At 42.9% G+C, this 144179-nt stretch overlaps 1 protein-coding gene across 2 annotated transcripts; it reads left to right on the top strand.

Moving 5' to 3' along the window:
- Positions 1–33482: 33482 nt before the first annotated feature.
- PDK3 (pyruvate dehydrogenase kinase 3) lies at positions 33483–133264 on the top strand. 2 transcript variants are annotated; one of them, XM_005281500.5, is made up of 11 exons: positions 33483–33732; positions 64932–65073; positions 90089–90160; positions 99916–100100; positions 102564–102653; positions 114617–114694; positions 115285–115361; positions 117035–117136; positions 117390–117500; positions 128291–128404; positions 130824–133264. In XM_005281500.5, the coding sequence occupies exons 1-11, from the start codon at positions 33627–33629 to the stop codon at positions 130965–130967; spliced, it is 1221 nt and encodes a 406-aa protein (XP_005281557.1). In that variant the 5' UTR covers positions 33483–33626; the 3' UTR covers positions 130968–133264. The 2 variants fall into 2 exon arrangements, with proteins under 2 accessions (XP_005281557.1, XP_008168417.1); XM_008170195.4 differs by lacking the exon at positions 64932–65073 and having other exon boundaries at positions 33594–33732.
- Positions 133265–144179: the final 10915 nt, after the last annotated feature.

The following is a 144179-nucleotide window of genomic DNA, read 5'->3' as shown; positions in this document are numbered from 1 at the left end:
TGCAAAAACTGATTTTTTTCCCCCCTTGCGGTAGCTTTTCTATTTTTGATTTAGAAAGATTTTATTGAATTAGGTACAAAACATAGACAAACAATAGGCTGATACAGTTGATAATGCTGGATGGAAAGCTTACTCCCTGGCTATATATAAACAATCTAACATATAAATGACAGCATGGAAATAAATTGACTATAGCTGCCAGTCTCTTAATAATACATCCTTATTTTTCAGTCTAAAAAAATTAAATTTGTTACAAAAAACTGACCAATATATGCTGACGTACGTGTGTACACACACACACACAAAAGCCAATTTAGGCTATAACGCTGCTATACTATTTGTGCTTAATGAATACTAATATGTGTGGATAATGTGTGTGTATGTATCTGCTCACTGTGTATGTACCCTGCTCACTTACACTAAGAATCCCATAGCCCCTTGCACTGACTGAAGTAAATTTTGGCTTGAGCAAATATGGAAGCTGTCAGTATCAGGACAGATGAGTGCTTTACCATAGCAACAGAAAGGAAATTACTCTCACAGGCTACTACTGAAACATCCCAAAGGAAGAGGACAAGATACATGACTGTCCAACTTTGATACAAACATAGAAGGTTCCTTCATGGACGTGCCTGCAATATTAGTATCCAAAAGAAAGATAAGGAAAGGAACCAGGACAAACTGATGGGTTGAATTTTAGTGGCTTGTAAAATCATCCTATACATACTATCAGCTAAAATTTATAACTTTGGGAGCACTATCTGCGTAAGGTGACTGTAACAGTGATGAACAAGATGGCTTCCCAGAGACTAGTATTATATTGAATTGGTTTCCTGTACTATAATATTATTGGCTTTTAACAATAAACTTGACTGACAGTGGTTATTTGATCTCTTCAATATATTTCACAATAAACTGAAATATAATCAATTGTTTTACCACACAATTTATCAACAAAATAGACTTCTAAAGTGATTTTTAAACGTATATATTTTTTGGATCTCTCTCTCCAGCCGCTGTTGTCTTTTCTTGCAACATCTTCACTGTGAGTGGCTTAACATGGGAGGTGCTGTACTAAAGTTTGATGCATTATTTACCAAATCTGGTATAAGAAGATTATCCCTGCTTGAAGAAAAGTGAATGGCATGCTGTTCATTTTTTGCCTATTTTACTAGTTTCAAATTAGCTGTACTCATATATAGAAAGGCACAGAGAAATAGTTGTATAACAATCACACCAAAGTATACAAAAACTGCATTTCTTCACACAAAGCACAGCCAACCAGTGGAACTCTTGCCAGAAGATGTTGTGAAGGCCAAGACCATAACAGGGTTCAAAAAAGAACTAGATAAATTCAAGGAGGATAGGTCCATCAATGGCTATTAGCCAGGATGGGCTGGAATGGTGTCCCTAGCCTCTGTTTGTCAGAAGCTGGGAATGAGCGATAGGGGATGGATCACTTGATGATTATCTATTCTATTCATTCCTTCTGGGGCACCGGGCACTGTCCACTGTCGGAAGACTGGATACTGCCTAGATGGACCTTTGGTATGACCCAGTAGGGCCGTTCTTATGCAGCCTTTTTCTTTTTTTTCTAGAAGTATCTTTAAGAGCCTACAGAGGTCCTGTGGCACCTTTAAGACTAACAGAAGTATTGGGAGCATAAGCTTTCGTGGGTAAGAACCTCACTTCTTCAGATAGTTCAGTTGCATCTGAAGAAGTGAGGTTCTTACCCACGAAAGCTTATGCTCCCAATACTTCTGTTAGTCTTAAAGGTGCCACAGGACCCTCATTTGCTTTTTACAGATTCCGACTAACACGGCTACCCCTCTGATTTAAGAGCCTACTGCAACTTAGAAAATGCATAATATTTCAGGATCAGCTCCTTAAAGGTGTTTAGGTTCCTAACTCCCTGAGCATGCAAAAATTTACACATGTGTAGCTGCGTGTATGCAGTGACTTGAACAGAGCTATTCATTTGAGCAAACTTAAACACTTGCCAAACTCTTCCCAGGATCAGGACTGAGAGAGTTAGGGCTGAAAAAAATCTACTTCTTCACCCTATTTCAGCTAAAATGACCTCTTACCTAGCTTTGGTTCACCATACTTTTGTCAGGTCCTCTGAACACGTGTTATTTAAATCCATATGTAAATTACTAAATGGCAATGGGCAGCAAGATAATATATGAATCTTCCAAAGAAATGGATAGCGTTGGAAATCAGAGTTTTTTCAGTCCTTAGTGTCACTAATTTACAAATGAAAATGGCCCCAGATTGTAATTCTTCATGGATTATGCAGGTTCATCAGGTATGGAGCGTCTAATCTGATCTCTTCTTTATCATAAGATGTTGATATAGAAAAACACATTGATTTTTAAGCAATCTCACATTTGATTGGATAATCTCCACAGTATATAATTAGTGACAAGGTGTAAAAAGCTTGTAAAGTATATATAACATTATTATTGTGTCATATCAAATATTCATGTGGACTTCATTGTAGTACAAATGAGTACCACTAGGTGGCACACTTGAACAGTTCACAATTGTCGATTTCTTACCTCTTTCAATCCATTCCAAATTTATCCCTAGAAAAGATTATTATTGAGAGAAGCAAGAGGTGCCTTAATAAGCACACAACCTTATTAGAGCGTCTTTGTACTGGTTTAGTTTTTCCTTCAGTTTTCTTCTTTAATTGGTAAAATTGCAGTTTAATACACAAAAGCTCAGTTTCTGTGCTTGTAAATAAGTCTCGGTGATTGAAATGTTGAAGGACAGTGTGCTCCTCAGTTGCCTGGAGAAATGTCCGCAAAAAAAGACATAAACCAGGCTTTCCACGCCTGCTGCTGCCACTGTTGCTGCAAGACATGGATTACTTGTTGTGACTTATTTTGGGGAAATAAGGACTTGGGTCACCACAAACAAGCACCCTTAGATACTGCTATTATATTGGAAACAAACGACATTCACTGATCAGTTTGCTTTCATGGGGGGAGGGAGGAACAACTTAATTTACAATTCCAAATATTTTAAAACTGTAAGAGCCGTCATGATTGATATCATTGCCACACATGCTGCATGTAGTAGCCTAACATCACACTGACTTTCAGTTACCATCAGAAAAAAATCGTGAACTCAAACTGCATGATGGAAAGAAATGTTGATTGATAATAACTTAGCATGCATCTATCAGATAAGCTTCTTCAGTCTGGGGACAAAGGCTTTCTCTTTGTACTATGCAGTGCCTACTAGGCTTGCGTGCTGTAAAACCCCCAAATAAATAAACCATCATTAATGCTGTACAAAAAAATGCCCCTTTACAGCTTAATTCTGGTTGAAATTTTCACCTGTGCAGAGGACCCACAAAAGACTACTTACGGGGCATGCCCGTTTGCAGCTGCTGAGGATCTGGCCTATGTCCTCAAATCAGGGTTTAGCTGAATGTAAGTAGTGCACAACTTGTACTCTGGTATTACTATGTCCCATTAATTATCATCATTCCAAAAAGTGTCTGGATTGCCTGGCCATTTGTGCAGTGAAGAATTTTGCTCTTTGTCCAGTACAGGTTAAAAGCTCCTCCCTAATATTGTGAAGCACCTCTTCCCTGGGTCAAATTGTACCCCAGGGATAACATAAAGCTTCCCAGGTCTCCATCCTTTCCACCAATTGGTCTCCATTCTATACATTTACTTCAAATTTATAGATTTCAAAATGATCCTCCCCTTGGCTTAAGGAGAATATCACTTCTTTGTTATTTCCATGTGATGCCAGATATGTCCATCACAGGCTTTGCAGTCCTGAGGTGCTGATGGACATGGCATAAAGAATCTAGATAGATTCTATTCTATGCTGCAGGCAACTGGTTATGTTTCTGTTCTGTATCTAATGGCCTACGGTGCCCAGGAGAAGCTGAAGATTCCTACAGAGAAGCTCTGTGTTCAGCCGTGCTAATGTTCTCCTCATCTGCCTATGTTGGAATAGCAGTCAGCCCACACAGATGTGCTCCTTAACAGCTTTAGTTCTTTCCAGAGGTGACGCATGGGAGAGGGCACGTGGGGTCACATGGCCCCCCAGATTTCTTCCAGGGTGGGAAGTCAGGCTCAGCACGGCTGAGGAGGATGTGCCTGAGAAAGGCACCGGCACCCAGCACTTCTGCTGAGCCCCGCTAGGAGGCACCTGGAGCAGGGAAGAGAGACCGGGCTGGCAGCTCAGCTCTGCCAGACAGGGCAAGGGGAAGCCCGCTTAGTCCTGTCCCTTCCTTGCCCACAGTCGCAGTTATCGATGCTCAGTAGTAGGTGTCTGGAGCCTGCTCTGGCCTGTACCATGCCCACAGCAGGGAGACAATGGGAGCAGTGGGGAAGGAGCTGTGAGGGGAGTGGTGCCAGCGTGGAGTGGGTATGGAGGCTTGGGGGGCATAGGTGCCAACTCCATGGGTGCTCTGGGACTGGAGAACCCATGGAAAAAAAAACACTGGGTGCTCAGCACCCACCGGCAGCCCCACAGATCAGCTTTTCCCCCTCCCTCCCAGCACCTCCCGCCCAGTGCAAATCAGCTGTGCAGGGGGTGGGGGTGAGGGTGGGGGTGGACCGAGGGCAGGTGCTGGGAAGAGGCCGGGAGGGAGTTGGGTGGGAAGAGCAGGACTGAGATGGGGCCTTGGGGGAAGGGGTGAGGCCTGTGGTGCAGTGGGGGTCGAGCACCCCCGGGGGAGATGAGGAAGCTGGCACCTATGGTGGGGGGAGTGGGTAAGGAACCAGAAGCGATGCATGAGGCTCCCCAGCCTTTACATTGTGTCCCCCCACTATCAAGAGTTACGTGTCACCTCTCGTTCTTTCCCCGTCACTGGGATCTTTTCTGCCCCATGGTTGACTAAATGTGGTTTTGGGTGGCCTAGGAGCAGTAGTCAGGTTGGAGAGACAGTTGCTCCCTCAGGGTGGGTGGAGATAGTCTGCTGATGGCACTTAACAACAGAAGACGAATTCCTCATGACACTTATCAGCAACCCCTTTGCCATTCAAGGAGTGTTATTGGTGTGGTCCAGTGGTGCGGTCAGTTTATCCACTACTATCGTAGGTGATGGTGGTAGGACCTGACCTAGGACCTTGAGATTGATGTGTACGACAGGGACGAATAAAGCAGGGAAGAAGAGGGCATGCCCAGGACTGCATCACTCACATATGGGACCTCTGTGTACTCGAGAGAGGGATCATGGTCCGGCACATAAAGCACAGGACTGGGAGTCTGGATACCGGCATTCTATTCCTGGCTCCTCTGCTAAATTACTTCCCACCTCTGTGCCTGTTTCCCACATGTGAAAATAATTGGGATAATAATGTTTTGCCTCTTAGGAGTTGCTATTGCAGAACAATGAACCTTTTACCAGTTGGAACTGAGAGGTTCTTAGGGTCACAGTAACACACATGCACTGGAGAGGAAATGGGAGTAAATGGAAGTGTTTGACAGCTAGATGTAAGTTCCCATCAAAATGGAGATGCATGTATTACATCCTTGATTATGATGTCACCTATACTGACGTCACACCAGTCATTAAAACAGTATCTTTAACTGGTTTTTGAACATAGCATTTAGATAATTAGATTCTGCAACCAGAAGGGACCACTGTGATCATCTAGTCTGACCTCCTGTGCAACATAGGTCACAGACCTTCCCTGGATCAATTCCTGTTTGAACTAGAACATACCATTCAGAAAAACAATCATTCTTAATTTAAAAATTTCCAGTGATGGAACTTACCAACCTGTGGCAAATTGTTCTGCTGGTTAATTGTTTCTGCAGGATATGCAGCATCTAATGTGACCAAATACATCAGATACACTTTCAATAAAAAGCCAGGTTTCTGAAATTGGCTGCAGAAGATATGAACAATTGATTTTGTGAGGGGATCTTTCTGTAGAGTACAAACAAGACTTTAAAAAAAATTGATTTTAATACTCAGGCTGATGGGAAAGAGAGGAGTCTTCATCTTAGTCACCGTAACAGCAGAGTAGAAATGCTCTTAGCTATTTGATAAGGAGTCCTTTTTGTTATCAGAAACCACACATGGAGAGAACTAAGCTTGTGATCTTGATATTACAGCTGGAAACAAGCTCTTTGATTTGACAGTTAATCAAAATTTACTGCAGAGAAATCAATACAAAGTTAATCACATTTGCTACTGTACGTGCCTTCAAACTCTCACTGGCTCTGATGGGCCTATAATATCAGTATGCCCTGTTCTGGAGGAGAATGCTGTGAATTTTAGTACTTATGCTGTAGCCACCTCCCAAATATTCAGATATTGTTCCAATAAACTCTTCTGACAGTAGTTGGGACAGGCTTTGCATTAAGACTTTTGACAAACTTGGAAGAAATAACAATGGGCCAATTTCAGTGCGATAAAAATGAGTATGTCAGTTACAGGTGCAAGAGGTAAATGAGTGCAATTTTCACTGACTTGGCATTTCGTGGGTGTGGAATATGAGTGTAATTACTTGCTGAAAATCCTGGAGCAGAGTAGACCTTTGAAGTCTGTGAAAAACACTGCTTCAGGCCCCCTAATTTTTGTGGATATCTGCATGGCCAGCTCTAACAATCTTTTCACCACTGACATGATTTTAGCTGTGGAACAGAGAGATGAAGTGACTTGACCAAGGTCACCCAGAGAGTCTGTGGTACAGCCTAGATCTGTACCCAGCTCTTCTGAGACCACAGTCCACTGCCTTAACCACAAGACCATCTTACCACCTGTGATTTTAGCTGGGGCTAGAGCTGATCTGGTGATGAGCAGCAAGAAGCTCCAGCTTTCTAGTAAATTCAAGCCTTCTGATTGGCTGTCTGCTCCACTTGCCCACCTCGTGGGGCAGAATCAGAACTACTCCAGGCCCCTCCCTATCTAGCAACCTGAAGCCATTCTCACAAGAAGGGAGGAGGGAACTTAATAGTCTAGTTGCTCAGGGTGCTCTGCCCCTCCCGCCCTGTGAGCAACAGGAACAGGATTCTTCCCCCCATAGCACCCAACCTGAAAAGGGGCAGAGGAGGGTGAAGAGCCTCTGGAACTGCCCCCACCCCAGAAGGGGGATAGGGGATCCCATTGCTGTCCCCCATAGGTCCGGGAGAGGCATATGAAGAGTCCCTTGGGGAGCATAGGTGAGGCTGGGTAGGGCTGATCTCTTGAGGTTGGCAATACTGGAACATAAACTTGTGAAAGAGAATCTCTCCCTCTCTCTCTCTCTCTGCCCCCGCCTCCCCTCCAGGGAAGCATCTACACCAGGGGTGGCCAACCTGTGGCTCTGGAGACACATGCGGCTCTTCAGAAGTTAAGATGCGGCTCCTTGTATAGGCACCGACTCCGGGGCTGGAGCTACAGGCACCAACTTTCCAATAAGCCGGGGGGTGCTCACTGCTCAACCCCTGGTTCTGCCCCCACTTCACCCCTTCCCCTGAGCCTGCTATGCCCTCGCTCCTCCCCCTCCGAGCCTCCTGCATGCCACAAAACAGCTGATTGGGAAGTGCAGGGAGGGATGGGGAGGCGCTGATCGGCAGGGCTGCCGGTGGCCGGGAGGTGCAGGGAGCGGGGTGGGAGCTGAGCGGGGGCTGCTGACGTATTACTGTGGCTCTTCGGCAATGTACATTGGTAAATTCTGGCTCCTTCTCAGGCTCAGGTTGGCCACCCCTGATCTACAGCTCTGTCTTGCAAAGACAGCCTTCACATGGAAACCAGTCACTAGGTCTTATGTTCTATTACTGTGATTTTTTGCACTAAAGATCATGGGCTATTCATGGTCCTCCCTGCACTTGGAAGGGGTGGCCTCTAGGGCACTGAAACATGTGGCCATGGGTCTGTAGGCTCTGGAATCTTTTCTGGTAGTAATGTACAAACTAAGAAAAAGAAAAAAAGCCACAGCTTTGCTTTTAAATTCCACTTTGAGCTTGCAAGGTTGGCAGTTAGCAAAAGAACTTGAAAACTGAGACTTTGATCTGGAGACAATAATCATGGACCTCTGCTATACTTTTTAAAAAAAAAAGGACTGTACCTTTTTCCTAAGAAGGTCAACCTTACCAAGATGAATGTCAGCTTCAATTTGGCAGGTGTGTATTGCTGAGTGAGCTACCTTGCTGACATCTCACAAGAGAGTGCCTGCTGAGGGGAAAAGATTTGTTTAGGTGCAAATTTAAGGAAAATTCTTGGTACAAGCAGCTGTTGGTAGTTGCATATAATGTGCACATAAAGACGAGGGTCTTTAGAAAGATTTGAGCTACTGATTCTAATATGTCAAACAGCTCTCAGGCAGCTGAAGGCAGCCTTCGGTTACTTGGGATGGGGCTCCTGGGAGTCTTTACAGTGAATGTAACTCCATGACAGACAGCATTTCTTTTATCTCTCCTTTACAATTTTGATCCCCCCCCCACTTCTCCCGTTCCTCTGGATTGGCCATAACAATCTGACCAAATGGGCTAATGGGTTTATAATAGCTGCTTACAGTTGCTCCATGGTGTGTGTATTGTTTGCTTTTCTTTTTTATATTTTATTAGCAGTTTATTAGAAATAGAAAAAACCATTTAATAAAAGCAGCTACTATAGATGGGTAAGTGCTTCCTGCAACAAAAAGAAAAGAATTGGCAGCAAATCTGCTTTTGTGGTACTGATGTGTCTGCCCCCTGAGTACAAGACTTGGGCCCCTTCTTTGTCGGAAGTACAGATTATGGAAGTGGGAGTCCTGTAAATACACCATCTCTCTTCGCGGGCTGCTTTGGTCTGTTAACCATTGCCATTATTTTCAAAACAAAGTAATGTTTGAATATGGCTTTGAGATTTTTCAGTGTTAATCCTCTCCTTTATTTGGGATAAATCTACTGAGCTCCATTTTTCCTACAAAGAAAACTGTTTCAAGCTTCATATCAGCTGCATGTTCCATGAACAGAGCACAGTGATTAAAAAACACTTACTTTGTGCTACCAGTTGGGCAGATGGCAGGAGATGCATTTAAATTATACTGTCTAAAGGTTGTAAAGCTCTTCTATCTTGTGGTAATGCTAATATTTGCCTATCTATTGATTAATCTGTGGATGCTATAGCAGCTCTGTTCTTAAAGGGAAATGCAAGTCACTCAACTGAATGAGGGTTTACAGTTAAGAGAGTGCAATACAAGGTTATTTTTGTTTTAAATTGAGCCGGATGCTTGCCTTCAATATTGCCCCATTGGGCTGGAAAACTGCTTTAACCAGTATGGAGGAATCCTAAATTGCAAAGATCCAGCATTCCACCCCTCCCTCTTGCAGCCCTTTCTGTAGGAGGCATGTTGCGTTGCAGCCAGTTAGGGGAGGCATGCCAGAATGCTGCTGCACTTTGCTAATCTCCAATTGGCGGAATGGCTCCTTGAGAGCAGTTTAGTCACGGTAATTTAGAACAGACCTAAAACTGCTCTAAATTGTGCTAGGGCTTGAATTGGGTCCCCGCTGGCTTTAGGATTGGGAGAAGCAGAAAGATAGTGTCACGGTTACAGGGCAAGCTGTGCCTTAGGCCCCTTTGCAGCCCCTTGCAAGTATGTACCCCAAGTGCCAGGTTGTGCTACCTTCATGCTTCCCTGGGTGGAACCAAGAGATCCTGCCATCCTCAGACTGGATCTCTGGGCAGCAGCCCCGTTTACCAACCATGTTCACACATTTGCAACTATATTTGGCAGCTGCAAGAAATTTCCCTCTGGGAGCTTGTGACCAGCAGTTAATTAAAATTACGCAAAACAACTTCTTCAAAAGGAACATTGTTTATTCACCCAAATATACATAACAATCAGAGAACAGGAATATAACAAGGAAAAAAGCCTCTATGCCTTGCTCTTACCTAAAGCTTATAATTTCCCTCCAAGCTTGGGCAAGCCTAGTTGCTCCAGACCCATCCTGCAGGGCCTGTGTCTCAGTCCATTGGCTCTCCGTGAACAGCTCCCAGACAACTGAACCCTCCTCCCTCTCTAGAGAGACTTGTTAACTGTTTAGGATTATATAATTTCCTATATTAGCTTGCTCCAGTGATCCTGCTTGCTGTTAGGCTCTCAATGTGTCTACTCTGCATGGCTGCCTCCTATTCTGTGCGGTAGCTCATTTTGGGAGCTGTATCTTAACTGGCAAAAATGGGATCTGTAATTTACCATTTATGCTCTGCCAATAGTAACTGCTGCAGAGTAGATAGGACTCAGGTATTTTAGCACCATATTTTCACTGGACTCTTAATCCTCTTTTGCTGCAGCTTCTACTAGTGAAGCTGTATGGATGTTTTCATTTTTGCCAGTATAGACAAGACCTAGGACTACTTATATGCTCTGTCCTATCCAAAATCACACTGAACACTACCTCAAAAGTTAACACTGCTCTATTTTAATTTTTAATGATATTTTCTGTAGGGGAAATTATATGGTACAAACCTCTCTGCCAATGACTCCGTCCACCTTCCTACAACCCATTTTGGCATTTTCCTAGACTCCTGCACTACACAGAGCAGGTTCCTCACTTGCTAGTACCAAACAATGTGTTTCTTGATATTTGGGCGGTGTTACCAAGGTGTAGCAGGATGGTTACCCCACTCCTGCCCTGAAGGGCTTAAATCAGCCCTGGGAGAGGGCTGTGGCAGGGAAAGGCTGATTGGAGAAGAAACCGCAGCTGGGCCACACTCCAATCAGGCCTCAGCTGGCCCTATAAAGGAGGCTGGGAGTCTCTCTCTGCCTTCAGAGAGAGGGAGAGGGGCCTGGCTACTGGGAATCTCAGGGTGCCTAGAGTGAGGCAGGGCTGGGGAAAGGCCAGAGGGGCAGGGGAAGCTCCAGGCTGCATGGCCTTGTCCAAGGCCCCATAGAGGCACTGGGTTGCAGAGAGAGGCAGCAGGTCTAGACGCAACCTTGCCTATGATGAATGGCTGAGACACTGCAGTCTGCCCCAGTGAGTGGGGGCTAGATGGTGACTGGCAGTAGCTAAATATTGAGGCAAGGTGGGGATAGTGGGTGGGGGTTCCCCTGAGTGGGGAGACCCACAGAAACTGGGGGTACTGCCTGGGGGCAGCACCCAGAGAAAGGGTCATCTGGAGTCCGGGAGGAACACGGGGGCCAAGCGGTAGCGGGACGCCGGCCTGCAGAGGGTGCTCCAATGGTTGGACAGCTAATTCCCTGAGACGACCAGCAGGAGGTGGCACAGGGGTGAGTCCGTGCATCACTACACAAGGGATAATATGGCCCCTAGCTTCTCTGATGAAATCTATTGGGAAATGTGACTTAATTTGTATTCTCTCATCTAAGGCTGATTTTTGCTCTGTTCTTCAATAAATACTGTAATTTCTGAAGGATAAGGTCAAACATCAATAAAATTGCAAGATATAAGAGGCATTCTTGTCAATGTTGTATATTAAAATAAAAAAGGTTTTATGACTTCTCTAGTTACTGAGCCCTTGTTTGAGGTAGTTGCATTGCGCTCATGGTTCAGAGACCTGCTATGCTATTCTTCAGCTTAGCCTCTTATAACTGTTAGTCATCTTAACACTATGGTAATTGCCTTAGAACAATTTAAAAAACAAATGTACCAAGGGACATGGATCTCTTCAGCAGTAGATCACTAACATTAATGCAACCCACATTCAGGTTAAAAGTGATCAAAACTTTGTAATAATAGTGACTGCTCAGCACTGGAATACACCAAACCCCTAGAGCAGCAGTTCTCAAACTGTAGATCGGGACCCCAGGGCTGGCTTAGACTTGCTGGGGCTTGGGGCCGAAGCCCAAGCCCCAGAGCCCTGGGCAACGGGGCTCAGGTTATAGGCCACCTGGCTGGGGCTGAAGTCCTTGGGCTTTGGCTTTCACCCCTTCCCTCCCCGGGGCAGTGATGCTCAGGCTTTGGCTCCCAACCTGGGGCGGTGGGACTCTGGCGGACTCAGGCTTCAGTCCCCTGTCCTGAGATCGTGTAGTAATTCTTGTTGTCAAAAAGGGGTTACAGTGCAATGAAGTTTGAGAACTCCTGCCTTAAGGGGCCAGTAGCATGCCAGGTGTAACATATCTCAGATGCAACCATTGTAGATGCTTCTGCAGCTAGGTCTTGTAGGCACCAGGTCTGTGGGTACCAATAATCACTCAGATACATGTCTAAGCAAAAAGGTTTTTAACTAGGGCTTATGAAAAAGGGGAAAGGTTGCAAATACCAGAGGCTTAAACAGTTCCTATTCAACATGAGCAATAGCAGTTCTTGTTTATGTCCCGGGGACAGTCCAACTGAAAGTTAGGGCTCTCCAGGCTTAGTGATGGAGTGCCCTCTACAGCTCAGTTGCTGTTCAAACAAATGGGGGTTTGCAGGCTAGGCTCAGTTAGTTTCTCGCACTGGGCCTCTTCTACACTGACTCCCTGCTCAGCTGCTGCTGCTGCTGCTCCCCCAAAAGTCCCACACAGACCTGTGCCCAGTTGTATCATCCATCATGTGGCTCTGCATATGGTTCGTGGGGCTTCTACTCTGCATGCAGTTTCTCTCCACTTCCTGGCTTGCATGCAGCTGTTGCTTTTCCAACAGAGCTGTTCAGGACCTGCTTACATGGTGAAGGGACAGGGAAGTGTAGTGGGGTCTGGAAAACTTAGTCTCTGCTTAGCCAGGAACAAGGTATATTCAGTGGGGATAGGGCTGAATTGTAGTTCCCTGCTTAGCAGGGCCATTAGAACTTACTTAGTTATACAGGTCTGTCTCATCTTACGCTGGGGTTACGTTCTGCAGTCAGCGCATAAAGCAAAAATCGCGTATAGTCAAAATTACATTGAGTGTAATGGCGGGCAGAATTGCCCGCACTAGAGGCAGGGCCGGCTCTGGCTTTTTTGCCGCTCCAAGCAAAAAAAAAAGGGCAGCTGGAGCGGCGAAGCAACGACAACAAAAACCAGGGTGCAGAGCAGCCAGAGCGAGCCTCTGGGCAGGTGGTGGCTGCACTCTGGCTAGCAGGACTCCCTGCACTGCAGACAGGCCCCGGGCAGTGGAGTGTGCGTCCCGGCTAGCGGGGGGGAGAGAGAGAAGGGGGGCGGCCAGGGCTTCCTTCAGCCAGGGCACTTGCCACTTGGCCCCTCCCGCCACGCCGCCTGCCAGGAGGGCTCCGCGCCACTCCTGCCTGCAGGTTAATTGAAAGTCGTCGGTCGGTGAGGAGGGAAGGACGTGGGCTGCTGGGATTGCTGCAGACCTGGCACCGGCTGGGGCAGACGGAGCATGCAGCCCGCTCCCAGCAGGGTGCAGCCGCTCCCGTCCTCCGCGCTGCCGCCCCCTACAGTGGCGCACTGAAAGTGGTCGGCGAAACAAAAAACAAAAACAAAAACAAAAAAACAGGCAGGTACAGTATTTAAATAGTTATTTTTCTCTCTTTTTTTGTTTTTGCCGACGCGTAAAGCTGAATTGGCGCATGTTAAATGTGCGTAAGATGCAACAGACCTGTATTACACACAAAAAACTGATAAAAGGACATTAAGATTCCAAATCAACTGCTCAAAGATTGGGAAATGTCAGAACTACACTTGCCAATGCAAGCTTAATTTGGCCCCCTATAATACACTCTTTAGTTACATGATCATTTCATTTTTTCCACAGGACCCCTACCTCATTCTGTGCACAGGTTGAATGGTTCTTAGATAATGAGCAGCTATTCCATAATTTGTTTTCCCCTCACATTTCATCATGTGGCCCCCATGCATTATTTACTGTATGCGCTTCTAACCTGGCTCTATAGACAGAATTATTAATTTCCTCATTCTATGGCACTTAGCATTTTAGCAGCTGAATGCTTCACAAACATTATATTAATTTAATTGCACCGATAACCTTAATTCTGGCATTTCCTAACTTCTGAATGCTTGACTTGCAACCCTAATAATGTTATTTTAACACAGAGGTGTGTGTGGTGTCTGAGATTTCTTAGATTTTTAAAAAAGCAAACTGAAACCCCCCCAGAAATTCCACCATGTGGCATCATATTGACATCTGTGTGGGTCATCAGCAGTGTTGGAACCTTTAGGTCCACCACACAGAGCTAATGGAGCTAATGGAGTAACTGTCAGCAATAGTGGGTTGTAATTGTCTATGTGACCCAGCATTAGAGGGGGAAGCGACACACACTTTGCCACTGAGTTTCACAGATATTTGCTGATAGCCGAGGAATGTTGAAATTTGGGAATCTTGGGTTCCTTTCCAGCCTCTGGAGGGGAGCATACTCTAGTGAGCACAGACATTTTTGCTTCATCCTTGACCCACTACGGTCTCTTCGTCACTTCTGGCTCCTTCTCCTTGTCCCAGTCTCCCCATCTCAGTCCTAGTCTCCCTCGCTGAGCTTGCTTTCCCAATGTCCTCCCTGACTTCCAGTCTCTCCTCCTCCCCACACCCCGTCTCAGTCTCCTTTCCCAGCTGCCCCAGTTCCTCCCTTCTGGTTCATCATCCAATCTGTCTCCCTTTCTTCCCACACTAGTTCCCAGTCCTAGTTTCTCTCCTCAGACTCCTCATCCAGTTTCAGTCTCCCCTTCCATCTCCTCCTCAGCTTCTCACTTGTCTCCCCACTCTCTGGCTCATTGTTCCAGTATCTTTTCCTAGCTGGTCCCAGTTCCTTCCCTGCACCCCAACTCCTTGTCAGACGTTTCTCCTCTCTGCCACCCCAATTCCTGCACTCACTGGCTCCTAGGCCCAGTCTCCTTGTACAGCCAGTCCTACTCTTCCACTCCCCTCCAGCTCCTTAGCTGATCTAAGTTGTCCCAGTGTCCCCCTTTTCCCTCATCAGCCCCCATTCTCCTTGTCCAGCTTCCTCTTCCTTGGTTCCTAGTCCCAGTCGCCTCACCCAGCCAGCCCCAGTCCCACTTTCCTCTCCTCATCCAGTCCCCATATCACAAGACTCCTTGTCACAATCTATTCTTTTCCTTTCACTCTGGTCTGGCTTATGCACTCTCTGCATTCAAATCAGGTGGCTTCCTCTTCCACACTGCCTGATTATCAGCATTGGGGTTACCGAGAGCACAGGAGAGGGAGGCTTCCTGCTTAATACCAGTGACTGGCTCCACCTCAGTCCAGAGCAGCTGGGAATAGTCATTACAGGGAAAGTCTGGCTTCACCCCTGTAGCCATGGGCTGGAGGGAGCATGCTCAATTGGTCTTATGGGGATGGAATATGCACAGTTTAATCATCAATAGGAGGCATGAGGGAATGCAGCATGCACCGTTTGGTCAGCAGGAACAGCTGTGAGAGGCTCAACATGCTCAGCGAAGACAGACTGTTCAGAGATTTTGGCTGTTAAAATTGAAAGTCTCTGAGCATGCACAAACTCTGATTTTTTTTTTCCAGAGGCTTACAATTTGGCCAGATTTGGGGGGATTTTCCTGGGGATAGCAAAAGGCACATCTCTGACACAAAGGCCACAATGTCAAGTTTGTGTTGCAGAGCCTGGGGGGAAGATGTGGTTGTTCAAAGAAAAGGTCACCGGAATTAAACATGTACTAAACAACATTTGTTTCCACTAGCCTCATTGTCAGAAAAAGCTGAACTGTTTTGGCTGAAATTTTCCAAAACTGTTCAGCCTGAGGCAGACACCCAGCATGGAAAATTTCAGCCCACATAGTTAATTTGGCACAGATTTAAGAAACTGAAAACAGGGTCTTATAATGGGAAGTGTCAGACAACCTTAATATGGGGTGGAGCTACTACTCTGCCTATAATGATAGTCTAAGTCTCAGTCCAATTTCCAGTAGGTAGGTATCCAAATCACAAAAACACACTATTCACAAGGAAGTGAAGTATTCTAGCTGTAGGGAAAGTGGAAATTTTTTGAACCATCTGATTGTAGAACTTCCTAGGTTGGTTGTTAACTATTAATGTCGTGTAGGTGAACTTGAACCCTGGCTCTCAATCCACTCAAACAGAGGTGCTGTTCCAAGCAATAACAAATCTGTCAGAAAAATCTAATCCACCCTATAATAAGCTACCAAACAGTACAATGGTTTGCATGGGGGCAGGAATGTCTTGCTTATAGTCAGATCGGTATATATTATCAGTTTATGTCCTGAAGCATAGCATTTAATTACTTTTATTATCACGAGGCAGGTGCAGCTTGCAGATAAATGCGAGGAAGTTGCATTTGTGCTGTACTTACTCTTTGGAAGGAGGATCAAGTTCCAGTGTTTGTGATTTTACATCTTTCGTGTGGAATAAATCCACTTAAATGTCTCCAATCTAAAAAGCAAACAACCAAATAAAGGTTTTCTTCCCCAGGTCTGGAGTGCTTTGGGCACTGTCTTGCTTACTGCTCACCAGAATATCTTGCAAGATAAGATTTTGTGTATTGCTTAGTGGTTATGTTCACTAGTCAAATGAATGGCAGGATGTTGCTTGCAGGAGAATGGCTTTTGGATGTACTGTAGTTATGTTAAAATAATGTAATCTTTAAAAAAATTAAATATGTTAAACAGCAGAACACGTATAGAACTTAAGTCATGAAAATGTTATTTCTGTAGAAGGGGGAAATGATTTTTAAAAATTTGTTTAGAAATTTGGGATTTTTTTGTGCCTCAGTTGTGGCATTCTTGCCCTTAGTGCTTTTAGGAAACTCTTTTTTTAGAGACCCATGAGGATTACATGAAAGATAACATTGGAATAGTCTGTATCTTGCGGATACAGACTAACACGGCTGCTACTCTGAAACAAATTGGAATAGCTGTCATCTAACCAAATTAGAGATGGACCTCAGCCCCTGAATTCGGATCCAGATTCAAACTCTCCCAAGGTCAGGTACTTGAATATTATAGCAATGAGAGTGGTATACATAGCTGGAGGGGAGGTAGAAACATATGGAGGGGAGGTAGAAACATACGGGTGAATAGAAATTTCGTAAGGTTTTGATTTGGGGTTCATCTTGAGTTCCATTACAGACATAGGTCTGAGCTGTGACATTTGTGCCCTCATCTGAACTTTGCCATTGTTTGAGTAGATTAGGAGCCAGGATTCTGGACTAGACAAAGAGACAGGTTTGTAGAACTGTTTTAAAATGATAGGCACAAAGCTTCAGTTTGTGAAATGTTACAGGAAACCAAACAAAATCTGTATTACAATACACTGCTTATTGCACTCTTCAGTATGGAGAAATATTCAGGGCCTTCAGAATCTGGCAGGAAGCATTACATCCATGCCAAAGTATCAGCAGAAGGTGCAAGAGTATATTTGAAGGTCATGATATCACAGACAGGTTAAAGATAATATTTAACTTGTGTTCCAATGCAGGCAGTTTTTCTGTGGTGAATTTGCAAATCAGCAATGTAGAATGAACACGTGAAACAAACAAGGGAAAAGGCCAACAACACTTGGAAGAAATAATTTAAGAGCAATTAAAGATTTACTGGTCACAATAATGCTGTAAAACATTTTAAAAATGGAGACAGGAAATTATGATCCAGTGAGTTTAATTTTAGTCCCATGTAAAATCTAAAATGAATAACTAACATATCTATGTATAAACAGTTGTGGGAGGGAACCCAATGAGCAACAAGGAACACAGGTTAATAAAATGATCAGGTCACACTTGCTATCTAAAAGGTTATAATTACATGTGTATTAGACAAAGACAATCCGGTGGATGTAATGTACATTGATTTCAGTAAGTACTTGATACAATACTGGATTAAAAAATCTTTGAAGTTTGAAGGATGAGATATGCCTAGAAATACCATAAAGGGGAGAAAAGTTGTCTGATTACAAGGAGCAACCGCAAACGTTGGGGAGAGGCTGCTGCGACTGCAGTGGAGGCTCTTACTACCTGGCCGCATTTGCCTATGACCCCAGCTCTGGGAAAGGAGAGAATAAGGAAATGTATCTGTGCTAACCTGAAAATGTCCTTTCTTTGAGTAATAGGATTCACAGATCCATTACAGTAGGCTACTACAGCCTGCTTGCAATGGGGGCAGAACCAGACCTATTTGTGACAGCAGGGGAATGCCCTGCTTCCAGAGTGGAGCTGGCTGTGGAAAGAATTTCAGTTCTATCAAATATTTTTGCATTTTCAGAATGTTTTTTTTATCCCAAGTCAAGACACCCCCCAAAACAAACAAACAAACAAACAAAAAACGTGAACATTTTCACAGAACTGAAATTCTGCAATATTTTTTCTTGGAAACAGCAGAATATTTCCATAGTGGGAACTCTTTGATGTTCCTGAAACAAACTGTTTTCCCTGAGAAGCTTGGCTTCACCCCTAACCAGCAGCCACAGTACCAGGGAGCTTGGAAACCCAGGCTCCTCAGCTGCCTGATGGTAGGCTGCTGAAACGCAGGGGAGCCAGGGAGCTGGGAATGATTTGCTAAGAGAAAATCAACATTTTCAAGCAAAACTGAAATTTTTCTATGGAGAATCTTTATTTTGTGGGAAGTGAAATTTCCATCAGAAAGTCATTCTAATGGAAAATTCCCCACAAGCTCTACTCCTGAAGTTTCCTCAAGCCGAAATAGAACTGTGGAAGTTAGGATAATTCAAATCTATTTCCTAAATTATAGACTGTGTTAAATATATCTTAAGGAAAAAACATAATAATTTCTCCTACTGTATAGCATGGCAAATTCCACTTAATGACAACAAACCCAAATCCAAAATGGATGTCAATTTCTATCTCTATTCTGGATCCATCTGTCTCCAGGGTGGGCCAGATCTGTGGACCTTATTATTCAAAGATAGGAATTTGTCAGGTAAGCATGTAGAAAGTTTACTATTCTTCTTCATGTTACGGTCCACAGGTCTGCTAGAATGGGATTTTCATAGTGGTGTGCCTCCAGGGTGTGAAGCAGGATCATCCTTTAAATATGGCCATCCATCCACAAATATGGGAATAATTTCAGGTCGACTGATACTGCATTTTTCAGTGAAAAAACTATTTGCTGAAAAAATTTCACCCAACTTCAGTTGTATTATAATCAAGTTTCAGAATTGTGCTTAATAGTTATTATTGCAGTATAGACAGGGCATTAGACAAGTACAAAGATTTTCTTTCACTCTGCACACCTCTCCTCACTCCTCTAAAAAATGCTGTTAGGAAAGGGGCAAGGTCAAACCCTGTGGTGAGGAAAAAGAAAGGAAATGATGATCTCCAGCCAAAGAACAATTGCAAGAAAAATCCAGAATAAGGGAAAGGAAAAGGCTGGGAGAGGTTTTATCTAATAGATGTCCTATGTAATTTAAGAAAGGAATCATTTCCTCTCTTGACCTAAATCATCAATAAGCTAACTCAGAGTGCCTGAGTAGTTAATGGAGAAAAACAGTTTGTACTCTAAAAACCATTGTAATATATATGAGTTAGTTACTTATATACCTTTTCCCAGTGCACATTCTTCCTATGATTACAAATAAAGAACTCCTTTCACTGGAAAATCCCTGATATTTTACAATCTATTATACAGGATGGAGAACTCTAAATGTAATGAGTTTCAGCCTTTGCTAAGGAGTGTATTGGGATACAAGTGGAGTTTCCCCAAGTAACAGACAGAAACGGCTGAGAGAGTAGTGACTATCAGCAGGGGGCTAGATTCTAATACAAGTGCAACTCCTTGGTAACACCACCTGTGGACTTCCAAATGTAAATACTGTATTTTTACTTCATGTGAAGTACCCGTCTTTGCATGCTGTTAGGCTTTTGAGCAACATAAGAATAACCCATCCAAACTAATCCCAATGAACTCTAGGTATGGACAAAATGAGTAAAAGTAAGAAACAAACCCAAATCTTTTTGAAGTTTGAGAAAGTTTAAAGACCCTTGTCTTTCCACATATAGGAAGTGATCCCAACATGTCCTCCTACTGTCAGCTGCCTTAATTTATCCTTAAAGGTGCTGTATTTCCTCCCTTGCCTTTATACATTATTATTGAGAAAAATCAGCATTACGAATGGCTGTAATTTGTAATGTGCATTTGAAGTGTAAAGAACTATAATCGTACCAGTTTCTCTATATAGTGGCTGTTTTTCTGTCATTTTGTAAAACACGATTTGGAAATGTAATTCTCTGTGGGAATTTCTCCAAAATAACTGCTATTGGTTTCTGTTAGATTTTCAATTGTATTATACCCATTCTCAATACTTGTGCTTGTGAACTTTGATATAGGGGTTACAATAATTTCAGAATAGATTTTTTCAGTAAAATAAAAATTCTACAATGAAAGTCACATCTAGAATAAAGTAATGACCATGTTATTCTTGTTTCATGGCTTAACGTGCAATCTCTCCCCCCTCCCCCCTTTGACATCCACTTGAAATTCATTACACTGAATCCCAGCTGTTAGCGTATAAGGCGACCAAATGCTCTATGATGATGAAAAATAAGCTCTCTCAGCCCCGGTCTACACTACGAGTTTAGGCCGAATTTAGCAGCGTTAGATTGATTTAACCCTGCACCCTTCCACACGACAAAGCCATTTTTGTTGACTTAAAGGGCTCTTAAAATCGATTTCTGTACTCCTCCCCAAGGGGATTAGCGCTGAAATTGACATTGCCGGGTTGAATTTGGGGTAGTGTGGATGCAATTCGACGGTATTGGCCTCCGGGAGCTATTGCAGAGTGCTCCATTGTGACCGCTCTGGACAGCGCTCTCAACTTAGATGCACTGGCCAGGTAGACAGGAAAAGCCCCAGGAACTTTTGAATTTCATTTCCTGTTTGGCCAGCATGGTGAGCTGATCAGCACAGGTGACCATGGAGTCCCAGAATCACAAAAGAGCTCCAGCATGGACCGAACGAGAGGTACTGGATCTGATTGCTGCATGGGGAGAAAAATCCGTGTAGCGGGCAAGCGCATAGCAGGCAAGCAGAAAATCCCTTCTCCCCGGCAGCCAGGAACTATTCATCCCCCTGGAGCCAATACCCTCCCAACCCTCCCAAAGCGGGCTCCTGGACCATGAAGCCGGAGAAGGCTCCTCTGATGAGCATACCTTTGTAAATATAATACAGGGTTTAAAAGCAAGCGTGTTTAATGTTTAATTTGCCCTGAAGACTTGGGATGCATTCGCGGCCAGTATAACTACTGGAAAAGTCTGTTAATGTGTCTGGGGATGGAGCGGAAATCCTCCAGGGACATCTCCATGAAGCTCTCCTGGAGGTACTCTAAAAGCCTTTGCCATGTGGTGGGTGGAGCTGTTCGCCTTTGGCTGAGAGGGATCTTCCCTGATACTGGCCACACGGTGGGAGTGGGGGGGTGAAACACATGTGCTATGTAATGTGAATCGCTTGATTCAGTGTGAAAAAATATCTTTTTAAAGTGAATGTTTAAAATTAAATATACACAAATTAAGAGGGAAGGTACTGTACATCTGGGGTCAGGCTTGGGTTACGAGGGATTATAGGTGTCGGTTGCAAGGGTGAAGAGATACATACATATCACATAACCGGCATAGACCCAGATTGGGGTGTAAGAGTTTTTCAAGTGTCAGTGGATAAGTGGGCTCGGGTACACCACCCATGGAATGTATAAGGAGCCCAAGTCAGTATCGGTGTAGCGAATGAGTACATGGGTGGGGTGTGTCCCTTGGTTCGTCAGGGAAGGAAGTGGGTTATTTCCTTGGTCAGTGGTCTCAGTTACTCAGTGTGGTATTGGCAGTGTCTTGTGATGTGTTCTGTATAAATGTCTCTGGACCACCTGATGGTGTCGGACACCATGAGCTGTCTCATGAACCAGGCGTAGCATCGACCAACTCCGCACGCTCTCAGAACTGGCTCGTTGTGGGTACTACTCTCCCTTTTTTCCCCTCACGCAGCTGCAAATGTTTCTACACTCCCCCTATCATCTCTGTCCCAGAGGCTAATGAGCCTAATGTGGGAGCAAACCGACATGCTCAGCGGTCTGGGGGAGTTGCAGGAAAGGCAGCAGGAGCACAGACCGCTGTTTCAGCCCCTGTATGGGAACCGCCCGCCCTCCTCCCCAAGTTCCATATCCTCCTCACCCAAACACCCAAGAACGTGTGTGGGGGGAGGGGGATAGGGAGGCTATGGGCACCCAGCCATTCCACCCCAGAGGATTGCCCAAGCAACAGAAGGCTGGCATTCAATAAGTTTTGAACTGTAGTGTGGCACTGTCCTTCCCTCCTCCCCTCATCCACCACCCCACCCAGTGCTTCCCCCCTCAACCACTGCTCCCGGGCTACCTTGCGAGTTTTCCCCCTATTTGTGTGATGAATTAATAAAGAATGCATGATTTTGAAACAATAATTACTTTATTGCCTCTGAAAGGGGTGATCAAAGGGGGGAGGTTGGCTTACAGGGAAGTAGAGTCAACCAAGGTGGCGGGTTTTCATCAAGGAGAAACAAACAGAACTGTCACACTGAGACAGATATTTATAAAGAACGATGAGAGGACCTGCGAGGTGGATTCATGGCACCAGGAGAGCAGGAGAGCAGAGTTGCACTGGAAGCGGTGGTTGGATGACGACGGTTAGCAGTCCTACTGCACCATCTGCTGAAAGTAGTATGGCGTCTGCACGGAAAAAAGGCGCGAAACAATTGTCTGCCATTGTTTTCACTGAGGGAGGGGCGACTGATGACATGTACCCGAAAACACACGTGACAATGTTTTTGCCCCATCAAGCATTGGGAGCTCAACCCAGAATTCCAATGGGCAGCGGAGACTGCGGGAACTGTGGGATAGCTACCCACAGTGCAACACTCCGAAAGTCGACGCTAGCCATGGTACTGTGAACGCACACCGTCAACTTAATGCGCTTAGTGGGGACACACACAATCGACTGTATAAAATTGCTTCTTAAAAATCGACTTCTATAAATTCGACCTAATTTTGTAGTGTAGACATACCCTTAGAGTGATTATAGCAACAGCGATGTAATATTCTGAATGGTTCATTAAGAATGGAATTAACCAATCCCAGTCAGAAAAAATATTAACTGTAAAAACTTTTGCTTCCTAGATACTAAAGAGCAGAAACTGAAATATGTACAGTATCAAAGTTTTGGAAATACAGGACATGGAATAGAAATAGGACTTGTCTACACTTAAAATGCTACAGCGGCACACTTCAGTGTAGAAACTACTTTTGCCACGGGCACAGGTTCTTTCATCGGTGTAGGTAATCCACCTCCCGAAGAGGAGGTAGCTAGGTTCTTTCATTGACCTAGTGCTGTTTACATGGGGATTTAGGTTGGCTTAACAGTGCTATTTAGGGGTGTGGATATTTCAGACCCGACTGACATAGTTAAACTGACCAATTTCTAGTGTACAGCAGGCCACAAAAGACTATAAAAATGAGCATGTGTGGCCAAGTCTGACTTGTTCTGTGAGACTACTCACATGAGTAAATACTAGTCACATGTGTGAGGGTCTGGCAGCTAAGGCTTTTATCTATTAAGTGCACAGTATCCTATTAAAATATAAAAACATCATAAATATCTAAAGCACAAAAGCTAGAAAAAAGGTAGTCAGATTTTCAAAAGTGGCCCTTGAAGTCAATGGGAAGAGTGGATCCTCCAAACTTTTTAAAAAATCAGGCCTTTGGTGATTGAAATTGGGCACCCAAAACTTGAGGCATCTTTGATCAGTAGCCACTTCTGAACATTTTGGCCCTAGATGTCTATGAAAAACAGGCAAAGAACAATCTTTACAAAGTAAGTGATCTTAGATATCTACAAAGGGTTCTGTACTCTTGTGACGGGTTGGATCACAGAAACCCCCTTGGGAGCTGCCACCAGATGTGCAAAGACTACCCCTGCTTCTGTTTTCCCTGCCAGCTCAGGACTCCAGCACCCTGTCTTGCTGAGCCAGACACTCCTGTCTGGCTCCAGACACAGACCCAGGGTCTGAATCACTTGTCCCAAAGCTGCAAGTTTACCTGAAAACAGCTCACAGTAGTGTGCTTGTCTTTAGCACTCAGATGCCCAACTCCCAATGGGGTCTAAACCCAGATAAATCCGTTTTACCCTGCATAAAGCTTATGCAGGGCAAACTCATAAATTGTTCGCCCTCTATAACACTGATAGAGAGATATGCACAGTTGTTTGCTCCCCCAGGTATTAATACATACTCTGAGTAAATTACTAAATAGAAAGTGATTTTATTAAATACAGACAGTAGGATTTAAGTGGTTCAAAGTAGTAACAGACAGAACAAAGTAAGTCACCAAGCAAAATAAAATAAAATGCGCAGATCTATGCCTAATCAAACTGAATACAGATAATTTCCTCACCAGTTCCAGAATGCTCCCTTTTACAGGCTAATCTCCTTGTAGCCTGGGTCCAGCAATCACTCACACCCCCTGTAGTTACTGTCCTTTGTTTCAGTCTCCTTCAAGTATCCTGGGGGGGGTGGGGGTGGAGAGGCTCCTTCTTTAGCCAGCTGAAGACAAAATGGAGGGGTCTCCCCTGGGTTTAAATAGACTCTCTCTTGTGGGTGGAGACCCCCCTCCTCCCTCCTCTGCAAAGTCCAGCTCCAAGATGGAGTTTTGGAGTCACCTGGGCAAGTCACATGCCCCTGCATGACTCAGTCTTTACAGGCCGAAGCCATTGTCCACATGGCATCTTGCATGTCTCCAGGAAGACTTCTCATGTGGATTGGAGCATTCCAAGATGCATTGTTCCCCAAGTGTCTCTTGATCAGGTACTTAACCTGGCGCATTCCTTCCTAAAGAAGCTGACCAAATGCCTCACAAAGCTTACTTAGAAATCAGGCAAGCATACAGCCCATATTCTTAACCTCGAGTAGAAAATGATATATATGTACAAATTGGATGAATAGATATAGTAGACCATAACCTTTACGGAGATATGTTACATGGCACAGGCAGCACAAAACATATTCCAGCTATGTCATCCATACATTTATAAGCACCCCCTCCCCATAAAGCCTTGTGGGGTACACTGTCACAACTCTCCTCAGTGTGTTATGGATGCACTGAACCCCCACTGTGAGGTAAATCCAGCTGTATCCTCCATAGCTGTGGGGGCCTTTTTTGCAGTAAGATGGACATGGTTCTGCTGCATGGAGAGTGGGGGGAGGCAGTTACACAGTGAGTTGTAGAGAACAGCCCCAAGAGAGCCGTTCATTGGTACGCAAGCAGGTGAGAATGAGTTATGGGAAGTCCAGAGTTGGGTGAGGGCCAGAAGAATCACTCATACCAGAGTTGGATTTTATGGGCCCTTGAATGCCTTGAAAATGGAAATGTAGAGAAGAATGTGATGGGGTATACACACCCCATACTAATGAGGAAGGTGCCAGAGAGGCCAGAGGTACCAGAGAGGCTAGCCCTGCCCCTCTGGCCTTGTTAGTTATATATGATAGACAGGAGGCCTTTAAAAGGGAGGCGACGGCAGTCAGCTAGGGTGGGAAGAGAAGTAGCAGGATTGCTAATCAAGCAACTGCTTGTGTGACACCTGGGGCCACAAGGACCTCCCAGCCAGAAGATCTTCACCCTGAACCTATGTGGAGTGCAGTAAACTCCCCGGGAGAGACTTAAGAAGGCCTGCAAGGGGTAAGGGCCTATGTAAGAAGGAAGGAACTAGGGGCTGTGCAGGAGCCTCCCAGTGCAAGTAACTGCGTGTGGTCAGGTTCCCCCACCATCTGGGAGACAAACCTCAGGGGACTCGTATACAAAGAATCTCAGCTTTTATTTTTTAAAAGTACATTTCAGGCCCTCTTTCTTCCCAAGATAGCCATGGGCTCCCTGCATCAAGATCACTTTCCTCATCTGGGCTGTGTAAGGAGAAGGCAGGAGAGCAGCAGTTCCTGATGCTCACTTCACAGCACAGCTCAGGTGGGGAAAGTGACCTGGATGCATGGAGTGCTTGGTGTTGCTTCTTGCTCCCCACCTCACAGACCCCTAGGGGGGCACAGAAGAACATGGGGTGAGCAGTATCTGTGCGACACTGCTCGTGACCCCCCACCCCATGTTCCTCTGCCGGGAGGAAGCAGAGAGAAATCAGGGTGCTCCCCAACCAGGGCTGGCACAACCCATTAGGCGACCTAGGCGGTCACCTAGGGCGCTGCGATTTGGGGGGCGGCGACCACAGCGGTATTTCCGCGGCGGGACCTTCCGCCGCCTCTGTGGGGGGGCAGCATTTTGGGGCGGGACCTTGGCGGCGGAAAAGCTGGCAGCGCTCCTGTCTCCAACATGTCTCTTCTGGGAGTTTGTGGAGCTCCTCTGCCTGCTGGCAGTGCAAATCTCTGTGCTGCTGCATGGCCCCCGCTTGAATCATGGTGCCCTGGGTGGTCGCCCCAGTGCCCCCCCCGAAGTCATTTCACAGTGCTGCCTGGACTACTGTAAATGACACTAGTACTAACAACCTCCTCTCCCCACAGCTGCCTCTTGTCTTCCTTTCCCCCCTATGACTGGAGAGGCATTAACAGGCCACTTCACCATGAAATTGTCCCTTGAAATATGTATTAAATACTTATGCTAAGCAATCTGTTCCACCTTGTATTTAGCGGTGACACTCTAAAATATATTTCCCAGACCTGAAGAAGAGCTCTGTGTAAGCTTCAGAGCTTGTCAGTCTCAGCAATAGAAATTGGTCTAATAAAAGATATTACCTCACCCACCTCATGGGACCAACAGGGCTACAGCAACATTAGTATCATTGAAAATTGACTTCCAGACAGCTGTCTGTGACTGAGCCAAATCCTCTGCTGCGTAGCTAGTATGACCTATGTATAAAAGGAGATTCAGCTCAAAAGTGCAAGAGGACTGAGCAGGGGAGTAATCCCTGCTCTGAAACTGACACCTTCTGTGGCCTTTTGTCAAATCATATAGGACAAAATTTTCAAACCTGGATATCTAAACGTAGGTACCTAAATCTAAAGCTACTGATGAGTCAAAGCTTCCAATACCTCAGTCTGAACTATGAGTGCTCAGCACCTCTAAAAATAAGGTCACTTAGATGCTTAAATATATTCAGGTGCTTAACTTCATTTACTCAAATTTGAAAATGTCGGCCTTAACCTCTCTGTGCCCCATTTTCCCCCTTTGTAAAATGGGATAATATCTACCTACATTACAAATGTTAACAATTATCACAACTCCTCTGTAAAGTGCTGTGTAGGTTCTAAAACTCACCATTTTGAAATCAATGGGACTACATGGATAAGATGAACAAGATTTGGCCCTATCTGTCAAGATCCTCCATAACAAGGTAGACAAATAATGAGAAAAAGATTAGGCCAAGAAAATTAGGCCAAAGATATACTAGAGGAGATGCCTTTTTGGTATTAAAAATGCCCAATGCGGTATTGCTGGTGAGATCGTAAGTAAAATTGGAACTCTTATTATAGAGCTGCCCAGTGAGATGAGACTGACCATTAGCATTTTAACTGATGTCATCTATCTCTCCTCAGAGGAGAACTGGACAACACATTGGTTGAAAAGCTGATAGAGTGTGCACACTTGCATTATACTGTAATAATGGGGCCTACACATTTACACTCATTATGAGCTCAATTGTGAGAAATAAGTGAAAGTTCAAGAATGTCACAATAATCTATAACAATAAATGTTATAGGAAAAGGTGCAAAAGGGCTGCAGAAAGACTGCATTAGTCCAGACAAAAAGGCCAACTGATATAAGTAAGGGACTGTGTTAAGATCATGATTGGTAAACAAGAGAAGAGTGGCACCAGTGTAGGCCTGAGACCTAATCACACCCCCCACCCCATATTAAACCAGCCTTGGGTGAAATTCAGGGAGTTCACCACTAAAATTGAAAAAAAGAATGCTCTGCTGCTGCTGACAGAGCATGCCCACTGCAGGAATGTCCCTAACAAGAGTTATTACCACCAAGCACAGGTTCTGACTTTCAGCTTTCTCCAGGAGTGCTCCACCCCTGCTCCCAAGGCCTTGTCCCCACTCTGTGGCTTCCCCCAAGGCCCCACCCTCACTCCGCCTCTTCCTGCCCTTGCTCCGCCCCCTCTCCCGAGGCTCCATCCCCTCCCTGCCTCTTCCTGTCCCTGCTCCTCCTCCCCTAGTGCCTCTTGCATGCTGCCAAACAGCTGATCAGTGGCGGCGGGAAGCCCTGGGAAGGGCCTGATCGGCAGGTGGCTGGTGGGTGCTGAGCACCACTATTGTTGTAAAGGATTGTAAAGTAAAGACACCCAGGCGCTGGGAAATTTTATCGAGGATACAGAGCCACTCAACAAATGGTAAGATAGGCTCTGACCATCAGCACAAACACAGAAGGTCACAAATAAGTGACAATTTGGAAATGAAAGATAAATTGTAAAAAAACTTGGGCAGGAAGGAGGACACATAGGTGCCAGTGTGATTGGTTACATTTTTTTGTTCCTTAAGAGTGTGGGATAATGTGATAGGTTTAGTAAATTTGAAGGAGGTAATTAGTTTTACCTATTGAATGTAAATGAAAAATAATGCTCTTTGGGAATCAACTCTGAACTGCAGTACAACAACAAGCTACAAGACATCATACCCTACACGACCATGATATGTAAGAGCACCGGGAACCCTCAGACAAATCCTGACTGGCCATGAGATGAAATTTGTCTGTATATTGGGAGTGGTGAGCATAAGAGATTTGATTGGCATGTGTATTCTGTGTGTCTTGCTAATAAATAGATGTTTAGAGCACAGCTGTTTAAGGCTCTTTCATTGGGAAAAGGTCCCGCAGGCGCCTTGAGCCCTGTGAGTAATGGTGGGTACTTAAATTGATCAGGTTGCTCCCTGAGCCCTGTGAGAAGTAGGTGCCTTATGCCCCAAGCCCTTGGAAGAGAAAGGGTGGGGTAGGGGGTGTCTAAATTGACTGGGTCACGCCTTGAGCCACTGGTAGGGAATAGGTAGGGTGCCCCCAATTATGTGGGTAACACCAGAAATCAAAGGACCAAAATCTGTATGACGGAAATTAGACTTAATTGGTGGACAAAAGAATGTGGGGATGAGCTATTCCACCCATCACTTTTGTGGTCCTTAAAAGAAAGATTTTGGGAGGAAAAGGAAGGTGTTTGACAACTGCTGACTGGGAGATGGGTGGACCAAAAGAACACAAGAACGGTCAGACTGTTTTCCACCTATGTATTGGTCTGAGTTCGGTTGAGGCCTAGGGATTTGGCATGAGCTGGCACCTGGTCTGCTAGCATCACACAAATATACTCTATTTTGAACACACTGTGTCTACGTATCACTTTACTTGCTGCAGAGAATGGGATATCTTATATCTATGAATAGTTTAAATGACCATTCAGTCCAGCCACTATATTCTGGAGGTGCCCTAGCTAAAAGCAAATTATGGAGCAGGGTGGGAGGAAGAAATCAGACCATGTGGCTGGGGATGAGGAACAGATGAAAAGCGTAATAGACCAGAGGTCATAAACGACTATTCAAACATTCCAAAGTACTTGGAAGCTGTGTAATTATTTATAGTATTTATTGGGCACCTATCAGCATGGGTGGCCCTGCCTAAGCATAGAGGAAGACATGGTCCCTTAGTTAAGGATCTTTTAATCTTGGAAATTGGTTCTACTCTCATGAATTCCTGGACAAATATTTATGCCAATAAATTTGTCAGAGCTAGAGGCACAAATTTCTAGTTTAGAGGCAAACTGTAAAACCTAGTAGAGTCAAGAAAGATACAGCAAGAATTTATAGAATAAATAATGATGAATATTTGATTAAAAAAAAAAAACAGGTTGACATTTGCATTGTTGTAATCCTTCCTGAAGGAGGCAGCATGGTTTGGAGGACAGAGCATGTAACCGCATCAAACTGCCTTAGTTCTAATCACATCTAAGACACTGAATCATTGTTGGCCCACGGCAACTCACAAATTCTCTGAGTGAATTCTGCTGTGGGGTGGATAGTTCATTATCTCAGACCATAGATAGCCATTTACACATGTGCAAAGGGGATGTAAAAACTACCAAATTAGAACAGTACCATTTTATAACTACTATGACTACATACGATGAAAGACTGGAGAGAATGAGGCTCTCTGTTTCCAGTGGATAAAATGGGGTAATACTATGCCCTTATTATGAGCATTAATGAATAATGCTTTGAAGATATAAACTATGTATTGGTGTAAATAAATAATAAAGTATTAAGAAACACTGGAAGAAAATTATATCAACCCCTTGACATCTCAACACACAAAGTTAACTTTTCTTTCTGTTCTAAATATATAAATAACATGTTATAAAATACTAAATGCAGGTGTGATTTTTCTCCAAGGGTAAGACAACTGAGGGTCATATTATAAAATAAAGGAAAAAAGCTTATGGCACTGTCTGTTCTAATTTCTTGGTTTTCCTTGAGGGGTCAGAGTTCTATCTTTCTGCATGAATTCTTCAGAAAAATCTGTGATATTTATGTTAGTGAGACACACACAGTCAGCCTAAAGAACACATTTAATCACTTGGAGTTGGAAAAATAATACTTTTTATGACTTCCAGAGTGAGGTTCAAAACTGCTAGTTTAGTATTGCTGAATCTTCAGAAAATGGTTGCAGAATTCTGACTTAAACCACAACCACTGCAGAATTCTGGCCCCCCGATTCAGGAAGGCCTCCCAGCTCAGAAAAACACATGCATTTGTGTTTAAGGCTGATTGACGTCAATAGGATTTAAGTATATACTTAAGTGCTTTCCTGAATTGGATAAAGATTTGCCTTTGAAGTTCTTAAAATGAAACAAAAAGCAAACATGTTCTTGGACTATACATGGACTTGTATTTTCCCTGTGAGGTAGACAGAGAAGGTAACATTTTAGAAATTTGAATACCCACTAACATACAATGAATCTGTTTTTGAACAGTGGCAAAATTGTAATTACCTCATCTGGAGCAGTATCAAGTCCCCATTCTCTGCAAGACTATTTATCTGGTATACCCAGGTGTGCAATATGGCCTTGATTCTGCAAACATGCATACAGTTAATCACATGTGTTTACAGGATTGGAGTCCAAGTTCAGTGCACAAGACATACCTGGTCTGAGTAGAAGCCTGTCCTTATCTTACATCTGTTATTATGACATCTCCCCATCACTAACTATATGGATTGCCGTTTAGGATGCTTAGTGACACCCACCAATTTTCCTTGCCTTTTTGTTCTCCTGTCAGACCCACAATCTAAGTCTCTCTCAATATTGCTCTCAGACATGAAAATTCAAATAATGCCTCCAAGAGAAGAGACATAAATATCTTTCTTGGAAATTAAAATTATTTTATTATTGTATATTAAGGAAATAACCAACCAGTGGCAAAGGCTAGAAAAAGAATGAGCAATTCTGAAGTCTAGAGAGAAATAACACAAAATACAAAGTGGTGAAATGGTTAAAGAAGAAAATACCTTTGAAACAAATTTTTTTTAGAAAATTATTGTAGGCACACTAAGGGGTAAAATTTTGACTCTGTTGAAGTCAATGGAAGCTTTGGGATTTGGCTTTTCAAAAAGAAAAAGAAAAAATACAAAAACTTTGAAAAATATTTGGATGGCCTAAGGCATTACTACACAGGCAACTTGGTTCAGTGGATGTGACGCTACCCACGACTCCTGGGTTCTATCTCAGCTCTGCCATTGATGTGCTTTGTGACCAAGGGCAAATCATTTTGCCTTTCTTTCCCTTCCCATCCTCTGCCTGTCTTAACTATTTAGATGGAGGGTTTTTGCAACTGGAATTTTCTCTTATGATGTGTTTGTACAGTACCTAACATGATGGGACCCTGGTCACCGTTGAAGCATCCAAGTGCTACTGTGACATAATAACATAGATAATGCTTCATTTGTGTTAGCATACACTGACAATAGTCCTTACATATGAGGGCTCTAAAGAGTGTATCAGATTACATCTGATACACTCTCTATGGAGCAGTCCTCTCCCTGAATATCAATAAATTATGCTTTATTGTGAAGGACCAGATTGCACCATAAATTCCAGGTACAGGTTCCAACGTTTCATTTAATAAGTGAGTACTGTATGGTGGTGCGTTCAATCTCCTCTCTCTATATAGCATCAGCTGGCCCAAATCCTTTCTTTCTCTCTCGCTCTCTTTTTTGCACTACATCTGGCTGTTCCCTTTCCTCCCCATAACATTGCCTCAAACTTTTTGCTCCCTCACTTCCTGCCCTGAAGTTAATGCTTACTTTAATACTAAATTTAGCCCTAATTGCCCTGTCCAGACTAATATACCCACCTACATTAATGATTTCCCACTCCCACAAAAGAGCAGTGCTCCTTCCTGCCCAACTCATGGCTACCACCCACTGAGATAAAATGACCCCCAACTGTATAACACCTAATTCATCAGCTCCCACTCTTACCTATGCAGTTGCTGTTAATAGTGTCACTCTAGGCTAGGTCACCTGCCAGTACTCAGAAGTCTTTTTGCTATGTATGGCTAATAAAGACAGTAACATTTGTCACCTTTCTACACTTGATAATCCTAACCTTTTATGCATGTGGAGAGATTGCCTTACCATGGACAAATGTGAGCGCTGCATGTGTGCTCCTCACTTTGTCCCTCAGATTAGAAGATTTTGCTGTATTATATTCTCTCAGGTGGATATTACTGTATGTGTTAGTGTCCCCACCTATGTGGAGATGGGCAGTATTACTGGGTGAGTTAGGTTGTGACTTCACTAGGAAAAAAGGTATTTAAGCCATGTTAAAATCCTAATGAAGCAGTTATAGTTTTAACCTATCTACGCTGGTCGGGGGGGGATCTGAAGGTTTTCCTTGACCAGCTAATATGGGTTGAAACTACAATTTGCCTTATCTACAATAGAATGTTAACAGGAGTTACCTTAACATGGGTTAAAAATACACCATTACTCCCAGATCACAAGACCTTACAGTCTCTGGCTTTTTCACTGCAAAAGAGGTTCATTTTACATTGAGATACCTAACTCTAGAAACAAGATCAATGGAGATAAATCACAAGTAGTTTTTAACCTAGTTGTAGCTAGTTGAGCTCAACCTACACTGCCACCAGGCTACATTTGGTAAAACTATCAATGCTTTGTCTCCACTGGGATTTTACACCATTAAACATCTCTATGTAAAAAGACACTTTTTTTTTTTTTGGGCAGTGAACATGTTACCTATTTCCCTGTGTGGTGGTGAAGGGTGTGCTACAGGCTGTTCTGCTGTGTGATGGAGGAAGGGAGAGAAGAGAGTTTTGCTGGGTGTATTTTCATTCAGTGGTTGTGGATGTGAGAGTGGTTGCTGGGCCTGTAACAGTGTTTTCTCTCCTGTGGGGGAGGCAAGGCAGGGGGCATGTGACAGTCTCTCCCCTGAGCCAGGAAGGACATGCAGGGTGTTGCTGTGTCTGTGTGTGACAGTCTCTCCCCCGTCTGAGGCCGGGGTGGCGGTTACACCGCTCTCCTGCCAACCTGACCCCAACCCCGAATCCCCACCAGCCCGGGCCCGCTGCCGGGGCAGTTGGCGCATGCGCCCGGGTGCTGGGGGGCGGTGCCCGGCGGTTGCCGGCTGCGCAGTGCCCAGGCAGCGCGCGGGGGGTGCGCGCGCATCTGGTGCTGTCGCCGGGCTCCCTCCCAGCAGCTGGTCCCCGTTGGCTGCCGGTGACAGGCGGAGCCGGCCTCGCTGCTGCCCGGCATGAGGGGGGGCGGCTGCGCCGCGGCCCCCGCTCACTAGCCCGGCCGAGCCGCGCCGCGCAGGCGGGCCCGGGGAGCGGCGCACCATGCGGCTGTGCGGGGCGCTGCTGAAGAGCCCCATCCCCAAGCAGATCGAGCACTACTCGCGCTTCTCCCCCTCGCCGCTCTCCATCAAGCAGTTCCTGGACTTCGGTGAGTGGCGCCCCCGGTGGAGGTGTCACCCCCGGCTGCTGTCTCTCTTGGGGGAAGGGAGATGGGCAGCCCCCTCCCCCGCCCGGTTGGGGGAGGGGCGGGGGTGGCATTGGCAGCCCCTGGCGTGTGTGTGGTTGGGGGGGCTGAGGGCGGTGGTACTCGTCAGGCACATGCCGCACCACGGGGCAGTGATGCGCCCAGCCCCGCTGTGGGTGAAGAGGCCTCGCTTCCTGCCTCGCTCCTTCGCTGGGCCGGGTGCTTAGCCCGCCCAGGTTGGAGGGGCCTCCTTGTCAAGCGGGCTCCTGCGTCCCCTGTGGCTACGGCAGCTTTCATGTGTCTCCTCCCACTGGAAAACTTCTGCTGGCTGTTCCGGGTGCTCCCAGGAAGCTGCCCAGACAGCTGCACGCCCTGGCGTGTCCTCTGTGCGGCGCCTCCTGGGGTAACGCTGCTGGTGTGGCTGGCGGGGAACAGGCTGGAGCTAGGAGTGTCCGAAGGACTCAGGGCTTGGCTACGCTGGCGCTGTACAGCGCTGCAACTTGCTGCGCCCTGGAGTGTGAACCCCCCCAGCGCAGCGAGTGCAGCGCTGTAAAGCGCCGGTGTAATCAGCGCCTGCAGCACTGCACGCTCGCTCGCAGCACTGCAAGCTATTCCTCTCGGAGAGGTGGAGTACTTGCAGCGCTGCGAGAGCTGGCAGCGCGACTACACTCGCAACTACACTTCAAGGCCTCTGATTCCTATCTACAGACAACCCAGAAAGTCAAACTGACCAGTCAGTTTTCATTGGCCTTGGCTACACTCACGGCCTCGGTAGCGCTGTGAAGCACGAGTGTAGTCGCGCCGCCAGCGCTGCGAGAGCTTTCTCGCAGTGCTGCAAGTACTCCACCTCTCCGAGGGGAATAGCTTGCAGTGCTGCGAGCGAGCGTGCAGCGCTGCAGGCGCTGATTACACTGGCGCTTTACAGCGCTGCACTGGCTGCGCTCGGGGGGGTGTTTTTTCACACCCCTGAGCGCAGCAAGTGCAGCGCTGTGAATTGCCAGTGTAGCCAAGGCCATTGTTAGCATGTGTGAGTGCAAAAATAATGAAGGTGGGTGAGATAATATCTTTTATTGGACCAGCTTCTGTTGGTGAGAGAAAAAAGCTTTTGAGCTTGCCCAAGCTCTTCTTCAGGTTTGGGAAACTATCTCAGGTTATGTCTACACTACAAATTATTTTGGTATAACACATGTTGCTCAGGTTTGGTTTGAATAATCCACACCCCTGACTGACGTAAGTTGTACTGACCTAAGTGCCAGTGTGGACAGCACTGTGTCGGTGAGAGAACATCTCCTGTCGACATAGTTAGTGCCTCTTGTGGAGGTAGGAGTTATTAAGCCGAAGGGAGAGCTCTTTCCCATTAGCTTAGGCCATGTCTACACTAGCAATCTGACAGCGACACAGCTGTACCGATGCAGCTGTGCTGCTGTAAGATCGCTTGTATAGCTGCTCTGTGCCAATGGGAGAGTCCTTCTGTCGAGCGGTGGTAGCTATATAGGCAGGAGAGCATCTCCTGTCAACATAGTGCTGTCCACACTGGCGCGTCTGTAGGTGTAACTTGTGTCGCTCAGAGGGATGTTTTTTCACACCCCTGAGTGACGTAAGTTGTACCGACAAAAGGGCTAATGTAGACATAGCCTTAGAGCGTCTTCACCAGAAGTGCTACAGCAGTGCAGCTGCTGTTGTGTAGACATAGTCTGAGTGTTGCTGCTAAATACAAGGTGACCTGAAGAAGAGCTCTGTGTAAGGGCTTGTCTACACTTGAAAGTTAGAGCGCATTAAAGCAGCCCCGGGTACACTAACTCCCGATGTGTCCACACTGGCAAGGCACATAGAGTGCCTGGACTCTGCAGCTGGAGCGCTCCTGGTAATCTACCTCCTGGAAAAGCATAAAGCTTGCTGTGCCCCGGCTGAAAGACCCGGGTGTCAGTGTGAACGAGGTGTTGCATTACTGCACTGTGATTGGCCTGTGGAAATGTCCCATAATCCCCTGAAGTCAAGTGGTCACTCTTCTCATTGTTTTGAAATCAGCTACAGGAATGCAGATATGCCCTTTTAAGGCTCAGTTTCTGATAGCCGGCATGCTTATCTGCTCCAGGACAAAGCATCCATTACTGTGGAATGCTGCTTGCTTGTGCGTGTGAGAGAGGCTCGGGGGAGGGGGGTCTGCAGCTGTCTGAACTTACAAGACAGCATGCTGACACACTCTTAGCCTCCCAAAACACCTACACAAACACACTCCCTGTCACACTCTGCCCCCTCCCCCCATTTGAAAAGCACATTGCAGCCACTTGCACTGCTACCACAATGCACTGCTCTTTGTGGCATTGCAAGAGCTGCTAGTGTGGTCACGCCAGTGTGCTTGCAGCTGACAGTATAAACACAGGGCAGCGTTTTCCCTGCTGCGGTCTCCAAAGGCTGGTTTAACTCACAGCGCTCTACATCTGCAAGTGTAGCCATGCCCTAAGATTGGAAAGCTTGTCTCTCTCACCAACAGTAGTTGGTTCTATAAAAAGATATTACCTTACCCACCTTGTCTCTCAAATACAAGGTGAAACAGATTGTTTAGTATAAGTAGTTCACCTTGAATGGTCCCGTGAAATGTGTGGTAAGTGGCCCTTTAACACCTGTCCAGTCACAGGGAGGAAAGGGTGGAGGTGGGAGAAAGGTTGTGAGTGGGTTACAGATTGTAATAAACCATAAATCCACCATTTCTATTCAGTCCATCATTTTTAGCAAAGTTATGAATTTAAGCTCCCAGGCTTGTCTTTTGAAAGTGTTGTGCAGATTTCCTTTGAGGATGAGGACTTGTAGGTCAGATGCAGAGTCATTGCTTTGTGAAAAGTGTTTACCCATCACTGATGTGGTGTTTTTATCTTTTATCGTTTTCCTGCGAGAGTTCATTTGTACTCACCGACCTTGTCTCTCTAAGGCCTTGTCTACACTGCCACTTTACAGCACTGCAACTTTCTGTGCACACCCCTGAGCAATGCAGTTATATCGACCTAACTCCTGGTGTAGACAGCTATGTCGATGGGAGGGCTTCTCTTGTTGACATAGCTACCGCCTCTGAGGGAGGCGGAGTATCTATGATGAAGCTTAAGGATAGAAGCTCTTGTCAGTGTAGGTAGCATCCTCACTAAGTGCCACTGCAGCTCTGTAAGTGTAGATAAGTCCATTATACGTCCCACTTCTGGTGTGCATGAACCCAGTGTGGTGGAGATCAGAACACTTTAGCCAGCTGTATCCACCTGTGTTCTTCATGCCCTTGAGGGGGCCCCTCAACTGAAGGTTTAAAGGGGGCTGAGCGATCAACCAGCCCTCAGTTCCTCTTTGTCTCCTGTGGAGCCAGTCACTGCACTTGTGCTCCTCTTTACTCGTTTAGTAACTTTTATTGTAAATAGTTAATAGTGTGGTGTGCAGCTATTAGTATTCAAGAGTATACCGTTCTCTCTCACCCTTCAGTAATTAAGTTTTTTAAAGTATTTATTAGGGCGTTCCTTCTAGCATTGTAAATCTCCTCTCACCCAGCATGGGGCCTTAGTGTGATACTTACTTGGATGGGTCCTCCATTTAAACCAGTGTTTCCCAAACTTCGGACGCTGCTCGTGTAGGGAAAGCCTCTAGCGGGCCGGGCCGGTTTGTTTACCTGCCGCGTCCACAGGTCCGGCCGATCGCGGCTCCCAGTGGCCGCAGTTCGCTGCTCCAGGCCAATGCGAGCTGCTGAAAGCAGCGGCCAGTACGTCCCTCAGCCCACGCCGCTTCCAGCAGCTCCCACTGGCCTGGAGTAGCGAACTGCGGTGGGAGACGCGATCGGCCGGACCTGCGGATGCGGCAGGTACACAAACTGGCCTGGCCCGCCAGGGGCCTTCCCTAAACAAGCGGCGGCCCAAGTTTGGGAAACACCGATTTAAACCATTTGCTTCATGTTTGTTAATTCTCCAGTCTGTGAAGACTGCTTTCCTTGTGACAATCACTTTGGTACACAGAATGGATGAATTGCAACCCTTGTGACTGAAACGCCGTACAGTCTTCTACAGAGACAACCTTATACTCAAACCATACCCTAAATTCCTCCCAAAAGTAGTTTCGGGCTTTCATTTAAATCAGTCCATACACTTAGATGTTTTTTCCTTAAACAACATTCATCCAGGGACAGGCCACTTTTTTCCTACTTCAGGCCATAACTTTTTTTTTTGAATGAGTCACATACTAATTTCCCAAATTTTAAATACAGTCATGGCTATTGTAGAGCTCAGTCAAGAAAAATAGGTTGAGTTATCAAAAACCCATAATTAAGTGCTTTGGAGCTATTAGGCTAGCAATAGAACTGGCTTGGCCAGTTACCTTAATATTTCCTTGGTTACGCCTATAGTTCAGCATTAAGACATTTGTGAGATGGATTCTGCAGCTATAAGGCTAAATTTAAATGTAGCGTAAAAAGTAGGGATCAGACTTTCCCCTCCTTTTTAAAATGACAATATATAAAAATTCAAATAGCCACTACTTGGATGGTGGGGGAGGGACGGTGAAGGAACTCATCCAAATAATTAATGTCCTGTGACTAAAGGCTATGGCTACACTACAGCTTAAATTGACATAAATTATGTCACTCAGGGGTATGTATTAGCCACCCCCCTAAGCGACATAATTTATGGTGACTTAAGCGCTGGTGTGGACTGTGCTATGTCGGTGGGAGAGCTACTGCCACTCGCGGGGGCTGGAGTAATTAAGCTGACAGGAGAGCTCTCTCTTGTTGGCTTAGAGTGGCTACACTAGAGAGCTTACAGTGGCCCAGCTGCAGCGATGCTCAGTTATTTGATTTTGATGTTAGCAATGTGTGCAGTGTTGGGGTTCCAGGAGCATGGCATCCGTGAATCAGGACCTATGTTTGTAATGTGCAAAAGAGCTAGCAATGAATGGGACGGCAGACTGTAGATTTGTAGCAGTGCATTAAGATATAACGCCTTGGGGGTTGGAGTCTCAGGCTTCTTCAAATGTCTTACTAGATGAGATTTCCATGTCTTAATATGGGAGGGTCTCATGGACCTCCTTCCCTTTCCATTTCTGTGGCAATTACAGCAATTGCTGTTACAGAAAAGTAATCATAGATTCAGGGCCAGAAGGGATCATTGTGATCACCTAGCCCAGTGGTTCTCAAACTTTAACAACTTGTAAACACCTTTCACTAAAATGTCAAGTCTTGCGAACCCCCTCCTGAAAATGAATATTTCCAGGGATTTTCTCCTTTACTTGAGTATAAATTATAAAAGCCGCGATCTTGGAAATATCAAATTTGTTTTTATGACATGCTTATTACACACTATTATTAATTATTATTTGTCATTATAGTACTTTTATTACATTATGAAAACGGCAACACTCTTCCAAGATCTCACTTTCGTAGCTTGTATCGCTTTGAATAAGCCTGTTATAAGACAAGGCTCCTATGTTTCATCAAGGAGTATCAGACGTGAAACAGCATGAAGGTATTTAAGAAGCTAACTCAAATGGTTCCTCCTACATAAGCTTTCAGGTCTTGAGCAGTGCAGGCAAACAATGCACGTTACAACAAAGCTTAAACTTGTTCTTCATAATAATTTTAAAAACAATACAACCACTGATCTAATCTGCCCTCCTATATAACACAAGCCACAGAACCTCCCCAAAACAATACAGAGAACATCTTTTAGAAAAACATCAATTCTTTATTTATTTTTTTAAAATGGAGATATCCCATCTCCTAGAACTGGAAGGGACCTTGAAAGGTCATCGAGTCCAGCCCCCTGCCTTCACTAGCAGGACCAAGTACTGATTTTTGCCCCAGATCCCTAAGTAGCCCCCTCAAGGATTGAACTCACAACCGTGGATTTAGCAGGCCAATGCTCAAACCACTGAGCTATTTCCAAATGGTCAGTTATAGATAAGGCTACGTTTTAGTCATGGGTATTTTTAGTAAAAGTCAGTCATGGCCCTGTGACCCGTTCATGACTTTTACCTGTGACTAAATCTTACCTGATGGGAGGGGAGTGCTCCTGAGGGCTGCTGCTTCTGGCGGGGGTGGGGGGAGGGGAGGGGCAGTGCAGGGCCCCCTGCCACTCCTGGGGGGCCGGCCCAGGTCCCCAGCGGCTGTGGGGGCAGCTTGGGACGCTGCTGCTGGTCCTGGACCGCTGTTCCAGGGTAGTGCTGGAGACCAGCTGCCTGGGATTATCAGAGCAGCGGCCGGTGTGGCTGGCTCCAGGGCTTCCCCACTGCTGGGATGGCCCTGGGGTCAACCGCACCTGCGACTGCAAAATTCATGGAGGTCATGGAAAGTTACCGAAGCCGTGACTTCTGTGATCTCCGTGAATAACTCGCAGCCTTAGTTATAGAGAATCCACCACGACCCTTGGTAAATTGTTCCAGTAGTTAATTACTCTCACTGTTAAAAATGTATGCCTTATTTCCAGTTTGAATTTGTTTAGCTTCAACTTCTAGATATTGGATCATGTTATACCTTTGTCTGCTAGATTGAAGAGCCCATTATTAAATATGTGTTCCCCATGTTGGTACTTAGAGTATAATCAACCCCCTTCACCTTCTTTTTGGTACATTCAATAGACTGAGCCCCCTGAGTCTGTCACTACAAGGTAGGTTTTCTAATCGTCTAATTGTTCTTGCGTCTCCTCTCTGAATCCTGTCCAATTTTTCAACATATTTCTTGAATTGTGGATACTGGAACTGGACACAGTGTTCCAGCTGTGTTCGCAGAAATGCCAAATATAGAGGTACAGTACCCTCTCTACTCCTACTTGAGATTCCTGTATTTGTACATCCAAGGATTGCATTAGCCCTTTTGGCCACAGCATTACACTGGGAGCTCATGTTCAGCTGATTATCCACTACAACCCCCAAATCTTTTTAGAATCACCACTTCAAAGTATAGAGTCCCCCATACTGTAAGTATAGCCTATGTTCTTTGTTCCTAAATGTATATACATTTACATTTATTCATATTAAAACATGAATTGTTTGCTTGTGCCCAGCTTACAAAACGATCCAGATTGCTCTATATCAGTACCTCTTCTTTTCATTATTTATCACTCCTCCCAATTTTTGTGTCATCTGCAGACTTTATCAGTGATGATTCCAGGTCATAGATAAAAATGCCAAATAGCGTAGGGCAAAGAACTAATCCCTGTGGGACCCTACTAGAAATACACCCGTTCCATGATGATTCTTGTTTACAATTACATTTTGAGACCTATCAATTAGCCAGTTCTTAATCCATTTAATGTGTGCCAAGTTAACTTTATATTGTTCTACTTTTTTAATTAAAATGTCATGTTGTACTAAGTCAAACGCCCTACAGAAGTTTAAGTATATTATATCAACACTATTACCTTTATCAACCAAATTTATAATCTTATAAAAAAGATAGTTTGGGAGGATCTATTTTCCATAAACCCGTGTTGATTGAAATTAATTATATTATTGATCAAGTCCTGTATCAGCCGTTCCATTATCTTGCCTGAGATTGATATCAGACTGACAGGCCTATAATTGCCTGGGTCATCCCATTTACCCTTTTTTAAAAATATTGTCACAACATAGCTTTCTTCCAGTCTTTTGGAACTTACCCAGTGTGCCAAGACTTAATGAAAATCGTCATTAATGGTCCAGCGAGCTCCTTAGCCAGCTCTTTTAGAACTCTTGGGTGCAAGTTATCTGGACCTGCTTTTTAAAAATGTCTAACTTCAATAGCTGATATTCAACATCCTTCTGAGATACCAGTGGAATGGGGAGAGTGTTATCATATGATATGATTACAGCATCTACTTTTTTCCAAAATACAGAACATAAATGTTTATTGAATACTTTTGCCTTTTCTGCATTACTATTGATAATTCTTCCATTTCCCTCTAGTAGTGGACCAATACCATTGTTAAAATTGTTTTTTGTATCTAATATACATTAAAAACTCCTTCATATTGTCCTTAACTCTGCTGACCAAAGTCTTTCCCTTTTGTCCCCTTGCTTCCCTTATCAATTTTCCACATTTCCTAGCTTTTGACTTATCTTTATTACTGTCAGCTTCCCGTCTTTTCCATTTGTTAAATAATTTTTTTTATGTTTTATAGCTGCCTTCATTTCCCCTCTAAACCAGATCGTTTTTTTTTTTACCAATAAAGCTGCCTTCTTCAATTGTGGCTTTTTGGGTATCTAATAAAGTATTCTTAAACATTCCTAATTATCTTTCACATTTTTCTAACTAAATTCTTCCTCCCAGATGAAAGGTCATAATTGTTTTCAGCTATATGAAATTGGCCCTTTGAAAGCACCAATTATGTTGGAACTAATTTTCCTAATAAGTTTTTAAGGTATATCATGACTCCGTTTCCACACAAGTGTTCCTTTATTCGTCTAAATGCCACATGTTGCTTACATTCAAAACACACATCTAAGCATATACATGCCTATATTCCATATCCTAGCAACATTACAGTTATAAGCATTGGCCAAAATATTTACAACAGGATCAGGTGTGGGAGGGACCTTCCCATTGTGGCTTGACTCAAAGAGGGACGGGGAGTTAAGGAAAGTTCTGACAAAAAAACATAGGAAACCTTGGTTTTTTTCCTTCACTGTAACAAACAACTGATGTCATTGCTGGTAATTGAACCTTAGCTAAGGCCAGATGAAACCCTGTTCTTTGCCCTGATCAAGACAAGATTAATGACTGGGCCTCTTTCTTCAAGGCTTTCTTATCTCATTTTACCATATTTCTTCCTAACTAGAGAACTAAGCATTTCTTTATAATAAACTAAACAAACCAAATATTTACTGCATGTGTAATCTAATAAACCAGGGATTGGCAACCTTTGGCAGGTGGCCCATCAGGGAAATCTGCTGGCGGGCCGGGCTGGCTTGTTTACCGGCAGCGTCTGCAGGTTCGGCCAATTGCAGCTCCCACTGGCTGCGGTTCGCCGTTCCGGGCCAATAGGGGCTGCCTGAAGTGGCAACGGCCGAGGGATGTCCTGGCTGCTGCTTCCTACAGCTCTCATTGGCCTGGAACGGTGAACCCTGGCCAGTGGGAGCTGCGATCAGCCGAACCTGCGGACATTGTAGGTAAACAAACCAACCTGGCCCACCAGCGGATTTCCTTGATGGGCCGCATGCCAAAGGCTGCCAATCCCTGTAATAAACCATATTTCCTATAGTTCTATGACCTCATCCCTAACCTTAAATAATATAATACTGGTATTTCAAGAGTCACAAGTTTAACACAAACAATCCTCCAAAAAGAAGGAAATAGTAAGAAAGGTCACATGCTTTTGGCCTATTACTCATGCTAATATCTAAACTCAATTTAAAACCATAGTCCACTCAGGTCTAATGTGGATCTGTATTCCTATAAAGCAGTGTTTCTCAGATGCGGCCACCAGAGGCTTTTCTTGCGGCCACAGCCTCTTGGGCGGTGATTGGGGGTGGGGGACAAAGAAGTGGCCCCTCCCCTCAAGCCCCCCCTCTGGAGACACAAATGCTGGAGGAGCACCTCTCCATCCAGGGTTTAATTTGTCCCTGGGCTTGCCGGGGCTGAGTAAATCTGCTGTGAAAAGTGATATTTGTATGTTTAATATCACTTTTCACAGCCTCCCAGCTAGCTACTTAGCTGATACTTGTATTTAAATACTAAGCTGATACTTGTATTTTAATATCGCTTTTCACAGCCTCCCAGCTAGCTACTAAGCGATATTAAAATACAAGTATCAGGTTTCGTAGCAGCAGACTTACCAGCTAGTAAGTCTTTTATAAAAAGCGACCAAAGAAGCAAAAGAAACAACAAAAAATACAAGAATGTGCAAAGCATATTATTTGTATTTCTATTCTGTTTAGGTCCAGTAAAGAATAGAGACCACTGTACACTATTTTTATTATTGAGTCTGCGCAAAAAACAAGAACAAAAAAACCCTACATAAGTAAATTACAATGATTTGGACATGTGCATGTTTATTTGTTTTTCCTAAAATTAAGTATTTTAGGAAAAATTTTCAGAGTGGCCACTAGCAAGAGTTGGTGGCTGCACTCTGAGGCCACCAAAAATATTCTTGTGAGAACCCTTGGCTTGTCTTGGGATACATATCCTCCCCTACCCCCCGCCCGCTGCGGAAGCCCTCGAGCTGGGGCTGGGAAGGAGGGGGGGGTCCTCTCCCCAGCCACTGCAGCCCTGCACGCTCCAAACTGCCCCCATCCTTCCACCTCACCCCACTGTACCCCCGCCTATCTCCTATGTCCCTTCTTCACCCACTGCCCCCACCTACCCCCTATTCCCCCCAAGGCCATCACCTCACCTTACATGTGCATCCTCTCTAGGGTCCAGGCACCTAATTAGTAGAGCCATGCCTGCGCAGCTCCACTAATTAGCTGTGCAGCCCTTCTTTCCCTGGTGCGCAGTCTCCCAGGCATGCACCTTAGAGGGAACACAGCCCACTGGCATGTCCCTGCAGCTCCTAGGCAGAGGGGCCAGGGGGTTCTGTGTGCTGCCTGTGCCTGCAGGTCCTGCCCCCGCAGCTCCCATTGGCTGCGGTTTCCAGCCAATGGGAGCTGTGGAGCCTCATGCGGAGACCCCCCGGGCCTTCCCTCCCCCTAGGAGCTGCAGGGACATGCGGAGCCGGGTAGGGAACCTGCCAGGCCAGCCCTGCCAACCCTCCCCCCTCAGTCTTAGTGGGGGTCCCCAGTTGCATGCCACTGCCCACCTAGCACCAGCCTAGCAGGAGTCCTGGGCCACGTGCTGGTGCCTCTTCCTCACAGCACCAGCAGGGGTCCCGGGCCACCCGCCTCCACCCGCGGTGCCCCCAGACTGCCCCCCTGAGCACCCGGGGCCCCCCGCCCAAGTTTTAGTTAGAGGTATATAGTAAACGTCAGGGCAGGTCACGGGCTGTGAATTTTTGTTTACTGCCCATGTCCTGTCCGTGACTTTTACTAAAAATACCCGTGACTAAAAACGTAGCCTTACCCATGACTAATGAAGTATTATCCTGTGATGGGGCACACTTTCTGAGTGCAATAAAATAGCCATAAGAAAGCAGAGTGAAACTTGGACTGAAGCTTAGGCTTGCTCTATAAGATTTTAAGAATCAAAGATGGCGCTCTGGGAGTAGGAAGGATTGGGTCTTACTCCCAACATCTGCCTCCTCCCATCCTCCGCTTGTGTTGTGGAGCATCTCTAGCAGAAATCCCACGACCAACCTGACTTCCTCCACAATTAATTTATTCTCTCCTTCTCCACTTTTGCCATCTTTCTAGCTAACCAATTCTGCGTTTCCAATTTATTGAATCCCATGTCCACAATCCCAGCTGCCTTTTTGCCAACTTTAGCTCACTCCTCAACCCCTACCCGCTTCCTTTCTCTCTGCACGGGGTCTCTTGCCAGTTTCCTTCAAGAGAAAATTGACTAAATACAACATAATCCTTCTTCCCTTTCCCTCCTACAGTTTTTCTCCTCTCATCACAAACACAGAAGTTTCTCATCTGCTGCTCCTGGTGTAATCCCTCCATGTGCCCCACTGATCCCATCCCATTTCCTGATCTCAGCTTTCCCCACTCTCATCCCCTTGCTTACTCTTTTCCTTAACTTGTCACTCTCTCTGGCTCTTCTCCACAAAATACAAGGATGCTTTAGTCTCTCCCATTTTTAAAAACCCCACCCTTAAACCCACTTCCCTCCCAGTTACCAACCCATCCACCTTCTCATTTTCATCTCTAAGATCATTGAATGCTCTCTTTACAATCACTGTTTGGAATTCGTCTACTTCAGTTCTGTTCTAGAGTGTGTCTAATCTGACTCCCAGCCCTTCTGCTTCACTGAAATCACTTTAGCCAAAGTCTCTAATGTCTTCTAACCAAATCTCAGAATCTGTACTCCATCCTCATTGTCCTTGACCTGTTAACTGCTTTTGATTCAGTCAGCCATGTTTTCTTCATGAAATTTCATCCTCCCATGACTTCCATGACTCTTTCCTCTCCTGGTTGTTCTCCTGCCTCTCTGATAACTTCTTTAACGTGTCCTTCAGAGGATCATCTTCATATCCCTCTTTAGCTTTCTCTGAAGTTTCCTCAGGTGTCTGTCTTGGTCACCTTCTCTTTTCCCTCTAAACCTTATCTCTGGGTAATCTCACCTGTCAACATAAATTTTATGACGAAGACACAGATCTACCTCTGTACTCCAGTCTTCATTCCTGTACAGCCTAAACTCTGACATCTCTACATGGATGTCTAGCCATCAATTCAAGCTCAGCATGGCTAAAATGGAGCTCATAATCCCCCCCAAAGTCCCCTCTTGCGACCTCCTTTTTTGATCATTGTGGACACCATCACCATCCTGCCTATCGCTCACGCCCATAACCTGGAGATCATTTTCAACTTGGACCCCTCTCTAGGACCTCACATCCAGGCTATGTTTAAATCTTGCATATTCTTTCTGCATAATATCTTTCCTCTCCATCTACACTGCTAAACGCTAATCTAAGTTCTCATCACCTTGTGTCTTGATTACTGCAACATACTTCTCTCTGGCCATGACAAATGCAATCATGCTGTGCTCATATGCATTTAGCTGCTGCAAAGATCATTTTCATAGCACATCACTGTGATGGGTTGGGTCACAGAAGCCCCCTTGGGTCTGCCACCTGATGTGCTGGGACTACCTCTGAGCCCGTTTTCCCTGCCAGCTTGGGACTTCAGTACCTTGCCTTGTTTGAGCCAGACAAGCTTGCCTGCTGTAAACACAGATCCAAGTTGGAACCACGTCCCCCACAAGCTGCAGGCTTAACTGAAAACAGCTTAAGTGCTCCTGCCTCCTGTACTCAAATAACCAGTTCCCAATGGGGTCCAAACCCCAAATAAATCTGTTTTACCCAATATAAAGATTATACAGGGTAAACTCATATATTGTTCACCCTCTATAACACTGACAGAGAGAGATGCAGAGCTGTTTGCCCCCACAGGTATTAATACAAACGCTGGGTTAATTAATACGGAAAAAGTGATTTTATTAAATACAAAAAGTAGGGTTTAAGTGGTTCCAAGTAATAACAGACGGAACAAAATAAATTACCAAACAAAATAAAATAAAACACGCAAGCCTAATACAGTAGGAACCTAAATGCAGGTAAATCTCTCCCTCAGAAATGTTCCAATAAGCTTCTTTGACAGACTAGTCTCCTTCTAGTCTGGGCCCAATCCTTTCCCCTGGTACAGTCCTTGTTCCAGCTCAGGTGGTAACTAGGGGATTTCTCATGACTGCAGCCCCCTTTGTTCTGTTCCACTCCCTTATATATCTTTTGTATAAGGCAGGAATCCTTTGTCCCTCTCTGGAAAAGCACCAAGTTAAAGATGGATTCCAGTTCAGGTGACATGATCACATGTCACTGTAAGACTCCAAGCCTTCATTCTTCTGGCCTGAGTCTCAGGAAGGCTTGCAAGTAAACAGAGCCATCTACAGTCAATTGTCCTGGTTAATGGGAGCCATCAAGATTCCAAACCACCATTAATGGCCCACACTTTGCATACTTACAATAGGACCTCAGAGTTATATTTGATATTCCTAGTTTCTGATAGAAGAATGATAGATTCATACAAATAGGATGAATATGTGCAGAAGAACATAACTTTTGCACAGATATGTTAGATGGCATATCTAGCATAAAACATATTCCAGTTATGTCATATTTACATTCGTAAGCATATTTCTATAAAGCATTATGGGGTGCAACGTCACAGTCGCTTTCACCATGTCATCCCTGTCTCTGCATCCATCCACTATCTTCCCCCTTTATCTCATGTAACATAAGCTACTTGACTTCACTTTTAAGGCCATTCACAACTTATCACCACCTGACTTTTCTCTCATGTGCCATTGAAAGGTCAGCTCCTGCGTCATAGCCCAGGATGCCAGCCTCCATCTCCCACTGCTTAAATTTTCAAACAAGTACTTTTGTGCTTTTTCTCATGCAGTACTTCATGTTTGAGAGAAGCTCTCCCTAAACATCTGCAAATCTAATGTATTCTCTTTCTTCAAATCCCTCCTTAACTCTCCTTTTCTGTGATGCCTACAAAAACTTGACAACAGTTAGGCCTGGTCCCCACTAACCCCCCACTTCGGACTAAGGTACGCAAATTCAGCTACGTTAATAACGTAGCTGAATTCGAAGTACCTTAGTCCGAACGCGGCAGGGAGGCTCCCCCGTCGATGCCGCATACTCCTCTCGCCGAGCTGGAGTACCGGCGTCGACGGCGAGCACTTCCGGGATCGATCCCAGAACATCGATTGCCTGCCGCCGGACCCTCCGGTAAGTGTAGACGTACCCTTAGGCTGCTGATATGCCTCTGCCTATCATGCTGACTGGTATTACTTCATTGTTTCCTTGTACTCCCCTGTCAATCTGTCTGTATCCATCTATTGTCTCGTCTTATACTTAAATTGTAATCTCTCTTGGGCAGAGACCAGCCTTTTGCTCTACATTTGTACAGTGCCTAGCTCATTGGGATCCAGGTCTGTGACTGGGGATCCTAGGCACTATGGCAATACAAATAATTAACAATGATAATATATTAATTCCCAACGCCTAGATAGGAAGCGTGTTCTTAATTCACACTGATATCTTGTCTATAATCAAACTGTAACTCTTTCACTGAACTTGGTTTAAAAGGTAGCTTTTTGCTTGGTGGCTGGATAATATATAAGTTCAGAAGAAATAAATATTTGCCCACACAAACAGCTAGCATGAATGAGTCATTGCCTGTTGCATTTTATCATCCTTGGCATATGTGGCACTGGAAAATAAATAAAAAGGCAAGCCTCTTTGTCCTGAAGATTGGATATTCTAATCCTATTATGGGGCTTGACTTTTCTCTTTACTCTCCCACCTTCTTCATCCATTTATGAAGTAGCTGTAGTCATTTGGGGAGATTCATACATCCTTTTATCGGATACAATACAATCTCCAATTTTTTTTTGTGAACCAAGACACTCTTGAAACCTGGCATTTTTCCCTTTGTCATGTTGTCTGCAATGGCGATACTAACTAATTTTAAACTAATTTCATTGTGATCTAAATAAAGTGATGTATTTTGAATGCCTATAGTCTCTAGCGGAAGTAGTAATATATGAGCAGGGCTCAAAAACCTGCCAAGCCAACTGAGTTAATTTGGGATGAGGAGCTGCTGCATTTCTCAGGGTAAGAGGAGAGCTGGCAATCAGTGCAACTGGAACTGGTGCTGAGAGTGGCCAGAACCACTTCTTTTTACTGGAGGAGTAGGGCAGTGAGGATCAGAACCAGGTGCAGTAGAATAGCTATGTGGTAGAGAGCCCTTTTAATGTTTTGGAGCTTGTGGTAGCAACCTTCACACGCCTCCTTCCTCTTCTCCCTGCCTCAAAGCAGGCTGGGAAGAGGAGTGAGGTTGAAGGGAGGAGTGTGTAAGCATAGGCGTCAACTGTATGGGTACTCCGGGCTTGGAGCACCCACGGGGGAAAATTAGCGGGTGCTCCGCACCCACCGGCAGCCAAGCTCTCCTCACCTCTTCCCTGCCTCCTTTCTTGAGTGTGCCGCGTTCCTGCTCCTCCCCCTCCCTCCCAGCACTTCTGCCCACACCTAAACAGCTGTTTGGTGGCGCTCCAGGAGGGAGAGGGAGGAGCGGGGACACAGCGCGCTCAAGGGAGGAGGCGGGGAGGAGGTAGGGCAGGGACTTGGGAAAGGGGATGGAATCAGGGCGGAGTGGAGGCGGAGCAGGGGGGGGAAGAGGCAGGGCAGGAGTGGGGACTTGAGGGAAGGGGTAGAGTGGGGAGGGGCTGGGGGCAGAGGTGGGTCGAGCACCCACTGGCGGGAGCAGAAGTTGGCGCCTGTGTGTGTAAGGGAAGAGATGTGGCAGTGTAAGTTAAATACATGGCTTTTGGGGACCACTGTGTTGAGTGGGTGGAATAGGTATTTTTCACCCAGGATAGTAAGTCATCCTCAAGCTAATACCTGTTAGGAAAATTTTTCAAATTATGTATCAGAGAGACAACTCCAATTGTATTCCCCTCTAATAGCATAGTGTGTTAAGGCCATATTCTCCGACACCACCTTTATACTACATGTCAACAGCTGTCTATAGACTATATATTAAAGGCTGCCTAGCAATGTTCCCTCTAATTTTTCCATCCATGTGCGGAATGAATTCTGTTATGTGCAGCACCAATATTGAGGTAATGTGTGGATGTGTGCCACCAGTACAAACAAAAAACCTAGATTTAATATATATTTTAAAAAAGTTCTTAGGTATGGAAGAAGAAGAGAGAATATTAAAACAAGGGATAATTAACAAGGTGCACTACTTAAGATGTTTATTTAATATGAAATCAAATAAAAAGAAAATTAACACTGCTCTTGGAGTATATGTATTTTATCATCCTTTCTAACTACTCAAGCTAGTAAACACACCAAAATGTGGCATACTGAAAACAGCTATATAAATAAAAAAGGCATGGCCATTAAGTGAAAGCATAAAAAATATGCACCACAGGCCCAATTTAATAACCTACCAGCATAGACCACTCAATCTTCAGGGAAAGCCGCTCTCAAAAAACTAAAGCATCTGCCAAAACACTAGCATGTGACAAACTTTTGCAGTCCACAAAACTATCCCTCTTGCATGCATATTATTTGCACACATAGCTCAGCTTTAAGATGCTAAACAAATCTATGCGTCAACTAGAAATAATCATGCTCTCTTTGAAAATACTAATACAATATTTTCTGATACTGGAAAGGAGAGTAAAAGGCATTTACTCAGGCTTATACAATTTCCCTCCGAGAGAGACTGAGGGACCCACCGCCGAATTGCCGCCGGACGTGCCACCCCTCTCCCTACGGTGGGATGTGGCAGGGAGCTCAGGGCAGGGAGTTGGGGTGCGGGATGTGGCAGGGAGTTGGGGTGCAGGAGGGGTGTGGGATGTGGCAGGGGGCTCAGGGCAGGGAGTTGGGGTGCGAGCTCCAGCTTACCTAGAGCGGCTCTGGGGTGGCAGCGGTGCGCACCGGGGCCAGGGCAGGCTCCCTGCCTACCTGCCCTGGCCCCCGGTCCCGCACTGCTCCGTTCCAGGAAGCAGCTGGAACCGTGTCCCTGCAGCCCCTGGGGGAGGCGCTCAGGGTTCCGTGCGTGCGCTGCTCTTGCCACTCCTCTAGGTACCTCCCACGAAGCTCCCGTTGGCTGCGGTTCCCTGTTCCTGGCCAATGGGAGCTGCGGGAGGCAGTGCCTGGAGGGAGGCAATGCAGGAGCCCTCTGCCTCCTTCCCCCTCCCTCCCCCCGGCCCGAAGGGATGTGTGGTGCCAGCTGCTTCAGAGAGCGGGGCGGGGCTCGCAACGCCACAGGGGGCAATCCTGCGGGTAGGCAGAGGGGTGGGGTGGGGCGGGGAGCTTGGCGGGCCACACGCAAGAGCCCCGTGGGCCGTGTGTTTGAGATCCCTGCCTTAGAGGGAATGTAGCTGCCTAGTAATTCCACTTTCTTCCTTCTCCCAGTTAGGAATGTTATGTAGTACTTTTCTTCTGTCCATCACAGTGATTAAGACTCCTTGCTGTAGAATGTTGTTCTATTGGAAAAAGTGCACCTTGTCTTGAACATCTTTACAATAAAGAAGGAAAAATGTGGGTAATACAAGTATGATTTCCCCAGTCCTGTTTTTGATGAGGTTGACCTGTGCATGATTGACTCCCAAAACATCTGCAAAATTCACATATGTATTTTATCATGACAGATTTGTCTAGTAGCAAAAAATGTCGAAGTGCAAACACTAGAACCTAAAAAAACCTCTTGCATTATTGTTTGTGCATTGTAGAGATGTGGTTATCTTGATGCTGTGATGTGAAGGGCTAGTTTAGTGGTTTATCAAACGTTTTCATTTTGTGAGCCGTTTTATGAGAAATGGACAAGCTCCCATCATAACATTTCAGTTCCCAACTACTTGTTTTCCCAAATGTTTCACTCTTTAGACAGCCAGGGAAGAATTCTGCATACCACAATTATATTAATTCTGGATACCACTATTGTCTCTAATTATGGTGAGACGTTTCCATTGCTAAATACACTTCTAAGTTGGTTATAACTTCCTTAGATTACCTTTTGAGCTGAAACTTCATATATTCCCTCAAACCATAAGAGATTTTGTGTGTATGTGCGCCAAGAAGTTTAAAATATCCATTTGGCCACTGAATTATCTGAATAGGAATAAAAATTATTTTCCAGCTGTTTTTATTAATTATCTTTCGTACTTTAACAACTAAGCTTTGTTTCAAACTTTGCATGGGTATATATTCCTGAACGAAGAACATATTCTTTGATTTGAAGAAATTTTGCTCTGAAATAGTTAAGCATGTTTTAAAAACACATGAAGATGTGGTGTTTTGAATGTTTGCAGGTGTGCAGAATGTTCTAAGGGTTGCAAGTGTGGCTTTTTTACCCCTTCCCCTTGACATCTTTATTCTCAACTAGTGCTGGATAAAGGCATAAGACCCATAAGCATGTGCCTGGAGATTGAGTTCCTGGAGTTACTTGATAGCTCAAAATCTGAGCTTCCATTTTTTTTTTAAAGTGTATGCTTTCATGGGATCATAGATTTGCACGAAGGGTTGTCAACAAGGATCCTCCCCACCCCTGAACGCCAGGTTCTAGGCGGTGGTGGTGGTTGGACGTCTCACATATTGAATACCAGTGAAAATGAGGTAGGTTCAGAAGAGGCTAAAATAGGGAAAGAACACGTTAAAAATTACTTAGATAAATTAGATGTCTTCAAGTCACCAGGGCCTGATGAAATGCATCCTAGAATACTCAAGGAGTTAACTGAGGAGATATCTGAGCCATTAATGATTCTTTGAAAAGTCATGGAAGACGGGAGAGATTCCAGAAAACTGGAAAAGGGCAAATACAATGCCAATCTATAAAAAGGGAAATAAGGACAACCCAGGGAATTACAGACCAGTCAGCTTAACTTCTTTACCCGGAAAGATAACGGAGCAAATAATTAAGCAATCAGTTGGCAAATATCTAGAAGATAATAAGTTGATAAGTAACAGTCAGCATGGATTTGTAAAGAACTAATCATGTCAAACCAACCTGATAGCTTTCTTTGACAGGATAACAAGCCTTGTGGATAGGGGGAAGTGGTAGACATGGTAGATCTTGACTTTAGTAAAGCTTTTGATACTGTCTCGCATGACCTTCTCATAAACAAACTAAGGAAATGCAACCTAGATGGAGCTAATATAATATGGGTGCAAAACTGGTTGGAAAACTGTTCCTAGAGAGTAGTTATTAGTGGTTCACAGTTATGCTGGAAGGACATAACGAGTAGGGTGTCACGGGGATCAGTTCTGGGTCCGGTTCTGTTCAATATCTTCATTAATGATGTAGATAATGGTATAGAGCAGTGGTTCTCAAAGCTGGTCCCCTGCTTGTTCAGGGAAAGCCCCTGCTGGGTTGGGCCGGTTTGTTTACCTGCTGCGTCTGCAGGTTCGGCTGATCGCAGCTCCCACTGGCTGTGGTTTGCTGCTCCAGGCCATTGGGGGCTGCGAGAAGCCGTGGCCAGCACATCCCTTGGCCCGTGCCGCTTCCTGCAGTCCCCATTGACCTGGAGCGGCGAACCGTGGCCAGTGGGAGCCGTGATCGGCCGAACCTGCGGACGTGGCAGGTAAACAAGCCAGTCTGGCCCGCCAGGGGCTTTCCCTGAACAAGCGGCCGACCGGCTTTGAGAACCACTGGTATAGAGAGTAGACTTATAAAGTTTGCGGACGATACCAGGCTGGGAGGGGTTGCAAGTACTTTGGAGGATAGGCTTAAAACTCAAAATGATCTGGACAAACTGGAGAAATGGTCTGCAGTAAATGGGATGAAATTCAATAAGGGCAAATGCAAAGTACTCCATTTAGGACGGAACAATCGGTTGCACATATACAAAATGGGAAATGACTGCCTAGGAGGGAGTACTGCAGAATGGGATCTGGGGGTATTAGAGGTTCACAAGCTAAATATGAGTCAACAGCGTAATGCTGTTGCAAAACAAACATTATTCTGGGATGTATTAGCAGGAGTGTTGTAAGCAAGACATGAGAAGTAATTCTTCCTCTCTATTCTGCACTGATTAAGCCTCAACTGGAGTATTGTGTCCAGTTCTGGGCGCCACATTTCAGGAAGGATGTGGACAAATTGGAGGGAGTCCAGAGAAGAGCAACAAAAATGATTAAAGGTCTAGAAAACATGACCTATGAGGGAAGATTGAAAAAATTTGGGTTTGTTTAGTCTGGAAAAGAGAAGACTGGGGGGGGGGGGGGGGGGGGGCATAACAGTTTTCAAGTATGTAAAAGACTGTTAGAAGGAGGAGGGAGAATAATTGTTTTTCTTAACCTCTGAGGATAGGACAAGAAGGAGTGGGCTTAAATTGCAGCAAGGGAAATTTAGGTTGGACATTAGGAAAAAATTCCTAACTGTCAGGGTGATTAAGCACTGGAAGACATTGCCTAGGGAGGTTGTGGAATTTCCATCATTGGAGATATTTAAGAGCAGGTTAGACAAACACCTGTCAGGAATGGTCTAGATCAGTGTGATATAAAATTATTCTACTTAACTGCCAGGGGGCAAATTTGTCACGTACACATGGGAGAAAGAAGGGAAAACATCAGCTATGGGTTGTCTAACTCAGGAAGTTCCTTCGAGAGGAAATGTAGCCAAACTCCAAACCTGGAGACACGGAACTTTCTGTGCCTGCGTCCTGTAGATAACTAACTGCTTGGTTTGCAAAATAAGCAAGGAGGAGGGGGCAAGTAAATGAACAATAAGGGGTCATAAGAGGGACAGATACACGTAGCTTGCTAATTATGTATGGTAATAGCAAATTTTGGCCAGTCATAGAGCGATAAATTATCATAAGCAACTGCATATAAAGCTTTAGTGTAAGTGTTTTTTCTTTGTTCTTGCTGACTTATGAGCTCAAACCCAATTGCAATTGAAATAAATGGATCGCCCCTCCCGGGGCTCCTTGCTTGATTAGCTGTGTCCGTCTCTCCTTATTCCTCAGCTGGAACGGACAGGAATTTCTATGACAAGTGGTTCCCAAACTTGTTCCGCCGCTTGTGCAGGGAAAGCCCCTGGCGGGCCGGGCCGGTTTGTGTACCTGCCACGTCCGCAAGTTCGGCCTATCGCGGTTCCCAGTGGCCACGGTTTGCCCCTCTGGGACAATGGGAGCTGCTGGAAGCGGCGCGGGCTGAGCCACTGCTTCCAGCAGCTCCCTTTGGCCCGGAGCAGCGACCCGCGGCCCCGGGAGCCACGATCGGCCGAACCTGCGGACGTGGCAGGTACACAACCCGGCCCAGGCCGCCAAGGGCTTTCCCTGCACAAGCGGCGGAACAAGTTTGGGAACCACTGGTCTAGATAATACTTAGTCATGCCATGAATGCAGGGGACTGGACTAGATGACCTCTCAAGGTCCCTTCCAGCCCTATGATTCTTTGTTCATTTGAGTGGGGACAATGTTGTCCAATCTCCAAGGGAGTCCCAGTCTGCCCAAAGAGGAATGTTGCTGGTCTCCCAACCAGCTCAGCAAACTGCTCTGGTTTTGCTGGCCTCTGCCAGTGTCACCTTGAAGAGGTTCAGGGCCTTGCTGCTGGGGTGGGATCATGTGGAACATGATTAGGATTTCATATTTCTTTAATCTGTCCCTGTTCTCAACAAACATGGAAGCCTGTTCCAAGCTCTGAACTAAAAAAGCTGGTCCACTTTGCCCACCAAGAATTTTTCTGGATAAAGTACTATTTGGTCTTATTGTTCTTTCTTTCAAATGGAATTAAACAAAACTTTGTTGCTTCATGAAGAGCACTTGGGAGTAATCAGAGAAGATGAATGTATATAATTCGGACATCAGCACATTCCATTTACCTGCAGCTCCAACAATCACTTGAATTTTGTTATGACGCCATAGATTTACTCAGGAAATAATACTCTTGGAGGGTAAAATGTTTCTGTAGACATTGTATGTAAGTAGTATCTTGACCACTTGAGAAAACTGAATCATTAGCTAGTGAAGGGCTAAGTAGATCGGCCATTTGGAAGTAAATTATCCAGGTTCCAGTGAAACTGGTATACACCCAAGTTCTCAGGTTTCTAATTCTGGTTGTGTTTTCTAACTTTCTTCTGAAAGTGTTTTTTAAATAATTTTTAATTACTATTGTAAATGTCATTTTAGCTAGAAGTGAGCAAGCTAAAGTCAGTTCTACGACATAGTCCCATTTCACACAGATGCCAGTGGAGTTGTACCTTTTTACACCAGAACTGAATTTGGCACAGCATGTTTATAGCTATTACATTTTGTAGCTAGCTAGTATTAATCTTTGTTTTGCTTTCAGTTGTGCCTACACACCTAATAAAGTGTATAATCTTATATAAAAATCCAAACTCTTTGTTATAGTATCTTTCAGTGCCTGAGGTTCATTAAACTGGTTGCAGTAGTTCTAGCTTTCCTTCTTGGCTGATGGTTTTAAGAGTCCCTGTTCTTTAGGAAGTTGCTTTCTTTTTAGCAGATTTTCTTCTGATGGTTTCTTTCCAATAGTTTTCTAAAGGAAATGCATTGTGTTTTTTGTTGCCAAGTGTGATGAAGAGAATCCAGAACATAGCCAAAACAAGCTGCCCTGCTTATCTTGTGCATGTATAAAATCTAAATCCCCCCCGCCCCCAATCCCTCTTTCAAATCCCCTCTGTACAGCAAATGTGTTTATCAAGTTGCTCAGTAGAAATTTTGATTGGGACACTATAAGTACCTGGAATGAGGGGACATTTTAAGAACGGAAGTGCTGAATTCACAACACTGTTATCTCACCACTCTACATTCTCTACAGGAGCTGCAACAGTCATGCAAACCATTTACTAATTCCTCAGTAGGGATGTCTGCACAGTGTTTTATTTAGACTCTTAATTAAACATGCAGGGATCTGTAAAAACACATTTAATATGTTGCATTTCTGATGTACAATTTTGAAACCTTTTTTTCTACAGCAGATTCTTGAATATGTTCGGTTGACTACATCTGAAATGGTATTTAAAAATCTTTATAAAACTGGACTAAAAAGCTGCCGAAAGAATGTTCTCCCTCTCAAAAAAATTCATTTTTTTTTAGTGGGCTCTTAAAATTTTTGTCTGGTATACATAAAATCTGGCCTTTTATTAAGAGTTTTGAGGATAACTCACTTGTATTCACTTGCATACCAACTAGTTATGCCCTTATAAAACAGACATAGATTAAAAAGGTTAAAGCTAAAAATAATTTTTAAAAAATAGTTGAAATGTCTAACTGAATAATGTCCTGGCCTCTGACTGGGTCAGAAGACTTAGGACTTCCATACTGAGCTATAGCTGGTGAAGGGAGACACAGACTCTGGGTGGGGAGCAAATGTGGTTTTGTACCACTTACCTGACCTTCAGATTTGGGGCCAAAATGTGCCCAGTGTAAGTTAAAGTAGCCATGGCGGTTCAGTGTTTTTAAAGAGTGAGTAACTTTAAAAGAAAAGTCTTGAACCAACAACTTTAGATGTTACAATTCCATTGTGCTTAATCAATAGACATGTGACTAAAACTTGGGGGGTTCTCAGTACTTAACTATTTATCACCAAAAAAACCCACCACTGAGATGAAAGCGTTATCACCATGGAGAACCAGAATCAGTCATTATGAGAAAGGTGTATGCTTCTTCAGCAGACTGAATTCCACTGAAGAGGAGATTAATTAATACAAATACATTATTCAATACATTGGAATCTGTTGTTCTGTTGAAAAAAGTCAGGTTTCATTTTATTTGTGGTTGTTAAGTTAGAAATAAATATATATATATATATATATATATGTAAATATAATGTAACTCAGCTTATGACTATAAATTCTGTACAAAAATTCTTGCTCATTAAGGAACATGTTTAATAATATTTAAAAGAAGGTACATCCATCACTTAGAGAAAATAAAATCTGGTTAAGAGTTTGGGTAACTCACTTGTATTCACTTGAATACAAACTAGTTAAGCTTCTACAAAATAAACATAGATGAAAAGGTGAAAGCTAAAAATAATTTTAAAAATACAGACAAGAATTAAACATGAAAAGGGAAGAGTTTAAATGTATAAATCTTAAAAAAACAAACAAACAAAAAAGAGTAAAAATAAAAAAATCTAAAAAATGAAAAGGCCAGGGTTAAAATGCCAAACAAGAAATGTGAGGCTAGGATTAATAACCTACAGTTGAGGCAATGGTGGCTAGGTATGGATTTAATACCAAAGTAAGAATTTGGTACAGATCACGGTATTACCTTTTTAATTTATTTTGGTAAAAAGCACTAACAAGCCATGTACCAGCTGTCATAACTCCCTACTTGAATATTTGTGTACTCTTTCCTTCCCTTAGTATCAGATACAGCACTTGTCTGTGCACAAGCACAAGGCTGTGTGGAGCCCATAGCTTTTGAGCTCCTAAACCTGAGGCTTTCTTCCTTTTAGGTCCCATTTCTGCAAACAGTTAAACTCTTTACTCATCTGAGTTAGAGCTGGATGGGAAACGGTTCTTCTGTCCTGCAAAACTTTGAGATTTCAAAAATCTTTTCCATTCTGCATCGGGAGGTTTGGGTGAGGGAGAGAGAGAGAGATTTACCCATCCAATAGCCTTGTGGTCAGGATACTCGCCGGGGATGTGGGAAGCCCAGGTTCAAGTCCGTGCTCCCACATCCCAGGTATGTGCCCTAACCACCACGCTATAGAGTCATTCTCTCTTTTGCCCAATGAATGACCCCTATCCCAGATAGCCAATAACCTGGTCGTTCAGGTGTTCATCTGGGATAAAGTAGAATTGCAGAGCTGGGACTTGAACCTGGGCCGGTTGGCTATTCTAGAGACTCTCTCTCACCAGAATTTCCCTCCTGGATCTCAGTAACTGTTTCTACAAAAGGTTTGTGTTGATGAATTGGTATTGTCCAATGCGAAAACCGGTTTGAAAAATTCCCAACCACTCTGTCAGTAGTTCCACTTTCATTGTGGGAACTACTTAAGTGAATATATTTTTAGGATGCAGCTCTTCTTTTATCCGTAATAGTGACTTTCAGATTCTGTTCTGTTTTTTCTTAAATCACATTTCTACTTATCACACTTCAGCAGAATTTGATATCTTGTAATTTAGCATCTTCTACGCAGGAATTCATGACTCCTCAGAGCTATACGTGCCTTTTAATTTCATATAATTTAACAAGATAACATAAAGCTGTATTTGTGATGTATTACTTGAAGTATGAAAACAGCAGGCTGTTGAGTAGTAATTTATAATAAGAGCTGTGTTTATGGTACCATGTGGTTTACCTTTCTATACCATTGTAATTTGTTCCCCCTTGAAATCTGCCAAGTCTTCAACTCTTTTACAAAATTCAATTAAAAAATGTTAAAAAAAAACACATTTTGGGAAAATATAAAGTATGATCACTGTTGGCCCTCATGTTTAAAATATTTCCTCCCGATGCCTGGCTTTTTCTTCATTGGACATCCCTTTCGTCTATTTATTCCTTTCATGCAAAATCTTAAAAGCATGGTAGTATGTCTTTGTTATATTTTATACATCTATATTATAGTGTAGTGCCTTGGAAGAGGCTGCTTTATAAATGCTTTATAAATTTAGGGTCCGATTCCAATCTCAACCACACCAATGTAATTTCAAAGTTACTCTGTTGGTGCTCATAGAGCACCATATTTACACCAGAATAACTGGTACTAAAATCTGACCTGAAGTATGTGTATTGACTAAACTGTAGTGGTAAAAATAAAACCATAAAAACACTTCATACTTGTAGGAGACAGAACATATGATACTTTTTTAAAGAAAAAATTGATCAGTATAACAAGTTTGAAGAACACTACAATAAGTTCAGAAATTTCATTTTCAAAGGTTGGTTTTAGTTTGAACATGTTAAAAAGGTTGTGAAATTTAATAAATGATGGTTCCTGGGAAGCACCTTGGGCAATCTTGATTATGAAAAGTGTTTTATATCTGCATTAAGAAGTAATTCCCTAAAATAATGGACCATATCCTATCCTCTGCTTCACAGAATTGAAGGTAACAAAATATGCTCTAAATTAGGGGCCAGATCCATGGTGAGGAAAGATTAATGGCTCAGCTGTGTTCTTCCATTGCCCCAGACTTAGGGCAGATCTACACTACAGCCGGGATTGACGCTCTGGGATCGATCCACTGGCAGTCGGTTTAGCGGGTCTAGTGAAGACCCGCCAAATTGACAGCAGATCGCTTTCCAGTCGACCCCTGTACTCTACCCCCGACGAGAAGAGTAAGGTAAGTTGACGGGAGATTTTCTCCCGTCGACCCCCCCCACGGTAACTTGACCTAAAGTACGTTGTTCATGTAGCTGGGGTTGCATAGCATAGATCGACTTACTGCGGTAGTGTAGACATAGCCCAAGTGGGATGTCCTTTTTGCAGCTCTGGATGGGAAAAGGAACTGCTAAAGATCAACCCCTGGACATAGCATGCTTCCTGCATTTGTGTGTGGATTTCAGTCTGGAAAAACATCCACAGTTAGTGCTGGTCAGATGAGCAGTAATTCCTCTTTTCTCTTTCCCTACCTTCCCATTCCTTTTTGAGGATGGCTTTTGATGCATGGCAGCCCAACTGCTGAGACTGTAGGTGGGAGTCAAGGAAACTGCAGAAATCCTGGGATTACATGATAATCGTTCTGTCCCCTTACGGTGACCAGAAATCTATGGGTTGAGGGCCAAATCTGTCATTTCATTGACAAATAAGACTCCTGTCCCTTACCTGAGTTTCCTTCCAATTTTCTTCAGGAATTTTTTGAAGTAGCTACACAAAGAAAACCATTACCAGGTGGATACATGGGGTCCAAAATGCTAAGATTTTTAAAATCTAATAAAGTACATGACAAAATAGGACTCCAATTGTATATCATCAGTAAGGCTATGATTTAATCACGGGTATTTTTTGCAAAAGTCATGGACAGGTCACAGGCAATAACCAAAAAGTCATGGCCCAGTGACCTGTCCATGACTTTGACTAAAAATACCCCTAGCTAAATCTTAGGTGCTGGGGGAGAGGGGCGCTCCGGCGCAATGTGCTCTGGGACCCCAGGGATGCTGCTGCTTGGTGAGGGGAGGGGTGCTCCGGGGCGTCACCGCTGCTACTGGGAGGCGCTCTGGCTCCCCCGTTCACTGCCACCGACGCTGCTGGGGAGGGCGGACCGGCAGCGCTGACTACTGCTACTCCAGGTGGGAGGGTGGCTCGGAGTGCCGTTGCTGCTCCCGGACTGCTGCTCTGGGGCAACGCTCAGGACCAGCTGCTCCGGGGCAACGACCAAGTAGCAGCCGGTGTAGCTGGCCCCGGGGCTGCCCCGGAGTCAGCTGCACCGGTCACTGCAGAAGTCACACAAGTCCCAGAAAGTCATGGAACCTGTGACTTCATGACCGACACGCAGCCTTAATTATCAGTGTATTTTATTGAAAGCAACTATACAGTTTCATAATTAGTTCCTTCGGTGTCTAGCAGTTGCTGACTAATGCAACATTTTCAATATTTACTTATGTGTAACTGAAGGGGCACATCCTGCAAGAAATGCATGTGAGTAAAATAATATTAAGTATTTGCAGGATTGAGCCTTGAAACAATAATTACTGATGCCAATAGAACATAACAGTCCATTGATTGACATGCCTTAAATGAGCACACAAAAAAAGCTTCAAATGCTTGTTTTAAACCTGATTGGGCACTGTCTTACCAATGTACATTATCTGTGAACAGATGTTGAATGCTGTGCTGTTCAACTGATTATAATGGGACTGCCTTAAAGTGTGACCTTGATTGTGCCAGTTGCAATGTGCTTGAGGGGTTTTCAAATTGCAAATCCTAGTTATTATATGCATAGCAATGCTTTTAACCTTTCTTGGGCTGCCTGAACGTATCCTTAATCAGTACCTTGTATTTTTTGTTCATTTTTGAGGCAGTTGTGTTGGTCATAGTCACAAAAGACCCTTTCAATTTCTCTTTTTCCTATAGTGAAATACTTATAGCCCATGACAAGTAAAACACAGGTCTCTGAGCCTACCTAGTCTGTTTGGATATTGCCATAGAATTTTCTACTCCTAGGGAAGGGTGGGAAATCTGAAAATAGGCATAGTCACTGAGTCAAAGACCTAATCACTCAACTAAGCTCTGCAGTGAAGGATAGTGTCCGTAAGCATCACCAATGCTTTCAATTACCTGTGTATATATTTTGACACAGATGTCTCCAATGAATGCTTTTGTTTATTCACACAATGGGAATCTAGTAAAATGATACATTTTAAGATTAAAGTGGAAACTCACAGGAAATTTCAATTTCCTTAGGCCGTGTTTGCACTAGAAAGCTTACAGTGGTACAGCTGTACTGATGCAGCTGGGCTGCTGTAAGATCACTCATGTAGCCTCTCCATGCTGACAGGAGAGAACTCTCCTGTCGGCATAACAAAACTGCCTCCATGAGTGGTAGCTCTCCCGCTGACATAGCACTGTCCACATCCGCGTTTCTGTCCGTGTAACTTATGTCACTCGGGTGGTTTTTTTTTTTTTTTTCCCCACACCCCTGAATGACATAAGTTTTATCAACAAAAGCATAGGCGCTGACTTCCACTGTCCCGGTGGGTGCTTGACCCCGCCCCTGCCCTGCCTCTTCACTAATTTTTTCCCATGAGTGCTCCAGTCCTGGAGCACCCAGAGAGTCCGCGCCTATGGACAAAAGTGGTAGAGTAGACATGGCCTTAGAGCAGTGTTGGGCAACCTGCGGCCTGTGGACCGGACACTGCCTGTCAGGGTAATCTGCTGGTGGCCCGCGAGACGGTTTGTTTACATTGACCGTCCACAGACACGGCTGCCCGCAGCTCCCACTGGCCGTGGTTTGCTGTGCCTGGCCAATGGGAGCTGTGGGAAGCGGAGCGGGCTGCAGGGACATGATGGCCACCGCTTCCCGCAGCTCCCTTTTGGCTGGGAACGGCAAACCGAGGCCACTGGGAGCTATGGGCGGCTGTGCCTGCAGATGGTCAATGTAAACAAACCATCTCGCAGCCCGTCAGCAGATTACCCTGATGGGCCGACGGACCGCAGGTTGCCCACCACTGTCTTTTTTTTTCTCCCCTTAAATACTTGAGCCCTGTTGTCCTCTTCTTACTCTTTTATAATTGACTAGATGAACAGAAATGACAGCTAGAAAGAACATGTTAGCTCACTCCCCTTTCCAACCTCTTTAGAAGTTAACAGGCTTGTTGACTATGCCTCCTCTTTGGATGGCGGCTGAATATTCTTGGAAAAGCCCTCTCAGAAGCCAAGTTGCCATATACTGGTATGACAGTCTGGCTGTTCACAACTGCCATTGTAGGTATGGGGGAAAGGATGCACAGAATGCTGCCATTCAGAAATAATTTGCTCATAGGTTTCTCCAGCTATGGCACAAAGATTTTGTAGACCAGTAGCTACAGAGTCAACTTTTTTGGTGGACCAGGGCCTAATTTTATTTTGCTTTCCCTATTTAGTAATGCTATTAGAATGCAAAAGGCAGTTTTTATAGCAATGTTAACTAACTTTGACTTTGGAAGCACAGAATATAAATAGTTTCCAAAGCAATGTCTTGAAATATGACAGTTTTAAAAATTCACCTTAGAAATGAAGAGAGATTAGGGTGACCAGATGTCCCGATTTTATAGGAACAGTCCTGTTGTGTGAAGAAATACTTCCTTTTTGTTTGTTTTTAAACCTGCTGCCTATTAATTTCATTTGGTGATCCCTAGTTCTTGTGTTATGAGGAGTAAATAGCACGTCCTTATTTACTTTCTCCACACCAGTCATGATTTTACAGATCTCAATCATATCCCCCTTTAGTCGTCTCTTTTCCAAGCTGAAAAGTCCAAGTCTTATTAATCTCTGTTCATACGAAGCCGTTCCATACCCCTAATCATTTTTGTTGCCCTTTTCTGAACTTTTTCCAATTCCAATATATCTTTTTTGAGATGCGGTGACCACATCTACACGCAGTATTCAAGATGTGGGCGTACCATGGATTTATATAGAGACAATATAATATTTTCTGTCTTATTATCTATCCCTTTCTTAATGATTCCCAGCATTCTGTTTGCATTTTTGACTGCCGCTGCACATTGCGTGGATGTTTTCAGAGAACTATCTACAATGACTCCCAAGATCTCTTTCTTGAATGATAACAGCTAATTTAGACCCCATCATTTTATATGTATAGCTGGGATTATGTTTTCCAATGTGCATTACTTTGAATTTATCAACACCGAGTTTCTTCTGCCATTTTGTTGCCCAGTCACCCAGTTTTGAAAGACCCTTTTGTAGCTCTTCGCAGTCTGCCTGGGACTTAACTATCTTGAGTAGTTTTGTTTACAGAGTCTCCACAATTCCAAATGTGGGATTATAACTCTTGATGAAGTAGTAATAGTGCTGAAAAGAGTTAGTAGGTATTTTATCTTGCATAGGCAAGTTTATTTAATACTAATTTTAAAAGTGAATCTAAGTAATCCTTGTATCAAAAATGATTCTACAATATTAGTAGCTTTTCTAGAACAGAAGTGCTAGTATTGTAGAAAAGAGCATTGTAGAAGTACAATTATTATGGAATTGCTTCTACAACAAAAGCAATAGGAAAAAAGCCTCCCGATATTGGAGAAAATTACTGTAAATTATTTTTCTTTTGTAGTAAGTTTTTTTTCTGTCATGTGAGTGTGGCTGGGGTAGAGGTTTTGAGCACTAGAGACAAACAACGATTGGGTAGAGCTTGGAAGAATGAATTGGGAACAGAATCTTTTAAGGCAGGTGCAACCTGAAGATATGAAATGAAGGAAAGGGGTTTGAAAGAGGTACTGACAGATGGACATGGGGAAGGAGCTAGAGAGGTAAAGATAAATGTGGTGTCCTGACGAGTGAGAAGGGAACTGGACGGATCAAAGGGGGACCAGACTTAAGGGTACTTTAGTTGGTCTTTGTTTTCTAACAGCAACATTTATTTCATTATAGAGCTGCAAATTCTAAACCATAGTCTATTGCAATAGAATTCTTTATTTTTTCTAACAGGACGTGATAATGCATGTGAGAAAACATCATATATGTTCCTACGGAAAGAACTTCCTGTGCGGCTAGCTAATACCATGAGAGAAGTCAATTTGCTGCCTGATAACTTGCTAAACAGGCCTTCAGTTGGGCTAGTTCAGAGTTGGTAAGTATGGAGAATGAGAGAGAAATTAAGAAATCAGTATATTTCTGCTACTGTAAATGTATTTAAAAGTTTTATAGGTGAAAATGAATCTTATTATCCAGTTCTCTAATTTGAATAATTTATTTTATAACATTTTTTCCCCGTTGAACTATTATACGTATACAAATGAGGCTTCATTTTCTGCTGTCTGATACTAAACAAATACTCTGATACAATTTTCAGAGGTAGAATGGGGACTCCATAAATTGGTTTTTTGAGTAGGAGCCCAGAAATTCTGTGCATGAGTGATTTCAGTGAAAGATTTTAGAGTTCTAAATCAGAAGCTGCTTCATTTTTAAAGGGAAGACTAAACATCATCCTAATTTAATTGTAGCTGTCATGGATTCTCTCATCAGAAGAAATAAGTCCCTGCACATTTAAAATGTTTCTTCTTTCTCCAGCTATCCCCTCATCAAAACATTTGAAAACTGATTTAAGCTTTTCTTGCTCTCATAGCTTGTGTTTTTAAAACTTTAATTCAGTTGGTCCCTTGGACTGCAAAACTCTGTAGTTTGTCCAGTTGGCCTGAGACAAACTATTCATCCTATCTTCTCAGCTGATTTGTATTAGTGTTAATACCAAATTCTGGCATCTACTCAGTGACATTTATCTCTACTTTACTTGTAAATTGAGCAAAGGTCTGTAAATTTCTTCCTTGGTTACATTCATAGGGCTCTGAACAAGTTCTGCCACAAGGCACAGCTCTTCATGCTGTTCATGTTTGAGAAGAATTAATCCACAAAATTTATGTAAAAATACCTTTGCATACTCTGCGGAATTTCTCTAGGCATCGATTACCCCTGGTGTGGAATCGTTCCTGGTCGCTGAACTGGTCTCCGGCTCCCCAGTACCACTCCTCGGGCAGGCACTATGGCATCTATGGCTCTGCCCTGGTCACCAGAAGGGCCATGGTCCAAGCCTGAAGGGGAATTCAGCCCCTCACCTATAAAAGGCAAATCGCCACCGGCCCACGAGACCAGCGTGGCTCCTGTGGCAGCGGTGTGGAGGTAGGGGCAATGGCCTGTTCAGTGGCAGTACTGGAACCCATGGGATGTACCTGTTGTACCAGTTCCGTACTCCCACTGTTCCTCCCAGGCCGCATCGGATAAGCTGCCCGCGGCACAGCCAGCACCAAAGTCAGAGCAACACATCTTGAAGAACAACAGTCTTTTATTGTCAGCATATTAATGAATCACCAATGTCTTCAAGATGACGCAGAGGTCTAACTGATTGCTAAACTCACAGATGGAGTTTTTGTAATGGTTCAGGAAATGACATTTGAAGTCCATGATTAGAGGAATGTATTACGTTTATTTGTTATTGTAATGGGTTCATTTTAGGAAGATTAAATTCTTGACCTTCTGTTTAATAACACGATGTGTGAAATAATAGATCAGAAAGAAAGCTGTTTTTTGAGAAAATAGATATACATGTGGTTTGGACTTGTAACAGATAAGATTTGATGGTGAGAAATCACAACAGATATTTTCAGTGTTGTATTTCCATGTAGTATAAATGTTGACTCTAAAGAGTTGTTAAAAGATATTGATTTTTGTATTTCCTCAAATGATGTTTCTGTTATGTTTCTCTCTCAAATGTTTTGTTTTGGCTATCAGATGTTATTTAAAAAGAAAAATATTTACTTGTATAAGGCCAAATTTACTAACTCATTAATGTCAGAAGAATAAATCTTTTTTTTTTTTTCTCCTGGCTGAAATTCAAGCATCTTAACAGGTCACTTAAAAAATTTATTGATGAAGAATCTTGGACAAAATTTATTATACCTGAAATTAATCAACTTTTAAATGTCATATTTTAAATATTGTCTAATACTTTCAAATCATCATAAATCCATCAACCTGTGAATTTTTCACAAGTGTAACCGTGCCTTTGTAGGACACAACTGAGAATACCAAATTCAGGACAAACTGCTGAGAAATAAGGCAGATATACCCCAAAACTGGAGGTTATCTCCCATAAGATATACCAAACGAGCAAGAAAAGTAAACTTCCATTTGACCACACTGGGGTATGTCTTCACTAGCATCGTTAAAGCGCTGCCGTAGCAGTGCTTTAACGTGGCTGTGTAGTTGCGGCATTTGTATTGTTAAAGTGCAGCTCGTGGAGTGTGGGGAGCCCAAGGTTTCTGCCCTGCGGTGGGGTGGTGGAGCTAGGGGCTTCTGCTAGAGACAACAGGTGCCTGCTGGAGGGAGGGGAAGGCACAATTTAAAGATTATCCCCCTCCCCTCCAACAGCTTGAGCCATGCCCTGTCAGGATACCCCCGGTCTTACCCTCACTGACCCCTCCCTGCAGTTCCCGGATGTTAGCTCCATGTGGAGAGCCAGTGGCAAACAGCTGGGAGCTGCAGGGAGGAGCCACTGCTTTAGCTCCATAAGGAGAGGTAGCAGCAAAAGCAGTGGCTCTTCCTGCAGCTCCCAGCTGTTTGCCGCTGCCTCTCCCCTTGGCCGCAGCTCCCAGTTTGCCAGCTCCAGCAGCTGCCATGCAGGGAGGAGGGGACCCAGCAGCACCTTGTGACCGAGTGGGGCAATCAAACCCTGGCAAAACTCTCAGAAGGTACATGACCCCAGGTGTGTGTCCTTCCCCCCCATGTCGCCTCTGTCTTCCTCCCAGCAGGGAGGGAGGTCTCAGGGCTTCAGCACTGTAGGGCATGCCTTCTGGGGCTCGGTGCTTCAGCAGGAACGGGGCTGAAGCCCTGAGTCCAGGCAGGCACTTCTCACAGGGCTGAAGCCCCAAGCACTGGCAGGTGCCTCCTGTGAGCCTGAAATCCCAAGACCCCATCCGTGCAGGGCTGAAGCTCTGAGTCCCGGCAGGCGCCTCCTGCAGAGCTGAAGTTCCGAGATCCCTTTCCACGCAGGGCTGAAGCCCAGAGCCTGTCAGGTGCCTCCTGTGGGACTGAAACCCCAAGCCCTGGCATGCCTGCCCCAGCTCTCAAATTTCTGCAGATTGTCATATGCGATTTGGAGGGTCAGTAAGTTTGGCCACCCCTGGTATAAAGAGCCATCCTGCTTATTCTTCAGTTCTTTCTTACCATTAGTGATCAGTGGCCAGAGAATTTCAGTGCTTTACAGTCAAAAAACATTCCTCTGTGAACAATATTTTTTATAGTTAACTTTTACTAGGGATACTTGCTATTGCCTCTCTTGGTGGTTTTCTTTCTTTATTCCTTTTATTCTTGTTTTTAAACCTTATTTTGCTTTCTTTATGTGAGTCTTTCTGGGCCTCATCAGGTACTTGAAGAGCTTGTGCCAAGGTGTTCTGGTAAAAAGGCCTGCTCTCCCTGTCATAAGGCGATACCCATTAGCGACCTGAACTCTCATTGTTCAAAATACTTGGGTGAGGTTACTTGAGTACTACAGGTGTCTGATCTGCCACTGCTTAAAATACAGAACAAAGAAGCAGAGAGAGATCTAATCTTTTAGATACAGTCTCATAGAGGGTGCTCTTTGCCCAGCATCAGAACCACTCACTTGGCTCATGGAAGCTCTTTAACCACTCCTTCTAGTCATGCTCCCCCAGCCTTGCCAACAGACAGAAATCATAGGAGATCCCCTCCGCTGGGGCTGTCCTCTAGAAAGCATAAGAGCTTGGACCACTCCTGTCTGAAGCTTAAGAAGAAGATGGCATCAACTTCTTCGAAGTCTTCAGTGCGGGGACTCCTCAGCAGTGGAAGGCCACTCCATTACTGAAGGTAGAGCATGTCCCTAGGCTCACCGCTCTCCAGTACTGGCCCACTGTGGCTCTCACAGGATTGACCTGCCCCAGGACTGTCAAGACTGGCTGTTTCATTGGTGATGACAGTAGATTGTCCCACTGTAAGCAGCAATGACTGCCATCCATTTCAGTGCTGACAATACCAGAGATCTGTGTGGCCGTGAAGGATTTGCTGTGCCTTTTGGTACCACTCTCACTGCTGATTCAAGGCAAAGGTCCTCTGCCAGAACTGTCACAATTTGTGCAGTCTTCGGTACCGATGTTGGAGTCTGTTACAGCCTCACCAGTCTCAAGACTGGTACCATCCTCAATGATTTTTTCATTGACAGTGTTTAGGCTCCTAGTACCTGCTTCACCTCAACACACAGTACCAATAACTGGGAAGCCTCTGATGCTACCCCTGGTATTACAGTCTTAACATAGATCCCAATCCCAGTATCCGAGGATGTCTCCTGGTACCGCACCATCTTGGCCTTCGGAGTACTGTTACTCCCTGTTGGAGTCCAAAGTGGGTCCATGTCTCCTACTTCAGAGAGTCCAGGGTATCCTCCAGAACCCTTTCCCACTTTCACAGAAGGTATTCTGACATGAGCAGACTGAAGGATTGGTAGGCTTGGTCTAGGCACAACTGGCTTCTGATGCCGTATCAGCTCCCTCATTGGCCCTATTGGGTGCCTGTGGGGATGCCTCTAGCATCGAGATGGACATCTCCTCTTCCTCATAGAAGCAGATCATGAGAAGGAAGGCTTCCATACCCCGTACTGAGAGACTGCTAGTACTTGGTACCAAACAGCTGCTGGATACCAAATTTCTGGACCCTTCCTTGGACCAGCTGTCTACCTCAGTGGTGCAAGATCAGCCTCATGAGGGTTCTTCTTCGAGAGATGTCCCTGTGGGTGCTCCACTCTAGGTGTTGGTGCGTCCCTGCGCCTTCACTCGGAGACTTTTCGTAGCAGTACTCGTACTGGCCACACATGCACAGAGGCTGCCCCCCGCAGTGAGTCTAGGATAATAGTGCGCATGCGTGGCCAATCTCCTCAGTTCCTTCTCTACCGTCCCCGGAGCTCAGCAGACTCGTTAGGAAATCCCTCACTTTGTTACTATTACCTGTTCTAGTAATTAGTTTGTTGTCAGTTCTTGTTAGTGTAGCTCATTAGTTCTTTTATCTGTTTAAAAAAAAAAAAAATTCTCTCAGCCGCAACCGCTTCTACCATGCCTGGCTCCACAGGCTTTAAGCGCTGCGCTACGTGTAAGGACGCTATTCCGCTCTCTGATGGCCACTCTCATTGTATAAAATGCCTGGGGGAAACACACATTCCCCCAAAATGTGCCCACTGTACCAAACTCAGTTCCAGGGCATGAAAGGACAGGGAGCTTAAACTGAAACTGCTCCTCCTGCAGAAGTCTATCGGGTCAGTTTCAGACCCAGGAGCCGACTCCAGCTCTACTGCCCGCCACAGCCCCCCTGCTTCAAAAAAACTGAAGAAAGCTACAAAAAAGGGGCAGCCCTCTCCAACAAAGAAGTTGGTGAGGCACAAAAGTGCCTCAGGCAGGTCAACAGTTTCCCTGCCTGTGTTTCCTCGCCTCAGCACTTTTGAAGAGCCGGGCTCCTCAGGCACCGCACGAAAGCCGCCTCAGGCTGCGGCGGCGGCGCAAAGCTCCGGTGCCGAGGCTTCAGGCTTTCAGTTGCCTGCCTCTTTTATGGCACCGTTCGGCACCGAGACGAGCACGGTGCCGACATTTCCAGCCTTGCCTGATCCTGTGCGGGCTGATGTTGTCCCCCCGGCACCTACCACGGCACTGGCAACCACGGCACAGGCTGACAGGGAGATCAAAGGAAAAACCCCTGCTCAGAGGAATGTTCCCTCAGGGCAATTTCCTCCTCTGCAGCTTTCACCTCATGCAGGAGCCTCCCCTTTTCAATTCACTCAGACAGCAGATCTATTGGTCTCACCTATTCTGCAGTCTCCCCTGATAAATGCCTGTTTTTCTCCAATGCTGGATTCAGGATCAGAACAACCTTCCTCCAGTGAGGAGGAAACTGATCCACAGGCAGTTTTTTCTCCTTATCAAGACTCCCAGACCCAGATCAACAGGGGTTACAAAAAAACTACCTCAGCCTGTTCTCAGTATCCTGCCCCATGGGGAGTGAACCCTTGGATGGCACCACCTATGCCCTACCCACCACCATGGCAAGGTTGGGCACCATGGGCATCGTACCCCCGAGAACACATGCGCTACGGCACTTCGACCAGGCGCAACACCGGTTTAGCACTGCCTCATGACGGACCTGCCAGTGACATAAGATACCAGGGAGCACCGTCACACTCCCAAGAGCAACTGAGTCCTGCTCCTATTCCAGCAGAGTCCGACGTAACGCTTGAGGAAGCCTTACTTCCCCTTCCTCCAACCCCGTCGGATGACTATGCCAAATTCCAAGACCTTTTTAAAAGAGCTGCAGGTGACCTGAAAATTAACTTAGAGGAAGTCACTGAACAACGGCATGAACTAACAGACATTTTGCAGCCCTCTTCTTCCTCTAGAGTGGCATTACCAATCAACATAGCCCTTTTAGAACCCGCTAAATCCATCTGGCAGAATCCAGCCACTAGCCTACCTACCTGTAAACAAGCGGACAGGAAGTACTTCATTCCTTCAAAGGGCTCTGAATTCCTTTTTACCCATCCGGCGCCAAACTCATTGGTAGTGTACGCAGCAAACCAGAGGGCCAAACAACAGTACGCCCGCTCCACCCCAGCCAACAAGGACAGTAAACGCCTGGACCTCTTCGGCCGTAAAGTATATGCATCCTCGACGCTACAGTTTCGCATAGCTAATTATACCGCAGTCCTTGCAAAATATGACCACAAAAACTATAATAAATTCATGGATTTTATTGATCACATCCCAGAACAGAAGAAACAACAATTCACAGCTCTGGTTTCCGAGGGACAAACCATATCACGCACCGCTCTCCAAGCGGCCCTCGATGTAGCTAACACTGCAGCAAGGTCGACTGCCACAGCAGTGGTCATGCGACGGGGTTCATGGCTCTCTTCCTCCTTCTTCCCTCGAGAGGTCCAGAGCACCATTGAAGATCTTCCCTTCGATGGGGAAAAACTTTTTGCCTCCACCACAAACGACATGCTGCATTCGATGAAGGACGCAAGAGCAACCCTCCGGTCCCTAGGCCTCCAGCCACCTGCGACCAGAAGACGACAATATAGACATCAACCTTATCACCGACCACGCTACCCCACATTTTCATAACACTCCTATAGACCACAGGAACAACAACAGCAACAACATCGCCAAAGACCAAGATTCCAGCGTCGTCGTCCTAATTCTACAGGGGCGCTGCAACCCCCTCCAACTAATAGGCAGATTTGAAGCATTGGTCGAGGGTTTAGAAAACAGCATTCCCACTTCAGCCGGCACACCTATCTTTGGACACCGCCTACGACCATCAATGGCAGAAAATTACATCCGACAAATGGGTCATAGAGGTAGTTACAATTGGATACGCCATCCCCTTCCTCTCCCTCCCTCCCACCCACCCACCCTCCTCATCCCTCTTCAGGGACCCATCTCACGAGCAACTACTCTTCCAAGAAGTGCAGCATCTCCTTCAACTGGGAGCAGTAGAAACTGTGCCAGAACGACACAGAGGGAAGGGTTTTTACTCCCATTATTTCTTAACAGAGAAGAAAAATGGGGGATGGCGACCAATCCTCGACCTCAGGCGGCTCAACAAATTGGTCAAAAAGCAAAAGTTCAAGATGGTCACTCACCACTATAATCCCAGCGCTGGAGCAGGGCGACTGGTTTTCAGCCCTCGACCTACAGGATGCCTATTTTCATGTGACTATACACCCGTCCCACAGACGATTCCTACGCTTTACTCTCGGCTCCACACATTTCCAATACAGGGTTCTCCCTTTCGGACTGTCCACGGCCCCCCCGTGTTTTTTCCAAGATCCTAGCTGTAGTTACAGCCTACCTCAGAAAACAAGGGGTCGTAATATTTCCTTACCTAGACGATTGCCTCCTCAAAGCTTCAACGTTCGACGAAGCTCTCCGATCCATACGGCTTACCATCGATTGTTTCCTATCTTTAGGCCTGCAAGTAAACAAAAACAAATCCACATTATACCCCACCCAACATCTGGAGTTCATAGGGGCATACCTCGACTCCCGGACGGGGTTGGCATCTCTCCCACCAGCCCGCTTCAATTCTATAAGTCAACTAGCCACAAGGATTCGCAACAGTCCCCAGGTGACTGTCCGGGACTGCCTACAAATACTAGGTCACATGGCCTCGTGCACCTCCGTCGTTCAAAATGCACGTCTATATATGAGGTGCTTCCAAGCGTGGTTGGCCACGGTGTACAGACCGAATGTGCACCCTCTAAACAAGACTCTCTCCATACCTGCCCGAGTCAAAGATTCTCTACAGTGGTGGACAATTCACTCCAACCTCTGCTCTGGAGTCCCCTTTCTTCAGCAGGCTCCATCCCTCATACTGACGACCGATGCATCTCTGACAGGATGGGGTGCACACATCTCACCACACAGCCCAGGGGCTTTGGTCTTCAACCGAGACCTCTCTCCATATAAATGTCCTAGAACTTCGAGCCATTCGCAATGCGTGCCGTCAATTCCTACCACTGATCAAGAACCAACACGTACGCATAATGACAGACAATATTGCATGCATGTTCTACGTGAACAGGCAGGGGGGAGCTCGATCCCAGTCTCTGTGCACAGAGGCTATGAAACTCTGGAACTGGTGCATTGCGAACAACATCCAGGTATCAGCGGCCTACCTTCCTGGAGTGATGAATACCACAGCGGACGAACTAAGCAGACGTTTCCCGTGGGATCACGAATGGGAATTAAACGAGCACACCATTCGCAACATATTCCGCATTTGGGGCTACCCAGCAATAGACCTCTTTGCAACTGCAAAAAACAAGAAATGTCCCAATTTTTGCTCCAGAGCAGGGCTAGGCAAACATTCCCTGGGAGACGCATTCATGATCCCATGGCACCAAAACTTACTGTATGCGTTTCCCCCGATACCGGTTCTGAACAGGGTCCTGATAAAAATACGAACAGATGGAGCCAACGTGATCCTAATTGCCCCGTCATGGCCCAGACAGCCCTGGTTTCCGTTTCTCACCAAAATGAGGTGAGAGGGACTCCAAACCCTATACCCAGACATAAAACCACCCACCACCCCGTGGGACCTTCATCTAGTTCTCTCTTGCCTAACCCAACAACCATTTGAACCCCTAGCCACGTGTTCCCTTTTACACCTTTCGATGAAAACAGCATTTTTAGTGGCAATTACCTCCATCCTGCCAGGCGGGCAGGAGAAATAGCAGCTCTTATGGCAGACCCTCCATATACGATATTTTTCAAAGACAAGGTTACCCTCAGGTTACACCCCAATTTTCTTCCTAAAGTACACTCCTTGTTCCACATTAATGAGCCGATTCACTTACCAACCTTTTTCCCGAAGCCACATGCGAACTCGTTCGAAGCCTCAATGCATACACTAGACGTACGCAGGGCCTTGTCCTTCTATTTGGATAGAACCAAACCTTTTAGAAATTCTTCCAGACTTTTTGTTTCCATCGCGGAGCGTTCCAGAGGTACACCTATTTCTACCCAGAGACTTTCGAACTGGATTTCTCAGTGCATCCGGTTGTGCTATCAGATGAAGAAAGTTACACCTCCAGACGGCATCAGAACACACTCCACTAGATCTATGGCTGCCTCTGTAGCATTCTTACGCAAAGTTCCCCTGGCTGATATCTGTAAAGCAGCTACCTGGTCCTCTGAGCACACATTTGTTAAACACTATGCCCTTACTCAAGGCCCTCTATCTGATATATGTTTGGGCAGGGCTGTACTATCAACGGCGTTCCTATCAGATCCGAAGTCCCCTACCTCCTTAAGATACACGGCTTTTAAGTCACCTAGAGTGGAGCACCCACAGGGACATCTCTCTCGAAGAAGAGGAGGTTACTCCCCCTGTGCAGTAACTGACGTTCTTCGAGATGAGTGTCCCTGTGGGTGCTCCACTACCCACCCTCCTCCCCTCTACTTCGGAGTTGGGGTAGCCTCCGTTGTAGAGAAGGAACTGAGGAGATTGGCCACGCATGCACACTATTATCCTAGACTCACTGCGGGGGGCAGCCTCTGCGCATGTGTGGCCAGTACGAGTACTGCTACGAAAAGTCTCCGAGTGAAGGCGCAGGGACGCACCAACACCTAGAGTGGAGCACCCACAGGGACATTCATCTCGAAGAACGTCAGTTACTGCACAGGGGGAGTAACCTCCTCTTCTGCCTTGCCTCCTCTGATTACATTATCCTTGTCACTGGATGAGATTATGGTACTGGAAGCTTCCTCCATCCTCCAGATGACTTATAAAGCTACCAAGAGATCCTGAAAAGAATGGCTGTAGATCTTGGTATTTAGATGGGGATGATGGAGGAGGATCTGCATAAGCGTACAGACATATTGCACCCGGCTACTGCAGGGAAAGTAGCTCTTCCTATGAATGAGGTGATAATGCAGTCAGCCAGGTCACTCTGGCAAACCGACTCATCTATTCCACCAATGGCTAAGCTCAGAGGGCAAATGCCAGGTTCCATCCCAGGGGTTGGAACAGATTTTTATTCACACTACCCCAGTTTCACTGGTAGTGGCTGCAGTGAATGAAGGACACTGTCGAGGTAGACCTAAGGCTATCCCAAAAGCTGGAGCTTTTTGGGAGAGAGATTTATTCAACTGCAGGGTTACAACTACACATCGCCAAACACCAGACCCTCTTGGCTCGGTATGACTATTCAAATTCGGAGGCAGTGTCTAGATTTGTAAATAAATTGCCTGATGGCTCCAAGGAAGAGTTTCAGTGCCTCTTAGTGGAAAGTTATCTGGTTTCTTGATCTACTTCGCAGCCTTCCTTACATACCACAGATTCTGCAGCGAGGGTCATGGTGACATCAGTAACTGCACCATTCCTTGTGGTTGCGGTCTTCGGGGATTCCTGCAGAAGTACCCGAGGATCCCAGAGCCTGGGCTCCAGCACAAACCCAAATGTCTGCACCACAGTTGTACAGCCCTGCAGTCCGAGTCTTAGTCAGATGAACAGGCCAGCCACAAGTGTTTAATTGCTATGTAGACATACCCTTAAAGTCCCTAGGCCTATGCACACTGGCCACAAAGAGGACAAAATATCGTCCTCATTTCCAGCTCAGGCTATCCCTACAGACAATCTGACCATTCTAGGTGAAAACAAAGATCACAAAGTAGGAGGCCTCACCACTTTCTGCCTCTTCAGTCACTTTATCCAGTCAGCCACAGGCCTTTAAGCCGCCTTTTTTATGTCTTAGTCAGGGACAGCATACCTATAAGCTTGGATCTTTCTGGCCCTTTCCCTCCCTTTGGGAGACAGTTATCCCATTTCCTAAGTGTGTGGCGGATTATCACCTGAGACAAATGGGTGCTAAACACCATGATATTGGGATATACCTTGCAGTTTCTTTGATACCTCTCTTCTGCCTCCCTTCCAGTTCTTTTTCACGGACCCATCTCCAAATACTATACTAAGGCAAGAAGTGCAATCTGTACGTTCTTTGGGAGCTGTAGAGGAGTTACCTCCTCAACAGCAGATCAGGGTTTTTTCTTCCAGTATTTCCTAATACCCAGAGCCAGAAGGGTTGTCAGATCCATTCTATACCTTTGGATCTAGCAGATACATACAAAAATTACAGTTCCATATGGTTTCTCTTTCATCAGTTATCCCTGATCTAGATAGAATTGAGAGAGCCTATGCAGTTATTGCCACAGCAAAGGAAGACACAAGTGTGGGGAAAGCGGTCCTGCAGTCCCTCTTCCTATGAGACTGCAAGACCCATTTCCACTGAAAACAGCTTAAGAGTCACCTGCGGAGTAATGGACATATGCAGTCGCTCGAAGAAAAAACTCCCCTTCTCATGAGGATGTTGTTTGAGATGTGTTGCATATGTCCAGTACACAACCCTTCCTCCTTCTCCAGCACATCAGTCTATCACCTGGATTCCAGTACGAAGGAATTCAAGGAAGGGCAGCGTGGCTCCATCTTCTGTACCCTTGGCTTGGATCATGAGGGAAGCCAAAGCATGGGCATAGCTGCCCCTACGTGTACCGCTAGGGAAAACTTAGGCACTGGTGCACAAGACGCACAGACACATATGGTGGAATGGATGTATGCAGCATATCTCAAAGAAGAATAGTTATGAGAAGGTGAGTAACTGTCGGTTTATAAGAATTATTCAAAGATGTTTCCGAATTTTGTACAGCAGAACTTTACTAATCTACATTTAGCTAAATGGCTCACTTTATAAAATGCCAACTCCCCTCCCCGAATCAGTCTTTTCTTACTCCAGCAAAATTTGTCAGCAGATGTAATTCTAAAATCTTATTATTTTAACAAGATACTACATTGTATTCATTAATATGCTGCCAGGTTTTATCAAACAAGTAAAACTAAACAACATTTGACAAAATAAATAAGCAAAGTAAGTCATGTGATGCGTTAGTCATTTTTTGATTAATCTGTCTACTTGCTAATTAGCAACAAGTTTGCCAATCAGTAGTGCAATAGTTAATGGTAATTTACATTATTTATTTGTATTACAGTAGTGCCCCAGGGCTCCACTGTCATGAGGGTAGCCCAAACAAGAGACACTAACTCCATACTAAAGAGTATATAATCTAAGTAAAGATAAGGCATAAGTCTGTGTTAAAACAATTGGTGGGGAAGGAAAAAGAGGATCAGAGTTATGGTAATAAGATTATAGAGTTACATAGACCTGTTTACTTTTTGGTGGTTTCAAATTATTTTGATTTTTTTAAAATATATGACTAAATAATTACCAGTAATCCTCACTGGCCCCTAATACAGCCAATATAGGTGGGCAGTTTCTTAGCTTCCTGGGAGAAGTGGGTCTTTATAGGCAAATTTTGGGAGGGCATGTGAAGTGTAAGGTGCAGTATGGAAGCAAGCGTGAAGGTGTGAAAAGGACAATGGATAGTAGAGTCTAGCATCATCGGTGGAATGGAGTGGTAGGGAAAGCAAACAGATGGAGCCAGTGGTGTTAGGAGTCTTGAAGGTGACAAATTATAACATTTTTCAGAAAGCCCTACACAGTCCTTTTCAAAATGCCTATTTTAACTGAGTGGTTTAAATTGGTAACACATTTTGAGAATAAGTACTCGTCTTCTATATAGTATCATATGCTAATTTTAATTTATTTTTTTCCTCTGTGGAAAAACAATCCTTGATCCCTTGACCCAAGTGGAGATGCCATTGCCATTTTGGGGATGGCTGTGAAGAAGTCTTTCACTTCACACACTGAGACTATACTAACAGGACTTGCTGTGAAGATATATTTGTTCAGTGCTTGGGTACAACAGAGATGGTCTCTAAAGGAAAACCTTAGAAAATGGTAGGCCAGTGCCCCTGCAATTTCTACAGACTTCTAGCACCAGTAAAGAAAATGTAGAGTAAACAATAAAGAGAAAATTTAGGAGCCGATAGTGTGGCCACTTCTTACAGTGCTTTCACCTGAAAGTGTGCCATATTGAATTTACTTTTATTAACAAACCAAAAAACCCTAACACTACAGATGTTTAATATTCCCGAGCTGCTTTTTTTTTTTTTAAAGACAGTTGTAATGAAGTATTGGAAAACACAAATACTTCAATGCCAAGGGGAAGACAAATTTTAAGTTTGTACAGGCTGTGATCAGTGATTTCAGTGACACATCCAGAATTGTAAACTGTAATTGACTTTGTGTTTATAAATTATGCCAATCAGCTAGTTATTTTTGAAAGTTCAAATCCTATAATGTGTGTGTCTATTTTATAGTGGTTCAGCACACCACTACTGGGTAGTACTTTCCTTCCTCATGCTGAGTAACAGTCACTATAGGTAATGTTTTACTAAAATGTTGCCAGACATTGTTTGTCCAGGCTTAAATCCCTTCTTGTTCCCACATTCAGCTACTCAAATCTGTCTTTCCATGTTCATGATCAAAGGAAAGTGCAACATGGAATGAAATAACTTGTATATCAACAGATTATGCTATAAAAATGAATTGCTTTTCTGCCCATGTTTCTGTTTGCCTAGGCCGTTTCTGCTATAGCATATTGAGAAGAATGTAACTTGGATAATGAAACATACTTAATTTATCAGAATTGTGCATCTCCATTTCAAGTAAATTTGTTCAGTTTTATACCTTTCTATTTTGTTGAAGTTTAATAGTTTTTCAAACTGCTCTTAGGTAAGTAAAAAGATGTTTAATAAATGTGCCTGAAAGCAGGTTAAAAACTAACTTCAAAGAAAAGAAAAGAAAAATATGGAACAGCATCAATTCAAGGACTTGAGCTGATGTTCAAGGTTTCAGAAAACCCCAAATCCACTCTGACTAGGTTTGCATTCTTAATCTTTATTTTTCACTCTGTGCATTAGGGTGCTACAAGCTGCTAGGGAAACAGCTGCAGATGACTTGGATATATGTTTCAATTAGGGTTACGTTTTTCCCTCCACTTCCTAGTTAGATGGAGCTTTGAACAGTCTGACAAGGTTAGTATAGAAACTTTGAAGAACTTAGATTTGAAGCTAAGAAAAATAACTTTGGAGGTCTCTGATTCCAACTTGTCGGATACAGTGTCCCTGCCATCGAGCTGCAGAATTATTTGAAGAGTAGTGTCTGCTGGGGAGTGCATGAGTTTTTGCACTAGTGTGATGTTGTTGTCTTACTCTGCTGAAGGTGGTCTATACCTCAGTTTCTTTGCCACAACTGCAGAGAGTACAAGGAACACACCTTTTCTTCTTCTGGACTACACTTTCCTTTAGTCTAGCTTAATATTTTTTTTATAAATAGTTTAGACATGTATGAGAAGGCTATGAACCTTCAGCTCTCACTGGGACTATGTAAGGGCTTCAAGAGGTGCTCTTCTTGTCCAGTGATCGTACTTGAGACAAGCGCCCATGTCCAGTGCTTTCTATGTCTGGGTGAGACCCAGTGGGTAACCTAGTGCATGGTTTCCTGTGTCTTCACTTCCTCTACTAGATGGGGAAGAGATTTGAGGCTCATCAGTGATTTCTCAGTCTCCACAGTGTGATACTGTGACAGGCCCATCAATGCTGCTGAGAGCCCAGCCTCTATTCTAAGGTCTTCTGACACAGGACTCGAAACACATTTTTGCCACTCTAGTCTCAGGGCCACGTTTTCTACTATTTTCTAATTACCAAGAAAAGGGGCACTCTGAGACTGATCCTGGATCTCAAAAACCTCAACAGGTACATTCAAGTTAAGGATGCTCATTTGTTATCTCTTTCATTATCTCCAGGAGATTAGTATGCATCTCTTGGTTTAAAAGATCTCTACTGTCATTTGGAAATCACTCACATCAAATACCTGAGATTCTTTGTGTGAGGACAAGACGCTACCAGGCGAGTCCTTCCTTTTGGCTGGTACACAGACGAATGAGTCTTCAAGTGCCTTGTGGTGGTTGCTGCTCACTTCAGACACCCAGGAATATTTGCCGACATATCTGGACGACTGACTCCGAAGGGTCAACTCTTAACAGGAGTCTCCTCAGATCCTATACATTTGCATATTCTTCCAGTCTTGGAGACTATCAGTCAAATGGGAGAAAGTCCTTACTTCAACCCGTGCAAAGGATCACCTTCATCGGAGCTGTCCTGGACTCCACTTGGGCCAGATACTTTCTTCCAGAAGAGAGATTTTTTTTTTTTGAAAATTCAAGACTCCTTGGCAAATCTTGGAACAACTACACAATTTTTCCAAAGACTGCTGGGCCTGATAGTCTCCTCATGACCTGTGTCACACCCTTTGCTCATCCGAATATGAGATCTTTGCAGCACTCTGTGGTGCATTACTGCACACCAGTGGAAACAGTCTTCAAAGGAGACTTGAGTGTTCCAACAGCTTCATTGGTAGGAGAGCTCTTCTCTTCCTTACCATCACAGTTGCCATGGATACCTGCAATCTGGGCTCTGTTGCATATTGCCAAGACCACCTATTTCAGGTGTTTTAGCCAGTGACTTCAACCATTTTAATGGTTTGACTTTCTTTAAAACTTGGCAGCCAACATGTACTGCTTAATATTATTTTTTGTATTTAAATTATTTTTAGGGCTTATAATAAGTTTGCCTTAACATAGGTTGTCAATTTCAAAATTAAATATTGAATAGGTTTATTTTAAAAAAATGAACATATATTTATTTTAAAGAAATTGATTATTTAAATTAGATTTTTTTATTTAAAAGTGTGGATTTTTGTTTTTTGGTTTAAATTATACATTTTTTTTATGCATGCTGATTCTGACTGCTTTTCTTGGAAATGTCCCACTTTGTAGCAGCCTTTGCATGGAACTCTTTTTGTGTACTGTATATGTTTTTGTTTCAGACAAAATTGTAGTCCTAGGCTCCTGTTAGACAGACAAGATGGGTGAGGTAATATCTTTTATTGGACCAACTTCTGTTGGTGAAAGAGACAAGCTTTTGAGCTATGCAGAGCTCTTCTTAAGGTCTGAGAAACCTACTAAGAGTGTCACAGCTAAATACAAGTTGTAACAGATTGTTTAACATAAGTAGTTAACACATTGTATGATACTATTCAGGGTGAAGTAGTCTGTTAACACGGCTGCAGTCATAGGACAAAAAAGGGAGGTTAGTGGGTTACAGATTGTTGTAACAAGCCATAAATCCAGTGCCTTTATTTTAGTGTGGAGCAAAGTTATGAATTTAAGCTTTCAGGCTTGTCTGTTGAAGGTGTTGTGTAGATTTCCTTTGAGGACGAGGACTGAGAGGTCAGATATGGAGTTGTCGTTTTGTGAAAAGCGTTTGCCCACAGGTGATATGGTGTCTTTGTCTTTTATCATTTTTCTCTGTGAATTCGTTCAAAAGTGTAGTGTTTGTCTGGTTTCATCCACATAGTTATTGGGGTATTTAGTGCACTGGATGAGGTACGCAACATATTGTGATAGGCATGTGTATGACCCATGGATCTTGAAAAGTGTGTTGGAGGATATTGACCATCGTATATGTCTGCAAGTTTTTCATCAGTTATGGCAGGGCCTGGTGCTGTGTTGAGTTGGTGGGTCCTGGTCTGTGGGGGACTTGCTTCTGCTAATGAGGTTGGTGAGATTGCGGAGCAGGGGTGTCTGTTGTTTGAAGACCAGACGAGGGGGTTCGGGAAAGATTTATTTCAAGATGTGTTCCCCAACAAGTATAGGTTGTAAATATTAAATGATACCCTGTATGGATTCCAGTGTGGAGTGGTAGGTGACAACTAGGTGTGTGCGGTCAGAGGGTTTTTTCCTGTTTTGAAGGAGTTTCTCTTGGAATATTTGTGTGGCCTGTTCCATGACATGATCTACTTCTCTGGGGGAGTGTCCTTGTTTGGTGAAGGCAGTTTTACGTGTGTTAAGGTGTGTATCCTGGACTTTCTCCACTGAGTATATTCTGTGATCTCTGAGTGCCTGGCTGCAGATAACAGGTTTCTTGGTGTATTTGGGGTGGTTACTTGATCTGTGTATGTAAGTGTGATGAGCCATGGGTTTCTTGTATACAGTGGTCAGTAGGGTTCCATTGCTGAAGCTGATCATGGTGTCCGGGAAGTTGATGCTGGTGCAGGAGTGTTCTAGAGAGAGTTTAATGGATGCGTGGTGATCACTGAAGTTGTGGTGGAAATCAGTGAGGGAGTTTAGGTTCTGTCCAGAGGATGAAAGTATCATCAATGTATCTCCGGTATATAGTTGTGTTGCCGGCCCAAAAGGGCCCGAGGGGAGCAACAGCGGGGTTCGTTGCCCGGTGTGTGCTGCACCAATAGACATACCAGGGGTGGAGAAACAAACCAACTTTATTTAAGAGCTTTGAATAGGCACTAGGAGACCAGCATGTCTTAAATTAAGCGCAGCAAATACAAGGAAGTGTCCCGTTTTATATTTTAAGCTGTTTTTGTGCAGGCTTTGTTTGTTTTTTTCCCACTACCCCTTTCTGCCCGAGCAGTTACAGTTAGAAAAATTTTCATTTGTTTGCTATTTTTGGCCTTTGCAGGCTAAGATGTAGAGGCTTCCCCCCCCCCCCCCCTTTTTTATTTTTACTGTGTTTGTGAGCGAAACTACAGCTGTCTGCTAGAAAAGCTGACCCTTACATTTTTGCTTTAGCCTGCTTCAGCATGTAAGCAGTTAGCGCAGAAGTAGGTGAAAGTTTACAAGATGGAGTTCTGTGGTTTACTTAGACCCAGAGCGCAGGAGTTTCATTGGCATTTATGGCCTTTTACTCCCCCGAGTTACCTGGTAGCTATGCCCAGTGACACCAACAATCCCTCCTTTGAGAACACTCAACAAACCTTTGGCAGAGTTTTCTCATACTTTAAAGACAAAATGCGATTAAGTTCCATGCAATTGGGATCATTAATGAGAGAGTATAAAGGAATTTCTGGGGAATGGGAGGTACAAATCTTACGTATGAGCACTTTACAGCAAGTGAGCAAAAGGAAAAGGACAAAACATATTACAACACCTGTGAGCAAGATGCGAACAATGCTTCCCCCTAGTCCTCCTACACCAGGTAACCAACCCCAAAGGGAATCAAAAATAGTGGGTTCCCCTTCCTGGGCCTTCCACTGGTTCAAGGCTTGTTTAGCTGACAAGATATGGTTGTTAATATTTTGTGAAAACTCTGGGACATAGGTACAACATTTTTTTTTAATAAGGACACAGACCCCGCCCCGTGAGGCTAACACATAATTTAGGGCCTGGCAGTCTTGTAGAGCCAGCAATTGCAGCTGGTACAGCTCAGAACTTATGCTTTTTTCTATGGCCAGGGTATTATTGGCAAACTGAGTGAAACAGTAGGTAACAGGAGGATTGCTCCTGCGACAAAAAGGAATGTTGTGAGAGACCCTAAACCTGAACCCATATTGTGATTACAACAACCCAAATGCCCAGAAGATAAGAATTATTGATACCAAACAAATTAAAAAATAAAAGGACCAGGACCAGGTTAGGTTGGCCTTCTGTGAATAGATAAAACCAATGCTCAGGGTTCTCGCGGGGAGTGCGCTGTGGCTGTTCAGAGATATTACAAAGCATTTCCAATGACCCTTACTGTCTTTTGAATAACAGCTTAAGTCCCAAATTGTTACTGGCAGTCTTCTCTGCAGGTTGGACAGTCCACTGTTCAGGAGTGGGTACTGCTTTCAGTTGAGAGTGATGAATCCAGTTCTTGTGTCCTTCGACCTTTGCTGCTATGTGAGAAACAAGCAGGACAGTGTGGGGTCCCTTCCAGTTCTCTTGGAGAGGCTCGTCCTTCCAGGTCCGCATGAGTATAGAATCGCCTGGCTGCAAGGAGTGGACCAGGGTATCCAGCAGTGCGTTCCACTACTCCACTGGCTTGTGGTTGCCATGGTGTGTGGAGCTTTCAGGGGATTTGCAGAGCACTTGATATTTTTTGAACAACTTGAGATGTGAAGTGTGTTCCGTTATTAGATTCCATCCACTGGGGGAGGCCGAAGCGAGGAATGATCTCCTTGACAAACTTAAGAGCCACTGTTTTGGCAGTGTTGTTACGACATGGGAAGGCCTCAGGCCATCCACTGAATTGATCCACCAGGATGAGAAGGTACCTGTACCCTTGGGTCCTGGGAAACTCAGTAAAGTCTATTTGCCATACCAATCCTGGGCCTGGGGTAGGTTCCAGAGTGGCTGGCAACACTGCTACTTCTGGTCGAGGGTTGTTTTTTTGGCAGATCAAACATGCAGCCTGTACCTGTGATGCTAGGGGTTTAAGTCCAGAGGTTAGAAAATACTTATTTATAAGCTGGGTAAGAGCCTCTTTGCCTGCGTGTGTGGTTTGATGCAGTTTCTGCAACACCGGTCGGATTAGGCCCTTGGGCAAGAGGATTTTTCCCTCTGTGGAATAAAGCCATCCCTCCTTTTTCTGGAGACCAAATCTGTCAGCCAGGTTTCTGCCCTCATGGGAATACTAAGGAGCTGCAAGCTCACCTACTGATGGGATGAGGGCATGCATTTGGTCATTCTTCTCTGTTGGTGACTTCAGGGTAGCAGCGCGCTTGACTTCCCTCTCTGCTCTGTCCCTTGGTTACATTTTGATCTTCCCTTTGATGGACTTTGCAATGTACCACTGCTACTGCTGAAGGGAGTTGTACCGCTTCTAACAGCCGGAGAATTTGAGACCCATGCTTAACCGGAGAACCTTGGGCTGTTAGCATTCCCCTTTGCTTTCACAAACCAGCGTGAGCATGCAATACCCCAAAAGCATACTTTGAGTCAGTAAAGATATTAACCCATTTGTCTTTTGCCCGCTCGAGTGCACGAGTCAGGGCCATTAGTTCAGCAAGTTGGGCAGATGTCCCAGCAGGTAAACTTTCAGCTTCCATGGTATCATGGAGAGACACAACAGCATAACCAGCCCTCCTTTGCCCATCTACAACAGTACTACTGCCATCGGTATACCATTCCAAGTCAGCATTTGGGAGGGGTTGATCTTTTAAATTTGGGCGGCTGGAGTAGTGGACATTTATGATTTCCAGACAGTCATGTTCCTGCTTTTTTGTTTCTGGTAGCAGGGTAGCTGGATTAAGGGAGGGACAGGTTTGCAGGGTAACTTCAGGATTTTTTAACAGTTTTGCCTGGTACCGAGCAACCCGAGCCTGTGTGAGCCAGAGACCACCCTTAGTGTCCAGCAGGGCTTGAACCATATGGGGAATATACACTTGCACAGTTCCTCCCAGTGTCAGTTTTTCAGCTTTCCCAAGCACTAGGGCAGTGGCTGCGACCACTCTTAAGCATGCTGGCCATCCCTTTGCAACTTGATCCAGTTGTTTAGAGAAATATGCCACAGGACGTTTACAGGCATCTAATAACTGAGTAAGCACTCCCAGGGCCATCCCTTTCCTTTCATGCACATACAGTTGGAATGGCTTAGAGCGATCTGGCAGACCCAGGGCTGGGGCTTCCATCAGCTTCCTTTTCAAGATTTTAAATGCCCTGTCTGCTTCTGGGGACCAGTGAAAGGGGTCATGATCCGCTCCCTTAACACATTCATACAGAGGTTTAGCCCACAGTCCAAACTCTGGGATCCATATTCTGCAAAAGCCTGCCATGCCCCAAAATGCTCTAAGCCGTTTACGGTTGTTAGGGATAGGAACTTGGCAGATAGCCTCCTTTCTGTTATTTGAGAGTCTTCTCTCTCCCTGCCTGATGTGAAATCCCAGATACTGTACTTTAGAGAGTGCAATTTGAGCTTTGCTTCGAGCTACCCTGTATCCTCGGAGTCCAACAAAGTTCAGGAGACTCACAGTGGCTTTAAGACAAGGAATTAGACCCACAGCAGCAATTAGCAAATCATCTACATATTGCAGAAGGAGGGCTTTGTCCTCATTGTTCCACTCCTCCAAGTCTCTAGCCAGAGCCTGGCCAAACAGAGAGGGGGAATTTTTAAATCCCTGGGCCAATACTGTCCAGCAAAGCTGCTTTTTAACCCTTCTGTTGTCCTCCCACTTGAAGAAGAATATCTCCTGAGATTGGGTGTCAACTGGAATTGTGAAAAAAGAGTTTTTTAAATCTAGGACCGAGAAATGGGTATACTGCCCCCCCTATAGGGGCCAGCAGTGTATACGGGTTCGGAACCAGGGGATGCAGAGTCTTAACCCGCTCATTGACTGCCCTGAGGTCCTGTACCAGCCGATATGTGCCATTGGGCTTTTGTATGGGCAGAATGGAGGTGTTCCAAGCTGACTGGCATTCTTGTAGTATACCATACTCTAGGAACCAATCTATAGTCTTTTGCAGTCCCTCTTTGGCTTTCCTTTTAATTGGATACTGTTTGATTCACACTGGGCTTTTTCTTGGGAGGAGCTGAATATGAACAGGGGTTTGACGGGTTGCTTTCCCTGGGACCCCTGATGCCCAGACAAGGGAATACACCTGGTCCTCCCACTGGCTCCACTCTGGGGCTTGCAGAGCTGAGGGTTCAACTGCAAGGGTCATTATTCAAGCATTCTCAGGGGGTCAGGTGAGGGTTATATCATTTTGAGTGAAATGCAGGGTGGCACCTAAGCGACAAAGCAGGTCCCGTCCTAGTAGTGGTGTTGGACAATCAGGGAGGTAAACCAGCTTGTGAGATACAGTTTTGTTTCCCAAGGCACATTCCGCTGGGGCATACGCTGGGCACTTGGTTCCTTTCCCTGTGGCACCCACCACAGTGAGGGAGCCTGCCACAGGCAGCTGCAGGGGTTCGTTTACTGCGGTTTGTGCAGCTTCAGAGTCTATTAAAAAGTCTATGTCCGAATCTCCCACCCGCACTTTTACTCGGGGTTCTGGGGGTAGGATGGTCCGTCTCCCCTGACACCCCTATTCTTGATCCTCCGCTGCCATTATAGAGGTACCTTCCCTTTCAAGGCATTCATTTTTCTAATGTCCCTCCTTTCGGCATATGGCACACTGGTTGCGACCCAGGCGCCTTTCCTGGGGACCAGGGCGCCCACATCCCCGGCCTCTTACTCCCCGGCCCCTTCCACCTCTTTGTGGCCTTTCTCTGCTGCAGGCCTGCACTGCTGCTACCATTATTTTCACTTGTCCTTTTTTTTTTCCCCCTCTCTAAGGGTATAAGCCCTATTTGCAGTCTCCAAAATCTGAGCCATAGACATTCCCATTAAATCCTTTTTTTTTTTTTTTTTTTTTTTTTTCTTTTTTTGCAGTTTCCTTTCAATATCAGGGGCCGCACGGCTGGTGAAGATACCCTTTATAATTGCATCAGTTGCCTGATCATCTGGGTTTGCACTAGTAGTTTGCCTGATGTTATCCCGAATACGCTGCAGGAAAGCCACTGGACTTTCTTTTGAGTCCTGGATTAATTCATACAGCTTGGCCCAATTGTTATGTCTGACAGCTGAGTGCCGGAGGCCATGCATAAGCAGTTCCTTACAGGAGTTAAGCATCCTCAGATCCCTCTCCTCATTTGGGTTCCACTGGGGGTCCGCTACGGAGACAGCAATCTCAGGCAGGGGCTTGCCTTCTCTGTCCTCATTATGCCTCTTCTGTGCCTCCTCCCTAGCCTTAGCTATAACCTGATTCCGCTCCACCTCAGACAACAAGGTTCTCCTAAGTATATTGCAATCATCCCAGTCAGGCTTATTGCTAGCTAGACACCCTTCAAAGATTGAAATAAACTTGCTTGGATTCGTTGAGAATTCCCCTGCTTCTGCCTTAAAGGCAGGTAGGTGCACTGGGTTAAAAGGAACATGAGAATACACTGGCACAATCTGGGCTGCACGATCCTGTGTTCCTACCACATTCTCAGTAATCAACGGATACAATCCCACTGAGGAGGTACTCTCTGGAGCCTGTGGGGGTGCTGGAGCTGAAGGGGATACCGATTCTGCCATTACAACTGTAGGAGGATTCTGGGGTTTAGCAGCAGGTACTACCGAGTCTGTCAGAGTCAAATGGCACTTGTGCAAAATATCAGTCCTATTTAATGCCATAAACATATAAGCATAGAGATGTTCATTCCATTTACCTGTTCTCTGACAAAACAAAAGTAACTGAAGGATCATGTTGTAATTAAGTGATCCTTCCGGTGGCCACCTTTCTTGGCACTCTAGCTGATACTGAGGCCAATCAACTGTACAGAACCTTTTCAATTTACTTTTAATCAACTGGTTTGATCCAAACACTTTCCAGTTCACCAGAATGTATTCTAAGGGTGTACACTGTACCCTGCCGGCTGTACTCCGTCCCTGCACCATACTCTAGGGAGACACTGGGCGTCCCCAGGTCAAAACAGGTAAAGTCCCCACTGGACTGTTCCTACCTTATCCATGGGTCCGGTTCTTCACTGTTGCCCACAGCTGCTTCTCCACTACTCGAGTGCGTTGCACCGTTGTGCCCTCCGGGGTCGAGCAAACCACATCTCCGCCGAGGCCCCCGATGAAGTCACCGGTGCGCGCTGGGCGTCGGTCATCGCTGTAATCCGTCGGCCGCCAGGAGGGATCCGGGCAAGGCTAAATTTCAGCCTCGAGCCCACCCAGGGACGCCAAAACTGTTTCCAGCCCTAAAGGGTCCCAGGGGGGCAACAGCGGGGTTCGTTGCCTGGTGTGCGCCGCACCAATAGACACACCAGGGGTGGAGAAACAAACCAACTTTATTTAAGAGCTCTGAATAGGCACTAGGAGACCAGCATGTCTCAAATTAAGTGCAGCAAATACAAGCAAGTGTCCCATTTTATATTTCAAGCTGTTTCTGTGCAGACTTTGTCTGTTTTTTCCCCACTACCCCTCCCTGCCCGAGCAGTTACAGTTAGAAAAATTTCCATTTGTTTGCTATTTTCGGCCCTTGCAGGCTAAGACGTAGAGGCTTCTTCCTCCCCCTTCCTTATCTCTACTGTGTTTGTGAGCGAAACTACAGCTGTCTGCTAGAAAAGCTGACCCTTACATTTTTGCTTTAGCCTGCTTCAGCATGTAAGCAGTTAGCATAGAAGTAGGTGAAAGTTTACAAGATGGAGTTCTGTGGTTCACTTAGACCCAGAGCGCAGGGTTTCATCAGCACTTATGGCCTTTCACTCCCCCAAGTTACCTGGTAGCTATGCCTAGTGACACCAACAGTTGGTTTCATGGTGCATTTGTCCAGAAATTCTTTCTCAAGGTATCCCATGAAGAGGTTATCATATATTGGAGAACCACCCTAGTACCCATGGCTGTTCCCAGGGTTTGGACAAAGCATTGTTGAATATAAAATTGTTATGGGTGAAGATGAAATGGATGAGTTTGACAGTACGCTTGGGGAATAGCTGAGTGTTGTCCATTGCCTTGTACATATGTGAGGCAGTCGGTGATGCCATCATTGTGAGGGATGTGGGTTCTAGGGAGGTGACATCCACAATGGCAAGGATGGTGTTCTGAAGGAGGTTGTTAATGTTGTGGAGTTTCTAGAGGAAGTTGGTTGTGTCTTGAAGGAAGCTGGCCCTTTGTGTGGTGAGTGGCTTGAGGCTGGTTTCTGTAAGTCCTGATATTCCTTCAGTAAGAGTGCCATGGCCAGATATGATCTGTCTGAGTGGGCTACTATGTCACTTAGGTGTCTTTGAATATTTTACCCCAGTTCTTAATGTCACATCTCTTTATATTTCAGGTACATGCAAAGTTTCCTTGAGTTTTTAGAATATGAAAATAAAAGCCCTGAGGACCCTCATATTCTGGATAAGTAAGTAATGATTTATTTTAAAAGTAAAACCACCATAGGAAAATGATCTGTTACAAGCCAGGATTTCTGTTTATTGTAACAGCACAGAAGTAATCAAATTTGTAATGTAGAATTCAGGTAGTTAAGGTTGAGTTTGCACTAACTCAAACATAAAATCTATGTTTGTTTGAACAACCTATGCTGTATCCTGCTAGTTCCTAACTTGCAGTACTGTATAATGTGTTAAATTAAAGGTATGTAAAAGAAAAGATTATATATAAATAAAGGTATACTAAAGGTACCAAACACTTACTAAAAAAAAAAAAAATACTTAAGTACTCTGTTTTCCTTGAGCTCAGATACTCTATTATGGTATTTTAATATATTATGTTAATGTATTCATATTTCAAACAGGTCTATAACTTGGAACAGAACACTTACCATACAATAAAAATTACTTCGGGTGAAATCCTGTCACTATCGGAGTCAATGGGAGTATTGCTATTGATTATAATGGGGACAGGATTTAACCCTTCATTGCTATCTATCAGAGCTGAATTCAGACTAATGACTTTGAAGTGAAAGGTTTCATGGGCCAAATTCAGATCAGAGAAAAGCAAGCCACAACTTACACAGAAGATCAATCTTATTCTGATTTTCTTACTGCGAGTAACAAACACTCTACTTCAGATGAGAAAGTCATACTAGCTCCTTTCTTGCTCATGCATCAATACCATTAAAGGAAAGATTCTGTGTTTTTAATTACCTTAGATGTTTAATAAACTGCAATTTAGAGAGTCCATCCAATACTGTAGTCACCCTTGACACTCTTAAAAATATACTAATAAATAGGCAGACCCATCAGTTACCCAAAAGCATATCAAATAACCCAGCAACAGCATAAATATAACAAAAACTAATCAACAGACTCCAACACCACTGCTATTCAGCTCTGTCCTACAGTCATATCTTCATAGTCAAGGGAGAAAAGGTGGGGACTCTGAAGGCTAATGGACTTGGACTGTTACAGAGTTGAGGAGGAAGCAAGTTCCAAAAGTTCTCCATTACATCTGTATAACCATATGATTCCTTTCAGTTTACACAGGTATGACTGAACACAGAATTTGGCCCTTCATTTGAAACTTGGTAGACAATTTTGTTGATGATGCATGAGAAGGAATAAACTCTGCTGTTGCTCCCTCAGTTATATTGGTTCTGCAGTGCTAACAGTATTGAAGTAATAAGTTCTTTTCGTCATTAAAGTAAACAGATTAGACTTGGTGCTGATCTGTTGAGTAAGATGTAGTGTTTAGTTTTTTCCTGTGTAGACCAGGACAGCACTTTAAACTGATGTTTCTAATAGCTATATTCTCTTTCAAAAAGGTAAATAAGATATGTCCTCATGCTTCATTCTTGGTTTTTAAGTGATTCTCAAACTTCATCACAAATTTCTCACTCAACTTGTATACTAATTCCATTTAAAATGAGTCCCTCTGCCTGTCTTTCATTCTAAATCCTTCAAGTGGAAGATTTTCTCCATAAGCTGGATATCAAAAATGCCTTCCACTTTTATGTAGAGAAATGAAAGTTTTTGCATAACTCTTTTCTTGTGTTTAGGTCAAAAAGGGTTAACCTATCCAATCAATAGTAATCTAAATGGATATTCACTTGAATTGTGACTTATTCAGAAATTGCCATTACAGAAGGTTGCCATGCTTACTCTGCTAAAGCTGTGGTGATGCTCTTGTGTTGATACAAAAGCCAGATCATAAGTTAGATCTGATGCACGTTTTGGTAAAACTGCTCCTTCGGTCTGTTTACAAATTATGGAGCTCTTCACCTTTGCTCCAGAGGGGTTAATGCTAGGTAATCTCTGTGAGTGGGGACATCAGTGAAAGATTTTTCATGAAAAATAGAAGGTTACTTGCCAATAGAGTTCTCCAAATGTATTGACTACTAAGATCTACTACGGATCTTGTTACATCATCTCAGCTTGTCTTCATGTAGCTACTGTTTCTGGATAGACAGTTATAAAATGAAGGGGTAAAGAACTCCTCTTCTTCTTACTGATGCTGCCTTCATGCACATCTGCCAAAGCACATGAAGTTGACTAGGTTCAACCAGTTTTCTAAGAATTCTTGCTCTGTGCTACTCAATGTTACTTACTCTGGTTTTGCTGAAGTAGTATGTAGTATTTTGAAAACTTGGTTACTAGTGACTAACTCAGAATATTAATAAATTTCTTCATTCTGGTGTCATGTGAGCTTTGTTTGAAATAATTGGTGCTCTTCTACAGTCTAAAGTGAAAATATCAGGGGCCAACTTGACCGACATGGGGCATAGCAAGATTAAGGAAAAGTGGTAAACTCATAAATAAACATAAATATATTCAGGTTGTTAGCCTTTTTAAAAAATGTTTCGGTCTATCTTAGTTCATAGACAGAAATATCTTCAAGAGTGAAGCAAAGCATCTTTGAAGATAGGACGAGGAGCAGTTGCATCCTAGAAATAACTAAAGATTCCTTTATAATACATGTTGTCCTCTGTACCACTGAAGGATTCTGGTTTCTAGGCAGGCATGCTTTCTGATATGAAACATAAAGAAATTCAAGTTTGTTTCCTTGTAGCACTATATCTCTATTTGCAGAAGAGAAAATAAGATTTTATGTTACTGTACTTCTTTGCAACCAAAAAAATGATTTTGCCATTCACAGCTAGGAAGCAAAGGACTGAAACCTCTTTTTTTGGCATTTAACTCTGAGATTTCAGTGGTTACAGATCACACATAATCAGAAAGTCCTAACCTATTTAAAAGAATCTCTGAAGCCTTAAACATTAACGTAGTTTTGAAGAGGGTATGCTTGTCCAATCATCAAGGTAGGTGAGTATGTAAGAACAGCCCTTCTTTTAAAATAAAGTCTTTAGATTTGGGATTAGGCAGTGTCTCTTAAGACGTCCACATTACTGCTTATTTTGCAAAGTAAGATGTCATTTTGAAAGACTAGATGAGCCATTTGTGGAGGCACTTAAGAATTTCTGATTAGATGGGAGATGGTGAATATGTTATTTTAAAAGAGGAACATTCCTTCACAATCAGCAATGTAAGGTGAAGGGGAAAGCATCTTTAGGGAAAATGGATACATTATTACTCATTAAGAGAGGTACATGTGACATTACCCAAGGTACAATCTGGACTGTTGAACAGCAGTGTCCACTCAATTCTCCCGCCTGGGGTGCCTTTTATACTGTTAACTGTGAGAGCAACCACTCTTGCTCAGCTCACACGCAGCCTTCAGCATGTGAATTACTCCCAGATATTACTTTGAGTGCTACAGCCATCCACCAATGAATTAAGCTGCAGGGCAACACCAGCAAACTCCCAGTCCCAGACTTTCCCCCAGACATGTGCATCTTGTAGTGCCCAGCTCTCTCCTTCTGGACAATACAAGCTCATATAAAGTCCATCATTTCATTAATAGAAAAGTATATGCACAAATCCTGTTACCTGGAATGGAGTTTCCCAAACACTTAAAACACAACACCCAACACCCAACACCCAAACACACTAGTTTAGATAAAACAAGTTCATCAACGACAGAAAGAAAAATTTTAGGTGATTACAAGTAATGAGGCATACAAGTCAGAATTGGTTAAAAAAAATAAAAGGTAAAATGCAATTAAAATCTAATTTAACAAGCTAAATGAATTCCAAGCAAAGATCTCTCACCACATGCTTCAGCAGTCTTACTGGGTGGATTCCTTTCAGCCACAACCCCTCCCACAGTTCAGTGTTAATTTCCTTGTCCTTTGGGGGTGTTGGTGCTGTGGGCAAAGAGAAAGGGGGGAATCTTTTGAGGCATCTGCTCTCTTTTTATCCCTAAGGGCATGTCTGCACTTACCTCTGGAGCGATCGATCCAGCGGAGGTCGATTTATCATGTCTTCAAATTGACTGCGAAGCGCTCTCCCGTCGACTCCGGTACTCTACTGGAGCGAGAAGCGTAGGCGGAGTCGAAGGGGGAGCGTCAGCAGTTGACCTACCGCAGTGGAGACACCGCGGTAAGTAGATCTAAGTACGTCGACTTCAGCTACATTATTCACTTAGATCGATCTCTCTCCCCCCCCCCAAGTGTAGACCAGGCCTTATAGTTCTCTTTTTCTTTGAAAATCATCTCCAGATGAGGTTCAGAAGACAAAAAGTCTGTGGCGATGGGAACCTTAAACCGTTTCTTTGCCAAGATATACCTTTACATACAACGTTGCCCACACACATTGGACTAGGACAATAATTGGCAAATTATGAGTTTTCAAATGATACCTCACAAGGCATATTTTGTTCAAAATGTATCATAGACTTGTAAAAAGGATGAACATAGGGATACAAACTGTCACAGTACATTTTACTTCCCAGCAGTGCTATAGGCCAGAAGAATATAAGAAAGTGGGAAATAGATAAGGTTCTAAGAAACTGATAAAATGGCTTTTTTCCCTTTTTAACTTTGAGGAATGGTGTGAGATAAAGTAAAGAGGGACAGACTAGAGGCATCACTCTCCACTTGAATTGGGTTTATCACAGGAATGTTTAAAACTTCTGAATACCCCATAAAGAATCCAGGGATGTGATGACAATTCCTTTGTTTGCAAATAAATAATTAAAGCCCCTTTTGAGTACTTGCAACTTTAATCTGAAAGGTTATATATTGACTTTTAGGCCTTATCTACACTACAGAGTTTTGTCTCCAAAAGTCAGTTTTTGTCGACAAAACAATGGAGGTGTAACTCACTACAATACTCCTTCTGCCGACAAAACTCTCCTGCTTTGTTGACAAAACAAAACTACCTTGACAAGAGGCGTAGAGCTTTTTGTGGGAAAGTTACATCAACAAAATGTCAGTGTAGACAATGTGCTTGGTTATGTTGCTGTATATGGCCTACAGGAGGTGCCCCACAATGCCCATTCTGAATGCTCTGGTCAGCAGTTAGACCTCTACTGCCCTGCAGCCAGATACACCCCTCCCCCTTTAAAGATTCAGGAATTTTTGAAATTCCACTTCCTGCTTGCTTGGCATGGATGGTTCATATTGCATCTTCCCAGCTGACCATGGAGGCTCCACACAGCAAATGCTTTCCCGCTTGAAGCACACCTGAGTTGTTGGATATGCTAGCACTGTGGGGAGAGGAGGAGGTGCAGTCCTAGCTCCTCTCCAGCTGTAGGAGCTTCGATATCTAGTCAGATTTTTCGTGGCATATTGGAGAAGAGCTACGAACAGCACACATATCAGTGCCGTGCGAAGATAAAAGATCTGAGGCAGGTGTACCAGAAGGCAAGAGAGTCAAATGGTCACACTGGTGCTGCGCTGAAGACTTACTGCTTCTGTAAGGAGCTGGATGCTGTCCTCAGCAGTGATCCCACCTCCACTGCCAAGAGCCCCATGGATACTTCGGCGGGGTTGGAGACAGTGGACTCGACCCCGAGGATGAAGTTGTGGACGAGAGGTTGAGTTGGAGGACGAGATGGGTGGGACAGGCGATAGGGTCATCTGGTACCATGGCAAGCCAGGACCTCGTCTCAACCCATGAGGGTTTGAGCCAATCCCAGCACTCTGTCTCTGGTGTACATGATGCACATGTGGGGAGCTCTGGTAAGTGATCTTCTTGAGTTGATGCTGCATATGAGGTAGAGTGTCCTTTTCTTTGTTATATTCTAGAAGTGGATGAAGGGATAGATATGTATGAGACTAGTTGTGTTTGTGTGTGCCTCACATTGCCCTGTGGAGCAACGGAACAGTGTTAATGTGCACAGAGATTTCACGGGAATCCTCCAGAGAGATTTCTAGGAAACTTTCCTGGAGGTACTCACCAATTCTCTGCCAAAGATTCCTTGGCAGAGCTGCTTTGTTCCTTCTCCCATTGTAGGAAACTTTCCTGCAATCCCTTATGCAGGGACCGAAGTGCCACACAAGTGAGCAGCATAAGGACCTGATCTGAAGCCCCACGCATGCATGAGATGCACTCTTGCATCCATGCTTACCCTCAGGATTGAGATAATGGCTGTGGAAAATGGTGGCAGAATTTACAATTTTGTACCTAGTCGCCTACAATGATCCACTTAAAAAAACCACTTAGACCCTTTGCCCCATCTTGAGCATCCTGACCCCTGGGCCGAATTCACCATATTTAGGGCATTGGCCAAGCTGTGTGTTTGCCAAGAGATAGTGAGAAACTGATTCGTATTTAAAAAGATGTGTATTTTACTATAATGATTTGATGCTGGAGTGCACTAACAATCATGCTTCTGTTTATTGTTTATTGTGGCTTTCAGGGAACCCTCTATACACTTGCGGAGCACCTCCGCCAGATAAGGAAGCAATCGAGGAGGAGTAAGGAGGACATTTTTTCGAGAGGTGCTCCAATCCTCAGAGACTGAAAAACAAGAACGCAGGGTGTGGAGAAAGACTTTAAATAAAAATTATAAAATAGACAGGCAGGGCAGAATGGACAGCCAGGAGTGAATTTTAATGGGCCAGGAGTGGATGATAAAAGTGATGGAGGAGCAAACGGAGATGTGCAAGTCCCTAATCACGCTGCAAGCAGAATACATGTGTGCTCGACCCCCCTGCAGCCGATGCAGAACTGCTTGCCAAACTGTTCCCAAACATTCCTTGCAACCTCCCGGCCCGTCTTGGTATCCCATTCACTCCACCCATTCGGACAGCTTGCAAAATGATAGCTGGACTTACACAAAGCTATGAGAGCCTACACTGCCCTTCACTGTTATCTCCCTTCCACCAAGTGTTTTGTGTGTGTTCTTAATTGGTATTTAATAAAAACATACTTTCTGAAAGATAATCTTTATTTGTCTCCTACACATGGTGGTTTCTGCAGCAAATAATACACAGTGGCAATTAGATCATTTGTGGACTACAAATCACAGTCAGGAATCATCAGATTTTTCATGCAAGGTGGCAAGTCAACAAAGCATGGCAGAATGCTGTATAGAAAGGCACATTACTGGTGCTCATTGTCAAAATGGTGCCTCAAAGCCACCTTGATTCGAATAGCCCCCGTTGTGTCCCTCTAATAGCCTCAAAATCAGCCACCAGGTGATCTGCCTCCACACTCCACCCCAGAGGAAACTTTTTACCCTTAACTTCACAAATATTATGGAGAGCACAGCAGGCTGCTATGACCATGGGAATATTTTCCTCATTTAGATCTAACCCGCCACAAAGGCAGTGCCAGTGTGCTTTTAATCCGTCAAACACACATTCTACTGTCATTCTGCACCTGCTTTGCCTATTGTTGAAGCACTCCTTGGTTCTGTCTAGGTTTCTCTTGTAAGGCTTCATGAGCCATGGGAGTAATGGGCACACTGGGTCTCCCAGGATCATTATGGGCATTTCAACATCCCCCATTGGAATCTTCTGGTCTGGAAAGAAAGTCCCTGCTTGCAGCTTTCTGTACAGGCCAGTGTTCCTGAAGATGTGTGCACCCCACATTGATGTCAGTGAAATACCCATGGTGATCCACAAACGCCTACAGTACCGTAGAGAAGTACTCCATCGCAGAACAGTCCAGGGCCAAAATTGGGATGTGTGTGCCATCTATCGCCCCTCCTCAACTAGGGAATCCCATTGACGCAAAGCCATCCACTATTTTACGCACATTTCTAAGAGTAACAGTCCTTCGTAGCAGAATGTGATTAATAGCCCTGTACACTTGTGTTAATGCAGCCCCAACGGTCGATTTCTCAACTCCAAACCATGACCGACCGGTAGCAGTCTGGAGTTGCCAGCTTCCACGTAGCGATTGCCACGTGCTTCTCCATTGAGACGGCATCTCTCATTTTGGTGTCCTTGCCCTGCAATTCTGGGGTGAGCTCTTCACCCAGTCCCTGGAAGGTGGCTTTCCGCATCAGAAAGTTCTGCAGCCACTGCTCGTCATCCCAGACCTGCATCACAATGCGATCCCACCATTCAGTGCTTGTTTCCAAAGCTCAAAAGCAATGGTCCACCATGTGCAGCTGCTCCATGAATGCCAAAAGTAATCTTGTTTCCATGGCACACAGCAGGTCAGGCACCTCTGATTCCTGTTCAGTTTGGGAGCTTGTGATATACTGCATGACCATGTTCATAACAGTGACCACAACAGTAGACAGCAGTGCAGGATCCATCCTTTCAGACTGAGACGGCAGGCGCACAGTAAGCGGGCCGTTGGAAATGCCGCAGAATGCAGTCAGAAGCCTATGGGATGGAAAAAACTGCATCACAGGACATTGTCTGCACCCATGACGCATTGTGATCAACTCTGCCTTCCCACAATTGCTAGCTGCAGAAGATGGTGAGTAGCACAGTGGGATAGCTACCCACAGTGCATTGCTCTCACTGTCGATGCTAGTGCACCAGCCATTGACATGCTGTGCCATCAGAAAGGGTGTTATGTGAACATGCACAAGCAATGTGATTATAGTGGTTTTTGATCGTTAGCATAACTTGTGTTGACAAAACTCTGTAGTGTAAACAAGACCTTAGAAGAAGTAAATACTGACTAATCAGTCTTCCATTTTCTATAACTTCATACAATCTAATGTATTATTATTTGCTTCCAGAGGTGGTGCTTAGGTTGTAATTTAATGAATTATTCACCCAGTTTGTCCAATACTGTTCTTCTGTGATCATTATAAACCCATTGAGAATTTGCTTCAGAGTTAGCATATAAAAAGACTCCTGAGTTTTGCAGACACTGCTACAACTTAATAAAAGCGTCACCATCTTTGCTTCCTTTTGAAAAGTATGTTGCATTTGTTTCTATTTGATCCTGAAGGAAGGGAAAAAGCATTATTGTCAATGTAGTATATGATCGTCATTAATGTCAGTGATATGGCAGAGGTGAAGATTGCTAACTTTTCATGTTTTAAGATTAATAAAAAGATATTAAGTCATCCTTTTTTAAAATGTGAATGGTTCTTTTCAGTATTTTGTACCTCAAAAGAATTGTATGTAAAAGGAAAGGGTAATTCTTCAAATATCACAGGCTCTGGTCTGCTTTGACAAGAAAGTAAAATTTTCCATCTATTTTAGAATATTTGCCTACTGTTGTCTTGCATCAATACCATTAAAAAGAATAACTGAAAGTAAGCTCCTAAAACTTCTTGATCTCAAAGGGGAAGATGCTACAGGAAAAAGGAGAAAGCGCCATTGTGTGTTTTCTGCCCTCTAGAGGCATAAAAAGAAACTGAACAGAACTGTGTCTGTGCACATGGCGATACTGCTCGTTATTTAAACATAACCATCCTCATAAATTCCTTCCATCTGGTATCTACTCTAAAAACAAACTGGGGGGACACCTTTCTGGTAATTCTGATAAACAGCCAACTGGTCTCTTCTAAGTCAGCTCCCCATCAGTCCACTGTCTCCTGCAGAATTTGCGAACCAAGCAGAAGTAGTGTGACATCTGTTCTGGATTGTCAGAGAAGAAAGGTCTGGAGAAAACACAATTTTAAATAAATTTTTATGGGACATAACTAGAGTTATCAAGAGGCCTTGAATGTTTACACTAGTTTGAACATACAGTTGCACCCTAATATATTTCCCTTTAGCATAACGTGTGGTAGGTAGTAATGTAGTTGGATTTTTGTGCCTTTGATAAACTTTTGGAGACTCTAGGGGGTAAACAGTAAGAAACTCTTATATGCAAATGAATATTTGAAAACAGCGGTGTGAGATGCAGAAATTCCTGTTACTCTAACATTCTGTTTCTAATTTTGTGTTTCTTTCAGCTTTTTAGAAGTTTTAATTAAAGTAAGGAACAGACACAATGATGTGGTTCCTACCATGGCTCAAGGGGTGATTGAGTACAAGGAAAAGTATGGCTTTGATCCGTTTGTTAGCAGTAACATCCAGTATTTTCTAGATAGGTTCTACACCAACCGCATCTCTTTCCGCATGCTTATTAACCAGCACAGTAAGTAATTGCTTTGTTTTTCAACTTGGAGGAATACTTGGTTGTTGCTTATAAACCTAAAATGACAGCATTGATTTGGCATTCCTCGCACCAATGACTAATTTTAATATTCTGCGGTGAAGATGATAGATGATATATTGTGACAATTGGTTATTTAAGTAGTGCAGTATTTTTGAGGGTGTCTAGAAATTAATTTGAACCACTAAGCAGAATAACAGCCCTGTATTCCAAAGTGATAGGCTTGCAGTGAAGCCGAACAGTTCTGTTTTGTCAATGTGACTACATTTTTTCCCCCACCCTGTTAGCAGATACAGTGTGCAAGGTGATGTATAAGGTATTTTTAGGTACTAGTAAAATAACTACATCTTCTCTGCCTACCAGTCCGCTCTGTAGATTTGACACGTTTCAGCGTCAGACACAAAAAAGTCTTCCACCTTTTTAGTTTTGTTGTGTTTGAGTAGTGTTTGTTCACTGTGCATATTTTAAGAGCTAAATAGTTTCCAGCAAATTATACTGTCTCCTGTTGTTAATTCACCAACCTCTTTTTTTTTCTTTTCTAAAAACACTATATTTCTCACCTGAGATTTCAGTTTTTATTCTTCCCTTTATTAATCAACACAGTAGTTCTGATTTTCATACTTTCCCTCAAATTAGATTCTCAGGTTTGTACCATTTAAGTATCCATTGTTAGTATTCTTCTTGTAGTGTGAAAGGAATTACTTACATAGCTCCCAGTAACCAATATTTGTTGCATTGCAAAGTTAAGGTCAGTCTTGTGATCTCTTGAAGTGTATATTTGCATCATGGGCTCTAGGGTTTCAGTCCAATATTTTTCTGTTTGTGACATCTTAGAAACATGGGCACACTACATATGGTAGGGTTATATGGTAGGAAAAACGTTAAATCAGGGTATTTTACTAACAATTACATATGTATCCAGTAACTCTTATTTATAATATGACCAGTGAAAGGTGTTAACTGCACTAGTATAACGAGGCTAAAAAGATTAGAATATGTGATACAGGAGGGCCAGGGAGCAGTGGAAAGTGGTAGAAGGGAAGTATATAAACCCTAGGTTAATTAAGGCGTGGTTCCCTGTAGACTAGGGAGGGTTGCTACAGGTTAATTGGAGCACCTGTAATCAATTAAATCCCTGTTAGAAACCTAATAAAACCCCCTGCTTCAGGCAGTCAGAGGGAAGGAGAGAGGACTGGAGCTTGGAAGTGTGCTGTTAGACTTGGAGGAACAGAAAACCGGAGTAAGGGAGACCCTGCCCCAGCAGGGGAGAGACATTCCCTCCCCCAGCATTTAAGGACTGAAGGTACCCCACCCAAGGGAGAAGAGGGTAAGAACCTGCAGGGGTTGAGAGGGGCTGGAACTCAGAGTGAGGAGCAAACCCAGACCCCTCCCCCGCTTCCCTCCTTTACCACCTTCCTGGGCCACTAGTGGGGCCCTCGGTGCCCCAAGAGCAGGGGTAAGGGATGGTATTTTAGGTCCCCCCACCCACGAAGAAAAGCACAGGACCCACCATACTATATCGACCATCTTGTCACAAATAGTATATCCACTTAGCAATAAATCTGGCCAGACATAGAAACAAAGACAACAAAGCTAGATAAATAAAAAGGCCCCTCTTAGAAAATAAATGTTAATAATAAATAAAGGTTTCATCCTCTCAGAGTTTGTAGGTCTAGTCTAAACACAACAGTTGCACCCGTTTAACTAACTGTGATGTTAACTGGTTTAGTTAGCTGGTGCAACGTTGAGTCTGGACACTCATACCAATTTAAACCTGGCTTATATAATTACTTTGTACAAAGTTGCAGCAGTTTAACTAAACCAGTTTAATATTACACCTTTAATCAAACTGGTGGAATTTCTTTGTGTAGACAAACTCTAGTGATCCGGCCTTGATTTGTTAAGGGCAAATGGCTCTCTTAAGTGTTGAAAGAGAGATGGCTAGGACAAGTTTTGAAAACAGAGGCTTCATGTAATTTGGCCTTGACCCCTACAGAATTCTATTTAATTTATTGTTGATGAATGGATGCTAAGTATTAGAAACCTTTTATACTTACAGTTCCTACCTACTGGGACCTTCTTATTGTAACATCCTCATTATTGTAATAGCTGTGCACTGAGATAATTATATGAATTCATTTATATCTGTACTGACTCTAGTCTATCCTGAGAACTATGAGACTTTTTCTCTTTCTTCTGGATAGCCATAAATGGACTCCAATGCATTCATTTCTCATATCATATCAGATATTGCAAGCTATAATTACTAAACAAAGTGTTTTCCCTAGAGAGAGCGCAATAGTCTTGATCAGGGACTGACATTATGGTGAAGTATCTTTTTGCAGCGTGACACCGAATCTTTTCAACACATTATCTGATTTAACTTTTTTATGTTGTTTTAAATTTAATAGCCATTCACTTAACTGTGAACTTTTTTCCTCTTAGCACTTCTTTTTGGTGGAGATACTAATCCTGCTCATCCCAAGCATATTGGAAGTATTGATCCTACCTGTAATGTGGCTGAGGTAGTAAAAGGTAAGGAGATAAATTTAATATTTGTGTTATGTTTCAAACCCCAATTTACAGTTATACATACATAACTAGTTAAGGTGTCCAAGACAAAAAATATATTTCCATTTAATTAAAATTTTAAAAAACCTCCAAGGAATGATACACATTCAGTTGCTTATAGTGAGGCCATAAAAATATCAAAGTTCCTAATAATATTAATAATATCTAGCTCTTACAGCACTTTTCATCTGTAGATCTCAATGTACTTTATTTACAAAGAAGGTGGGTACAGTTATCTCCTTTTTACATATCGGGAAACTGAGACAGAGGTGAAGTAAAGGCTTGTCCAGGGACACCCAGCAGGCCCGGGGCAGAACTAGAACTGGAACTAGAACTCATGTCTCTGTGTCCTAGTAGATAAAGCACCAGGCGAAATCACACTTTCCAGTGGCCTCAAAATCCAAAAATCTGAAACTAGTGGAATGTTAATATAGCTTCAAAAAATGGAATTATAACTTTATCTTGTACTACAAGGACCGATTAAAGTTTTTTATCCTTTTCTTATGTTTGATGTGGTGGTTAAATTATTTTTCAAAAAGTATTTAAGAATACATATTCTACTTGACATCCTTTCTAAAGGAAATCAAGGAAATGTGTAATCATCTGTTCTTGTACAATTATTCAAGTAAGGCTCTACAATAAAGAAACAAACACCATAAGCAAGTGAGGTTATAATTACTCCTGGGGGAATTCTGTTGCACTGCGTGCGCGCATAATTAATGAGCCATACATAATTTTAATTTTTTTGTGCAGAAAAAAGCTTCTGCTGGAAAGTTGCTGCAATTACAACTTTTGCTCACCAGAGGGCTCTATGGCACTAGAACAGAGCAGCCTCCCCCACCAGTCCCATCAGAAAATACTATAACTTCACTGGCAAGTTGCTGCAGTTCTGCCTTTTGCCCACCAGAGGGCTCTGTGGAGATAGAACAAGGGGCAGCTCCCAGCCAGCTGGGGAAGAGAGAACCTGCCTTCTTCACAATGCCTGTCCGGGGATGTCAGGAGACAGGGGCTATGGGGAGACAGACAGCATGGTGCTGATGGGGGATCAGACAGGGGCTCATAAGGGCTAGTGAGGGAGGACAGACTGGGGCAGGGGCTGAATGGGAGTGGAGGCATAGGGCCACAGAGGGGAGGGAGGTGCAAGGCCAGATAGGGAGATGAGGGTGTCTAAGTCGGAGCACAGAGACACATGGGAATGGTGGAGGGGGTGCAGGGCCACATAGGGACAGGGGGAGGCTGAGTGAAGGCACAGAGACACATGGAGATGGAGGACAGGGAGAAGGGGTGCAGGGACACCTGGAGACAGGGGAGGAGGTGCAGAGCCACATGGGGATGGGGAGAATGGATGTCTGAGTGGGAGTGGAGGGACACATGTGGACAGGAAGTTCAAGGATACATGGGGGACAGGGGCAGATGTGCCTGACTGAATGGGAGAGACTAGAGGTCAGCCAGGGTCTGCATGGGGGAAGCTCCTTAACAATTCCTCCCCGCCCCTCGCAAAAAACCAATTCCATACTTTTCCCACCCATACCCAACAACCTTCCAAGTTCACACCAGGCTCCTTCCCAGCAATTACTTCCCTCTCCCTCAAGTCCGCTGTCTCCTGGACTCCCCCCAAGCCTTTGCACTGCTTCTGAGGAGTGCAAGAAATATATTTCTGTATTGTACTTTAAATGAATTATTACTCAGAGTTCTGTATGAATAATCCTGAATCTTTTTTGTTGTCTGTAACAGTACAGACATACTTGCTGACAGGTATTTTGAAATAAATGATCAAAAATAATTGAATCTGATGTGATTATATTGTGGTGTTTTGAAAAATAAAATATGCAGAATTGAAAATATTGTGCACAGAATTTTTAATATTTTGTTGCAGAATTCCCCCAGGAGTATTACAATACGGGAATAATCTTCAGATATTTAGAAACTCTTGGCTTTTGTCTTTGGGCACCAAGCATATAGGGAAGTTTTGATGTAACTGTACACCTTGTCACACAGTGTTGCTCCCATGGAGTGTGCGTGGGTGTAGACACACACACACACACACACACAAATGTTCCATATGCACATGAGTAAATGCACATGCATATGTGTTCTATACACATACATCTGAGCATATACACACACAAACATTGGGTACCTATTAGTGTCATCTGTGTATGGAATGTGTGTATCTGAATTCTCAGTTGATACATGTTCATGTGAAGACATATTGGCCAACTGTGCCAGGATGTAATCTGGTGGAAGAATATTGGGCCATATGAGAACTGATGTTGGGCATCAAATCTTGGTCTTTAGTACTTGGGTTGACAAGGGCTATGAACATAGTGGAAGCAGAAACCATTTTACACCCATGAGAGGAGGTATCTCTTCATGCTGTTCTCTGTTGATCTGATTTCCTCCATATTAAAGAGCAAAACTGATTGCCTCTAAGGGAGTGTGCCCACAATGCTTTAAAAGAGGGGAGAAAAATGAAGAAAATAGTTGGAGGGAATCCTTAGTGCTAGGAGAGGGTACTATGATCCTTATGAAGGAAGGAGAGACACCACGTGAGAAACTAGTGGAACACAAAACACCTTTTTAAAACTAAGGCATCTATCCATGTTCGTACTTGAAAATTTTATTTTGATATATGCTATAAAATACGTAATTTGTGTAAGCAACAGTATAAAAGTTCAAGTATATTAAAAAGGAAGAAAAAGGACATGCTAAACCCTACAGAACAAGTTTGTTCAGCAAGCCTCTAATACAGCAGAATTACAAAGCATTTTTTAATATTTAAGTAGCAGCTGCCTAAATATATATACTAATTGCATAGTACTGATTGCAAGTGGAACTGTATTCAAGCAATGTGATACTTTATTTCACCCTTTGTTATACATTTGTGTATCAGTTGATGTGTCTGTAATGTTTCACTTAGTCTTGCTGCTTTATAAGCATTTGAAAATTAATATTAACCTTATCCCAGTTTTGCTTTTGGAGTAAGTAGTCTATCCCTAAGGCTTGGTCTACACTAAACCCCCAAATCGAAGTAAGGTACGCAACTTCAGCTACGTGAATAACGTAGCTGAAGTCGACGTACCTTACTTCGAACTTACCGCGGTCCACACCCGGCAGGCAGGCTCCCCCGTCAACTCCGCGTACTCCTCGCGGCGAGCAGGATTACCGGAGTCGACGGGGAGCACTTCTGAGTTCGATTTATCGCGTCCAGACAAGACGCGATAAATCGAACCCAGAAGTTCGATTGCCTGCCGCCGAACCAGCGCGGTAAGTATAGACAAGCCCTAAGTGACCTCATTTTTATTGAGCTTTTTTAAAAGCAGTTTTTGAATGTTTGGTGAAACCATGTGAAATGTAGTGTATGAATTATAAATAACTATAAATTACAGAATTTAAGAATAAATTATAAGAGTTTGCGTTATTTTGATATCAAAGAATTCTAACCCCATAGATTCAGATTTTCTTTCTTTTTTATGAAGTCATTGCAGTTGCAAATTCTTCATAAATTAGTATTTTCCAGTATACATAGTAATTGGTGAAACAGTTTACTTTTATCAGTTAACGATGGCTGCCTTATAAGAAGTGCTGTTTTGTGCAGTGTGTTTTCAAGATAGCTGTTGTGTGCATTGTGTTGCAATTTTTTGTCAGCAGGTGGAGATGTGGCATAGATTGCCAAAGCAGGAAATATAATCAAAATGGATTCTTGATGTTCCTTTGATTTTGTTTTTCTGTTCTAAACCACAGTAATTATTGATGCCCTATTGATGAGTCTTGAAATTTAAGCTACTGTATTACAACATTTAAATCTAACAAGTATTGATCACTTGGGCATGGCTATATAATCCTTAGTCACTTGAATCGTTTTGTTATAATGAGACAGTAGCACCACTAGTTAAAGATGAGACTAGAGTTGATGAATAATTATTTTTTGATTCAGTGGCTGAACTGAAAAATCAGAAGGGGAAAAAAAAAGTTTCAGACTGAAACTTGAATTTATTAGTTTTTTCTTGATAAAACAAAAAACTGAATTTTTTTTTATTCAGGTAAAATGAAATATTTTAATATAAATTTGAAATGATATTTTGAAACAAAATGTTGATATGAAATGACATTTTTGAAATTTTCATGTTGGGGTTTTTTTTCCAGCTAAATCTATTTGCTGAATTTGACCCAAATTTTCATAGTTTCAGTGCCTCTCAAAATGCATTTTCTTGGGAAATTTACTATTTGCCAAATAAAGTCACCCACCTCTAGTTGAGACTAGCTTACTGATTTTTCTAAGTGCACTAAAATCCACATGTTTATTTGTTGAAAGTTCCTGTGTCTTGAAGAGGCCTGGGGGCAGGATTAGTGTTCAAATGACCTCATATTTTGACTAAGGGACGCCCAAAATAATCCACCAAATCAAAAAACTAACATGCTGTAGCCAGTGAACCTGAGAAGTACCCATGTGCGGTGAGTTTGAGCTCTGCCCTAAGTAGATTTCAAAGAATGTATATTTTGTGCAAAGAGTCATAGCAATGTAGGACTGGAAGGGACCTCAAGAGGTCTTCTAGTCCAGTCTCCTGCATCCAAGGCAGCACTAAGTAATAACTAGACCATTCCTGACCAGTGTTTGTCTAACCTGCTCTCAAAAATCTTCAATGATGGAGATTCCACAGACTCTTTAGGCAGTTTGTTCCAGTGCTTAGCTGCCCTGACAGTTAGGAAGTTTTTCCTAACGTCCAACCTAAACCTCCCTTGCTGCAATTTAAGTTAATTGCTTCTTGTCCTGTCCTCAGAGGTTAACGAGAATATTTTTTCTCCTTCCTTCTTGTAACAACCTTTTATGTACTTGAAAACTGTTATCATGTCTCTCCCCCTCCCCCCCCCCCTTCTCCCCCCACCTTGTCTTCACTTCTCCAGACTAAACAAACCCAGGGTTTTTTTTTTCAATCTTTTCTCATAGGTCATGTTTTTTAGACCTTTAATCATTAGTTGCTTTCAGCCTGTACTCTGCATGGTCTTCTTCTGGAAGTTGTGCCCTGAGGATACAGTTTCTGGTTTACGAGCCATGTTCTGAAATCCACATGCTTAATCAGATTTACGTTAGAAGCTGCCAAGGAAAATTGAATTAATTAATTAGAGGGAAGATGAAAGACTCTAGTAAGGAGCAGCATTCGGTTAATGTAATCGTGATGCATGCTTCTCATCCCATTTCTGACCAATGGGGATAATACTCTCAGCAGTGTCAGTGTGATCAAAGGGATTGCTGAGGCTCAAGATATGCACCCAGGATAGAGAGCCCTGTTCTAAGGACTGGTGTAAGGTTGACATTGTAACACAGCAGTAGGATACTGCCATTAGTCAAAATAGTAACTTACATTAATCATGAAAAATAAACATGGAAAACACATTTCAAGTTTCTACAATAATTTAAGCTACACACCCCAAGGGTCCACACCTATTACTTTCACCCTTCTAAGTGAGTTCTTCAAGTGCTTTTCGATATGTGTTCCACTCTTGGTGCCCACGTTCCCAGTGCTCTTGAGATTGGAATCTTTTGGCCAGCAGTATCCGTTAGCCCAGGCCCATATTGTAAGTGCCCTCAAGCCTCCCTCCTGAGAGCATAACATGTCAGAGTGGGACCTGTCTTTGAGTTCCTTCTTATTGTCCATGGGTGAGACACAGACTTGCAAGCAATATGTTTTACTTTTGCACACTTGCATAGTTAATTTTTAAATTTGTGTAGATAGTTACTTTTAGAATAGTCGTAGTATAGTTTTGTTAGTAAAGTGTATGTTGTTAGGTTTCTTTTCAGGTAATGCTTTTAAACACTTTTTTCTGTTATCTGGCACTGGGTCTTCAATCTTCGTGGCTGAACAAACGTCTCCAAGCAGTTTTAAGTATTGCTAAGTACTGTAAGCAAGACAGCTAGACTGCTTAATTGTGGCCACTTAAATGTTTATTTGTATATTCAGTGAGCCGCACATCATGAGCAAATGTTCTGTTGGTTGTTCATTTTCATAACAAACTTAGAAAACAAGAGAAGCTCACTGAAATCTTTTTTTCTCTTGGATAAATCTGAGACCAGCCTCTGATCTGGGTAAACAAGATCCATGCAAATCTGAGCAGTCTTCTTCCAACAGTTCCTTGGTAAGCACTGGCTCTGCTACCAGTTCCTGGGCTCCTGCCTCTTTGATACATGCTACAGCAATTTCTGCTTCCCAAGCTGCACTAGAGGCTTGGCACAGAGTGCACATATGGTGTCTGTAAGGGTTGTCCCCAAAGAAATTACAGTGACTCCTGCTCCACCATTAGAGGAGTATTCCTTTTCCTTATCAGCCTCAGACCAGAGTATGGAGGCTTCTCCTAATGACTCCTGAGCCTACTATACCTCAGTCAGAGAATTTAGTGTACATGTGTATCAACATAGACACAGGAATTATAGGGAGGGATGTTCTATCTGGTATTCCCCAATCCCCTTTTTGGCTCCATACACACTTTGCCTATGGACCTCACCCCTGCCTTTACTGGGCTCCTGAGGTCTCTCCAGATGTTAGAAAGCCTTCCTCTATCCACTCCAGAGACAAATTGCCCTCCCCTGTAGAGTCTATGGGAGTTCAACCTTAGCAACTGCCTAAGCATCTCTTGACAACTAAAGGCCTCTGAGGAGTAAGATCACGCTACTGATGTCACTCTCGCTGCCATTTGTTCATCAACTGATGAGGCTGTAGTTTTGACGCCATCACATCCAGATAACTACAAAACTTTTCAGAATCTCCTCAGAAGAATGGCTGAAACATTAGAGATGCGGGTACAGGTTGTACATGAAAAATCGCACACGTCTAAACATCCTGCAAACTTCATTATTGGAAAGACTGGCAATGTGTTAATGACAGAAGAACATGCACACATTTTGTGACAGATATCACCCACCATACTGCCAATGTCAACGAAAGCTGATAGGAGGTAATAAGTTCCCTCTTTGAGATCTGAATATTTTTATGCTCACCCTACACCTGGATCACTTGTGGTCACTGCTGCCCAGGAGCGTATGAACCAGCAAAGCTTCAAGTTCATGCCAAAAGAAAAAGAAGCAAGGAGTATGCTTCCAAATTCTTCCAGTCCTTATCATAGGCAGTGGACCTCATCTGGTGTTGATGGCTGTGGGAATTAACCACGATGGAATTGGGTGGAGGGTGGAAGAAGAGGAACTCAGTCTCCCGCGCTGGGCCATAATATTTATTGTCTGCCCACTTGTAAGTAGCTGCCAACAATGCTGAGGTCTGCCAAATGATTCTTGCCAGGTCTAGAATGGCCTCGTTTATAGTAGAGCGATCTTTGAAGAAGAGGATGAGTGGAGTATGTCAAGGACATGATGGTGGGTGTGCTTAAGTTCCTGTAGTGATATTTGGAGAGTGTCCGTCACTCTCTTTGCCACGTCCTGGAAGAGGCAAAAGTCATCCACAAGAAATAGCAGGGGAAGCAGACAGCTTATCTGGGGAGGAGGATATGTCCTTGGGGTCACTTCTTCCTCTACAGTGCTCTCGTGTTCCTCCATGATTTCTTCCAGAGGTTCCAAAGCTCTGGAAGCCACGGCTGAAGAGGTGTGCCTTGAGGGTTGGACTAGAAGCTCAAGAGGCATGGTGGCGATATACAGCCCAAGATTCCCAGTATTACTACTGTTGATATCGGGCACTGTAAAGAGCCTGAAATGAGTACTGTGATGCTACCTCCTCAGGTTTGCAATCTGAGACCTCACTAGAGAGCAGAGGGGCAGTCCAGAAGACTTCTGAGCCGGGCGAAAACTCATGAAGGTCTTGGCACTGAGGAGGCTCCAATACATCTGTTACACAGAGGTCCCTAGAGTGTTAGAATTCCAGTATTACTGACTGACTTGGTGCCATTGGCGGTACCGGGAGGGATGGAGATCTTGTCCATACTGGTCACTTTGGTGCCTAATGAGGTGTTGATGACCGCATCAATATAGGATCACGTACCAGCAACGTCTGTTTAGAGGTGTGCTTACTCATGTCCTTGTCCCTTGGTGCCATTGACTCAGTACTTGTGCCCATCTGGACCATGGGCTTGTCTATGGTGCCTGCCACTGAGGACTTTCATGAGCCATGGGTACTGGTCTGAGAAGGTCTTGGTGCCATCGGCACCGAGTGTGCCTGAGAACATTTGCGGCTATCTCAGGGTTCACTGTAAGGACTTTCCACTCTCTTTTTCAACTATTTGTGAGAGGAGTCAATGGCTTGTTTCTTCAACCCACAGCATTTAGATGTTGAGGCCTGAGGGGAAGTCTCACATTTGCTAGGTAACTCGTGGCGCGGGTCCGGAGAGCCAGTTCCATGAAGATAATCATCTGTCTGACCAATCTGTCCTTATGAGACCGGGGCCTGAGTTGCTGGCAGAGACCACGCTTTTGTTGAATGTGTCCTTTCCTAAAGCAGTGAATGCACTGGGAGTGCTTGTCTGTGACAGGGATCGTTTATTTGCAAGAGAGGCACTTCTTGAAGCCTGGTGACCTGGGCACATCCCCGTGGAGGAAGGGAAGGAAAAAGTCTTTTATTTTTTATTTTTTATTTTTATGGAGAAAAGGTAAGAAAAAGGGAAAAATTAGAACCACAACTAAGAACCAGGAGACTAACTATAGAGATGCAAATTGAAAGTAATGGTCCTCATGGACTGTGAATAGCTCTGTTTCTAGCCAGGAGTGGTTGAGAAGGAACTGAGGGGGGTTAGCCCATGTGTGCTGACTAGCCTTGTGGTAGGGCGCGAGGGGAGACAGCGTGTGTGCGGGCCTAATGGACACTGCTACTGAAGTTCTCTGATCAGCAGCGCAGGCATGCAAGCACACCTACAGTGAAGCACGCTTAGGGACACACATCTCAAAGAACCATTGTTAGTGCACAAGGTGAGTAACTTCTTCATCCTTTGTCCACACCAACTCAGCCTGGATGCTGGCTGGTTAACCAACATGGAGAAATCTTGATCCATTTTGATTTACAATAGATTTGTTTACATGGCCAGGTGGGGGGAAAAAATCACTATCTGAGCAGAGCAGCATCACCTCTCCCTCACAGAGTCTGATATTCCTACAATTTTGGATTATCTCCTCTCATTAAAGAGATTAGGGCTCTGTTAGCTCTGTAAGAGTTCACCTAGCAAATATGAAAGTTCAGCATCCGCCAATACAGGATTACGCTAGATCATCACACCTTAAAGTGACTAGGGTCCTCGAGGGCTTAATGCATGTGTTCTCTCCAATATATGTGAATCTCCTTCCTCTTGGGACCTTAATGTGGTTTTAGCTGGGTTGATTTTGGGGCTGAGACTGGATAGAGAGGGGTTGGCTTTTGAATACTTAGTAGTGATTACATCAGCTCACAGGAGAATTATAAGCATTCATGGCAGGCCCACTGTTTTTCACAAGGACAAAGTTTCTCTGAGACCTCCAAAACTGTTTGCTTACATGTTTTTCTTTCACTCTAGTGACAGTAAAGTGAAGCTACACTCTGAATGTGTTAAGAGCACTCTCTTTCTATCTGTCTAGAACTAAAGCCTTCAGGATCTCATCTAAATTGTTTATTGCCTTTGCAGAAGGGATTACAGGACAGGCTGTATAATCCAAAAATTATCTAAATGGGTATCAGATTTTATAAAATATTACCAGTTAGCTAGATTAGAGTCTATTGGTCAAGTTAAAGCTCACTCCACAAGGTTTCTTGCCGCTTCTTTCAGAAGTGTCCTCATTTCTGAAATTCGTGGAGCAGCCACTTGGAGTTTTATGCATGCATTCCCTAAACACTATTGCCCTGTAAAGACATATAGAGCAGCTGCCCATTTTGGCAGAGCTGTATTACAATCACTATTCACATAGACTCTGAGCATTCATTTCTTAGCATCAGGTTACTGCTCAAAAGTCACCAGGAGTGGGGGGGGGGGGAGGAGGAGGAGGGAGAGAGAGAGTGTGTGTGTGTGTGTGTGTGTGTGTGTGTGTGTGTGTGTGTGTGGACAAGCACTCGAAGAAGAAAAAAGATATCTTGCATAACTGTGGTTCTTTTTGAGTTGTGTTGTCCATATGTATTCTGTGACCCGCCCTCCTTCCCTGCTGGTACGGAATCCTTTAACACCTGGATTCTGTTTTGGCAAAGGAAGTAAAAGGCAGTTGGCCCTGCTCTGTCCTTTTATGCCCTTGGAAGTGGGGGCAAGAACACACAGAGTGTAAGCATGGGCCAATGGAAGCTGCTGGCCAAAAGATTCCCATGTACACTGAGAGGATTATGTTGGACCACATCTCGAAGAACCACAGTTACTGTAAGTAAGGTAACTAACCACAGGAAAAAAATGACAAAGGGATTTGAAGAAAATGTAAGCCATTTAAAAAAAATTCAGTTGCTTGACCCTTCTTAAAATAGTCAGAACAAACCGCAAATAATATAAACTACTATAGAAAAATCAAGCAATGCACAAACTACAATAAATATTTTTAAATGATATTCTAATGCAAAAGAGAATGTTTGTAGGATTTTTTTTTTACCCCTGTTAAAAAGGAAATCCTGGTGCAACCATACCTATGGTGGTACTACTGAACTATGATAATATTGCCGTGCCATATTAAGGCCAAGGGTATATACTACTGGCTGTGAATTTGGAGTCATTTGGGGAAAGGGTTCCTTGGATAAGCTCTGCCTCAACTCCCCAATAAGGAGTTCACTTTATTATTCAAATGTCTTTAAAACCCACTTGCATAGTGTTGTTGCCTTGAAAATTGGTATTCCACAACAGGAGCTAAGATAGACAGGGGAGGAGAACGCTCATCGAGATGAAATCATCAGTTAACCCCTCTCAGAGCTATTGTATCAGACCGTATTCATCTTCATCTGGTCTCATTCATCTGAGAACATCCCATTGAGATTAATGAGCATCTTAACACTTTTGCAATTCCTGTGTTGAAGAGTTTTGTGCGCAGACCCCTCATTCTAACCTAGCCCCCCAATCGGAGTACAAAGTTTGGGGCTTCATTCCACTCCCTTTTGCTGACTGCAGGTGATATGTATGCTCCTCACTGCCCCCCTCTTCCTTCCTCCAAGTCCCTCCAATCCTACCGGGGGTACGAAGGGGCCAGGAGGAGAGCAGAACTGAGTGAGTTGAGTGGCAGTGAGGTGTTCCCAGGAAGCCTTTGTACTCCCCCACCACAGGTGCCCTGCAACCATGAGCCCCGCACTACCTCCACTTATTCAAAAAACAAGGGAAGTTCACTGGCTAAAAACTTCATAAATTCACATTTAAGGTTGGCCTATAGTGCCTTGTATCCTTCCAGAATGTCAAATTGCACCTGTGCTTAAATCTCTTAAATACAGGGTTATGGTACACACCAATCCCACCCTGCAATCTTGATTGTGCCTTCTTTGAGCTCTAGCGTCCCCAAACGTATGTTGTGTAACATTCTATCCTTCCAGAGGATTTGAAGCAGTGTGGCAACACAGCACGTGGATACAGTAGGAGAAATTGTCAGACTGTATCTTCTCTAAATAAAAAACAATTGAGGGCAGGCTTAGTGAACAGCAGCTAGCCTATACTCAACTGCTTTCACCTACTCTGCTTAAACCATCCCAGAGTTGCCAGAACTTGTAACCCACCCTTTGGCCCAAGGCAAGATGACTGTTGTTTGCCTCTACATGCACAACCCATATAACTCAGTACTTCCAATAGTAAATCCTTTTTTAAGATAATGTGCCCTTTCTTGGGGATGGGAACATAGATATACAGTAAAAATAACATGAAAATGCACATTGATTTCAGACTTGTAAATCAGTGCCTAAAAAGTCAGATATCTGCTTGCAGCCTTGTTATTCTGAGATGATGAATGAACATTGCTAGCCTTTTTGCATAAATGTAGAATTCGGGATAAAGTATGCTGCTTTATTCTTTCACAGATGCTTATGAAACAGCTAAGATGTTGTGTGAGCAGTACTATCTGGTTGCACCAGAGTTGGAAGTTGAAGAATTCAATGGTAATAGGAAGTTCATTTTATTTTAAGTGCTCTAGGAAATACTGGGGCGGGGGGTATATAAGTTTAATAGAACAAGTATAATTGCTAGCTGTTGTTTAGTCAATAGATAAGATTTTAAATTGAGTTACAAAGATCATATACAGAGATGTCACTTTCCTTGCCCTCCTAATTACTCTCCCTTATAGGGCAGCAAAGAAGTTAATTAGTTAAATAAAGTGATGCCAGTGGTAGGAGCACCCTAACATAGAGGAGCATTTGTTTAATACTTGATGCTGAGGGGAAAGTGCTGCATGATTAATCAAATATCACTTCCAGCAGCTGCATTTGCTTTCCTCCGAGTTACCTTGTGTAGGTAATTACCAGGCCTGATTCTACTTATCTTCTGATATGACTGCATTCTGTGTTTAATTGAGAAGTATGTTTTCAAGTTCTACTATTACACATTTGGAAAGTGAGAGAGAACATAGTTATACAGTTGTCTTTATTTGTTACAAATTCAGCTTACTACAGTAGATGGAGTGAACTGTGATACCACAAGGGGAATATGTTGAAAAAACTTTTTAGCTAACTGAAGTTTTATTTATTTCTAGCTAAAGCTCCAGACAAGCCTATTCAAGTAGTCTATGTACCCTCACATCTGTTTCATATGCTATTTGAGTTGTTCAAGGTAGGTAAGATTTATTAATGCTCTGATTGTAATTGCATGTTGTAGTCAAGAGTCTTCTCAGCCATAATGTTTGCAAAAAAAATTCTTCCTTGTGTTCTCATATTTTTTTGTTTTTGAAAGTTTGGAGTGATGTGACGAAAGTTAGCCCTTGAGCCCTTCCCTAGTGCACACGCTTCAAACACTCATTTACACTCCAGTGATGGCTGTGCCCTTTTCTGCATTTGGTTAACTCAAAACAGCTTGTGGTAAAATTTCTAACACTAACCTTCATGGTACAGTACAAGACATTATTATTTTGCTCAGGATTTGTGCCTTATTGGATGGTTTAAAGGCTGGGATATTTGGGTGGGTGCTAGTTTTCCTCTTGAGGGATGTCAGTTTTCTTTTTGAATGGTGTAACTTTTTAAAAATCGTTTACTAATTTTCAGAATAACTGACAAGTTAAACTGTAAAGCAGAGAAAATAGGAGAGACATTAAACTGCAAAAATTGTATGTTTTGTGAAATAATGTACAAGTTCCCTAAAAGGCATAATTGGGCACATTTTATAAATTAAAGAAAACAAATAAATTCAGTAGAAAACAATGTGGAGTTTTTCCAAAGAATATATTTTTCTTTTTGTGTTCTCTGTTAATGTGCATGTACTTGACTGCTATCTTTCCCCTGTCCGGTCATGAGCTATATGATATGTGACTTTCTCTAAGACAGAGTTGGTGCCAATTTATGGAGTGATGCTGTAGATGTGTTTGTAAAACTATAAAATATCATTCATTCACTAATATAAAAGTCAAACACAGTAGTAGTTTTAAGTGGTGTTACATTTGTGATGTACTGTGAGTGCAAATTGCGTTGATTAAATGACTGCAACATAACAGTTTTGATGTGGGTCAGGCACATCAAGGCTTTACTATAATTGCATTTGTCATTTTCGAAGTATAGTGATTTATATCATCTTTATGACTAATACAAGTGTTAATTTCTGTACTGTGGCGGTGGGCGGTCTTGGTATATTTAATGTAGAAATACATTTCTTTACAGTAGAACCTCAGAGTTACGGACATCTCGGAAATGGAGGTTGTTTGTAACTCTGAAATGTTGGTAACTCTTAACAAAACACGGTTGTTCTTTCAAAAGTTTACAACTGAACATTGAGTTAATACAGCTTTGAAATTTTACTATGCAGAAGAAAAATGCTGCTTTCCTTTTATCTTTTTAGTAGTTTACATTTAACACACTACTGTACTGTATTGCCTTCTTTTTTTTGTTTTTGTTTTGTCTCTGCTGCTGCCTGATTGTGCACTTCCAGTTCCAAATGAGATTTGTGGTTGACTGGTCAGTTTGTAACTCTGGTGTTCATAGCTCCGAGGTTCTTCTGTATTGTTTTGTGCTTTATGGTATTGTATCCAATAGAAATATTAAGTTACTTACAGTAAACTATTACAATATAAAAATGTAATAAATTGATAGTTGACTTGTTGTCAAGTACATCTTGAGTTCACTCAGGTATACCCTCTTCTGCATCCATGTATACAAATTTAGGGCAGTTTTATTCACAAGTTTTTCAGAATAACACAGTGAAAATGTATCCGATTTGTACATTGTTACTAAAAGTATTTATGGTAAAGTTGAGGTGGAGAATATATCAGAATCTAAAACATATGGTTTTAACTTTAGAACTCAATGAGAGCTACAGTGGAATTACATGAAGGTAGGAAAGAAGGCTATCCATCAATTAAAACGTTAGTCACTTTGGGGAAAGAAGATCTATCCATAAAGGTAAACTAATAATATTTTTAAACTGCTGAACTGACTTTCAAATAAATGCTCACATTAGTAATGTTTTTGATAAATTTATCTTTAATTTTACAAGGACTAAATTATGTACTCTATATAGGTTCTGGCACTCATTCCACTTGCATTAATGTTTATACAAGTAATTTAAATAATCCTTTGTCTGTATTTGATGCTTGAACTTTCTGTTCCCGAGCAGATATTGAGTGTTCAAGTAAACCTTGACTTTTTTCTGTAGATAAGTGATCAAGGAGGTGGTGTCCCTCTGAGAAAAATAGATCGTCTGTTTAACTACATGTACTCAACAGCACCCAGGCCTAGTTTGGAGCCAACAAGAGCTGCACCTTTGGTAAGCATCTGTGGGTCAGGGTAAAATATTTTTTCAGAATGTAAGTACAGTTACACTCCTCTAGTCTCTCTCCTAGAGTAATCTTTTTTCCTACATTAAAACTTCTTGAAGTTTTTCTATCACAGAAATTGGATATCATCAGGAAATTTGTGTAGGCAAAACTTACCAGGAGAAAACGCTGCTGATTCTTCACTATTATTCATTTTTAGCAACTTAACTTTGGAGTAGGAAATTACTTTCCTTTGAGTGTCCTGAACACCATATTCTTGGAAATAACTATATCTATCTGCAGTACAGCATTTTAAAACAGATTAATGTGAAAGGTGTTTAGTATCTAAATTAACTAACCTATAGTGTTTTGCATATACACCAAATAGTAGCCAATTAGCTGAGCCACTTTTTTCAGTATTATAGCACTTACAGAGCACTGCCCGTAAGTAGGAAGTGAGTTTGTATCAGATTTTTTAAAAATTACTTTTATACAGGTTTAAGTCTTTGTCCTCTAAAAATAAAATGAAATCAAAATTTGTTTGTAATGTGTGGTGTCACCAGCTAACTCATTTTAGTCTTTGCTCTTTAATAGTGGCATCTGTCAATCTATTCCTCTTCAGTAGTATCTTCTGTGCCAGATTTACAAAAATGTTCATCACCCGGTAGCTCCCATTAAGAACAATGGGAGCTGCTGGATGCAGAATATTTTTCAGATTTGGCCCTTCTGTTATGTATGATTCCTTGTTACAGGATTTATACATTTTGTATGTATTGGATCATTGAAAAGTTGGTCTAACTATTGTACCACTTGGCTGGCATTATTTAATAAGAGGATTGGTTAATGACCTACAGTACACTTGCCTCTAATCACAGATACCCCTCTTCTCATCTTGTTTGTTCTGTACAGTTTCTTATGCAGTTTTTATCCTTGAGTATGTCAAGTAAAAAATGGTATCTTGGGCACTTTCCTCTTCATCTTTTAAATACTCTCCTACCAATCATGTTCTTGTGTGGTATTTGGTGGTAGTGGTGAACTCCATTAGTTTGCTTCGCTGTTTGTAAGCAAATAAGAAGATATGATGCCTGCCCCAGAGAGCTTAAAATCTAGTTCATACACGTAATGTGTTTGGCATGGAACAATCTCATTGGTACAGAGAAAATTACTGTTTTCCTTCAGGTTATTTGAGTGGAAAGCTTCAAGGCTCCACCTCAACCATCTGCTTCTCTTTTTGGGTATCGCATTGTTTGCTTCAGCCTCGGATGCTCCTTCAGTGCAAATGAACCCCAATCTACTTCTCTGTTGACTTGCACTCTCATCTTTCTATAGCCCATCTTTCTAACTGTTGCTGCTTTTGACTCTTTCAAATTCTAGATTAATACCAAATGCTTCAAAAACAGAAGTGCTCTTTTTCTACAAAATCCTCTTGGATAGTCAGCAATATGGAATGGTCTCTTTAATTCAAACCTGAAGTTTGTTCCCAGTATCAGGAATTGTTTAGTTCTCTTTGACTCCAGTCTCTCTTCTTACTGCACCACCTTTGTCTAGAACTCATCCATACCATGAATCTGATAAAATCTCTTATTCATTCCTTAATCACGTTTTGTCATCACTACTTTTAATTTCTCCTTTTATGTGTTCCTAAACTCCTGCTCTTTTAAACTTTGTAAGATCTAGACAATTATGAGCAAATTATTTCCTGTGTCATTTTCAGTCGCTTCTTTTCCATCTGTGAATCCAGTTAAAAACCTCCTTCCTGTCTTTCCTAATTCTGTATACAGTCATTCCATTTAATATCTAATCTCTCATCCACTTAATTCATACCTTCTCACTTGGGACCCAATCCTGCAACAACTGACAAGCATGCTTATTTCTAAGCATGTGCGTCAGTGCTTGCAGGATTGGGGCTTTTGCTTATCCAATTATCTTCTATTTCCCTTGAGATTCTACAAAATTCAGGGGGTGGGGAAGGTGTTACTGTTATACTTGTGCTGCCAATCTGTGTAGGAACTCCTTCCCTCTAAATCACTTTCTCTCTAGGAATTCTACTGTAAAATTTCTCTGCCTGTAATTGATACTATATTCCACTTTCATTTTTTCCCATACCAATTTTTTTCTATGAATGGAACCTTCTATTTGTCTCCTAATCTACAAGCCAGTTGCAATTCTATAGCAGGGGTGGCCAAACTTACTGACCGTCCAAGCCACATATGATAATCTTCAGATGTTTGAGAGCCAAGCGTGCCAGCCAGGGCCCCTGCCCCATGAGGCTGAAGCGCCAGCCGGGGCTCCAACCCCAGGCTCTCCCCCCCAACAGGGCAGAAGCCCGTAGGCCCAGCAGGCACCTTCCATGGGACTGAAACCCCAAGGCCCACCATCATGCCGCTGGGCAGAAGCCCTGAGTCCCCGCCCCCAGTCTGGTAGACGGAGAATGGGGATGTGCGGGGCTCTGCGAGCCGCACTTTAACTGTAAAAGAGGCTCACGAGCCGCAATTTGGCTACATCTGTTCTATAGCATTTATACTTCAGTTTTCTTCTACTCTACTCCATCTTCAGGCGTCATTTACCTCTTCTGCCCATATGAGCAATTGAAAGAAGGAAAGAAAATGATCCTGGCAATTATTGCCCTGGAAGTCTGACTTCTGCCCCCTAGGGTAATGGACCAAATATTGAAAGAGAGAGAAGTCACTGAGCTCTCTCACTACATGGCCCATGTGTGTTCAGAAGGAAATATCAAGAGTAATGAGAGCCTACAGCACAGATATCTAAATAGAGTGGAGAGTATTTCCAAAGCGAGGTTCACCAGCCTGTTTCATTGAATGCAGGAGTCGAGAGATATAAGACCTATTGTTGATTCCATTGTTGAGGGAGATGATATGGTGGTCTGCTCAGTTTTTTGGCCACAAAATCAGATTGTTCAGGATAATATAGGAAAGAATTTCCTGTTTAAATTGAATCATTCAGCCCATCTATACCGTAGGAAGATGTTTTTACATGACTGAATATCAGAGACTATAAAACATAACTCAATAAAGACCCATCACTCCCGCATAGGAAGGAAGTCTATACTTCAAATGATTGTATGATACTCTTATTTTAGTTTATGTAACATATATCAGAACTTGTCATATAATGTAAAATGATTATTTTTATTTTTCTGTTTTAACTTTCTCTCCCATTTTTTAACCGAGCCCATACATCTTGTATGAAACGTTACATTGATTTTGGTTTTTGTTCATTGATGAATGTTCCTTCTATTTCAATAACTTCTGCTACAAAATTAGGTCAGTGGAGAAACCTTGTTACCATGGCAGCCAGTCCTGGTGGTAGGCATCAGCAAACTAAGCAATTGCTTAGGGCCCCCTCTCCTCCATTAATTATTAGTATGCGTTGTGTTGGGGAGGCACCAAAAATATTCCTGCTTAGGGCCCCCACTGGGCTAGCATCAGTGCTACCAGCATTCTGATCCTGACAAGGTCTCGCCCATACTATGTATTTATAATTGACAAACAAGAATTGAGTCCATTAACACTTATGTTTAATGACAGTTAAATCTTTAAGAGAACGGTTTAAGTCACACATTTAAAATCTGCCTGATCTTTACAAGGTAACTATTTATAGTGGTGAAAATGTGCTTTAATTTAGATCTAATAGATAATGCTAACAGAGCATGTTTAATACAGTGTGGAATATATTTCCCATGTATCTGCTGCACAGTCTAATGCGTGATGAAAGATTGGTGTTAGAAAGCTTGTTTTCTCAAAGACCAGAGTTTTGCCCCCATTGCCTGTATTCTGTGTCCTAGAGCAAGGACAGCCCTGACACAGCAATTAATGTGTGTTAGTTGGCGTACTTTTACTTGAGAGAACAGGGTCATGTTAAAATAAGATCCCTGGAATCTGAACCTTGTGGCTTTCAAGGTGTCCACCAAAACACTGCATGAAAAATAGGAAGTCTTTCCGAAGAGTGAGCTGGAGAATATTTGGGGAAACTTTTGGGATGGGGGAAGCCTATACAGGAAGGATGGGCTCCACCTAAACCAAAGTGGAACCAGACTGTTGGCACTTAACGTTAAAAAGGTTGCAGAGCAGTTTTTAAATTAGGAGATGGGCGAAAGCTGACTGCTGCAGAGGAGCATGTGCTTCGGACGGAGACTTCTCTTAGAGGAGAGTCTATTGATAGAGATTCTCTAGGTTCTAGTCAGGAGCAGAGGATGGAAGAGGATAATGTAAGAGCCAGATAAGATGAGAAACATTCACATAAAGAATTGGACACATCAGAAAAGGGCAGACAAATAAACAGTGACAAGTTTTTAAAGTGCTTGTACACAAATGTTAGAAGTCTATATAATAAGATGGGTGAACTAGAGTGCCTCGTGATAAAGGAAGATATTGATATAATAGGTATCATAGAAACCTGGTGGACTGAGGACAATCAATGGGACACAATCATTCCGGGGTACAAAATATATCAGAAGGACAGAACAGGTCGTGCAGGGAGGGAGTGGCACTATATGTGAAAGAAAATGTAGAATCAAATGAGGTAAAAATCTTAAGTGAATCCACATGTTCCATAGAATCTCTATGGATAGTAATTTCATGCTCTAATAAGAATATAACATTAAGGATCTATTATCGACCACCTGACCAGGACAGTGATAGTGATGATGAAATGCTAAGGGAAATTAGAGAGGCTATCAAAATTAAAAACTCAATAAAAGTGGGGGATTTCAATTATCTCGATATTGACTGGGAACATGTCACCTCAGGACGAAATGCAGAGACAAAATTTCTCGACACTTTAAATGACTGCTTCTTGGAGCAGCTGGTTCAGGAACCCACAAGAGGAGAGGCAACTCTAGATTTAGTCCTGAGTGGAGCGCAGGAGCTGGTCCACAAGGTAACTATAACAGGACCGCTTGGAAATAGTGACCATAATATAATAACATTTAACATCCCTGTGGTGGGAAGAACATCTCAACAGCCCAACACTGTGGCATTTAATTTCAAAAAGGGGAACTATGCAAAAATGAGGGGGTTAGTTAAACAGAAATTAAAAGGTACAGTGACTAAAGTGAAATCCCTGCAAGCTGCATGGGCACTTTTTAAAGACACCACAATAGAGGCCCAACTTAAATGTATACCCCAAATTAAGAAACACAGTAAAAGAACTAAAAAAGAGCCACCGTGGCTTAACAACCACGTAAAAGAAGCAGTGAGAGATAAAAAGACTTCCTTTAAAAAGTGGAAGTCAAATCCTAGTGAGGTAAATAGAAAGGAGCATAAACACTGCCAAATGAAGTGTAAAAATGTAATAAGAAAAGCCAAAGAGGAGTTTGAAGAATGGCTAGCCAAAAACTCAAAAGGTAATAAAATGTTTAAGTACATCAGAAGCAGGAAGCCTGCTAAACAACAAGTGGGGCCCCTCGATGATCGAGATAGAAAAGGAGCGCTTAAAGACGATAAAGTCATTGCAGAGAAACTAAACGAATTCTTTGCTTCAGTCTTCACGGCTGAGGATATTAGGGAGATTCCCAAACCTGAGCCGGCTTTTGTAGGTGACAAATCTGAGGAACTGTCACAGATTGAAGTATCACTAGAGGAGGTTTTGGAATTAATTGATAAACTTAACATTAACAAGTCACCGGGACCAGATGGCATTCACCCAAGAGTTCTGAAAGAACTCAAATGTGAAATTGCGGAACTATTAACTAGGGTTTGTAACCTGTCCTTTAAATCGGCTTCTATACCCAACAACTGGAAGATAGCTAATGTAACACCAATATTTAAAAAGGGCTCTAGAGGTGATCTCGGCAATTACAGACCGGTAAGTCTAACGTCGGCACCAGGCAAATTAGTCGAAACAATAGTAAAGAATAAAATTGTCAGACACACAGAAGAACATAAATTGTTGGGCAAAAGTCAACATGGTTTCTGTAAAGGGAAACAGTGTCTTACTAATCTATTAGAGTTCTTTGAAGGGGTCAACAAACATGTGGACAAGGGGGATCCAGTGGACATAGTGTACTTAGATTTCCAGAAAGCCTTTGACAAGGTCCCTCACCAAAGGCTCTTAGGTAAATTAAGTTGTCATGGGATAAAGGGGAAGGTCCTTTCATGGATTGAGAACTAGTTAAAAGACAGGGAACAAAGGGTAGGAATTAGTGGTAAATTCTCAGAATGGAGAGGGGTAACTAGTGGTCCTAGGACCAATCCTATTCAACTTATTCATAAATGATCTGGAGAAAGGGGTAAAAAGTGAGGTGGCAAAGTTTGCAGATGATACTAAACTGCTCAAGATAGTTAAGACCAAAGCAAACTGTGAAGAACTTCAAAAAGATCTCACAAAACTAAGTGATTGGGCAACAAAATGGCAAATGAAATTTAATGTGGATAAATGTAAAGTAATGCACATTGGAAAAAATAACCCCAACTATACATACAATATGATTGGGGCTAATTTAGCTACAACAAATCAGGAAAAAAATCTTGGAGTCATCGTGGATAGTTCTCTGAAAATGTCCACGCAGTGTGCAGAGGCGATCAAAAAAGCAAACAGGATGTTAGGAATCATTAAAAAGGGGATAGAGAATAAGACAGAGAATATATTATTGCCCTTATATAAATCGATGGTACGCCCACATCTTGAATACTGCGTACAGATGTGGTCTCCTCATCTCAAAAAAGATATACTGGCAGTAGAAAAGGTTCAGAGAAGGGCAACTAAAATGATTAGGGGTTTGGAAAGGGTCCCATATGAGGAGAGATTAAAGAGGCTAGTACTTTACAGCTTGGAAAAGAGGAGACTAAGGGGGGATATGATAGAGGTATATAAAATTATGAGTGGTGTGGAGAAAGTGGATAAGGAAAAGTTATTTACTTATTCCCATAATACAAGAACTAGGGGTCACCAAATGAAATTAATAGGCATCAGGTTTAAAACAAATAAAAGGAAGTTCTTCACACAGCGCACAATCAACTTGTGGAACTCCTTACCTGAGGAGGTTGTGAAGGCTAGGACTATAACAGCGTTTAAAAGAGAACTGGATAAATTCAATAGCTATTAGCCACGATGGGTAAGGAATGATGTCCCTAGCCTCTGTTTGTCAGAGGATGGAGATGGATGGCAGGAGAGAGATCACTTGATCATTACCTGTTAGGTTCACTCCCTCTGGGGCTCCTGGCATTGGCCACTGTCAGTAGACAGTATACTGGGCTAGATGGACCTTTGGTCTGACCCAGTACGGCCGTTCTTGTGTTCTTATGTTCTTATGGGAGGGAAAGGTAGAATAAAGGAATGAATTGGTGTGGGATGGCACAGACAAAAGTAAGGGACAGGAAACAAGAAAGACTGGGTGATAATGGGATTCCATGATGGAGTCTGGGGACAGGCAGTGTGTGTTCTGGGGGTGCCCAAAATTTAGGGGAAGTGGGTTCTGTTTGGTCTTGATCAACTTTTGAGGGTGAATCATGTCAACTGTTAGCTCTCCCAATTCACATACTTTTTAACTTTAGTAAAAGAACTAATGTCCTATGTCCAGCAAAGATTTGAGTGTTGTTTTTAAAATGTTTCTTTGGAAATTGATTCTTTTGCTGTCCTAGGAAGAATTCTTCCCTTGTTAACGATTCACAAGAAATAAATGTGCTCTTAAAATGAGATGTCTCCAAGTGATACATATGCCTGTATGTCCTGTGTTAATGGGAGTCTTTGAGAAGTGAGTTTATGGCATGCTGTTTTTAATTTAAAAGAAAGATCAAGTAAACAAATAGCTATTTTCACAGTGGAAGCACAGATACTAATAACTATATAACAAGCAGCATGACAAATGTTTCCAGGAATTATCTTCACCATTTCTCTCCTCCATTTCCCTCCAACTTACTGTTATAGCCATCAACTTAAAAGTTGAGCAGTGCTGTAAACCAATCCAGGTCTCTACATTTAGCTTCTATAAAAATGGCAACTTCTCTGGAAGAGTGTGTATGTGTGTCTGTAAAGATAGAAATGATAAAGCTGCATAGCATGAGAGAATATGTCATGGGAGCTGGGTTATAAAGGTTTTATCAGTATGAGTTTGGAATAGCTGAATTACTCATGAGTGTTGAAGCCATGCATTAGTTGTGTAGGTCATCCCAAACTCATGCTGATAAAACCTTTATAACATAGCATCCCATTGTGTATTTTAAAATCCAGGCCTGATCCTCGGCTGATGTAAATTCAGTGTTGCATTGTTGACTTCAGTGGAGCTGTGCCATTTTACACCAGCTAAGGATCTGACACCACATATCTTACAGTCTACCAATGTGGGTTTCCTGGCTTTCCAAAATATAAAATGCCCAGGTCTTGCCCTAAAGAAATATAAAATGCCCATAAGGTACACCTCTCACAAGAAACTCTTCCACTCTGTGTACACATTTTTGTTTGTAACACAATATACATACTAATAATTTTAATGTATATACATATATATCATGTGTGTGTTCATTGCATGTATTACTCTATTTCCTTGAGGACCTTACATGATATTTACCTTCTTTTCTGGGAGGCAGATTTTGGGTCTGAACTGATTGAAAGTTTCAGCTTTCAAGATGGTGGCCGTAGCAATAAGTATAATGCCTCCAGTAGATATATGCTTGTGTAATGAGTGACTCATTGCAATTTGATGCTACTTTTCCATACAGTTTAAAGTGTATCACTAAAGAGGAAGACAGTATGATGTACTTTACTTTTATAATTAAGGTCCTAAATGAAGGAGATGGAGAAGAGGAGAAGACAGAGCAAAATTATAATAATGCAGTTTGTATGCAATGTGATGCTTGTACCATTGTTGATTTTCTGAAAAAGGTCAGGGCTGAGGTTCTTTGGCAGAGCTATGTGAGGAAGTTAGCACAGCAACTCACGTACATAGTGCCTGGCTCAAGCCAGGGTTATTAACACTAACCTCATTAGTAACTTTTCTCTGAAGTCTGTCAAGATGACACATTACTGGATATTGGTGGTACTAGAATTCCCGTACCTGGTTTCTTACAACAGCTCTGTTCATCATTACTGCCCCCCAAACAGTGGGTGGACTTGCTAGGGAGCCACAGAGGTGAGTGATTCCTCTAGTCAGTGAGTTAGTTAGCCAAGAAGCTGGAGCAGCCATTCGCTTGTTCACGTTTGTGGGATGTGATTCTTCACAAGGACTAGATTATATAAATGACTGAATGTTAAATGAGCATTTTGGTCCTTTCCCTGTGCTTCTGGTTTGCCTTTCTTGTTGTTTTGCTGTAGTTCAGACTTTTTTGGGAGCATTTTGTTGTTCATTGCTTTGTAAGAGCATGGTTTTCAAGCACTTTGTTTATTGCAGCCTATCTTTCTTGCTTTGGAAAGTCCTTTCCAATATAGGGGAATTCAAACAAATAACAAGTATTGTGATTCTCTGTCTCAGCTGGGCACACGTTGTGGGGGGCAGAAACAGGGCATGCTCTGCTCCTGTCTTTTTGCATCACAGAAACCTGCTTAGACTCCCTTAGTTGTTTATCCAACTGTGCCATTCATTTATAGTCTCTTTCAGCAGTACTATTTGCAGTGTACCCTGTGCTTTTGGCCCTTTCCCCAGGGCCTGAGAGGATCTGAGGTCTTTTTTCTCTGAGATCTCCATGAGACTGGGCTCAGCTAGCCCTGATCCTTTTTCCCCCTCGCTGCTTTCCTGTGCCCTTCTTATCAGTCGTGAGTTGATGGGCCAGTTGGCTCTTCAGCTCACCCATCCTCTCCCCCCCCCCCCTTGAGTGGGGTAATTTAAGTTAATTATTATCTAATCATCCTTTTCTATGGGAACTGAGTGATCAGAGTGCAAGCTCACCTGGTAACTCTCTGCACTCTGTCACAGAGTGAAAGCTTGGATCTGCAGATAAAAACTTGTTCCACTATCTGCAGTGAAAGAGAAGACTGCCTGCCAGTATGACAACCCTCATTTCCATAGGCTAGGGTCATGAAAGAGGAAGACTTTGTCTCCTATGTAATTGGGGATACAGGTCTTAGTTCAAGCCTATGAATGAGGAGTCTGTGCCTAGGCAAGTAGAGTGTGGCTTATAATGAGGCCTTAATGTTCAACAGAAGGGCTACTATACTGCAGCATGATTTTTTTGATGATGGGTAACCATAGCAAGGACTATCTGCCTATTACTATTTTGTATATTATTAATAAAGTTGGAGTCATTACTTTCCCTACACCTCCTGTCTGTCCTCCATTGCAGCATGTTGCAACATGCCATCAACAGTCATTGGTCTACATTGCGAGATCAGCTGAAGTATGCAGGGCTGTGTCTTGCTTTTTCCACATTCTATTCCAAGATAATAAACTGCTGTCAGCTACTCAGTACCACCACCAATGAATGGAATATTGCAGCACAAGCTATCTCATGAGAGAGCTGTACAGAGCACCATCCTCTCTTGTTTGGTAGGGACTGCTTACTGTTTGTGCTGCTAAATTAGCTGTATTCTTGGGAAAGTAACAACATGCCCGAGTTAGTCGACTAAAGCCTCTAATCCGATTTGGTCCTTATTTTTGTATGTTGCCAAAATGTATACAGCTGCTGGTGATTTTTCCCTTTAATATTTAAGCGAGTAAATCTTGTATAGGCAGAAAGAAGGCTGCAATATGTTATATAGGCTGAGGAACAAAAGAGAGTCTGAAGGGCAAATTGATGCAAATAGGGTAATTAGCTTTCTTTAACTTTGTTTTGATAAATAATTATAGCTCATACAGTGTATTAATTTTTAACTTCCTCACCACAAATTTTTGTTTTGTTTTGTTTTATAGGCTGGATTTGGGTATGGTTTGCCAATCTCTCGTCTTTATGCTAGATACTTTCAAGGAGATCTCAAACTCTATTCAATGGAAGGCGTGGGTACTGATGCTGTAATTTATTTGAAGGTAACAACTTGATTCCATCATAAGATAGTAAAGCTCTTAGTAATTAATTCTCTTGTCAGGCAGAACAGTCAACTGTTCCTCATTTCACACTTAAATTTGTTTCCAATGTATATGTACAGTTTTTTTAACTTGTATTATTGTACTTTATTTAAATCAGACATGCAGAATCTAAAAACTGAAGAATAAATGTGGCATTTTTGACCACAGGCTTTGATATTGAATTAGCTTGTTTCCAGAATTTTTTTTATCCCTTAATGTTGGGTCTTTGTTCCATATTTTGATTTTGATCCATATTAAGTGATGAGATGCCCAAGACCTGGTGTGATGGCAGGCAACTTTTGTTAATACTTTTGTTCTTTTGGTTTCTGACACTTGTGACCACAATTAAATTGGGAGAGCAGGAATGAAGTGCACATTGGAGTGTAGAAGAATGATACAGATTAAAATGTTCCATTTCTATTCTTTTTTATCTCCTCCTCTCAGTCTTCACTTTTACTTCTCCCATCTTTGGGGCTCACCCCTTTAGTACGAGCCTTGCCCCTAGCCAATGAAGGTTAGATAATTATTGTTTGGAATTTACCAAGGATTGATTCTCCATCACTGGCAAGTTTTAAATCAGGATTGGATGTTTTTCTAAAAGATAAGTTGTAGGAATTATTGTTTTGTGGCTTGTGTTATACAGGAGGTCAGACTAGATCATCACAAAATAGAGACACTCTCATGGCGAACGTTCTGCCAGCCACTCCCTCTCTCTTATATTAAGGGAGTTCCCTCTCGAGTGGGTCTGCTGAGCTCAACTGTAGCAGTATATCCTGGGGGGAGAGGCATCACTCAGGTAACCAGGTCGCAAATAAATCAGGGCATTTAAAGCCAACTGCTTGAATCCAACCCAGAAGCTTATTTCAAGCTTATGTCACATAGTGCTAGTCTGTGCAGCTGCACTGAGTAAGCACTTAATAAGTAATTCTCCAATGGCTTCATCTTCTGAATGGTACCAAAGCGTAACCCCATGTCGAGTGCATTACAATAACCTAATCTTGGTTTGACAAAGGTATGGATAAGTGTGGCAAGGTCCTAACTGGAGAGAGAAGGTGAATGTTGGTGGGCTTACTCACCAGCCCAGGAAAATGCAATAAATAGAAAAAAACCTTACCTTTGCATCCAGGAGCAGCCCAGGATCTAATAGGGTAGGTCTGTACTTACCTCCGGGTCCGGCAGTAAGCAATCGATCTTCTGGGATCAATTTATCGCGTCTTGTCTAGACGCGATAAATCGATCCCGGATCGATCCCGGAAGTGCTTGCCGTTGACGCTGGTACTCCTGCTCCGCGAGAGGAGTACGCGGAGTTGACGGGGGAGCCTGCCTGCCACGTCTGGACCCGCGGTAAGTTCGAACGAAGATACTTCGACTTCAGCTACGTTATTCATGTAGCTGAAGTTGCGTATCTTAGTTCGAAGTGGGGGGTTAGTGTGGACCAGGCCACAGAAACCCCAAGTTGTGCACTGGTGTTACAACTCACAGTTGTGGTCCCTCTTTGAATTCTACCATCTCTTCCAGCTGCTTCCCCATGACCCACCAACACTATCTCAGTCTTGCGTCAAGCCAGCTGGCTTCAGTTCTAGATTCAGATTAATCATGTTAGATCTAGGGCAGTGGCTCTCAACCAGGGGTACATGTACCCCTCGGGCTACGCTGGGGTCTTCCAGGGGGTACATCAAGTCATCTCGATATTTGCCTAGTTTAACAACAGGCAACATAAAAAGCACTAGGGAAGTAGGTACAAACTAAAATTTCATACAGACAATGACTTGTTTATACTGCTCTATATACTATACACTGAAATGTAAGTACAGTATTTATATTCTAAATGATTTATTTTATAATTATATGGTAAAAATGAGAAAGTAAGCAGTAATAGTGTGCTGTGACATTTTTGTATTTTTATGTCTGATTTTGAAAGCAGGTAGTTTTTAAGTGAGGTGAAACTTGGGGGTACGCAAGACAAATCAGACTCCTGAAAGGGGTACAGTAGTCTGGAATGGTTGAGAGCCACTGATCTAGGGGAATGGACCTGCCAAAATAGTTCTAAAAAAACCAACTAAAGGGCCCCCTAAAACTTTTTTCTTTTAACCGCTTTCTTTTTATTCTCTTTGTAGCCACCATTCCCATGGAGACGGGGAGCATTTCAAAATGGATTTTTTTCATGGATTTTTATTGCAATATGGTCGACCCATTTTGAACTGAGTCACTATAAGCATAGTCAAAGTGGCTTCTAAAATATCATGTGTGGGGGACATGTAAATAGTTGAAACTTTTGTTGAATGCAGAAGTTAGTGTTCAAAAAGAGTCTGTTATCATGTCTACCACTTTGTTGCTGAGATACGTACAATAATTTCTTACCATTGCTTTCATTTTATAGGCTCTTTCAAGTGAATCATTTGAAAGACTTCCAGTTTTTAATAAGTCAGCATGGCGACACTACAAGACTACACCTGAAGCTGATGACTGGAGCAATCCTAGCAGTGAACCCAGGGATGCATCTAAATACAAAGCTAATCGATAATTTACCACCTTTGTCTCTCCCGAAGACGACTTCTGCATTCAGTTTAAAGTCTATGCTTTGTTCCAAAATCCTCTGAACCATAGTAGCCAATTACTTCCATACAAAGTCCTATCAGGGCACTGAAATTACAAAAACAAAGTGATGTATGAGACTTAAGAAAAGCACTAAGCATTTTTGGTGTGGGTGGTGTTATAACAACTTTACCAAAATATGCTTGGTTAGTTTGGTTTTATATTGACAAATGAGATTGCACTTAAGTACACAACTGTATAGTGAAAGGGTATTACTTCTTAAAGGCCAGTTTTTGTGCACAAATAAAAGTCAGCAAAATCTGTAGAATCATTTTAATAGTCAATAGCATCTAACACAGCAATATTATGTACCAGACAAGTTCTAACATAGCTTGAATGTGTGCTTAGAAAATCCACTCTTCGCTGCAGTTTCATATTGCACAGTCAGTGTCATCTGTTATATAAAATCCTTTAGGGCTCTTCAGATCTTATAGCTAGTGACAATAGAGATGCATAGTTCTTAGAAGGTATCTGTAGCTTTAAACTGATGCTTTCCCCATATTCCCAAATCCATTTGTCAAGTGCGTCCAAAAATATATATTCTTGTAAGGCATTGCAACTTTCACCTCTTAATATGCACCTTAATGTTTTACTGAATTTGCACAAAATGCCAAATGATAAATCACATTAATTATTTTAAGAAAAGATTATAAGGGGTCAATGCTTCTCTCCATTCTTGCAAGCAACTCCCATTGATACAGAGGTGAGAGAATAAATTTTATATGTGATGTTCTTTGCCTGTCAGATACTTTTTTGCTTTGCTTTTGGGAAAGCATACTGAGAAACCAGACAGCCAGTCATGTAAGTGAATTTGCCTTAAGAATTTTGGTCACTTGGAACCTGATTAGTTGTAAAACGGTAACTAATTTGCCAACTTATTTATCTATGTAACAAAAGACAATAGTCTGATAATTTGAATTTGTACTATATAGAGAGAGTTGTTGCACCTTGGCTTTTGGAAAGCATTACTGGTCTAAATATTATTAAACTGGGAGCATAATAGAAACAATGAAGGATAATTAAAAATAAGAGATGGCTGATAAGAAGTTGATGACTTCTTCCAAGGAGAGAGAGATTCATTAAACAGCATTCTCTAAAATTGGGGAGAGTTACTTATGAATGTCAAGAAGCTGTACTATACCAAGTTTCCACCAAATATTGCCTCTGATATTGTGGGTCCATAGAGTGTACTGTAGAGGTTAGGCGTTCTGGTAATATCCTAACTACAAGAGTAAAGGTAGAATGGGTTATAATGACAACTGTACTTGAAGATGTACCCTCAGTATCTCTGTGGTGTTTTGATATTTTTTGAAAGATATTGCAAGATTTTAACTAGACAAAACTTGTTTACTAAAACTCAGCAAAATATCCCTTTGTCCTCCTGAATATTTATTTTATAAGAATTAGTCTGTTAGATAAATAAGGAAAAGGTGAGAACTTCCTGGATATTTAAAAAAAAACTTAGTTTGAGTTAGAGTAATGATGTTACTTTGCACTTACATAGCACATTTCATCCCAAGAATCTCAAAGCATCTTGTAAGCAATTCAGTCTCTCAGTACCCCATTTTTTGATGCACAGAGTGAGAAAAGATAAACTCCTGATCCTGCAGACACTTCCACATACTTGTATGGAAGTTAACCACCTGTAAAATTGTGTGCAGGATTGAGGGCCGATGTTAAACAATAATCCCCCATGGTTGCAGACACCACTGAAGAGAGAGAAAGCTACCATTCACATGCTACAGCCAGGTGGTCCATCTGTCACTGTGGAAAAATCAGTGTAGTCACTGAAGAATACTTTAAATGGCTAGAGCCTTAATTTTAAAGGACACATTAGACCAGAAATCTAGTCACTTTGAAAACAAAAAAAAAATCTGTTCCTGCCATCTTCTGTACTTTTACAATCTCCTTCTTTTTAAGTTGTATCCTTGTTGCTGTTTGAAAGATTCACCCCAAATATAGATGAAAACTGGTCATATGGGGAGACTGTGAAACTGATTATACAAGAAGTGGCAAAATGTAAAATTTGCTTGAAAATATAATTGACTACGAACTTCAAAGAACAGAATATATGTATGAAAAGTGTAAAATTTTTGCAGTTATTAGGAAAAAGTCATGTTATGACGCATTGAGTGATTTTTAGGTCTAGACTGCTTCTGTTTGGGGAAATTTTGGCTGACTGGTGGTTTATAAATGAAAATCAATAAAATAGTCCATGCACAGGAATGTTAAGCAGAAATTCCCTTTTGTGTAGCAGAAGTACATTAAGAAAATAAATACAGAAGCCAGTGAATGAGAAGTGAAGATATGAAGGGCAAGTGTTACCATAACTGCTGAGTCACTACTTTAACTAAAACAATTTGTTTGGTATTCAAGGCTAATCTGACTACTGAATAGGATGAATGCTTTGGTCCTCCTTAAGCAAAGAAAGTTTCTGTCACTTGCAGATTGGCCACCAGATGCTCCTTACTACTCTAGGGAAGAGGAGTTGGTGTCGTGTACATTTTCTTCACATCCTATTACATACTTGAAAACTCATGTCCTCTGAAATGGCTGCAATTGGCAATTTATTCATTGAATCCTCTGCATGTCCTGATAGTTCAGAGAAGGGAGATGAGAGCAGATTCTACTCTCTCCTCTTTCCACCAGACACCCCTAATTCCTCTGTTTTCCTCTCATCCTCTAGTCACTCTTGCTGAGTGCAGGCAGACCCTACTCCCAGTGGTTGGTCTCCCTCTCCCTACTCCTGAGGGAATTCTGTGCCAAAAAATTAAATATTCTGCGCACAATATTTTAAAATTCTGCACCTTTTATTTGTCAAAATAAGACAGTATAATCACACCATTTTCAATTATTTGCTGACAAGTATTTTGAAATAAATTACCAAAATAATTGAAAACGCTGTGATTATATTGTTATTGTGTTTGTGTTATTTTGACAATTAAATGCAGAACTTTGCAGAATTTTAATTTTTTTGGTGCAGAATTTCCTCAAGAGTGCCGAGGTTCTGTATGATGCAACCTGGGTGTGGGCTGCTTGGTGGAGGGTCTGGGTGCAGGGGGGAATCTGGGTGCACAGGGGCTCGGTGCGAGGGACTTTGCAAGGGGGCATGAGGTGAAGGTGGTTAGGGGTTGGTGGGGTGGGGGGGTCAGGGTGCAGCTGGTTGGAGCTCAGTGGGGTGGGGGGTCTGGCTATGGGTGGCTCCTGATGCAGGGGGTGAGGCGGGGTAGGGTGTGGGGGGGTTCTGGGTGTGGGGGGGCTCCTGATACAAGGGGGGCTCGGGGGGGAATTCCAGGTGTGCAGGTGGGGGGAGGGGTCTCTATACAGGGAGCTGCCCCCCCTCTCCGCCCAATACCTGTGTATCTGGACCCCCCCCTCCCCACCAACCCCCCTCCCCTGCTGAGCCTTACCTCCCTGCACTTGGAACCCCCCGAGCCTCACCGCCCCCCTGCACCCAGACACACACACACACACATCCCCCATGGTGAGGAGCTTCCTGTAGCCAGGGGAGGTTTCTGGGGCTTGATCTGACCCAGCCCTGGCTGCTTCAGGCAGGGAAGGGGGAGGGGAAACTCCGGCCTCCTCCTACCCCCCACCCCCTCCAGCCCCAGCTGGGACTAACGTCCCTGGGTGGCCAGGGCATCCCCAGACTCCTCTCCCCGTGGCTGCCTGAACAGATGCGTCTGAGCTGCCAGGAGGGGTGAGTGAGCACTGGTGAAGCTTCTCTTTGCTTCCCCACAGAAACCATTTTCTGCAAGGAAGCAAAGGGATTCTGCGGGGAGGGCATTTTTCTGCTGTGCTGCAGTTGTGCAGAATTTCCCTAGGAGTACCTCTCCCTTTCTGCCTTACCTAAGCTACCAGCCTACCTACCTGCACAGAGCTCACTTCTGCCCCAGGTTTGACCTCCCTAACTCAAGTAATCTCCCTCTGCAGCATGTTGGCCTGTGGGAGTGGAGAGGAATTGTCAGCAGGGGAAGTTTGATAGGGAGAAGAGTTTCCCAGAAAAACAAAATTGACTTACATCCTAAAAATTAAGATTGATAGTTGTTGTAGTGTTGATCCTAGCTAGTGTACCTAAAGATTCTGCTCTTATTCATGGGCATCTAATCCTGTTTTGAGGCCATTTGCCTCAATATCTTGTGGCACTGAATTCAAAAGTTAAGTTTTATGTAGTGTAAAAATTTATTTCTTTTTATCCATTTCAGATGTATAGCCCTCTAACTTTATTGTATCCCCTTGTCTTGAGTTACAGAGTGCGGTAGATTAGAATAGACGTCTTCAGCACTTTGTCATTAACAAAGACAGAGAGACTGAGCTATGCATACTGTCTCCTAGATTCTTCTTGGGAATTTACAACTGACTCTCATACCCTGATGGGATTGGAGTGGTTTAACTTTATTATTTCTGGTGTGCATCCTCTGGCATGTCTGTCTTGAACTTAATCTGCTGACTTGTAGCTCAAATACCTAATGTTGATAGATACTTATTGAAGTTCCTTTTAAAAGAAAAGCCATAAAACCTTGTGCTTCTTGATTCTGCTAAATTTCTCAATCTAAGGGGTGTCTCTGGGTCAGTACTTGGAGATGAAACTTTCAAGGAATAGCTAAATGCTCAGGTAAGTATTGTCTGGAAATGTAGTAGATGGTGCTGTCTTTATCTGAGTATTTTTCCCCGGTGACCCAGCATAGTACCAAAGGAATTTTATGCTGCTGCAGTTTGTGTTATCTTTTGGATAATATTTAAAATGGAGGTCCTGTCCTCCTATGGTTTTGTAGTTCCCTTCCCACTTTTTGAAGGAGTATGGATATCCTCTCATGGATCAGTAACTGGTTAAAAGATAGGATACAAAGAGTAGGAATAAATGGTCAGTTTTCACAATGGAGTGGTCAATAGCTGGGTACCCCAAAGATTTGCACTGGGACCTGTGCTGCTCAACATACCCAAATGATCTTGGAAAAAGGGGTAAACAGTGAGGTGGCAAAATTTGCAGCTGACACACAGTTACGCAAGATAGGTGAGTCCAAAGCTGACTGTGAAGAGTTACAAAGGGATCTCACAAAACTGGGTGACTGGGCAACAAAATGGCAGATGAAATTTAATGTTGATAAATGCAAAGTTATGCACATTGGAGAGCATGATCCCGATTATACATACAAAATGATGGGGTCTAAATTAGCTGTTACCACCCAAGGAAGAGATTGTGGGGTCATTGTGGAGAGTTCTCTGAGAACATTTGCTCAATGTGCAGCACAGTCAAAAAAGCTGACAATATTAGGAACCATTAGGAAAGGGATAGATAATAAGACAAAAAATATAATGCCACTCTATAAATCCATTGTACGCCCACAGCTTGAATACTGCAATTCTGGTCACCCCATCTCAAAACAGATATATTAGAATTGGAAAAGTACAGAGAAGGGCAACACAAATGACTAAGGGTCTAGAACAGATTCCACATAAGGAAAAATTAAAAAGACACGGACTGTTCAGCTTAGAAAAGAGACAAGTGAGGAGGGATATGATAGAGATCTATGAAATCATGAATGGTATGGAGAGAGTGCATTAGGCGGTATTATTTACCCCTTCACAGAACACAAGAACCAGGTTATCACCCAATTAAATTAGTAATCAGCAGGTTTACAGAAGTACTTCTTCACCCAAAACACAGTCAACCTGTGGAACTCCTTGCCAGAGGATGTTTGTGAAGGCTAACTTATGCTCTAATAAATTTGTTAGTCTCTAAGGTGCCACAAGTAGTCCTGTTCTTTTTGAGTTCAAAAAAGAATTGGATAAGTTCATGGAGGATAGGTCTGTCAATGCCAAGGTGGTCAGGGACGCAGTCCTATGCGCTGGTGTTCCTAAACCTCTGACTGCCAGAAGCTGGGACTGAACAACAGGATGGATTATTCAATACATTGCCTTGTTCATTCCCTCTGAAGCATGTCATGCGGGTCACTGTTGGAAGACAGGATACTGAGCTAGATGGACCGTTGGTCTGACCTGGTATGGCCATTCTTGTTTTTATGATGTACATCTTGGAGTTCTTGCCAAATTTTATCTCCAGTTATAAATCCTGCCTATAGCTCCAGTTGGATTTTTTTTTAATGGCTTTAGGTGTTGTGCAGAGTTTATGTTCACTATGAAACAGTTTTTGCTTCCAACCTAAAGATGACTGCATTTCAGTGGGGTGGGGTGTGATCTCACAAGCTAGCAAAGCATTTGGGTGAAATCTTGGCCACATTGAAGTCAGTGGCAAAACTCCTGTTGATTTCACCCTTCATTTTTTTATAAAGTGCTTTTAGATGCTTACATCTAAGGTGCTATAAATTGCAAAGTGATCTTGACTGATTTAAATAATTTTGTATAAACACACCTAAATTTTAGGGTCAAGTATATTTCTCTCTCGACACTATCCATGCCAAGTTGGCTATTGTTAGTCATTAAATTAGTATGTATGTTTCCTTGGTTGAAGCAAAGATGCTGTGGTTTTGTAACAGCTCTTCATCTCCTCTTTCTGGATATTCACTTACTCATGAATGAAAATATTCTAATGTGTTTCAGTGATAAAATAATCCTCTGAGGCAGTTTACACTAAGGATGATTTATTTTAGTATTTGATAGGAAGAGGAGTTTATCAAAAGATTATTAAAGAAAAACAACTACTAAGGATATAGCAACCTCAGGACTCAGTCCTGCAAACACTTACAGACATGTTAACTACTCACAAGAGTAATCCGATTCAAGTCAATCTGTTTGCAGGATCAGGACCTAAACTATCAACAGTCCTTAAAATAATTTCCATCTGTGGTGTTCCGTAAAATATTTTCTCTGTTGACTTAATTTTTATGATCTTTTATTTCATTTGTTTTAATTTCATTACTAAAGATGCCTTAAAGTAGTTCAGATTGGCATAATTAAATTTGCTCCTTTCTTCTACAATTCAAAACACTTTAGGTAATATTGGTAGGACTGTATATGTTTTACATGATACTTTGATGTGTGCCACTTAGTACTGTAGCATGCCTTTTTTCATTTCTTTTATTTATTTGTTTGAAAATTTCCTTTGAATTGAGTACCCCTGAAAGGTGCCAGTTTGACAGTCCTGGAAATCAAAGCCCTCCGTCTACAAATTATGGGCAGTGGCTGTGCAAGTTTCCCCACTCTGCTCTGCCAATGTGCTTCAAAACTGTTCAGCAGGGACTGCCTTCAGGTGTGAGACTCCATGTCCATTTCTTCCTTGCTCTCTCTGCTGAAACTGCTAACATAGCATGAAATTGTTGTCAGATGGTTTATGGTGCAGATACCTGTCTGGTAGAATCACTTGGCATAATAGGTCACTGAAAAGTATTCATAATGGTAACTGTTTTGGGTCACTTGGCATGCTTGAGAGCAAAAGCACTTTTATCATATTGTTAATCCCTTGAGGGCGCATGGGTTATAATGTTGGTAAATAACACTTTGAATAAGTTTGGCTATTTAGATATGTGTGGAGAGGGGTAGTCAACTTTTTTCAAGAGATTCCATAGAGATGAGTTTTTGTTTGGGTTGGAATTGTTTCTAATCTGGGAACCAGCTGTTTGTTGTATATGCTCAATCTTCCTTCCTTTTTCCTTTTCATTGTTGTCAAATTAAAAAAAAAAAAGATTATATGGTGGTGAGGTCTTTAAGGGAACTAACCAACTGTGTAGATTTATATTAGTCAGAAGGGGCTTTTTTAGGCCTTTATTCAGCAACATACTTAAGTACATATTTAACTTAAACACATGCTTAAATTTCTCTGACTTTGTTAAGTAGGTGGTTAAGTGAATTGCTGAATGGGGGTTTTAGCAAGGAAACTGTAAACATACCATTAGTTTCTTCAAATTTGATGTGGATTTTACTTTTGATGTCAGAAGTACTTCCGTATAGAGCCCAGGGTAACTGTGTGTCACAAAATCAGTACTTAAATAGTCGAGTTTTTGTTTGCTCTGTTTTTATTATCAGCCATTTTGAATTTTTCCCAGGTTATCTTGGACACAGAAGTTTGGGAGTTTCAAATGGTTCCTCCCCCAAAGGTTTATTTAGTAATGCCAAATCTTAGTTTCTGTTTGTTTTATGTTCAATTATATCTATGATCTGCACGTAATCGATGTGACTGCTTCCTTAAAAAGAGCTACTCTAGTACCATGACTTCTCAGTAGGTTTCAGTCAGGTGTATTTATTTCGTAGTTACAAGGTAATCTGAGTTTTCTGGATTGATTTTTTAAGGTTGAAAGTTTTAATCCGTTTAATAAATATAGGTGTATATATGTTGTTGCATTCCTGTCAAATATGATCTAGGTTCTTGCTTTCTAGGGAACTTCTGAACACAACTCCAAAGAGTCTCATAACCTTGTCAGAAACAATTTAATTTGACAACCAGGCCTTCTCATTTTCAATCTAAAGGAAATGTAAATTAAATTTCATTTTTTAGTTAACTTATCTTCTGGTGGCTCTTGTGACACTTGGAATAATTATGACTTATTTTAAGGTAGCTAGAGCCTCATGCTAGCAAGGTCTATATTACGCAGTTCTTTAATGAAGGTGCCATACCAAGAATCTACAACACTGCAATACTTTTGTAAAAAATTTTAGTCAACAAAATTGAATAAAATAGTTGCTTTGAGAAGGATTTTGAAACACAAGTAGGCAGAGTTGTGAATCATAAGTCAAAAGATGGCTGCTTACTAAACAGTATGACAACTCAAAAAGCATATGTGTGACCCTGGCATTTTTGTAGAATTTAATAGATGCTTTACTCATGACTGCACAAACCATACTGAGTCCAGCCTTTTGAAAAAGGATGTCACACATTCATCTGATGTCTTCGTAAATCTGCTTTCCCAAGCGATCCTAGAATAAAACTTGCTTTCCTCTTTTCATTTATAATCTAAACTCAACATCTTATGACTGTGACTTTTATCACAGCTGTTTTTCATTCTGTGTATATCTGATGGACTTGTATTTCCTGAATCAAATTAGTTGCTGTTCCCTCAGCATATTCATAGGAGAGTGAGAGTCCCAGGTCTCTTGGCTAGGAATTGCGAAATTACTGCCTAGAATGTGATAGTACTAACAGGTGCTCCTAACACTCCCTATCCTCGCCTCAATGTCAGTGGATTCAACTGCAGTAGTTGATTTATCTTAAAGGGTCCTGTGGTAAATTTAAATAAAGTAAGTTGCCACCTACCAGTCAATTGGTCAATGTGACAGTTTGAAAATATGAAGTGTTCTTTTGAAATACCCAGAGACCACAGCAAAACTCTGATATTGGGTTCCAGAAAAAGCTGTCCTTTTAGAGGGACATATACACAGTAGCATGTATATAGAAAAAACATTAGCAAGGTTTATATTGAAGAACATAAAGAATTAAGGAACTTCAGTACTTGTACATGTAATACACACTCTAAACTTGATGTCCAGCATTTTTTGGTGCAAGGATTGCTGTAGGTTGTTTGACTTTTATCTCACTATCTGTTTGTTACGTGACTTTGGGTGCCCAACTGGAGACAACTTGGAGTCTGTAAGCTGGTGGGCCGTTTTGCCAGCAAGGGAATGGAAATAAATCACCAAACCTTTTAAGGGCCTTTCCACATAATCTTCACAAAACAAAACAAAAACCCAAATCAGCTGAGAAACACTAGGCAAATAATCTCCAGAGGCTTTGCCTGCCTCAACCAGCCAGCAGGGGAGAGGAGACACACTTCCCTTTATTTCCCCTTTTGACCCAGTTTCCCCTTCCTTTTATATTCCACCCTGAGCAGCCATGTGCTCAGCGGGGCCTGTTAACTCTCTTAAAGACTGCAGATCCCTTACCTTGTTACCAGCCTGATTTCCAGTGATGCCCACGCTGTGAAAATCCGGCTTCTTTTATGGCGGCTCAAATCACTAGTTGTGAAAATCTTGACCATTTTTATTTGATATTTATTACCCAGAAGCCCCGTGAGAATGAGGGTCCCAGTGCTGGGCATTGTGCAAATGCATATGAAGACCGTTGCCCCTGAAAAGCTTGAAATTTAAGTGATTAATTCCTCGCTGTACAATTTCATTTTTCTGGTATGTCTTTAAGACTTCCAAACTTTCTGCTAAAGTCTCAGGAAACTTGTTGGTAGACAGGACATAGTCCTTCGATCAGGGAAAGATTGATCTCACCGTTCATATAAGCAAAAGATAAGTGAATCCTAAGTGAAGCAAAAGGGGAAAGAGACCATTCTAATACCTTTCTATTGTCTTCACTCCTGTACGTCACAATCTGGTTCAAGCTGCATAAAAAATTTGAGATCTAAATTTACTTGGATCTGGCAGGCCAGTTGCTGACTGAAGGAAGGCAAAAGGCAACTGGTGGATATTGCTGTTGCTTAAAGCCATGGGTGTCCCGGGCAAACTGGGGGGTTCTTATGGGTCCCATGAGCATGTTGGACAGACCAGCTGTCATTTGGCATTTGAGAAGAATCTATACAGCCACTTCTGACAATTAACTTGATTAGGTTTTGCTCAAGGATTTTTTATTCCCAAGCAATAAAAAGCAGCTTTGGGAATTTGCTAATGTACCTTCACGTTTGCTGGTGGGGCAGTAGAATGTACCTTTCTAGGTGTTGTGTGCATCACCATTGTATCTGAGCACCTTCAAGGCTTTCTCAATTCAAGGCGCTACAAAAATTGCAGATCCTGCAGCCATTTTAAAGAGATGATAGCACTATGTTTCATGTGGCCGTAGTGACTCACCTATCTGTCAATATTAGTGTTCTCACTTAGTTGAATGGATACAATGCCAGCAGTCAGTGTAGGCTACTTCCCATGTATTTCATTGGGATATAGTGATTCCTTGCCAGTTTAAGTTCCTGCACTTGAGCTATCCAGAAGCTCGTGTTTGCCTTGTGAAATCTTGGGCTTCATGACCTATAAACTGTAGAAGCTCTGTTGAAAGTTCTGCAGCTGAATAGGACAAGTATGTGGCCTCCTGTGTCTGAACTGAGCCTGTAGCTAGCAAAATGCTTAGAATTCTAGTGCATACTCTTCTTTGGTAAGTGTGATGGAAACTTATAATGGTTTGAGTCTGCAAACTGGTTCTGTTACACATGTCTCTTATTTTTAAATTTTATGCATTTTTAAAATAAAATCCTTAATGTACCAGATGAGGAATTACTGACTTTAGATTTTTGATACTGTCAAAGCTAAGAATTAAACAATGAAATGGGACTGAATTTGCAAAGCGCTTTTTTCCCTATGCTATAAATCCTTTTCAGAGACATGCTAATCCAGTTTAATTAGATGTAGCTAGACTTTTGTCGGATACTGTAATTCAGAATAATTTTAAGCTATAGATGGTAATATTTTTCTACTGGAATTTTTATTAAGCACTCCTGTTCAGTAATAATGAGGATGACAAAATCAACCCCAGGAAGGTTAATTATTATGAGTATATAGTGGATTATTTTTCATACCTAAATTATTTTAATTTTAAAGACTGGATTTGCATGGAAAAGCATTATTTGTTGTCTTGGAATATGTTACTTACATTTGAGAAAAATAGATTTGCAAAATATTTAAAATTCCAATGTGCAGTATTTATATGTATGTCTGGATAGTTTGTCTTGTCACCACATTTTTCCATAATTAAATGCTATTTCTTTTTTTTCTGAGTTGTAATGTTTGTTTTTGTGCATGCATCTTTGTGGCTTTAAATGTTCTCAGATAATATTGGATATTTGAACTGTCAAAATGACACCAGGCAACTTTCATCTTGAAATTCTCAAACCTCTTTGTAAGGGTAGGTAAGTACGGTATAATTTTCTTCATTTTATAGAAGGAAAAATAGGGGCAGAGAGGAATTTGTTACTTACCTAACACTGCTGGGGCAGATAAAGGGATTGAAACCCAGGTTCCCTGATTTCCAGTCTCTTTCTCTAATCACTCAACTAAATTACAAGAATAAATATATTGCTAGGTCTGAGGTCACTTTCTTTTTCCTGAAGAAATATTTTTATTATCTGTAAGGAATCTGTATTGCATTTCCTCTCTGCGTGCCTGTTGGCATCTCGGAGGTAGGAACTGGTTAATTACATAGCATTGAAATAGCAAAATCTGTCAGTATGTACTCGATCATGTCTGACAGTAGCTGTCTTAGAATAGAGAGCTACCAGTTGCAGCAGCAATATAATGAAGATGTGTAGCTCCAGGACACGGGATCACATCAAAAACCCAATTTATGACACTAGTACTCATCTCTCATTACGCTATTCAGACATTTTTATTTTGCAGACTTCTTTAATGCAATTCAATCTGGTTATTCAGTATGTGGATTTTTTCTGCTAGTGTAACCAGAAGTCTTAAATAGTAATCAGTTTTAAAATATTTTCTCCACTGTATTTTTTTTGTCTGAAGAATTTTCTTAATAGAAAAATTAAACTTGTAAACTGTTTGAGTCAAATTTGTCTGTATTCATAGTGTCTCTTGCCATTGGGGCTGTTCATTTTTGTTGGGGTTGTACTGATTTTTCAAACCGTAGTATAAAATGAAATTAATAAATTAAATCTAATACACATTCTGATCAAAAGCATCAGCTGGGCCGGTGACTCATTCCAAGCAATTCATTAGAAGACTGTTCCCTATCCGCCTTTGAGACAACCTGCTCTTGGATCTCTCATTCAAACGTATTCCTTTTTATGTGTCTCCTGTTCTGAGGACAGTATGCACCTCATTTGCTTCTGCTGGAATGAAGGTTAGCAAGGCAAAACACTTACATTGGTAGCTGCCAACACTTCCTTTTACTTTGCTCTTAATCTAAGTAATTGGAAATTGTTTGTGATTGGGAAAAAAAGTAATGCGGTCAAATAAACACTTAATCAAGTTTAATCATAAAGACCAATGCCAATTTAACAAGTAAATTATGTTTGCAGTATGTTTTCATATAGACAATCCCTTATTATTGTAACTTTCAATCCCACACTTTAACATTGATCAGGTGTTGCTACTTTTTGTATTACACTGGACTACTTCTTTCAATTGATAGGGTCTCTAGTATTTTTTGTGTTTTTTAAAAAGTGACATCGGGTTTTCCCATGTATATGAAGTGTGTGGGCACCTAAAATGCGAAACCCATTTTAGCATGCTGCACATTGTG

Source organism: Chrysemys picta, chromosome 1 (assembly GCF_011386835.1).
Source record: "Chrysemys picta bellii isolate R12L10 chromosome 1, ASM1138683v2, whole genome shotgun sequence".
Lineage (NCBI taxonomy): Eukaryota > Metazoa > Chordata > Testudines > Emydidae > Chrysemys > Chrysemys picta.
Note: the sequence above shows the minus strand (reverse complement) of the source record. Positions and strands in the feature narration are given on the sequence as shown.

Excerpts from the sequence above, each read along its gene's own strand:
- PDK3 (XM_005281500.5), top strand. The coding sequence starts at position 33,627 with ATGCGGCTGTGCGGGGCGCTGCTGAAGAGCCCCATCCCCAAGCAGATC. Across the intron at positions 65,074-90,088 it reads GTTGGGCTAGTTCAGAGTTG|GTACATGCAAAGTTTCCTTG; the intron begins GTAAGTATGGAG and ends TTTATATTTCAG. Across the intron at positions 117,501-128,290 it reads CAACAAGAGCTGCACCTTTG|GCTGGATTTGGGTATGGTTT; the intron begins GTAAGCATCTGT and ends TTTGTTTTATAG.